This window comes from Mustelus asterias, chromosome 13, assembly GCF_964213995.1.
Source record: "Mustelus asterias chromosome 13, sMusAst1.hap1.1, whole genome shotgun sequence".
Taxonomy (NCBI): Eukaryota; Metazoa; Chordata; class Chondrichthyes; order Carcharhiniformes; family Triakidae; genus Mustelus; species Mustelus asterias.
The window spans coordinates 95,347,963-95,467,845 of record NC_135813.1 but is presented as its reverse complement, the minus strand read 5'-3'; the positions used below and the strand labels follow the sequence as shown (position 1 = coordinate 95,467,845).

General features: G+C 45.0%; 1 protein-coding gene across 2 annotated transcripts; it reads right to left on the bottom strand.

The window, feature by feature from the left end:
* Positions 1-9,396: 9,396 nt before the first annotated feature.
* Positions 9,397-74,653, bottom strand: ptpn11a (protein tyrosine phosphatase non-receptor type 11a). Of its 2 annotated transcripts, XM_078227318.1 has the most exons (16): positions 74,417-74,653; positions 68,189-68,311; positions 58,500-58,694; positions 54,963-55,155; positions 51,460-51,576; positions 46,932-47,045; positions 45,280-45,376; positions 42,005-42,084; positions 39,080-39,238; positions 31,992-32,123; positions 31,708-31,862; positions 23,362-23,429; positions 22,392-22,543; positions 19,643-19,758; positions 15,792-15,894; positions 9,397-13,087 (listed from the first exon to the last, which is right to left on the bottom strand). In XM_078227318.1, the coding sequence occupies exons 1-15, from the start codon at positions 74,428-74,430 to the stop codon at positions 15,825-15,827; spliced, it is 1,785 nt and encodes a 594-aa protein (XP_078083444.1). In that variant the 5' UTR covers positions 74,431-74,653; the 3' UTR covers positions 9,397-13,087; positions 15,792-15,824. The 2 variants fall into 2 exon arrangements, 1 of the variants encoding a protein (XP_078083444.1); XR_013499399.1 differs by lacking the exon at positions 9,397-13,087 and having other exon boundaries at positions 22,378-22,543; positions 74,417-74,649.
* Positions 74,654-119,883: the final 45,230 nt, after the last annotated feature.

Below are 119,883 nucleotides of genomic sequence, written 5' to 3'. Positions count from 1 at the left end.
CTGAAAATAAAGTTTTTAATGTTTATTTATTAGTGCCACAAGTAGGCTTACATTAACACTGCAATGAAGTTACTGTGAAAATCCCCTAGTCGCCACACTCCGGCGCCTGTTCAGGCGCACTGAGGGAGAATTTAGCAAGGCCAATACACCTAACCAGCACGTCTTTCGGACTGCGGGAGGAAACCGGAGCACCCGGAAGAAACCCACACAGATACGGGGAGAATGTGCAGACTCCGCACGCACAGTGACCAAGCTGGGAATTGAAACCGGGTCCTTGGTGCTGTGAGGCGGCAGTGCTAACCATTTCTCACCATGCAATCATAACACAAATTGTCCTTTCAAATTAATCATGTAAATATTTGAATTAGTGGGTTATGAAAAGATGAATTGAAATGCTTCCAGAAACAATGAACTGAACCTCTGATTCATTTCCCCATGAATCCAGAGATTATATTTATTACTCTTGTTCCATATTTCATCAGCCAAGTGCCAGTTATGCTATTTACAACAAAAGATTTGTTTAAATCTTGTTCTTCTTCCCATAACGTTTATTTCCCTCTCCTGAGAGCTCAGGTTCTTGTTGCAGTACAGCTGCAAGGTATCAACAGCCCTCTGGTAACTCTCCCATATGTTTGTTCTTTATGGGTGAGTCTAGGCAGTGAATACTGATTATCTAACTGTGATTGTAGTCACTGACGAGGCCAATTCTAACCATTTAAATGCATCCCTCACTACCCACATCTCCCAATATTATCCAACCCCATTTCCTTCAGCAACCCCACTCCCCGGGGAAAAGAAATCTCCCCTCCAAACCGCTCACAGTCACATTCTCAAGCTGTCAGTTCCCTTGCCTTTTTTTCTTTCCTGTATTAAAGGTCGAGAGAACCCAGATGTTCTTTGTAATGGACAAGTTACCCAGGGTGAAATGACAGGAAAGGTGGTGAAATTTAACTCCCATCTGGTGATGAGTAGCATGTTGCACCACAACCAGGATGGGGAGTTTATATAATGTTGATCAATCCCTTATCCTGAGACTATGCCCCAAGTTGTAGTTTCCCTATCCAAGGGACTTACCCATGAAAGTCCCTTCGTAATCTTGTGTGCTTCTACAAGGTCATGCCTCTTTTTTCTAAACTCCAGAGAGTATTAGGCTCATTTTACTCAACTTCCCATCAAGAGAGGACAACCCTCTCATCTCTGGGACTATCTAGTGAACCTTCTCTGCACTATTTCTAATGCCAGCAAATCCTTCGGCAATCCAGATCATAGGGTACTCCAGCTGCCTCCAACCTCTGCACTCCTGCACTTGCTAGCAATGTAAGAAGTTTAACAACACCAGGTTAAAGTCCAACAGGTTTATTTGGTAGCAAAAGCCACAAGCTTTCGGAGCCTTAAGGCTCCGAAAGCTTGTGGCTTTTGCTGCCAAATAAACCTGTTGGACTTTAACCTGGTGTTGTTAAACTTCTTACTGTGTTTACCCCAGTCCAACGCCGGCATCTCCACACCTTGCTAGCAATGGTCAAGGGATGTCGATCAAGAGCAGGAACAACCCCTGTGTGACTGCCCCTCGCCAGTGTACAGATTTAATCTCCTTACTTAAGGTGAGAAATAATTGCACTGGGGACAGTTCAGAGAAGGCTCACTAGGCTTGATTCCAGGGATGAAGGGTTGTCCTAGGAGGAAAGGTTGAGCAGGTTGGACCCATACTCAGTGAATATTAGAAGAATAAGATATTGGCCAGAATTGTATTGCCCCACCTGCCACGGGAATCGGAGCGGGCGAGGGGCGGAGCATGGGAAGGTCCGTTGACCTTGGGCAGGATTTTACGGTTTCGGGACGAGCAAGGCCATAAAATCTTGCCCATTATCTTTTTCGATACACAAGATTCTGAGGAGGCTTGACAAAGTAAAATCTGAGAGGCTGTTTCCCAGGGAATCCAGGACTCGGGGGTACTGTTTGAAAATAAGGGGTCTCCCATTTAAGAAAGAGATGAGCAATGGGCTCAGCTCAGCAAGATGGACTGAGATGAGTCAGCAATGGGCGTTGCGTCATTGAATATACTCAAGGCCGAGTTGGAAGAGTTTTGATGGACAATCTTGCCCTTAAAGGGCACAATGAGGGAGTCAAGGGTAATGGGGGAGGCAGGGAAGTGGAGTTAAGGCCACAAGCAGATCAGCCATGATTTTATTGGCTATTGGCTACTCCAGAGAGTATTGGCTCATTTTACTCAACTTCCCATCAAGAGAGGACAACCCTCTCATCTCAGGGACTATCTAGTGAACCTTCTCTGCACTATTTCTAATGCCAGTAAATCCTTGGGCAATCCAGATCATAGGGTACTCCAGCTGCCTCCAACCTCTGCACTCCTGCACTTGCTAGCAATGTAAGAAGTTTAACAACACCAGGGTAAAGTCCAACAGGTTTATTTGGTAGCAAATACCATAAGCTTTCGGAGCACCGCTCCTTCGTCAGATGGAGACACTATGGAGACACTGGAGGAGGAGGAGACAGGCGACCATCTTGTCTGGGAACATGTGCCATAAAGGAACAGGATTTGACTGGCTTCCTGACAAGAGAGACCACTGACTGGAATTGTGAAAAGTGGATCCGAGAGAGAGGGAAAAAATCACAACGTTTAATGAAAATGCAGCCACACAAAGTGTGTATTTGCAGGTAGCTGTCATTCAGTAAAATGGAAATGTCTGAACCAATAACACAACTTCCAAATGTAGATAACTGTAGTCTCTTGTCACCACTGACTTCCCCCTCAGGGTGGAGGGCGCCGGGGGTGGGAGAGGGGGGGGGGGGGGGGGTGGTGGAGATGGCGGGGTGGGGGGGGGGGGCGGTAGGGGGTTGCTAAGTCATGAATCTTCCGGAAACGCCACCACTCTGACATTCATACTTTGTGCTGTCACTTTTTTCAGCCTGACAGACTGAAAACCCCGATGAGAGAGACGGTGTTGAGACTCTCGCTTCAACCTCCCTCTTGGGAGTCTAGGTTCTTCAGCAGCAAATGATAAACACACAGCTTTCAGATACTGATTCAAGTTGTGCAGCACCACTCCCCAGCTCCGAATGCAGAATAAAATCAAACTTCCATCTATTATTAATACTCACTCCTCCAGCCTTGAGCTGCAAAGCTCTGGAGCTGACCAGCATGGGGACAAATGGATGCTGCTCCCAGTTATCACTGACTTGAAGCCTGTAGTTACCAGCTCACCAAATTAACTAATAATTAACCAGCACAATCACGTCTAACATTTTGCTGCTGCTGAACATTGCTGCGTCAAATTGCAATGACAAGTATTCTTCACTTCCCTTTAATGTTTGTGAGGTAAAGTACCTTTTGAGCAAAGTTGCCCTGATAATGAGCCAAGAGTTTATCAGCATTTTGCAGCAAATGACACCGTTTTTAGTCCTGATGCTCTTACCTTGCCCACACAGGATGGTCCAGTATCAAGTCTCTGCCCAGAGCCTCCTCTGTCCCCAGATCTCTGCCTCCACAGCTGATTCCCTCTTCCAAGAGTTCTTATATTGTGAGAATGCACACAGCTGTGAGCATGCTCACTGACTGACAGATCCCTGCTGATCACCACCGGAAACCCTGTGCCTCACTTAGCCAGTGCTCCAGCTTGTTTGGAAAATTGTTAGGAATTCTTGCAGATGGAAAGGGAGCAAGTAGTTTTGCTTTCTGTAACACTGAAGATTCAAACAGTCTGGACATCAGATTAGGAAAAAAATTAATTGAAGCGAAAGGATTACAGCTAACGCTGTGTGTGTGTGTGTGTCATTTTATTAATTCTTGGAATGTGGCTTGTTGGCTAGGCCAGCATTTATTGCCCTATTCCCAATTGCCCTCGAGAAGGGGGTGGTGAGCAGCCTTCCCAAACGGCTGCAGCCCATCTGCTGTAGGTATCACCCAAAGTGCTGATGGAAAGAGAGCTCCAGTTTCTTGACGAAGCAACAGTGAAGGAACAGTGGTTATTGCTCCGAGTCAGAATCAACTTGCAGGTGGTAGTGTTCCCATGTGTCTGCTGTCCTTGTCCTTCTAGATGGTCAAGGTTGTGGATTTGTGTTGGGGTAGAGAAGGGTTTACGTAGCTTAGAATGGCATAAGACAAAGTCCGCAGTTAGGGAGCCACTTTATAAGAAAATCTTGTACTTCATGCATATTAAAGGGGTCATCCTACCCATTCCCCCACAATGCATGAGATACAAGTACAGAGAAATGAAAATATCTAGTTGCTGTGGGAAGAGGATTTATTGGCTCGTGTCCCTGGGGACTGCAGTTGACCCTTTGTTTTTTTTATCCCCTTGAACATGCAATGTGGAGACACTTTAGATACAGACACTCTAAAGCCCTGTACAGTTTTAGGTTTTTTCTTTAAGTTTTATTTGTATATGTCACAAGTAGGCTTACATTAACACTGCAATGAAGTTACTGTGAAAATCCCCGAGTCGCCACACTCCGGTGCCTGTTCGGGTACACTGAGGGAGAATTTAGCATGGCCAATGCACCTAACCAGCGGGTCTATCGGACTGTGGGAGGAAACCGGAGCACCCGGAGGAAACTGACGCAGACACAGGGAGAACGTGCAGACTCCACACAGACAGTGAGCCAAACCGGGAATCAAAAGATACGGGGAGCGGCTCCCCCATCCCGTTGCGCGAAGGAATCAGCACAGTGGGCTGGGAAATTTAAGCGATGCTTGATCCGCGGGATCCACGCTGGACATCCTGCCCCGAGCGCATCTCCCAGCACCGGATTTCCGGCACTCTCAGCTCCACACTGGAAACAGGCACGGAGCTGCATTATACATGCAGGGGGCAATTTAAATATATTTTGAATATCATTAGCGGATCCGGGACTGAAGTCTCCGTGCCCACTAGCCTCTCCCCCACCCCCCCTCACACCCCGCCAGGAGTGTTTCACTCCAGCGGGGTTTACAGTAGCTCCCCACTTGTGGGGGGTGCCCCAAGCATTGGCAGCGCCAGCCTGGGTCCCTGACACTGTCCAAGGGGCAAAGTGCCAATGCCCAGGGGCATCTTGGCACTGCCTGCCAGGCATAGGGCACTGCCAAGGAGACAGGGCCTGATGGGGCAATCGGTGGGGTTGGGGGGTTCCGCTGCTTCTCTGCAGGCAGGTGGGGGAGGGAGGGAGACCAGCAATCAGGGATGGCCATGCGGTGGCGGGGGGGGGGGCAGTTGGCACTATGAGTGGGAGGGTGCTGGAGATTGGGGCGGACATGTTTGGGAGGGGGGGGGCTGCGATCGTGGGGAGCTGAGAGAGCTGGTGTTGCAGGGATCGCAGGGCTGGTTGGTGTTCAAACTGGCCTCCAATCGGAAGGCCAGCAGACAGGGGCCACTGTGCATGCACAGATCTCAGTGCGGACAGACCGGCGCGTGCTCAGCGCCCCGCTCAGCGCTATGCTGCCGGCCTCTCCAGCGGGAATAGGCCCACTGATTTTTTATGTGATTCACACTGAGGCACTCTGCAGTGCACAGAGTGTTGGAGCTTCTTCTCTGAACTCCCACTGAAAAAAACCAGTGTGATGTATCCCAGTTTTCACGCAAATCCGACACTCAGAATTTATTTGGGAGAATCCTGGCCTTGGACTGGCATTTTGTTCCAATCTTGCCCAATTTCTGCTTATTTGGGCTGCTTCATAAAGGGATGGCTTATAAAAAGCTCAGAAAAAGGAGGTTCAAAATGACAGGTAGAAGAACAAAGGAGTACAGTTATGGACCATTGAAGAAATGCATGGTAATGTGAAGACAGTATAAAAATGCAGAGTAACCAAGGAACAAAGTTGCGAGAATGTGAAACAACAATAGAACTAATTATATTCGGGAATGACTATGTGGAGCTGTGGAAAAGCTGATAAGTCTGAGGGAAGGTAGCAAAGGACAACAACCAAAGAACATGGGAGGAAAACCTGTCTACGTATTCATTGCAGTATATATGTGCTAGATAAACAAATCAAGTCGATTGAAGGCACATTTAAGTTAGGCATTAACTCCAGATATGCTATCATCATAGAGGAACAAGCACTTCATAGGAACAGGAAAAAGGCAATTAGTCTTTTCTGCTTTTTCCATCATTCAATAAGATCGTGGCTGAACCATGTCCTAATTCTACATCCTTACCTTCTCACACTACCAGAAGGATGTGGATGCTTTGAAGAGGGTACAAAATTTACCAGGATGTTGCCTGGTCTGGAGGGTATTAGCTATGAGGAGAGGTTGGATAAACTCAGTTTGTTCTCATTGGAACGTCAGAGGTTGAAGGGTGACCAGATTGAGGTCTACAAGATTATGAGTGGCATGGACAGAGTGGATAGTCAGGTGTTCTTTCCTAGGATAAAAAAGTCAAGTACTCGGGGACATAGGTTTAAGGTGCATGGGGAAAAGTTTAGAGATGTGCGAGGCAAGTTTTTTTACACAGAGGTTGGTGAATGTCTGGAACGCGCTGCTGGGGAGGTGGTGGGAGCAGGTACAATACTGGCATTTAAGGGGCAACTAGACGAATACATGAATACGATGGGAATGGAAGGTTTACGGACTCTAAGTGCATACGGTTTTAGTTTAGGCAGGTATCATGATCAGCGTAGCTTGGAGGGCCAAAGGGCCTATTACTGTGCTATACTTTTCTTTGTTCTTATCCCTTCAAACCTTTGGATATCAAAAATTTTTCAACTTCAGATGCGTTGTGTTTTTGAATGTTCCTCCTGAAAGGCCTGTCACTATTCACTCATTATCTCATCTCAGGTCCGATGCGAAGCATAATCATACTTCGGAGTGCTTAAGTTAGTCTATCAGTGGAACAATTCTATATTTTCAGGCACAGCTCTCTCTCCAAAGTACTTGATTCCCATTAAAAAATATTTTGTAAGGCTATTAAAATTACCTATTCAAAGATAGTGTCCCCAAGTGAGTCAGAACCCTTGCATAGCAACAATAGTATCCATGCATACGACATTTATTATTTGGGTGCTGTGATGAAGTCTGCAAATGATACGCATATAGTCTTTATTTTATGTTTCAGGAGAATATTTTAAAATTAAGCTTTTTCCTACAGGTAGTCAGTATGTTTGGAAGGAATACAGCTCAGATGCTGGGAGAATAGGAAAGTTACTTATTTCAACCTTGCAAGCGGTTATGTTAAGTAGTTAATGGGCTTTTGTTTATTTAGGTTCCTCTGGGATTTCAGATTAGAGTGATTGACAGGGTCATGTGATGTTGTGTTTATGTACAGTCCTGGATCTGTAGCAGCAAAAACAGGTTTTTGCAGAAAGGAATTGGCTGTTCTGATCAAAGTTGGGAGTTTTACAGGCTTCTGAAAGCTCTATATATCTCTGAAAACTCCAAGTTGATCTACGCTCATGAAAGCAAATATATTTGTGATTACTAACTATATTCAAAGTGGGTTTTAAGTCTGAAAGAAGAATGTTGCTTATTTGGAACTGAAGTAGTTATAAGTTAGAAATTAGAGTTGTTTCTTTTCATGCTTAAAGATTGTTAAACTTTTAAGAGTTAAGCTGCTTCACAAGAGTTATACTTAAACTGTGTTATGAATAAAGCTTGATTTGAAAAAATGATCCCTAATTTGTCAGTGGAATTACTCCTGGAGTGAAGCATCTCTTCCTCGCATTTATACCAAAATAGAAAAATTGTTGGGGTCTAGCCTGGCTTCATAATATACCTTGGGGTTCTGGTCCAGGAGCCTAATATACAGAGACATGTTTAGCACATTCTCTTAAACTTCCTACATAGGCAACCTCAAATGGTCTAATATTTGTAGAGACTCCCTGAGTTATAATAAACAATCCGAATTTGTCAAAAGCTTCCTTGTTGACATTCAAGAGGCTTTTTTTCCTACATTTTATAGTGGAAATTTGGAATGTTGTTCCTCTAAAGGCTGTAGACACTGGAACAGATTGCTGTTAGTAAGGGCTTCAAGGGAAATGGATCAAAGAGAGTCAAATTGAGCTGACTGAATGAGTTTGAAGGGCTAAATGTTCCACTAATATATGCAAATGATTTACTTTCCAGGGCATTATCAGGGGAGAAAGCTACTTTCAAACAGAGCAACTGATCGTATTGGAATTGAGTTAGGCGTTGGGGAGAGTAAGTTTACTGTCATGTAAGACATGGAGGATTTAAAAATGTACAACAAATTATTTAGAAAGCAGTGACTCCTGGGTGGTAGAAAATGAGTGAAGACAGCTGCTGGCGCCTGTGGTGTAATGAGGTAGAAATTAGATTGATTATATTCATTTCTCTCCTCTCCTGAAGACATCAAGTTGTATCGCAGCAATGAGTCAATGAGTACCAGCAGGTACATTGATGAATGTTGGCAGTGTGCTTAGCTATGGAGCCCCAATTCTGTGCTGTGCACAGTTCACATTCACACTCTCAGCAAACAGCACTAGATGGCAATCAGGTGCAGAGATTTTCTCTACCACGGATGCGTGTGTGGATCAGGTCTTGCATGTCTGTATGAATCAGTTCCATACCGCATATTTATTCATTAATCTCAGAAAATGATTTCTAAAAACTTATTTATCAGAACCTTGAAAATGTTTGTCACTGTCCCTGTGGAACTTCAGAATCCCTACAGTGCAGGAGGAGGCCATTTGGCCCATCGAGCCTGCACTGACAACAATCCCACCCAGGCCCTATCCCTGTAATCCTACCTATTTACCCTGCTAATCCCCCTGACACTAAGGGGCAGTTTAGCACGTCCAATCAACCTAACCCGAAATCTTTGGACATCTTTTAAAAACCTGATGCAGAAATACAGCGGAGTGACGGATAAGTCAGTGCACGTCTCGATTTACCTAGAATTGAAAGGAAATTTATTTTCCCCTCAACTGAGTCCAGGAAATTATTTACTTGATGACATTCCTCGGACAGATCTCAAGAACCCAACATATTCTCAGGCCTAGGACTGTCAAAGGATTCCCCTCACATGCATCATCATTGTATTTATCCCGAGAAGATCCTTCAGTTGAGGAATGTAAAACCAGTGGTTAGGGAATGCTAAATTTTGCTTTCCAAAGCTGAGGAGGAGGATTAATCGAGTAGGTAAGCAGTTTTACGCTAGGCTCTGGGAGAGAACGAGGAAGAGCCTGGAATATAACAATGAGTAGAAGGAAGATGTTATTCCTTTGAAGGAACAATGCAGATTGAAATGTTTCAGCAGCTGGAGGGGCATTCCCTGTGTGCTGGAAGCAAACGGCAATTTCATGCCAACCCAAACTCAAACTTGTGACTATTCATGAGAGTTTTACAGGATAACTCGATGTGCACATGTATCACAGTATCAGCCCCCGCTTCCTGGACAGCAACTCCAGGAGCAACAAGGGAGAGAACAAATGAAAAACTGATACGCAGCTTATATAAAATGACTTTATTTCTAATTTCGATCTGATACATTACAAATACATTTATACTCTGATATCAGCTTATGGAGCTTTACAATCACAGCATGACTAGCAAAAAAAAAAAGAGATTGACTACCACCCATATATACTTTTATAAATATAGGAAAATCATTTACGGTGTCTGTACATAAACTAGACATCTGAATGGTGTGTACTTTGACAAAATGTGAAATTATTGGATGGATAATAAAAAGCAGATGTCACTTATAGTCATTGCACCCTTATTCTGATCGTCTACAATGGGTTATTCAATTTGTGATTCTGCAGGTGAACAATCAGCCCATGTAATAATCTGAAGCATTAGAGCGATTCAATTCACATTAAAAGGCCAACATCCAGAACTTTCTAAAATTAATCCCCCCTCCACCCCCCTCCCCCCAAGCTTCTTTTTATATTATCTATTGAGTTTAAGTGTTGTGAAGTTGAAAGCTCATTAAGAAAATCAGCTCCAGATAAACACATTCATGAACCATGTGCAGAACTCCAAATTAATGAAGACTCCCTAATTAATGCTCAGCTATAAAACATGAAGTCGCTATGTAATGGTGGCATGCGTTAGAGCGCCAACATGGAGCAGCCGGGCAATGTGGGTTCATTCCCAGGCCAGGACTTCCTCATGTCTGGCATGTTAGCACAAGGAGAACCGAGCAGAGGCCAGAATCCTCCACATAGCTGGAGGTGAGGAAGCAACAGGCATACCGAGGAAAGATACTCATTGCTGGGGTGCTCTCACATGGCTTCTCGCAGCTTGGCTAATGGTAGAGGCCTGGGAGCGGGTCACAAAGCCCCCCACCCCCTCAGGCTATTCAGTCACAGGTGGTGAGGAACTTGGAAGGGCAGGAGGAAATAAAGGATCGATAATGACACAAAAATCACAAAGTCCTGATTCAAGCATAAAACCCTCCAAACAACTCCAGTCAATAGAATACAGCGTCACATTTTAGACATCCAAATAGTTTCACATAAACCGTTTTAGGGAAAATTGACTCCGTCGAGTTTACTGCAAATGCTAATATTTTAGATTCCTATTTCAAAACTCTTTTGATATCCTCAGCGTATTTAGTTGCAGACTGATACAGCAGCCTCACAGGATGATGATCCGGGTCACAGGCGTCACTGCGGGGGGCAAGCTACCTGCAGAATGCGGCCAGCAGAGGGCAGGATGGGTGGGACAGAGCTCATGTATCCTGTCAATTTAACAATAGATTTGGCACGTAGACTAAAATACTAGTACTATGGTTCAAAAGTATCGTTTGCACGTTGGAAAATTCTGCTTGCACACCACTCTCTGGAGACACTACTCAGTCATGTGTTTGAGCCTGTTCCTGGTGTGTTTTTTTAGCCCAGGCCAAACAATGGTTCCTGTAGCGGTTTATAGACAGTTAGACTCCTGGCACTATTATAGTGGACATAGCAGTTTTCTCATTTCCCATTTAATCCTTTCCCGCATAGAAGTCCAAATGCAAGAAATTTCAAGGAATCACCTGCTCCCTTAAGGTTACTTGAGCTATGTCAGATTTAACACGGTGGTCTAATCAAGTAGCTTACCCTCTTCCATTTTTCCCCATTCACCCCCAAAACCTTAAATCTGCTTCAGCAGCTTGTGCAGAGTCACACTAGACTCCGAACATTAACTGTTTCTCTCTCCACACATATTGTGCTTGGGATTTGGCTTATTGGCAGACTGTCCTACACATGTATATGGTTCTAGAACAAAATTCTATTTAGGAGGGAGCAGCAGAGAAAGAGGGGAAGGTAGCATCATCTGTGCCCAAACATGGTTACAGGAGACCCAGGAGAGTTTTGGTCAGGAATGCACAGGCTTGCTTATTCGTAACTTTTGATAGAGGTCGGTGTTGCCAGGAATAGACGTGCAGAGGTTGAGGGTTTTGGTCCACTCCTCTCTATTGATTTCAACTGCATTTGGCTCGAAAAGGTCCTTCTTGCCCTGGTTTCCATCCCTCACCTCTCCTTAAATGGGACAAAAGGATTTTTTTTCTCTTGTAACTGAACTGCACCTTGAGCTCTGGTGGGTGTTTTAAACGACTCCAGTGCCATAAGCTACCAGAGTGTGGCAACCTTGCCTTTCCCAAACCCTAAGAGAAAATGCTGGAAAATCTCAGCAGGTCTGGCAGCATCGGTAAGGAGAGGAAAGAGCTGACGTTTTGAGTCCAGATGACCCTTTGTCAAAGCTGCCTTTCCCAAGTTTCAAGAAACTACCAAGCAAAGTTGTGCTGTGCTCAGGGAATTTAGTTTCCAAAGTATCTTTATCCTTAATCCATTATCTCCTTGAACATTAGAAATTCAACATTCTGTTGAACATGTTAATTTGTGCCCCACGGAGGGTTTAAAAGTAGAGTTTCATATAAAAGTGCACAGAACATAACATCTAAATTTACATACAACATGTTTAAACCAAAATAGTACACAAGTCTTTTCATGACTCAACTATCTTATGTGGAACGTGCACATGTTGTTACCCATATCAAATGGAGAGAAAGTCAGGTTAACAGAGATGTGTGTGGATGGGGCAGGGCGGCAGGTTTGGCGGTGGGAACATCTAGGCAGGCATCGAATTTTACAGGCATGGCAGAGGAAGATCACTTGTTTCTGGCTCAAAATCTTTTACAGGAGATTGGCACACCCTTGACTATCCCAGACCTACAACTCGTCTTACTCTGAATACTGAAAGAGCGAACTGTTACAGACCAAAGACAGTCAAATTGGTCATCTATAGCTGTTGCTTTGAGGGATATAAATGGAACCGTAAACGCTCTATCTGAATGTCCAGTTGCCTAGTGAGCAGGTCCTACATTCAGAGCTCAACTGGACTGAGACTGCTGAATTCTCTCATTATTACCCGGGAGAACAATCTTGTTGGCACAGAATAAAAATGAATTTAAAAATGCCTGATGTGAAACAACAAACACTGTGTGGGATAGCACACATCTAATCTCCAACACAGTATCAACCTAACAGCGAGGCTATGGCCAGTGAATCTTTTTCTTACAAAGACACGGGTTTAAAGTTTTTAAAAAGCCTCAATACTTTCAGCAACTTAACAGGGAGGAGGAGGAAAGAGAGGGGAAAATCCCGTGTGCAAATTCCAACAGTCCCTTTTTTTTTTAAGCTGTTAATAAAAAACAAGGAAAGGCAAATGTACAACACATAACACTCTCATGGTCTACGTCAATGTTACGGGACTTGTTGCTAAAAGCAAACTATTCTTTCAAGATCCACATTAATGTATGATTTTCTACTCAACCTCACTGGGGTTTTTTTTTTAAAACTATTCTGCATTTAAACAAAGAGAATTAAAATGAGTTCAAGTATGTGAAGTAAAATTGACTGCGGAGAGGCTGTGACTGTAAAAGAAGGCACTTGGGTTTCACGTCAGTAAAACACTGAAAAGCAAATGATATAAGGTGTGGGTGATGCTTCATTTTCTAACAGAGGATGTTGTTTGCCGACTAATGACGATGGTTACCGTTCACTTTTAGTGTTTAGATTGGGGAGGGGTGGGAAAGAGGAAAAGAAGTTCCACAATACTCTGGACTAAGCCTTCGACGGTCATTTTACATCCCACTCACACCTGACGTGTTTTCATTTTGCCTCGGATTTTCACAGCCACCTCACTTGTTCCTGAAGGAGGAATAAAAAAAATCAATTAAAAATAATTTTTAAACAAAGCTCTGCATGTGTTAGAAGCATGGGGAGCCAATTTCACTTAAGCATTTACCCGATAACGGAATACAATTGAAGAGAGAGAAAAGTTGTGTTTCAATTTGTGGCCATTGTATTCAAACAACAGATTCTGGTTAATCGACATTGCAGCAGATGACTGAATCAATACTGACTCGTGATACTTGGATTCATCGAAAAAGTGCTTATTATGCATTTAACAAAAGAAAGGTGGATTCTTTGAGAACAAACTTTGTGTTTATTCATTCCTGGGTTGTGTGCATCACCAGCCATCCAGCATTAATTGACCATCTTGGATTGCCCTCAAGAAAGTGATGGTGAGTCATGTCCTTGAAACATGGGAGTGTCTTGTCAGAGGATAGTTAAAAGTCAACCACATTGCTGTGGGCCTGGAGACACATATAGACCATACAATGATGTTAGATTTCCTTCCCTAAAGGACGTTAGCGAACCAGCTAAGTCATTCCATATTCACTATTATTGATCCTTGTTGCAGATTTTATTGAAATACTGAAATGAAATTTACGGTAAAAAGTAAAAGTTTATTTATTAGTCACAAATAAGGCTTACATTAACACTGCAGTGAAGTTACTGTGAAATTCGCCGCATTCCGGCACCTGTTCGGATCAATGCACCCAAACCAGCACATCTTTCAGTTTGTGGGAGGAAACCGGAGCACCCAGAGGAAACCCACGCGGACATGGGGAGAACGTGCAAACTCCACACAGACCCAAGCTGGGAATCGAACCCAGGTCCCTAGCGCTGAGAGGCAGCAGTGCTAACCACTGTGCCACCCACCGTGGTGGAAAATGAACATGTCTCAGGATCATTAGAGCAGCGCTCCGAAAGCTAGTGGCGTTTGCTACCAAATAAACCTGTTGGACTTTAACCTGGTGTTGTTAGACTCCTTACTCAGGATCATTAGTCCAGGCCTCTGGATTACTAAACCAGTAACGTAACCTCGATTTTAAACACACTCCTATAGTGTTGTCAGGGTCAGTTTTTGGGATCTGGGGTTCTAATTGTCTAACCCACACTGTCGTTAGCATCTTTAGAAAACAAAATCATAACTTGTGAAATTGCTGAGAAGAGTCATCCCTGTGGCTGGAAAATACGGAGAGATTGTAATGAGGCACTGCACCAAAGTTGGACCAGAGCTCTGCTTCGTTCCTACAAATTGCCCTTCTTCGCTGGTTACTGGAGAGACACAAGAGCAGCCAAGCTCGATCACCCTAAACCAACAGCTGTGATCATAAGCATAAGAGGAAATTCCAACTTCCAAGCTTCAAAACATACCAGTAACAATGTAAACTTCACTGTGCTAGTATACAGATAAAATAAACCATGATTTACAAATCATGTGTGATTCTCTGCTGGTTATATAAGTGGCCTGATACTCAACCCTATAGAACAGAAGGACAACCAGGTTTAGTTTTTAACCATGTTAAGGATACAATATTTTATACGGTGATGTCGTCTTGGGGCAGTCTCTTTAATGCAAGGTTAAACAGGTGAATGAAGGTGGCGATGAGGTCGGCTTTAGATTCTGTCCAACAAGAAGCCTGGGTAGTTTGGTTACCGTGAGGACAGAGGGGTTCAGGTTGAGACTTACTGGGAGCAAAGTGTAAAAAGACTTCCAGTCTGGAAGGTTTTAGACCTTAGGAAAGGAGAGATGGAGAAAGGTCTCACAGAAAGAGACTAGAATGCTGATGTGGTCAGCAGAGAGAAGCTGCTGAGAATTCTCACCAGTTACCTGGGTAGAATGTGGGAAGAAGGACGGATCTCTGGTTGAAGACACATCCTGTAGCAATCCAAAAATGTCTGGGAGAATTGCTCTGCCAAGGCCGAGGGGAAATAAAATCTCCAGGGTAAATCTTATCCCGGTAATCAGTTTGGAAATAGAGGGAACCGCTTTGTGACGGTCACTCAACTTTACGACTTGGTAAATGGGGAGACATTGGAAGCTGGGAGTGGCTTTGGATTGTTTACTATAAATACTGTAACGCTGTGGTGGGCATGTTTGTTATAATATATATGTATGCAGCAAAGGTTATCAGCTGCATTAAAACATTAATAAAGATCAACTTTGTGTGGTTTAGAGTATTAGTTACTCACTAGATGTTTAGTTGATGGATACAGTAAAAGTCTTAAAACTTGAAAATCTTTGTATAATCCATTTAAATTAGTCACTGGGAATTGAATTCTATTTTTTTTAAAGCTATCAGTTTCGACGGGGTTTGTAACTGTCAAATGAGCTGCTCTCAGCTACACAGCGAATACAGCTGTATAACTGATCCACGGCTCAGACAGGGAGTAAACAGACAAGGCTCCTGCTCCATATCAGTTTTCAATTACATTTTTTAAGCAAATGCTCACATGTTCGGAAGAGCACAGGATTAGGGTTAGGTTTGATGTCCCACACGATGGGAGGTGATTAGTGGCTCTTGCTGCCTGAGGATCTGTAGCCCAGTCAGGAGTCAGTATCTTCTGAAGAAAGGAAGCATTTTTACATTGCAAAAGTCGAAGGTTTCATACGCTGTTGTATCCTCTATCCCACCTTAGGGACACCTGCTCAGGAGGTTTGAAAGGCAAGTGAATAAGCATCATTTTATTCAACAGGGGAGATAAGAAGTATAAATCTTACCTTTTGTATTCTGTTTGAAACCCTGGCATCATCTCATCTATGGCCCTTTTGCGCCTGCATCAAGCCAACGTTTTCATAGATACGGCCACCCTCGTCTTTCATCCTGCACCAGAAGACAGTGTTGAGTAAAATGTGTTCACCACTGAGTGTGTACACATCACTATCATAACTAGTCCCTGGGTCTTCGTTGATCCATCTTACCATCCATCTCCCTCTAAACACATGATTCTTTGTACCCCAACTGTTTTTCTCTCAAACTCCATACCCCAACACTAAACTAATAATTTGTCTCACCTCCAGTTCTGTCTGGGTTTGTAGCAACAGATTGGTTTTTACTTGTGGCTGGTACCTGCACCTGATCCCAGAGAAAATAGCTACATAAACACTAGTAACACAGCATTGCACAGTCGTTATATACAGCAGATATCATCGATAATGTGTGACACCCTTTGGAGCTCATGTGGGGGTGGGGGGAGAGATTTAGTACAGAAAACCATCACAAAAGCAACTAACATTTCACTGCACCACACATTCGGGAATTCTTCATTCAAAATCAGCATGTGGTTATGAACTACAAAGCTAACTCATTACCACCATACCATAAGGCAATCCATTAATGCATTCCTGACCACTGGTATGATAAATATTCATCCGCTACTCCTGTGGTATTAAATGCAATGTCATTTTGCACAGTAATATTGCTAAGTACCATCTTAACAACATTGTGGCACTAAATTATCACAACAATAACACCTGACTTTGTGCAGGTGTTATTAACACAGTTCTCATCACAATAACATTGTTTTAATTCATATATTTTACCAATGCTATAGTTCGGGATTGGTTTTTATTTCTTAACTGCAGCATGTTGCTAAGAAGAGAACACAACCAGGCATCATTTTCAATAATTCCAAGACAAACAGTATTGCAGGATGTTAACAAAATTAAATTATGATCCCAAACATTTCCAGTAAAAAAGCATTCCAATTTCACTCCCAATATTTTCCCTAAATTGATCGTTGAGAGATTAATTCAGCGAATGCCTTTGACACCATAATTCGATACTTTTCCCCAGCTCACCTCACTGAGAGTCTAATCAGCAGGAGAGCGCTGTTCCTATGATGGGAATTTTTCAACTCATGAGAACTCCCATTACGAGCAATGGAATTAGTGCGCTCCCTGTGGAATCACAGGACCATTTACATGTTTGAACCAAATACAAATAATCACCCTTCACCCACACACTACAGAAAATCAACCTAAGTAAGGCATTTAAAACCAAGTACAGATAGGAGTCCTAGAGTAATCAGATAAAAGCTGTCTCACCCAAGTGATACAGTACTCTAGTGATATTTATTTAAGAGTCCCAATAAATTACATGCACTGTAGCATCATTACTCACCCCCAACGCCAAGTCTCCTTTCAGCGCAGGTAAAGATTTTAAAGCTTAAACAAACCTAAAATCAATGACTGTTTTGACACTCCAAGGATATAAAAGGGTCAAAATTTGCTGTTAACAGGGCATCTGGTGGCATCTGCCATTCGTGAGAGTTGCCCCAGCACCTTTCAGCTCTGAATAGTTTTGCCCAGAAGGTTGCTGGAAATATGAGCTGACAACGGCGCAGCAAAAGAAACAGGGAATCTGGAACTTCAATCAACAGGGTATCTCCTTAACCACGAATTGAGAAGTAAACACAAAAGGAACTGAGGAGGAGGATGAATTAAAGGGGGTGAATTCAACAGTTACAGAAAGAGAAAAATGGAGAGAAAGTAAGATTGGATTGAAAGAAAAACAATAAAGGGGAAAAAAAGACATTTTTATAATCTTCCCCAAAAATTAAAAACCTGATAGAATGATACTCCACACTTGCAATAGTTTATTTTTAGCACTGGCAGCCAATAACACTTATCACATCATTAAAAAGGATAATTACACTTAATTAGACTTAACTTTCTGCTGCAAGTTTAATGGGCAAATAAAACAAGTTGTCGATAAAATTGACAAGGTTGAGAACACGAAGCTGCTTTTGCAAAGCTAACAGTCATGTGGTACAACTCTGCAGCAACTTTTAGATATTTACATTTGATCCTGTGTCTGCCTGAAATTGCTATACATTTGCCCATATATAACAGTGAGAGGCCATTACTCTTGCTGTTATTTCAACAGAAAACTCTGGATCAATATATTTCATTGTGATTTGATTGGGCATGCGTGTTAGAATCAACAGATCCCCAGTGTTTAATCCCCATTAAATCATGACTGTTACAGTCGGCGATAACCCTGGCTAGGTTCAGGGAAGCATACACACTTCCAGTTTCGAGAAAGGCCAGATACAGATACCAGTACTACGTAGTCTAATGGTGGTGACAATCGTACATTAATAAAGGCAAAATACTGTGGATACTGGAATCTGAAATAACCGAAAATGCTGGAAAATCTCAGCAGGTCTGATGGTAGGAAGCAGAGGGCGATGGTTGAAGGTTGTTTCTCGGACTGGGGACCTGTGACTAGTGGTGTGTTTCAGGGATCTGTGTTGGGTCCGTGGTTATGTTATCATTGTAAATGATTTGGATGTGAATGTACAAGGCATGGTTAGTAAGTTTGCGGATGATACTAAATTAGGAGGTATCGTTGACAGCGAAGAAGGTTATCAAAAATTACAGGGGGGATCTTGATCAGTTAGGGAAGTGGGCCGAGGATTGGCAAATGGATTTCAATACAGATAAGTGTGAGGTGCTGCACTTTGGCAAGTCAAATCAGGGTAGGACTTGTACAGTGGAAGGGAGGGCCCTGAGGAGTGTTGAGGAACAGAGAGATCTAGGAGTACAAATACATACTTCATTGAACGCAGGTGGACAGAGTGGTGAAGAAGGCATTTAGCACACTGGCCTTCAGTTAGGGCATTGAGTATAGGAGTTGGGATATTATGTTGCAATTGTATAAGTCATTGATGAGACTGGACTTGGAGTATTGTATACAGTTTTGATCACCCTGTTATAGGAAAGACATTGATAAACTGGAAAGATGATTTACAAGGATGTTGCCAAGACTAGTGGGCCTGAGTAAGAGGGAGCGGTTGGCCAGGGTAGGGCTTTATTCTTTAGAATGTAGGAGAATGAGGGATGACCTTATTTAGGTGTATAAAATCATGAGGGACATAGATAGGGTGAACACACAGTCTTTTTCCAGGGTAGGGAAATTGAAAATTAGAGGCCATAGGTTTAAGTGAGAGGGGAAAGATTTAAAGGAGACCTGAGGGGCAACTTCTTCATGGAGAGTAGAGCATGTATGGAATGAGCTGCCAGAGAAAGTGGTTGAGACAGGCTCAATAGCAACCTTTAAAAAGCATTTAGATAAGCGCATGGATTGGTAAGGATTAGAGGGATATGGGCCAAATGCGGGCAATTGGGACTAGTTGGAAAGGCATCATGGTCAGCATGGACCAATTGGGCCGAAGTGCTGTATTGCTCTATGACTCTAATAGAGCCAACGTTTCGAGTCTGGATGACCCAAAGCCTAAAAATCCTGTCTATGAAGTAAAGCTCCTTCTGTTTTGCCTCAACTTCAGAAGGGGACCTCAATGCACCGCATGATATTACATTTCTCCAACCTTCATTACGGTTTGCGACGTCAAACTCATTTCCCTTTGAACCCCTGCAGCCAGTACAAAAGAGACATTTCCCTCTCATTAGTCTGTGCTGCATTCAAGCAGAGTTAAAATAAACCATCCACTTCAACCACGAGTCAATCTTATATAACCAGTGGGAGCAAAGAGTTAAGACATGCATGAATTACACCCTTACAGCAGGAGTGAGGATATTGTAAAATCATGCAGAATGGATGTACTTACTCTGTACATGCTGGGTTAGGTGTGCAGGGTGGGAAAGGACTTTGATCTCCTCCACACGTCAGGTCCGATAAGGAATATTTGATGTTTGTGTATTCACGGCCTTTTATCTTGCTTTTCTGGAAAAGTCAGGGACCTCATGAGATACGTCTGACGCAAGAATTTGTTCAATACAGGCAGAGTTATTTTGGGAAAGAATTATATCATCATTCTAATCTTTTGCCTTTAATAAAAACAGAACAGGTTTCTCCTCCCCTTACCCACAGATCCAGAGTGTACTCTTTGCTGCACAAATATGTAATGGAGTCCCTCAAATATTCTATATCCGCCTTTGGAACAGCCATTTAGTTTAGCCCCTGTTCCACAATTCAATCAAATCGTGGCTGAGCTGTGATTGAGTCCATATAAACATTCTTAAGACCTTTGGTTAACAAAAGTCTATCCATCTCTGATTGAGAATTAACAATTGGTCCAGCATCAATTGCTGTTTGCGGGAGACAGTTCCAAACCGCGACCACCCCGTGTGTGTTTCCTGGCTTCACTCCTGAATGGTCAGTCTCTAATTTTTAGACCATGCCCCCCATCAGTTCCAGTCTCCCCGACCAGTGGAGATAGTTTTTCTTTATCGTTCTGTTCTTTGTTATATATTGGAAACCAAACTAATCGCCCCTTAACCTTCAAATTCCAGAGAATACTACCTTATTTTATGTAAAATTGTGTAAAAATTGACTAGCGCCAAGGTGGCGCCAGAGCGAGGCGACTTTGTGCGAGCTGTGTCCAACATACCTTCTAATTCTATCTTTTGCACTCGTTCTATGCTTCTAAAACTTCATTCTAACTCTTTTAAACTCGCTAACAATGCTTTTATTCAGACGTTTGAATGGACCTACCTCACTTAAGCTGATCTTTCTCTACACCCTAGCTATGACACTACATTCTGCACTCTGTCCTTTCCTTCTCTATGAACGGTATGCTTGGTCTGTACAGCGCCGCAAGAAACAATACTTTTTACTGTATCCCAATTCATGTGACAATAATAAATCAAATTAAATAACCTCGCCTTGTAATTTAACCCTCCCTTGAAATCCAAATATCAATCTGACAAATCTAGGCCGCATAGTCCCTAAGGCTAATACATACTTCTCTAAGTATGATGCCCAGCACTGCTCACAGCACTCCACGTGTGGCTTAAGACTTTGTATAGCTGTAGCACAACTTCTGCCCCTTATATTCCAGCCCTCTAGCTCTAAAGGCCAGCAGCAATCTGCTGGTCTTCTAAATTATTTTCTGGACCCGTTCATGACCAATATTCTACGTACCTGGACCCACAAATTGCTTTGAATCTACACTGTTTCCAGCTGTCCATTTAGAAATTATCCTGTTCCATCCGTATAGGTCTCAAGTGGATGACTCATTTGCCTCAAATTTCCAGTTTTATCCGTTCATATGATCTATTAATATCTCTTTGCAATGTTACTACTATGCTTCCACCTCTAGTGCTCACAATGCCACCCAGCTTTGTGTCATCACCAAACTTTACTACGTATCCCATTAACCAAACTAGTATCCCTACAGTGCAGGAGGCAACCATTTGGCTCATCAAGCCTGCACCGACCACAATCCCACCCAGTCCCTATCCCCGTAACCCCACAGATTTACCCTACTAATCCCCTTGACACTAAGGGGCAATTTAGCATGGCCAATCCACCTAACCTGCATATCTTTGGACTGAGAGAGGAATCCAGGTCAATGCAGCTCTGGAGTCTTGTCTCTGAAGAGCATTTCTGTGCAGGTACACACTCTACCAGCCTAATACCAGAGCACACTGGATTCACTAAAAAAAAGGCAAACCTTATGGTTTATACCCATTAAAGTTTAGAGAGAACTTCTCTTCTCTGCAGTGGGCCGGATACTATTTTTTCCCCCACTGAAATCTACAGACGGGAAATGGAAAATAAACCCAGCTATTTCCTGTGTGTTGGATATTAGAGATGCATCTTCCTTCTCACGACCTGGATCTCAGTTTAACACAGCCCTCTGTGATGTAGCTATGCCTAACTGAGCCCATTAGTTTGTTTACACCTAAAACAGTAATATATATATATATATATCTCTGAGAATCATAGAATCCCTACCGTTGCTGAAGGGGGCCATTCAGCCCATCGAACCTGCACCGACAACAATTCCACCCAGGCCATATCCCCATAACCTCACGTATCTACCCTGCTAATCCCCCTGACACTAAAGGGGCAATTTAGCATAGCCAATCAACCTAACCCGCACATCTTTGGACTGGGGGAGGAAACCGCAGCACCCGGAGGAAACCCATGCAGACATGGGGGAGAACATGCAGATTCTGCACAGACAGTGACCCAGGCCGGGAATCGAACCCGAGTCCCTGGTGCTTTGAGGCAGCAGTGCTAACCACTGTGCCAATATTAACTGAAGAATGACAGCAAATGTTTCTCAGCTACCCGTAACAGTCAGGATCTCCCTATGAGGACGTATCTAATTTATTTACACATTCTATATGATCAAAACACCTTACCCACTCAATCTCCTTCTCCAAGCACTAGCTGGTAGAAGGGCTCTGCCCCATCGGTGGAAGTCAATTACCTGTCTAAATCTACACAAATTGTAGTCGCAATGAACAACTAGCTATAAACAGGGCAGTGGAAAGACAATTGCTTGTGGAAAAGAACATATTAAATAGTACAAGTGTTAACATTTCTGCTCACTGAATGTGTTGTACCTGCTCCTCCTCGATCCGACGCTGCAGTGTTTCGATATAGTGCTGAACAGCCATGTAAATGAATCTGTACTGAGCCTCTGTCTGAACCATCCCAGAACGCTGCGACCGCACCATCTGGATACTCTTTGGGACATCGATGTCACAATCTACACCTACAGTGCAAAATCCCACATTACACATCATATCCCCACTGAAGGATCTGCGTATCAAGCCACTCCCAAAACCCTAACTCACAAAGTATAATTCAACAGAGCCCAGCACAATACTGACATGAACAAACGTTTCAGATCAGGTCAGAGAGACATGCAGCACGGAAACAGGCCCAACTCGTAGCTGCTGGCCAGGTTTCCTAAACCAAACTGAGAGATACAAAAGGGTCCAGAGGGGCAACTTTTTCCACACAGAGGGTGGTGAGTGTCTGGAACAAGCTGCCAGAGGTAGTAGTGGAGGCGGGTACAATTTTGTCTTTTAAAAAGCATTTAGACAGTTACATAGGTAAGATGGGTATAGAGGGATATGGGCCAAAAGCGGGCAATTGGGACCAGCTTTGGGGTTTAAAAAAAAAGGACAGCATGGACAAGTTGGGCCGAAGGGCCTATTTCCATGCTGTAAACCTCTAATGACTCTATGAACATGCTTAAGAGTTGTGTCACAAACTGCTCCAAATGCTTATACACCAAAGCGTGTTATTTCCCACCACTCACACAGGACAAGAGAAATTTAGAACTGTTTGATTTAAAAGCTGTGGCAGACTGGCCCTGCCTTTGCACTGATGAGGCAGACTACACACAGGAACAGAAAATCAGACTGTGTGTTCAGTCGCTGAAGCTCTTGTCAACTTGGATATCAATTTCATTTCTTACAATTCAAAATGATTGAGTTTCTACAATAGTTGGAAGAGAATCGCTTCTTTTGTGGAAAGATAATTGGCAGAAGGCCGCTGTGAATGGACACCGGGTTTCACACCTACCTTTCTCTCTAATGATATCGATGAGGATGTCGATCACAATAAAAGTCCCCGTGCGCCCAATCCCTGCACTGTTGGTAAAAAGAGATTGGATTTTCAAGATTATAACCCAAGGATTAGTTCCCAAAGTAATGAAGTTACGACTTCAATCAGAGATTAAAATTGACAATTAAATGCGCATTGACAGGGATTATTCTGCAGTCAGGGCTAAAGCGCATCCTAGAATCCCTACAGTGCAGAATAGGCCATTCAGCCCATCGAGTCTGCACCAACAACAATCCCACCCAGGCCCTATCCCTATAACCCCACGTCTTTACCCTACTAATCCTCCTAACACCAAGGGACAATTCAGCATGGCCAATCCACCCAACCAGCACGTCTTTGGACTGTGGGAGGAAACCCACGCAGACATGGGGAGAACATGCAAACTTCTCACAGGCGGTCACCCAAGGTCAGAATCGAACCTGCGTACCCTGGCGCTGTGAGGCAGCAGCGCTAACCACTGTGCCACCGTGCATCACAGGAAGTGTTTCATTCTCATGTCTGAGATAGGAGTGTTTGATGCTGACAATGAATTCATAAAGTAGGAACTCTATAAACCTTCTATGTTTAATGAGCAGAGGGAGATTTACCATTTAGGAGGGAAACAGTGAGTAGGGAAGGGTGGAGCGAATGGAGGCGAGGGCGAGAGAGATAGAATAAGAAAATGAGTGTGTTCCCATTGTTAATTCTGTTGGAAAGAGTGTGAATGAGCAAGGACAGGTCTGGATTCTGATTTGATGTCCACTCGGTTATATATAACCCGCTGATACAGCTTTTTAAAAATTGCACACTTCAGGTATCGTGGGCCAATGGCTTCAGTTCCCCAGTGAGTCAGCAGGAGTCAGAGGAGAAAATTTGCAAGAAAACAAAAAGGGTTTAAAAAGTAAATTCAATCATTCATCCTTTTGCTCTGCAGGATGCTGCTTCAACAGTATTATTCTGGAGGATTTGCAAATCCACAGTTAAGATGTGCACTGATTATTTTTTGCCTGCTTTCCCTTCCAATGGGGGGAGTGAGTGTAAATATTAAAATGCACCATCAACTCTCTCAATGTTTCAGTTGACTTGAAGATTAAAGCAGTTTTCACCATGCCAAAAGATTACTGTCAGTATTTAAGTAGCTGTTTGTATCTATAAACCCTGTACCACACCAGACCAGCATGGTCCAGTGACCAGCTTTTGGCAGAAGATGAAACCTCACTTCAACTGCCACCAGCTCTGCATTGGAATCTCAAATTCATAGAATCTTTAAATCATAGAATCCCTACAGTGCAAGAGGCCATTCGACCCATCGAGACTGCACCGACCACAATCCCACCCACCTATATTTCTGTAACCCCACTTATTTACCGTTAATCCCCTGACACTAGGGTCAATTTAGCATGGCCAATCAACCTAACCCGCACATCTTTGGGCTGTGGGAGGAAACTGGTGCACCCGGAGGAAACCCACGCAGAAGGGGGAGAACATGCAGACTCCACACAGACAGTGACCGGAGGCCAGAATTGAACCCAAGTTCTCTGGCGCTGTGAGGTAGCAGTGCCACCCTGTGCCGTCCTTAAAGTCACGTAGACCAGGATGTTACCAGATTCCATCCTTAGCCTGTGTTGGATTCACTCATCTCTGCATGGGTGACAGTAGGGAAGCTACGCTAGTCTCAAGTGTTGGCAAATTCTAGAGGCTCCCCGAACTGGCAATATAAATGGATACTGGCTGACGATAGGATCGGGTTGAGATTGTTTCAGGTCAAACAGCACATTAAAAAAAATTGACAATCCTTAAGACGTGCTGGTTGGGTGCATCGGCCGTGCTAAATTCTCCCGCCGTGTATCCGAACAGGCGCCAGAGTGTGGCAACTAGGGGATTTTCACAGTAACTTCATTGCAGTGTTAATGTAAGCCTACCTGTGACACTAATGAACTATAAATTTAAAAACTCGGGTGATCTACTGGATTCCCCAGCTTTAGGACAGGGTTGCTGAGGGGTGATATTAAAAAAAAAATCACATCAGTAAAGTGTCACTTTGCACGCTCTAAAACAGATCCCAAATATTTGTGAATTAAAAGAAACATTTAATATAAACATTCAAGTTAAGACAAAAGGGACTTGCTCCCAGCTCTGTGTGATACGTTGTACAGTAAGAAGTCTCACAACACCAGGTTAAAGTCCAACAGGTTTATTTGGTAGCAAATACCATAAGCTTTCGGAGCAATGCTCCTTCGTCAGATGGAGTGGTCCCCATCTGACGAAGGAGCATTGCTCCGAAAGCTTATGGTATTTGCTACCAAATAAACCTGTTGGACTTTAACCTGGTGTTGTGAGACTTCTTACTGTGCTTACCCCAGTCCAACGCCGGCATCTCCACATCATGATACATCGTAAGCAGGTTACTATAAGTGCATCTTAGTGACTGGGGAATATGTGAAGGGTGTGGACAGATATATCATGCCCTGCTGCTGTCTCAGAGAAAGCTTACGATTCATAGAATCCTACAGTGCAGAAAGAGGCCATTCGGCCCATCGAGTCTGCACCAACCACAATACCACCCAGGCCCTATCCCCATATCCCTACATATTTACCCACTAATCCCTCTAAACCTATGCATCCCGGGACACTAAGGGGCAATTTAGAATGGCCAATCAACCTAGCCCGCACATCTTTGGACTGTGGGAGGAAACCGGAGCACCCGGAGGAAACCCACGCAGGGCTAAGTTCTGTACCCTTCTGACAACTGGCATTAAGTTGATCTTTCTCAACACCCTAGCTATGACCGTAACACTATATTCTGCACCCTCTCCTTTCCTTCTCTATGAACGGTATGCTTTGTCTGTATAGTGCGCAAGAAACTACACTTTTCACTGTATACTAATATGTGACAATAATAAATCAAATCATAGATGATATTATTTTAAACCTATTAACAGGTGACAAGGCTTTTGGAAATCACTTTGCAGGATATTTAAACTTAAGTTTCGCCAATTAGGCAGCAGAGGAACAGCTACTGGAATGTTCCGTGCCATAAAGCAGCCATCTGCTTCCCATTGGGACCATTCAAGTTACAGTGTAGCCAATTCTACAATCACCGCTCTGCTACTTTCTGTAATAGCAGCTTGATACAAAGACCTTTCCTCGGATTGCCACCTTGCCGTGCTGGAGAGGCTTGAACGCTCCGTTGATCCCGAGAGAGATGCTTGTCGGGAGTCTGAACCTCCCAGCTAGGTCACCCATGATAATGTCGGAGGTGAGAAACCAGACAAAGCACAATCCAAAACAAGCCTTCAACGGTGGATCAGGCTGAAGATACTCATATGGTATCAACGGCTGTGATGGCGGGTGAAGGCTGCAGCGGGAGGGAGAACCCCCGTCATCGAGGTCCCCTTGTTACTGGAACTGGACCCACCCTCTGTCAAGGACTGTGCAATGGCATACCCATGTTAAAAGATGTCCCAGGCGTCTACCTGGAGGAAACCAGCACATCCCACACAGACGGGTCCTGCAACAATCGGCGAGAGGTGACGGGAACTGGACCGCGAGATCTGGAAGCCTCTAGCTTTGGATTGGTACATAGGCGGTGGACAGGAAAAGATGCCCCAAAAATAATCTGTCCTGTCCACAACCTAGCTCATCTATCTGCAGCCAGAAAATCAACAATTAAAACACAGTTTTGGAACTTGGAATATACAAATCCTCATGGATAATGAGCAAAAGAATCGACCGGAACAGAGATCTGCCCGTGAACTCAGGCACTTTAACATTGATGTCACTGTTCTGCAAGAGTCCCGAAGGGCAGCTGTGGGAAGATGGCCGTGGTTACACCTTCTTTTGGAGAGGAAAACCCGAGGATCAGCCCAGGATGCACGGAATTGGATTCACGATCAAGAACAAATTTGTCAACTGACTCTCGGCGCTCCCAGTCAGCGTCAACAAAAGCCTCATGTCCCTCAGACTACAACTTGCCAAGAACCAGCTGGCAACAGTCATGACTGCCCACACCCCCTTGATGCCATTGATGTATCCAAAGGAGGCATACTCTCCAACATTCCCAAGGAAGATAAGGTCATCCTCTTGGAGGTCTTCAACGACAGGGCTGGAAAGGATTCCCAACTCTGGAAAGGAACGATTTGGGAATTGCGACTGCAATGGGGTTCTCCTGCCCACCAAATGCACGGAACACCAGCTTGTCACACACTCTTCGGCCAAAAAGACAAGTTCAAGACTTCCTGGACACATCCACAATCAAAGCACCGGCACATGATCAACTTAGACATCGTCCGATCCAGAGACCAAAAGGATGCCCTCATCACCAAGGCAATGCCGATGACAGCTGGACAGACCATCGACTCATCCACACCTCCATGTTCATCAATCTCCACCAGAAGCAGCACAGGATGAAGAAACAGCTCAGAGAAAAGATCAAAGTTAAGTGGCTTCAACAGCCAAGCATGCAAGTGAAATTCCAACAATGTTTTCTCCAAGATCTCCAGAGTGTTTATTTTAATGGAGTGGAGAAAAAGTGGAAGAAACCCTTTGGCTACAAGACCTGGAAACAGCAAGACTGGTTCAGCAAGAACGACCACACCATTCAAGACCTCATCAACAAGACAAGGAAAAGCTTGCTGCGCCTGGGAAAACCATACAACCAGCAAAGAGGAGAGTTCACCTATCAGCAAAGGCAGAGGTATAAAGAACTAGAGATATCAAGAACCAATGGTGGACTCCTCGCCAACAAGCACGGCACCTGGGGGGTTCTTCAGTGCCACCAAGGCAATATATGGACCCAACACCCTAAGCCTCAAACTGGTGTGGAGTATGGACAGAATTTGAGACAGAGAAAACATCAGCCTTCGATGGTGAGAACAAGAACTCCTGAACTGTGATACAATTATACACGAGAATGTGTTTGAGGAAATCCCCATAGACTCCCACCAAGCACAGACAAAGTCGAAGATGCCGTTAAACACAGGAAGAATGGAAAGGCCGCAGGAATGGATGGGATTCCAGTAGAGATTTTCAAATTTGGAGGAGAGATCACCTGTCATCTCCATCAGCTGTTGCTGAAAATCTGGGAGAAGTCATTCCTGTCAATCTCAGGAATGCTGTCATCACCACCATCTTCAAGGAGGGAGATAAAGCAGACAACTGAGGAATATCCCTACTTGCCATCGTCAGGAAAATCATTGCCCAAATCCATGCTGAAGGAATCCTTCCGTGCGGCATGGTGGCACAGTGGTTAGCACTGCTGTTTCACAGCACCAGGGGCCTGGGTTCGATTCCCGGCTTGGGTAACTGTGTGTGGTGTCGGCACGTTCTCCCCGTGTCTGCGTGGGTTTCCTCCGGGTGCTCCGGTTTCCTCCCACAATCCAAAGATGCATGGGTTAGGTTGATTGGCCATGCTAAATTGTTCCTAGTAGGTCTTATAGGTTACGGGGAGAAGGCAGGAGAATGGGGTTGAGAAACATATCAACATGATCGAATGGCGGAGCAGACTCGATGGGTCAAATGACCTAATTCTGCTCCATATCTTATGGTCCTATGGTCAATGGGAACTTATTTTCTTCCCTCACAGTATCTTGTCTCAAGAGTGATTCCAGAGTTTCTGTCCCAACTATTCTCCCCAGGGTATCACTGAGTGAAGAAGTTGTTTCCTGCCATCCATTCTGAATTTGCCTTATCAAATCCGTTGCAGTTGTGCAAGCTAAAATTGTACTCTAGATTAACCAATTAATTCCAATTAGTATCTTATAAACAAATAAAAGGGCCTTTCTTAAACCAAGAGAGAAAATGCTGGAAAATCTCAGCAGGTCTGGCAGCATCTGTCAAGAGAGAAAAGAGCTGACGTTTCGAGTCCAGATGACCCTTTGTCAAAGCAGTCCTTCTTAAACGCCTCACAAAGTTTGAGTCCAAATTTTCCTAACCTATTCTAATTCCTTTGGTCCAACAACAGAAGTTAATTTATTAATCATAAGAAGGCTTACATTAACACTGCAACAAAGTTACTGTGAAATTCCCCTAGTCGCGACAGTCTGGCACCTGTTCGGGTCAATGCACCTAACCAGCACGTCTTTCAGAATGTGGGAGGAAACCGGAGCACCCGGAGGAAACCCACGCAGACACGGAGAGAACGTGCAAACTCCACCCAGACAGTGACCCAAGCTGGGAATCGAACCCGGGTCCCTGGCGCTGAGAGGCAGCAATGCTAACCACTGTGCCACCGTGCTGCCCCCACGGTCTTTACTGTAATACTCTCAGGGCTTGAATATTTTTATTTTGCTTTACTGCTCAAAAGGGAAATAAATGTGAGACTTGTGCAAGCTCTAAAGAGCTTCAGCGTGACAGTGTCAGATTTACACTCTGATTTCCAATTCAGCTCAGCAATGTTTGCTTTGTTGATTGCTGCTTTGTAATAACTGGACATGGTAAGTATTAAATTTATTATCGCTCTCAGATCTCCCCTCAATCTCTTTCCTGGCTAGTCCAACACCATTCAGCTTAAATAATGAGCAATGGCAGTGGAATCTACAGCAAGGGTCCAATTGAACTGTTGTAAGATCATCACAAAATTACCTCCAGTTTATATTCACTGGAACTTATCCATTTACATAGAAATACTTTTAGGTAAAAGGCAAGGTAAAATCGCCATAGTCCCAGATGACCATAGGCTGGTGGTGATTTGACCCGAGGATCACCACATCTCAGGCAAGAGGTAAGGTTAAGAAGGGGGGTTTTCATGAATAGCCACAGCCGCTACGGGAATTGAACCTGTGCTGTTGGCATCACTCTGCAGCATGAACCAGCCGTCCAGCCAACTGAGCTAACCGACTCCTGAAATATCTTAACTAGTGACATGATGTGGAAGCTTTACAACATTAAAACAATTTTTCAAAAATAAAAGTACTGTTCTGGACTTTGAGAGCAAGGTTACGAGATAATTGAATTCCTGGGCTGGAACAGCACTTTAAAATAAAATCTAACTTTACAATGCCTGCTACATTTACAGTAATGGCACGTAATCCTCCATACCTCTTTTCTCACTGTGGATAAATAATAATACAGTACAGTCTTACTGCAGACCAGAACCAAACCCGCAGGACAAAACCAGGAAGGTCTGACTTCTGATTTGTGCTGAATTAGCTGGAGTGACAGTAGGATTGCTGCACGTGGCTTCAGCAATCCCAGATAGTGGGCAAGCCCCGTGTGTGCGTGAGGCAGGGGTGTTGGAAGATGGGCATACAGAATTCGTGAGAATAGGGTTGGACTCAGCACTGATGAAGCAGCAAAATAATGTCGCTTTGGTGTTAAAGCTCCCACATGAAAAGCAGCCACTTGTCGAGATAGAGGATGCAACTTGTACCTTGGGGTTTGTATCTAATGAGCACTTAACATCTTAAGATGGAGTTTGTCGGGGCAGTTGGCGGTGGACAAAGAATAAAAGCCACATTTAGGTAAGCAATCTCAGCGTGGAAAGCTTTCTAATTGCAGAACCTTTCACCTTACGGAGTGGATGACAAATATTTCTGAAGCTCTAACAGGCCAGGACTTCCACTAGTCCACCAATCAATTTGCCAATCCTCAAGATCTGTTCAATGGCAAGAGGTGATGCACACCTCACCATAGAGGTGGCACAGTGGCTAGCACCACTGCCTCAGCGCCAGGGACCTGGGTTCAATTCCGGCCTCGGGTGACTGTGTGTGGAGTTTGCACGTTCTCCCCGTGTCTGCGTGGGTTTCCTCCGGGTGCTCCGGTTTCCTCCCACACTCCAAAGATGCACGGGTTAGGTTGGCCATGTTAAATTGCCCCAGTATTAGGGGGATTAGCAGGGTAAATAAGTGGGGTTACAGGATATGGCCTGGATAGGATTGTGGTCAGTGCTGGCTCGATGGGCCGAATGGCCTCCTTCTGCACTATAGGGATTCTATGATTCGATGACCATTTTCTGAAATCAGTCACCCTGGTGCGGCTTCTACAGCAGAAACTGCCAATTTAATGCGAGATGGGGACAGTGGATTCACACACACTAGAAATGGAATTGCACCATCGCTATTTCATGTCAAAGCTTACACTTAACAGGAAAAAGGGGCATTTCATCCCAACCACAGGTGAAACGGGTGCCGTAACCAGAGGAAGGCAATGCCTGACATTTGGTGCACCTCACAGATGACCATCAATAACAATTATACCAATTCCTTTTCAAACAAAGTAACAGTTAGATTATTGGCTGTTTCAGACAAGACTCTTGTCAAAAACTATCAAAGGTTGACTGATTATTGAAGTTAAATCCACTCCTCCAAATCCAATCTATTCTTGTACCTGCAGTGAACGACGATAGGCCCCGTTTCTGGGATGTTCTCCTGTTTGATATTTACTTCTTCCAGAAAATCCAGGACGCCGCCCGGATCGCTGGGGACGCCATGATCTGGCCACGTTTTGAAATGATATTGCCACACAGTCCTTTCAGTGCTCCCCTAAAACAGAGATTTACGTTCATATCAGAAACTGGGAGATACTCTCGCCCCTCCAGTAATAACGCGCACACACACACGGACACACACACCCCCTCCTCCACTTGTGGCCATTCTTACACCCACTCTTACCTGTCCTACTTTAGAGAGTTTGAGCTCCCTCAAGATATAATCGTGGGCTGGGCTCTCGCGAACATTCCTGACACGCATACCACCGTATTCCTTCAAGGACATCTCGTCTGGCCAGTATTTCACACATTTGCTCTGAAATAGATGCATTCGTGTAAAAAAGTTTACTTTAAACATGGGGATGTACATTATGTGCAGATATAAGACATAGCAGAATTAGGCCACTCGGCCCATCGAGTCTGCTCCGCCATTCAATCATGGCTGATTTTTTTTCTCATCCCCATTCTCCTGCCTTTTCCCCATAATCCCCGATCCCCTTATTAATCAAGAACCTATCTATCTCTGTCTTAAAGACACTCAATGACCTGGCCTCCACAGCCTCCTGCGGCAAAGAGTTCCACAGATTCACCGCTCGCTGGCTGAAGAAATTCCTCCTCATTGAGAAGAATATATAAAAGAGTTGTGCTGTCAGGCAGAGCATTCAGCCAACTTCACTCTCAAGTTCAGATTTAGATTCAAGGCTCAGCCCTGTTCTCATGTCCTGTGGTACACTTACATTTTTACTGCAATTTCCCCCTTTAAATATTTATCTAATTTTTCCTTAAAAGCAGCGGTCTCTGCGTCAACCACTCCCTGGTGCAAAGGATTCCATGCTCCAACAAACCTCTGTGCACAAAGGCATTTCTCCCAATTTCTCCTCCTACTCCGAGTGGTGCATTTAAATGAACAATTCTTCATCACTGACTTTGCAGAGAAGAGAGTCTTTTCCTTTTCACTGTCCAAATTCTTTTGATAAACGTTTTTAATTCTTTGTCTCCTCTGGTTCCAGTGGATACAACATGCACTTCTAACGCGTTTAATTTATAAAACATCAAGGTGCTCACTGAGGCATAATAAAGCAAAAGGTTGGTGAAGAAAATAGCCCCACATTTAATGACAGGAGTTTGTCATGTAGCCGGTCATGCTGGTGTCAGAGCAATCCAAATCAAAATGTCCATAAAGTTAGCCTTCAGTGTAAAGTCGTACATTTAGTTGGAGGTTTCTTCTGTTAAATTAACAAAGCTTACATAATGATCATCTGATAGTTCTGACCTATTACTGACTTTCCATTCCCCCCCGCCCACCCCACTGCCCATTCTAGTATATAATTCATTACATTTCTACCCCTCTTCAGTTCTGTAGAAGGGTCATACAGACTGGAAACATTGGGGGGGGTGATTCTTCAACCTCACCACGCCTGGTGCAGATCGCGCCGGTTCTGAAGAATAGCTTGCGGGCCTAAAATTTAGTTTCGCACCCAGTGCCAAATAGTTTGCAAGTCTCCCGACCCCTGTCTAAAGGTGCGAACCCGGATTGTGCCCAGAAAGGGCGCGAGGCCAATTAGCATATTTAAAGCAGCACTTAAATATGTACAGCCCGTTCCAACTCCCAGCGCACGGAAGTCTCCAACCTTTGGGCGTGGCGCTATAATGGTGAGAATTACTACTGGTCTCCACTAGGGGAGACAGGGCGCGATGGCCACACTTGGGGGGGGGGGGGGGGGCTCGGCGGCTATTGAGGCCTGAGGGCGGTCGAAGCCTGGCCAGGCGGCATTGATTGGGCAGTGCCCACCTGGCAGGGCCATGTCGGGGAGCATGATGGGAGGGAGAGAGGGTGGGGGGGCATGTTGAGGGTCAGGCGGGGGATCCATTAGGAAGACTTGGTACCTGCGAACCATGTTGGGGAGGGGAAATGGGGGTCTGATATCCGTGAGGGAGGAGGAAGGGGGTCTCCCATTATACTGAGATCGGGGGCCCCCCTTGCGCAACGGTGCCCAAGTGCTCTGAAGCCGGGCTCACCAGCGTGTTTAGGCACCAAACACTCTGAAAGAGTCTGGGAGGATTCCGTGTGGGGCACGCCTGACAGACCAGAATCTCTCCATTATTCTCGCTTTTATGGCACTTGGTTTTTTTTCTTGGGAGAATTCTGCCCATTAACTGTTTCTCTCTCCACAGATGCTGCCAGACCTACTGAGATCATCCAGCATTTTCTGTTTTTATTTCAGATTTCCAGAATCTGCAGCATTTTGCTTTTATCATCCGATGGTTAAAGTTTTGGGTCGGGCCCGATAAGGTGGACCATCTGAAAGATGATCTATTTGTCTCGGAGATATTGGCTGAGCTGCTGCACATACACAGCATTCACACAATGGATATTCGGAGCTTGGGAGTAGATGTAACTTTTAAGGTGGTTTTGCCAAATCTGGGATTGGGCACAAGGAAAAAAAGAGGTCATGAAGTAATAAGCAGCAGAGAGGAAGAGGACTTGGAGCAGAGTGGAGGTGGGGAGGGGACAGGAGGGTTAAGAACTCAGGAAGTATAAGGTAAAGTCATCATATGATCACAGGCTGTGACTGGTGGTGATTTAACCTGAGGATCACCAAACCTCAGGCGAGGGGCAAGGTTGAGAAGGCAGGCATTCATGAATAACCACAGCCGGTATGGGAACTGGACCTGTTCCGTTGGCGTTGTTCTGAAATCACTAACCAGGTGATGGCCTCGTGGTATTATCGCTAGACTATTAATCCAGAAACTCAGCTAATGTTCTGGGGACCCGGGTTCGAATCCCACCACGGCAGATGGTGGAATTTGAATTCAATAACAAATATCTGGAATTACGAATATCCTGATGACCATGAAACCATTGTCGATTGTTGGAAAAACCCATCTCGTTCACTAATGTCCTTTAGGGAAAGAAATGTGCCTTTCTTACCCGGTCTGGCCTACATGTGGCTCCAGAGCCACAGCAATGTGGTTGACACTCAACTGCCCTCCAAGGGCAACTAGTGATGGGCAATAAATGCTGGCCCAGCCAGCGATGCCCATGTCCCAGGAATGAATTTTTAAAAAGCTGTCCAGACAACTGCGCTAAACTGACACCTAGCCCATCCAAATTGCTTTGATTGGAAATTCTGCACCATTGCCTTGATGAGTGATTCATCCGTGTCACTCTCATTGTGTGATGTCAGCACCACCGGAAAGTGAATAATCCAGTATCGATTTTCAGCCTCCTAACCTCAGTGAAGGAACATCTTACTGGACTTTGGAATCCGCATGAAACAAATTGAGTTTCTCTGTGGTTTCTTCATTGCAAATCTCTCTCATCCTATCCCTCTTTTACTGTAAGAATCAAAAGCGGCAATGTTGCAAATTCCCTACCATGTTGTCAGTGCGTAAAATAAACCAACCCTCTGCATTCATTCTATCTCGAGTTTGCTATGAAGTTAATAGAAAAATGGATCACACCAAAGTGTTGGGAAATAAGTCACTGCTTGAAAAAAAGGGGGAAGCGAATCAAAGTTCCTTTCTGCTTATGGATGGGTGGGGATAGGAGAAATTAATGCTGTCTAAATTTCCTCCCCCGCTCCATCCGTAACAACGTACACTGAGGTGCAACGCATTACTTAGCTGCAAAACCAAATGGCAACGCTGTGTGAGCAAAGGAACTCTGAAACATGTTTTAAGAAAAGAACACGCTACATTTCTGAGACACAAAAGTTATAAATTAAAGAGGAGAGTCTACATTTAACCTGCCTTTGCCAACCAAAAGGAGTTGAATTCAATGAATTTTGCAAGAAGCAAACTGTGCCCTTACTCCACTACTGCCAACAATTCAGCCATACAGGAGGCACCGACGCCAGCTGGATATATCTTAGCAAAAAGCTTGGGTGATATAAGCAAACATTTTGGGTCGCTTTTCAATTTTGTTTGCACAAATTTGAATTCTCAGTATCAAACCCATTTCATTCTGCGCCTGGTGATATTTATAAAAGCAACACTGAGCCAGGCAATAAATCTCAAGAGAAGAGAAAAATTTTACATCAATTGATTTTTCTCTGGCAGCCGCACTGTCAATTAATCACCGTCACTTGCTGCCAATAAGGAGACACCTTTGCCACGCAAGAAGATATTACAATTTATTGATAGGTGCTTTGAGTTCACAAATTTCCTATTAAAAAGTGAGCAGCACTCTGCTTTGCAAGGACAAGAAGCTTTTATCTGAACTAATATACAGGCTTTAAGGTATTTTGACCCATCACATCTTCCTAGCCCAAGTTGTAAGTGCCATGTCTTTTTTTTAATTTCTCCCAATTAAACAAACTACAGGTTTCAGTCTCTAGTTGAGTTACTACGCTTGTGGTGCTTCAGGGACAGAGATATTGCAGAGAAAGGGTAGACTAACCCTGGGGCCCCAGCCTCCTTGACTACCCCCCCACTCACGCCAAATGACAAACACACAAGTACCGTTAAACCCACAGAAATGATGCATATTCCTGTAAATACAATGCAAAAAGTCATCAATGTGTCAAGCACTTGATTTTTCTATCGATTTGCCAATTGTTATTTTGCCATCTGCAGTTTGCCCACCCCCAGGTGATATAATACAATGACCCCAGTACTAAACTCTTCAGGAAAAATAGTTAGGCACCATCCCTTCCCGCCCAACCCTTCAAATCATTCATTATTCCATGGCCCAAAGTGCCCTCAAAACCAACATTTATCCATAAATTAATCAAGATTTTTGCTGATCTTAAGTGAGGTCGATTGGGACTGGATGGCAGGGGTAGCCAGAATATCACATGCTCTGGGGTCTGTCTACTGGTGAATAATTTGCCACGTTATCAAAGCAGAGGCAAAAGTATTAGGGACTTGCAAAACACAGCTTCATTGCACATCAGAAAGGGATCCTTTGGCCTTTTTGAGGTGCTATTTCTTCGCTCTAATGTACCAGGTTAGGAATCTGAGGCGAGCTGGGAAATGTAACAAATGCATACCTGACTCCGATATGCAGTTCCACATTGGTGAACCAGGGATATAATTCCATAAGATCATAAGACATAGGAGCAGAATTAGGCCACTCAGCCCATCAAGTCTGCTCCGCCATTCAATCACGGCTGACATTTTTCTCATCCCCATAACCCCTGATCCCCTTATCAATCAAGAACCTATCTTTCTCTGTCTTAAAGACACTCAATGACCTGGCCTCCACAGCCTTCTGCGGCAAAGAGTTGCACAGATTCACCACTCTGGCTGAAGAAATTCCTCCTCATCTCTGTTTTAAAGGATCGTCCCTTTAGCCTGAGGTTGTGCCCTCTGGATCTAGTTTTTCCTACTAGTGGAAACATCCTCTCCACGTCCATTCTATCCAGGCCTCACAGTATCTTGTAAGTTTTAATAAGATCCCCCCTCATCCTTCTAAACTCCAACGAGTACAGACCCAGAGTTCTCAACCGTTCCTCATATGACAATTCCCCCACAGGAGGCTGAGAAGGATAGAAGCTTTAGCACCAGATGTTTTAAATCTTCATTATCAAATTCCTTTGCAGATACGTGATGCAGAGCAGACACATGAGGATATATTTGGACCGTTAATTTCACACAATGGGTTTTGCAAAAGAAAATGAAGTGTGAGCATTCCTGCTTCAAGTCGTTCCGATTATTATCTCTTGTTCTACAAAACGATTTTGTGCTGAGGGATTATGCTGCGAGGTGAGGGGAAAATGGGTGGGTGGAACAAAGAGGCATGGAGCTCAAAGTCCCTACACATTGGCTACACACAACCAGCCAGTAATTGATCACATACCCAACTTCATTCCAGGGATGGCAGGATTGTTGTTTGAGGAGAGATTGGGTTGACCGGACATGTATTCACTGGAATTCAGAAGAATGAGGGAATATCTAATTAAAGTGTATAAAATTCTGACAGAGCTGGACAGACTGGATGCAGCGATGTTGTTTCCTCTGGATTGGGGTGTCTGGAACAAAGGGTCACAGTCTTAGGATCCGGGGTAGGCCATTTAGGACTGAGATGAAGGGAAATTTCTTCAATCAGAGGGTGGTGAACCTGTGTAATTCCCTACCACGAAAGATTGTGGAGGCAAAGTCACTAAATATAATTAAGAAGCAAATAGATTTCCAGACTCTAAAGGCATCAGGGGATATGGGGAGAGAGTGGGACTATGGTGTTGAGATAGAGGGTCAGTCCTGAGCAGGCTCCAAGGGCCAAGTGGCCGACTCTTGTTTCCTATTTTCTATGTTTCAGTGCTTCATTCACAGCGAAGTAGAGTTGCCATCTTGGATTCCACTGCAAAGAAACTAAGTTCCAGTGGAAAAATAGGTCAACAAATTATCTTACAATATCATGAACAAGCAATAGGTGTAAGGAATCCATTGTGCTTCTTATGGATTAATTAAAGAAACTTGATGGGAGTCTTCAAGCAGATACACTTGCAACAACATTTATTTTTATTCGTTCATGGGATGTGGGCGTCGCTGGCTGGACCAGCATTTATTGCTCATCCCAGAGGGCATTTAAGAGTCAACCACATTGTTGGAGTTGCATTGAGGCCACACCAGGTAAGGACGGCAGGTTTCCTTCCCAAAAGGACATTAGCGAATCAGTTGGGTTTTTACGACAATCGACAATGGTTTCATGGTCATCATTAGATTCTTAATTCCAGATTTTTATTGAATACAAATTTCAACATGATGGGATGGGATTCGAACCCCGGTCCCCAGAGCATTACCCTGGGTCTCTGGATTATTAGTCCAGCGACAATACCACCACACCACTATCTCCCTACTGTAAACTCGCGCTGTAAACTACTTTAACTTGACCAGCTGGGTTTATGTGGTACATCTTGCTTGAAATTAATATGTAAAGACTGATTAAGTTCAAAGTTGGCTGCAATTTTTTAACATTTTACCTGCAATTACCCTCACAGCTTGCCATGTCCCAAGTTGTTAATATTCACTGAAGTATCACAGGATGACTGATACCCCTTATTTAGCGAGCTGAGTCAATGCGTTCAGGAGAGAAAAATGGTAAGAGAATCAATACAATAGATGTGAAAAATGCAGCAGCTAATGCAGAGACAGTTCAAGTGGCACCTGATACAGAGTATCTGTCCCGCCAGGAAAGTATATACATCAAATGGTGAACATTATGTCTCCAAATCCTCATTCATTAATCTGGTGTCGTAAATCTACAAGTTAACTAACATCAATCTGAACAATTCAAAAACAAACATTCCTAGGATCAGTAAGACTCACTTTTCCTCGTTCCACTTCTTTTGTAGTCATGACAATGACACTCGAGTTTTCTTGAAAGACCATCCTCCAGAAGTCATTCACTGTGTTCTGCAGACAGCCCTGTGTAGCAATGTAACTCTTCTTTGGCTTGGAGGTGCTTCGGTTGCTTTCAATGTCATGCTGAGTTAAACAGATGAACACGATGTATTAACGAGTCAGTCCTGATTTACAGCTCTGTTTGGTTAAAGAGCAAGAGTCACCAGCAAGATTCGATTAGTCTTGAAGATCAGTTACAAAATTAAGATTTTGTTGATTGGGTTTCTGTTCTATATTGGGCACCTCCACCTGAGAAGGCAGCAACCTTGCTTCAAAGGCTTTCGGACAATGCGGATCTATGCCCAACTAAAGCAAGAGGGGAGTGAGAAATCACTTTCATTCCATTAGTCTGATAACTAATAACTACATTTAATATTTCACCTGTGTAAGATGCAACTACAGTTGTCATCATTGTCATGTAGGCATAGAAGAGGATTAAAAGAATTCACATTTACATACTGTAGTTTCTTCTTCCCATTGGATGTTCCAAAATGCTTCCCGTCAGTGAGTTACTTTAGAAGTTAATTAAACAAATGTGAATTTTCATACAACAAACAGCCAATGAGATATAGTGAATCTGTTGCCGGATGTAGGTTCAGGGAACCATCTGGCTGGGGCATGAGTGCCATGGGATCTTCCTCCCCACATGCCACCTCCCTGAAAACACTCACTTTACCAGCGACATAGCATTCCAGAGTGTGGGGTCTTTCCATAAATGCCACATCTGTGTGTAAAATTCAGCTCCTGACCAAACTTCTGCCCACCCCCCCGTCTTTCCTGCAATTGCTTAGCAACCTGTTAAGTATTTTGGGGCATTTTCTACATTAGCGGAGCTAGAATTTAAGTTTGCTGTTGTACAAGGAAAGCTAAAGTGGGCCCTTGGGGTATATAATTTCTTCATTGTAAATAGGCATAAATTTGAACTCTTACCTCACAATTGATAATTACTCTCTCTATGCTACTATATTCCTTAAACCCCAAATATCTGACTTTTTTTCTAACAAACTTCCTGGGACATTAACAAATTGTTCATGACATTAAGGCAGCATTTGACCAAGTATGGTATCAAGGATCCTTAATAAAATTGAAGTCAATAGGAATTGGGTGGTGGGATGCAGGATAAACTCTTAACTGGCTGGAATCATATCCAACACAAAGAAAGATAGTTGTGGTTGTTAGAAGCTGATATCTCGGCCTCAAACCTGGCAGGGGTGAAATCATGATCAGGCTGGTGACGAGACTAGCCCACTGCACTGGGGGTGGGCTGATCCCTGCGATGGTGGTTTGTCCAGGCTAGGGTAGAGTAAAGGATCAGGGTAGCCAATGAGGTTAAACCAAGACTTTAGCTGATGCAATTTCTCAAAGCCATCTTGGCCTTTTGGCTAAGAGAAAGCATTAGTTCAAGCCCAGAAGGAGGTGCAATGCCTCATCCTGTCAGCTTGGATCTTGTTCGTCCCTCATGAGGGTACAATGAATGGGATTCAATTTGGTTTCTGGATGGAAAAACAAATTTGGAAAAGGTTGATCTTTGCAGGAGTTCCTCAGGGTAGTGTCGTAGGCCCAACCATCCTTAGCTGCTTCATCAATTGCCTTCCCTCCATCATAAGGTCAGAAATGGGAATATTTGCTGTTTATTGCACAATGCTCAGCATCATTCACAATTTCTCAGACAATGAAGTAGTCTGTGTCCACAAGACCTAGTGAACATACCAGGCAATGGCCATCTCAACCTCCCCTTGACATACATTGGCATTATCATTGACAAATCCCTCGTCTTTAACATCCTGGGGATCACTATTGACCAGAAACTTAACTGGATCATCCACATAAATGCTGTAACTAGAGGAACAGGTCAGAGATTCAGTATTCTCATATCATAGAACCCATACTGTTCAGTAGGAGGCCATTTAGCCCTTTGAGCCTGCAACAACAACAATTCCATCCAGGCCCTATCCCTGTAATCCTGCGAATGTACCCTGCTAATCTCCTGACACTAAGGGACAATTTAGCATGGCCAATCCACCTAACCTGCACATTTTTGGACTGTGGAAAAGGAAACCCACACAGACATGGGGAGAATGTGCAAACTCCACACTGACAGTGACCCGAGGCCGGGATTGAACCCGGGTCCTGGCACTGTGAGGCAGCAGTGTTAACCACTGTGCCACCATGTGGCGAGGGACTTACCTCCTGACTCTCCGAAGATTTTCTACCACTTAAAAGGGGTATGGTGTGTGATGTGAAACTTGCCTGGATGACTGCAGCTTCAATAACACAGGTTTAACATCAGCCAGGACAAAGCAAACTGCTTCCCATCCACCACCTTAAACATTCACCCCGTCAACCACTGGTGCACTGTAGCTGCAGTGTCTACCATCAACAAAATGCACTAGAAAAACTTGCCAAGGTTTTTTTGATAGCGCCTCCCAAATCTGCAACCTTCAACCCCTTGAAGGACAAGGCAGCAGGCACATGGACACATCACAGCCTGCAAATTCTCCTCCAAGCCACACACCATGCGGACTTGGAAATATATCACCATTCCTTCATTTCTCAGTAAAATCCTGGAATTACCTACCTAACAGTACTTTAAGAGTACCTTCACCACATCGACTGCAGTGTGTCAAACTCACCACCACCTTCTCAAGGCCAATTAGGATAGCCAATAAACACTGACCTTCACAATGACACCCATATCCATCAAATGAACAAAGAAAAAATTATATCGAACGCTTTTTGAAAGTACATCTATAATCAGGACCCAGTGACTTATCTGCTGACTTCTACAATCTTTTCAAACCAAATCTTTTTTTTCCCCCCAGTGAACTATATACCGCACTGAATAGTTACCGTAATGAAGTTGGCATTGATGTAATCAGAACCAGATTCATTCACATCTCCATCATGTAGGACTACTCGAGTGTGATCAACTAGAAGGAAGAAATAATTGATATTAGGTGTCAAACTACTTAAGAAGAGGAATGCTGTAAATGCTTATGAGGCAATTTCCTCTTCTGAGAGAATTAAAAATGAATCCATATTCTTCTAGACATGGCATACTCAGAATGCAGGTAATGTCCCTTCACTCAGCTGCTGTTTCCTGAAATGTCTAATGTGTGAACAGTTAGCTGCCAAGACAACTAACAAGGAAGACTTTCCAGAAAGGCAGTTTACTGCTGAAAGACAGCTGGTTTGGAACTGGTAACTAGTTTATGGTACACAAAGTCAGTAGTCACAAGATAAGTCACGACTGCAACTAGCGCAAGTGGGGGTGAAGAAGGTGCTACATGATAATTAAGTCAGTCAGGACTTGGGAGTCCTTGTTCAAGATTCTCTTAAGGTCAACGTGCAGGTTCAGTCGGCAGTTAGGAAGGCAAATGCAATGTTAGCATTTATGTCGAGAGGGCTAGAATACAAGAGCAGGGACGTACTTCTGAGACTGTATAAGGCTCTGGTCAGACCCCATTTGGAGTATTTTGAGCAGTTTTGGGCTCCGTATCTAAGGAAGGATGTGCTGGCCTTGGAAAGGGTCCAGAGGAGGTTCACAAGAATGATCCCCGGTTGAGGATTTTGGGTCTGTACTCATTGGAGGATGAGGGGGGATCTTATTGAAGCTTACAGGATACTGCGAGGCCTGGATAAAGTGGACATGGGGAGGGTGTTTCCACCAACAGGAAAAACTAGAACCAGAGGGCACAACCTCGGGCTAAAGGGACGATCCTTTAAAACAGAGATGAGGAGGAATTTCTTCAGCCAGAGAGTGGTGAATGTGTGGAACCCTTTGCGAAAGAAGGCTGTAGAGGCCGGGTCATTGAGTGTCTTTAAGACAGAGATAGATAGGTTCTTGATTAATAAGGGCATCAGGGGTTATGGGGAAAAGGCAGAAGAATGGGGATGAGAAAAACATCAGCCATGATTGAATGGCAGAGTGGACTCGATGGGCTGAGTGGCCTAATTCTGTTCCAAGTCTTATGATCTTATTGTTAGGAAACAAAGGTAATTTTGAGGGATTTACACTTTTGGTAAACGTTAGAAATAAGGTATAATTTTAAGTGGGTTTAATTTAATGTTTGTGTGCCTGAAAGAATAAAACTATATAGTTAGGTTCATGCCGGACAAATACCATTGTATGTGTGGAGGTTGGTCTCATTAGCGTCACAGAGCAATACAGCACGGAAACAGGCCCGTCGGCCCAACCGGTCTATGCTGACCATGATGCCCAGCTAGCCTCAATTGCCCGCGTTTGGCCCATATCCCCCTAATCCTTTCCCATCCATGCACTTATCCAAATGTTTTCTAAATGTTGCTATTGAATCTGCTTCAACCACTTTCTCTGGCAGCTCATTCCATACACGCACCTCCCTCTGCGTGAAGAAGTTGCCCCTCAGGTCCCTTTTAAATCTTCCCCTCTCGCCTTAAACCTACGCCTTCTAGTTTTCAATTCCCCTCCCCGGAAAAAAGACTGTGTGGTCATCCTATCTGTGCCTCTCATGATTTTATACACCTCAATAAGGTCAAATCTCATTCTCCTCCATTCCAAGGAATAAAGTCCTAACCTGGCCAACTGCTCCCTATAACTACAGGGTGACCAAAACTGCACACAAAACTTCAAGTGCGGCCTCATCGATGACTTATACAACTGCAACATAATGTCCCAACTCCTAAACCCAATCCTCTGACCAATGAAGCCAGTGCGCTAAACACCTTCTTCGCCACTTTGTCTACCTGTGATGCCGATTTCAATGAACTATTTGTACTCCTCGGTCTCTCTGTTCTTCAACACTCCCCAGGGTCCTACCATTCACTGTACAAGTCCTACCTTGGTTTGACTTTCCAAAATGCAGCACCTCACACTTATCTGTATTGAAATCCATTTTCCAATCCTCGGCCCATTTCCCTAACTGATCCCCCTGAAATTTTTGATAACCCTCATCGCTATCAACGATACCTCCTAATTTAGTATCACCCGCAAACTTACAACCATGCCTTGTACATTCACATCCAAATCATTTATAAAAATAACGAACAACAAGGGACCCAGCACAGACCCGAGGCACACCACTAGTCACAGGCCTCCAGTCCGAGAAACAACCTTCCACCATCACCCTCTGTTTCCTACCTCTGAGCTAATTTTGAATCCAACATGCTAGCTTTCCCTGGATTACATACATGCTAATCTTCCAGACTAGCCTGCCATGTGGGACCTTGCTAAAGTCCATATAAATAACATCTGCTGCCCTACATTCATCCATCCGCTTAATTACCTCTTCAAAAAACTGAAATTCATTAGACATGACTTGCAATGCACAAAGCCGTGCTGGCTATCCCCAATCAGACCTTGATTATCCAAATGTTGGTAGATCCTGTCCCTCAGAATCCGCCCCCCCCCCCCCGCCAATAACTTACCCACCACTGATGTCAGGCTCACTGGACTGTAATTCACTGGCTTGTCTTTGCTATCTTTCTTAAACAACGGAACAACATTAGCCACCCTCCAGACTTCCAGAACTTCGCCAGTGGAAAGAGATGAAGTAAGGGCCTCTGCAATTTCTTCCCTAGCCTCCCACATCTGAGGATGCACTTGATGAGGCCCAGGGGATTTAGCCACCTTAATGTGCTTTAAGGCTGCAGATACCTTCTCCCGAGTAATGTGCATGTGGCCCAAGATATCACCACCTGTTTCCCTTATTTCTTTAGACCCATGATGTTCGACGCAGCAAACACGGAGGAGAAATATTCATTAAAAATCTCACCCATCTCCTGTGACTCCACACACAGAAGGCTATGCTGATCATTAAGGGGACTTATTCTCTCTGTAGCCACCTTGTGTTTCTATTGCGTTTAGAGAGGGTTATGGCAAGAAGATTAAATAGCAGTAGCAGTGGTTGCTTAGCTGCTGGGAGCCTTTTAAGGTAGGAAGGCTTTTCAAGTTTTAGTTGGATATATTGCAGTTGAAGACAGGACATTGAGGAGTGAACATCTCTCAATTCTGCCAAAGACTGGACAGGACCAGGGAGCTGCAAAGAGGCAGGCTTCTCAGAAAACCAGATACAGTCCAGATAAGCAGGGCATTGAGACAGGAAGAATGACTGAAGTGAAGAAAGCAGAGACCGAGATAATCTTACAGGGCAGGATGTTCTTGTAGCGATTCTTGTTCTTGTTTTCGGGCCGCTGTCCTTCCTTTCTGCTGTAGAGAAGTTTACACTCTTGCTGCTGTAGTGTCTGCAACAGAATAAGTTTGGGTTGAACAGTCACCATTTTGAACAATGGCAGAACAGGACCACTAATGACCGCAGCTCCCTTTGGTGTGCAGGGATTGAAAAGAAACACAGACAGCCATAGTATCTATTAATTGTACAGGAACCCTTGCACATGTTGGAAAGCCAGATGGGGCAGAGGTATTCACTCAGGTGGTGCAGTACACAACAACCGGCACCAGTGGAACCATACCCAGAAATTGAGGGGAGGGAAAAAAGTCAGACCTCGAAACTCATTAGGGTTTTAAAATTATTGTATTTTAGAATAAGCGACCAGGAGCTCATTTCAGCAAAATCATTAAAAATGGCAGAGAGTTTGATGGCAGTCAGGCGCAGGGAGATGGCTTGGCAGGGCTGTAGATAGTTTGACAGTGGATAACAGCTGGCTGTCATTCACAAGTCACTCCAGGGATTGTTGAGCTGACAGAATGCTCAGAACATTGATGATCTTGAACTCGAAAAACATCTGCGTTCTCTGTAATGTCATCCAAAAGGTAGATTAAAGAAAACTGACCTTTTAAAATAAAAACGTGTACACAGCAGTATGGATCTGGACGTATGCAACACTGCTCGGTGTGTTGAATAAAGAGGGAGAATGCTGCAAGTGTACCGTAGTTGGCCAGCTCCCGCGGGACAGGAACAGTGTGTGAAAGGTCCTTACTTAGAATCATGAAGGATTTGGCACCCAAAACGTTCATCTATCTTTGCTCTTTACAGCCGATGGCTTTGCAATGCCAGCAATTTCTGTCTTTATTTCAGATTGAGTTCTAAGACTTCTTACTTTATTTCAGATTGCCAGGAATTTCAATTTTCCTTAGCGTTCAGAGTTTCAACCGCCAGCAGCTGATGGGATAAGTATCTGTTTGCCGGTGGACAATTAGGAAACAAAGTACACTGCACATCGAAAGAGATGGTTATTAATTTTATCTGACACCTATTTATGCCTCGTCACTGGATAATGCTCCGTGTACAATGGACTGGATAGAAAGAATTAACATTCACTTTTCTCCCCTTTCCAGTCACTTTTTCAATTCCCTGTTTGAAAGGAGAGACTGAAGGTATCGGCGAATGATTTACTGACCCTGACAAGTCAAGGATGCCGAATTAACAAGAGAGATTAAAATGGCAAAAAATCTCAATCACAAACCAGCGGGCGATTTTAATTGGCAATTCGTTTCCTGACACTGATGAATTCAACGACCTCTAGCCAGCTCGTGAAGCCATCCATCAGAGAATAGCTGTTCAAGCATTTAAGAAAAATAAAAAATAGAATTATAAAGAACAGTCAATTCACTAATATTCTGATCTTTGACAGCAGCCCTAACAGTAAAATTTTTATCCAAGCAAGCAAAGTTCAATTTTAATTCATTCCTGATCCTCCGAGGATAGGTTTCCATTTCACCAGTTGCAGCAGAATGAAACCCAGGTGCTAGAAATGAATGGGCCGTCCACTGATCCAATATATCATTCGTTCCTGGTCCAATTTATCTTCAACCTCCCAAGTGAACAGAAATATTTACCTCGAACTCTTCCCAGAATCCTTGCTTCACCTTGTCCATCATCTCCGCTGGTTTGCTCAGTTCTCTCACACGGCTTTCAATCTCGGCTGCATTTATTCGTGTTGTGTTTAGTGGCTGCAGGGGGAAGCGAGGAAGACGGAATTCAATTTGCAAACAAATCATTTCCCACCCCCCATCTCCTTTATTCTACAGCTCCCTGATATATGCATCTTTCCTCCCATCTTCTAGGCTCCCTCCACCATGGCCCAGTTCAGTGTTACACCAATAGGAATATACTGGCTGCTTAAGTACACTGGAGGAGGAGGCGGGAGCAGGAACTTAACCAACCAGTCATTGCGCTGGGAGCACATTCTCTTCCACACCCATGGAGTTGGGATGGATTTCCATAATTTTTCACAACGCAAATTCCTTTCAGTGCAAGACCAATAACTGGTCCATTTGGTGCTGGTCTTAGAATCATAAAGTTCCTATAGTGCAGAAGGAGGCCATCAGAGGATTAGATAGGGTGGATAGTGAGAGCCTTTTTCCTCGGATGGTGATGGCTAGCACGAGGGGACATAGCTTTAAATTGAGGGGTGAGAGATATAGGACAGATGTTAGAGGTACGTTCTTTACTCAGAGAATAGTAAGGGCGTGGAATGCCCTGCCTGCAGCAGTGGTGGACTCGTCAACGTTGAGAGCTTTCAAGTGGTTATTGGATAAACATATGGATGATATTGGAATAGTGTAGATTAGAGGGGCTTTAGTTTGGTACCACTGGTCGGCGCAACATCGAGGGCCGAAGGGCCTGTGCCGCGCTGTAATGTTCTATGTTCTATTTGGCTCATCGAGCCTGCACTGACAACAATCCCACCCAGGCCCTATCCCCGCAACTCCATGTATTTACCCTCTTAATCCCCTCTACACTAATGGTCATTTTGGCATGGCCAACCTAACCCGCACATCTTTGGACTGTGGGAGGAAACCGGAGCACCCGGAGGAAACCCATGTAGACTTGGGGAGAACGTGCAAACTCCACACAGTCACCCGAGACTGGATCCCTGGCACTGTGAGGCAGCAGTGCTAACCACTGTACTGTCTTGTCTGAAGTCACATTTTAATTTAAATGTAAAAACATAAATAATGCCCTACTACAGTGACCCGATGGGCACAGCACTAATCATTGCATTTGGAGCAACATGACATTAATAAACCCTTCATCAGCCATGCAACCGGAATATAATCCAATCATAGCCCATCATAGCGAGGACACAGACTGGCTTATTAGGAATCAATCTGCACAAAGTCCCTGAAGCAGTGCGCTCATTATACTAAATCTAAGCTTTAATTGGAAATCATTGTTGCCATAGAACACATCTATTCATTTAGATATTGAATGCACCGAGAAAAGCAGAGTAACAAAAGGCTCATTATTTGTTGGTGGGCATGACACGTCCAGAGAATGCTCACACAATTAACACCAACTGGGGAATGCTTCTTGCTGCAATACCCTCCCCGCACCACAGCCTTTTCCTTCATTTGCTGCCACAGGTATTTTTAACATTCTCTGTAGGGGTGTTGCCGGTGAGGCCAGCATTTGTTGCCCATCGCTAATTGCCCTTGAGGTGGTGATGGTACCTTCCTGTACCGCTACAGTCTATCTGCTTGACTTTTTAAACAGCGGGTTTTTAAAAATTCATTCGTGGGACATGGGCGTCGCTGGCTGGGCCAGTATTTATTGCCCATCCCTAGTTGCCCTTCGAGGGCAGTTAAGAGTCAACCACATTGCTGTGGCTTTGGAGTCACAGATAGGCCAGACCAGGTAAGGACAGCAGATTTCCTTCCCTGAAGGACATCAGTGAACCAGATGGGTTTTTTCGACAATGGTCATCGGTAGATTCAAAATTCCAGATTTTTTTTAAAAATTCAATTCAAATTCCACCATCTGCTGTAGCGGGATTCGAACTCAGGTCCCCAGAACATTAGCTGAGTTTCTGTATTAATAGTCTAGCAATAATACCACTAGGCCATCGCCCACCCCAGTATACTGCAATTGCTTGCTGGGCCGTTTCAGAAGGCAATTATGAGGCATTGCTTTGGGTCTGGAGTTATCTGCAGACTAGATTTGGTTCAGGACAGCAGACTATTTTCTCTAAAGTATATCAGTGAACCAGAGGGGTTTTGACGACTGTAGTTCCATGGTCACTATTACTCAGACTAGCTTTCAATTCCAGATTTATTCAGTAATTGAATTTTTTAATTGTCCCTCTGCCCGCTCCCCCATCCCTCAATTCCGAGACACCAAAAATCTGTCCATCTCAGCCTCAAACGTAACCAAAAATGAAGCATCCATTACCCTCTGGGGTAGAGCATTCCATAGATCCACAAGCCTGTGATTGATTAATTCCTCCTTATCTCAATTCTCAGAGAGAGAATGCAGACTGCTCGCACATGGAGTTTGGTCATGATACCCACAGCTGACCACTAACTGGCAAGAGAGCATAGGTAGCGCCAATTTTTTGTTATTCATTCGTGGGACATGTGCATCGCTGGCTGCCCACCATTTATTGCCCATCCCTAGTTGCCCTTGGAGGGCAGTTGAGAGTCAACCACATTGCTGTGGTTCTGGAGTCACATGTAGGCCAGACCGGGTAAGGACAACAGATTTCCTTCCCTAAAGGACATTAGTGAACCAGATTGTTTTTTTCCGACAATGGTTTCCTGGTCATCAGTAGGTTCTTAATTCCAGATTTTTAAATATCAAATTCAAATTCCACCATCTGCTGCGGCGGGATTCGAACCCGGGTCCCCCGAACATTAGCCGAGTTTCTGGATTAATAATGTAGTGATAATACTACATTAATCCTGCTATCGCCTCCCCCTGTTCCGAGTTGTGACAATTCTGATTCCCAATATCCCATTGCGAAAGTAAAATGATATCACCTCCATTTGGGTGTTTATCCCTTCAGCTGCCTTACAGGTCAGGAAACCAGGATTAAGCTGGGGTGGGAGTCTTACAGGCTCCATTGTTGGTGAGAGTTAACACAGAAAACCCTCATCACTGGAGCAAGATTTTACTATTAACAACTGGTGCCCTCTAGTGCCAATGCCACAGTAATGCAATGCTGAGCAACATAAGAACATAAGAACTAGGAGCATCTAGCCCCTCAAGCCTGCTCCGCCATTCAATAAGATCATGGCTGATCTGATAGTGGGTTCAGTTCCACTTACCTGCCCGCTCCCCATAACCCTTAATGGTTAAAAATCTATCTATCTGTGACTTAAACACATTTAACGAGGTAGCCTCTACTGCTTCATTGGGCAAAGAATTCCAAAGATTCACTACCCTCTGGGAGAAGAAGTTCCTCCTCAACTCTGTTCTAAATTGACTCCCCTGTATTTTGAGGCTATGCGCCCTAGTTCTTGTTTCCATTGTAAGTGGAAATAACCTCGCTGCTTCGACCCTGTCTAGCCCCTTCATTATCTTATATATCTCTATAAGATCTCCCCTCAACCTTCTAAACTCCAATGAGTACAGACCCAGTCTACTCAATCTCTCCTCATAAGCTAACCCACTGATCTCCGGAATCAACCTACTGAACCTTCTCTGTACCCCCTCCAAAGCTAATATATCCTTTCTTAAATAAGGGGACCAAAATTGTACACAGTACTCTAGGTGCGGCCTCACCAGTGCCCTGTACAGTTGCAGCAAGACCTCCCTGCTTTTATACTCCATCCCTCTCGCGATAAAGGCCACCATTCCATTTGCCTTCTTGATTACCTGCTGCACCTGCAAACTGAGTTTTTGTGATTCATGCACAAGGACCCCCAGATCCCTCTGCACAGTAGCATGTTGTAATTTTTCACCGTTTAAATAATAGTCCATTTTACTATTATTCCTTCCAACGTGGATAACCTCACACTTACCAACGTTATACTCCATCTGCCAGATCCTTGCCCATTCACTTAGCCTATCCAAATCTCTCTGCAGACTCTGTGTCCTCCACGCAATTTGCTTTCCCACTCATCTTTGTGTCATCCGCAAACTTTGTTACCCTACACTCAGTCCCCTCCTCCAGATCGTCTATGTATATGGTAAATAGTTGAGGCCCCAGCACCGATCCCTGCGGCACGCCACTAGTCACTGATTGCCAACCGGAAAAGCACCCATTTATTCTGCCTCTCTGCTTTCTGTTAGATAGCCAATCCTCAATCCACGCTAACACTTTACCCCCAACTCCGTGTACCTTTATCTTATGCAGCAACCTTTTGTGAGGCACCTTATCGAATGCCTTCTGGAAATCCAAATACACCACATCCACCGGTTCCCCTGTGTCAACCGCACTCGTCATATTCTCAAACAATTCCAGTAAATTAGTCAAACATGACTTTCCCATCATGAATCCATGCTGCGTCACACTGAACAAGACAACTAATGCAGTTTAATCTCTTGCTCTCCAATGGAGACAGCATTTCTTAGAATAAATTCAGATGCTTTGCAAATCACAGCACCATATTTAGCCCTGTCCTAGTCCAGGTGCCTCATTACCTGTTTGAGCTGCAAGACGGTGCCCAAGGTTTCCACCATGGGGTTCTTTTTGTAGTGTTCCACCAGGTCCGTCAAGGAATCAAACTTTTCCCCGCCACCAACATCGTATTTCCCATCCTGGGTGAAGCAGGAGAGAGAATAAATACACATTTTGTGGGGGCTGCTGAAAATATTACACAATCAACCTGTTTAGTTAGGGCTTAAAGACCAAGGCTGAATTCCTTACAAAACCAGAAACTGCCACCTCTGACGAAGGGTCATCCAGACTCGAAACGTTGGCTCTATTCTCTCTCCACAGACGCTGTCAGACCGGAGATTTTCCAGCATTTTCTGCTTTTGCTTCAGGTTCCAACATCCGCATTAATTTGCTTTTATCTGAACTGGTTACAGTAGGTGCAGTCCAAAGATGTGCGGGTTAGGTTGATTGGCCAGGTTAAAAATTGCCCCTTAGAGTCCTGAGATGCGTAGGTTAGAGGGATTAGCGGGTAAATATGTGGGGGTAGGGCCTGGGTGGGATTGTGGTCGGTGCAGACTCGACGGGCCGAATGGCCTCCTTCTGCACTGTAGGGTTTCTATGATTTCTATGAGAGGCTAATAGCTCAGAACATGAGGGGGGGGGGGAAGATTCAGACCTTTTAAAAAGGGGCAATGAAACCAAACAGAATGGTCAGTCCCCCGTCTCTTACATTTGGTGGTGTTTTCTTCGATTAGGACACTCAAAACCGGTCTCTTCATTTTTAAAAGTAAAAAATACTTATGGAACATAGTTCCCCTCAAGCTTCACGCTCAGATTACATTCCCCAAATACTAATCGGAGAGTCGCTATTCCCTGGTATCAAAATGAGGTAACAATGCAGTGATGTCCATGAGCTATCTTGCATTAAATTGTGATAACGTTATTCATATTTTTCACACACACACAGAGTTTAGTGTTGCAAAGTTTTTTGTTGAGTGGGGAGTCAAGGACCCCCACAATGCATTACAATGATATCAGCAGAACAAGTATGTCACTTAAGGCAATACACTTGGTGCCAGTGTATACGTACACTTCATCATTCTGAGCATGTCCTTAAGGAGACTGGAAGCGCTGTAGCATGGAACAAAAATAAATGCTTCAAGTTAAATTGGCAAATTTGCTTGCCTGCTGTTCTGGCAGCAATCCGAGCACTAAATATCAATTTATTTTGTGAACATGCCATTGAGCAGCTGGATAATACCAGGCTTCAGCAGACAATCAGCCTAAACAGGACAATGCTAACGAGGATGATTCAGGTCTGTCCTTCACTCATCGATGCAGAGTGTCACTCTATTTCCACAGTTTATACCGCTGGGTTTATTAAATGTGACTAGCAGCTGCACCGAGGGATACTGTAAAACTACCTGCTCATTGTCACTTGTAATTATATTGATACAACTCATCTACGTAATTATACAGGTATCACTGATTGTGATCAATCCAAAGCATCCAGAGAATGTACCTTGGTGAGTGATGTACAGAAAGGGTAGATTTGTGCGCTTGACAGCAGGAGTAATGAAGACGCACTCTTCCGATTTCAAAGGAGAAACAAACTATCGTGGCTAACTCCAATTTAAACATTCTGCCATTTAAATTACAGTGGATCGCTTCTGGCGTTGTCCAGAACACAGAGGTGATCTAGTTGTTAATATGTTCTGTTTGTTTCTTTTCTGCTGTTAGTAGTTCTTGTAGGAATTCGGATAACTGGAGTGGAGGTGAACTTGCAAACTATAGGCTCCAGAATAGGATGCCATTCAGTCCATCATGCCTGTGCCAGTTCTTTGATAGAACTGCCCAATTAGTCCCATTTTTCCTGTTCTTTCCTCATTGCCCTGTACATGTTTTCCTTTCAAATACTTATTCAATTCTCTTTTGAACATTACAATGGAGTCTGCTTCCACCAAGCTTTCAGGCAGTACATCCCAGATTACAACTCGCTTTGTAAAAATGCTTTCTCCCATCACCTTTGGTTCTTTTCCAATCACCTCAAATCTGTGTTGCCAACTCTTCAGGAAGCAGTTTTTCCTTATTTACTCTATCAACGTCCTTCAGAAATTTTGAACAGGTCTATCAAATCTCTTCTTAATCTTCTCTGCTCGAAGGAGAACAATGCCAACTTCTCCAGTTTCTCCAACTAGCCAAGTTCTAATTCTAGTAAATCTCTCCGCCAGGGCGTTGGCATCCTTATCAGAATAGGTGACATCCAGAATTAAACACAATATCACAGCTGAGGCCTAACTAGTGCTTCATGAATGTTTCACGTAACATTTTTGCTTTTGGATTCCATTCCTCTATGAATAAAGCCAACATCCCATAGGTCTTTTTGAAAAGAAAAAAAAACTGCCTTCTCAACTTGCCCTCCTACCTTCAATGATTTGTGCACTCCCCAGCTCCTTCAAAATTATAAAATTTACTTTATATTGTCTCTCCTCATTCCAAAATGCATCACTTTACATTTAGCAACGTCAAATATCATCCAGCCAGCCTATTTTATCTGTCAATGCGCCACCTCCCCAACCCCCCCCGAAGCCTGGAACTATCTTTCTCATTGCTTACTACAATTCGGCATTGTGAGATTTGCAGCGTTGAAATTATGTCCTTTACACCCAAGTTCAAATCTTTTAATATTTTTGCCGTGTGCAAGCACATTTTGAAATCATTGTATGATTAATTATTAGATGTTGTGTGTTTATATGATACTTGGGTGTTCATTTTAGGACAAGTATGCCCTCCCAGAACTTATGGAGTCACGGGACAGCCTGACTGCATGAGGAAAGAAATGAAATGGGGCTGGGAATGAAAATGCTGTGAACCATCTAATCCTCTTGATTAGGCTGTTACTTCCTTCCATGTTCCATTATGACATACAATTAAGGCAGAGACATTTTTCAAGCTGTACGCTGCAAGTACCGCCAGAGGTTTGCAGTTTGGTGTTTTGGAAATTCGATCAGACAATACGGATCTGTTCTGTGAAGTTTCATTAGTCTTATCCATTATCCCACAATGAGATTACGAGTCATAAATCTGGTTAAGTATTTGCTAGATGCCGAATTTATGGCCCTCTATCTCAGTATCGATACTAAAGTGTATTTTGTTTTTATAAAAAAAGAGATTACTATTTTCTTTGCCAGGGCCTGTTTTCTCACAATAACGTTAATGACCTTCAGTGTGTACAATCCAAATTAAACTCAGCACTTTCACAACAGATTTTTAGCAATTTCAGCCACGCTGCAACTAAGTTACAGACAACATTTTAACTCCATTAATATCTTAGTCACAACACTAGGCAATCATTCAAGAGCACATGGAGATTAAAACAGACCTTGCACCATGGATAAACATCTTGAATTTTAAGCAGTTCCTCATTTCACATTTGATGCACAAAAACATCAATCATAATTGCACGGGGCAATATCCCGATAACATGGAGTAAAAAAAAAAATCCCTACTAACAGTTGTTGTGTGAAGTGATGCCGCTAAACTTTACCTGGCAGCGGATCATTACGTGTGTGACTTTCGGTTTCCCCTCACTGCTCTCCCCTTTATCATCTCCAGTCCTCACAGACAGAACAAAATCTCCGGGATGGCTCTGGCTCTCCCGCACGAGGAAACTTCCTGGCTTTCCTTTCTCGGTCAGCAGTTTCTCTGCCTCTTTTCCCGAGAGGTGTCCATGGAACCACCTTTTGCAAAAAATAAGAGGTGATTAGTTTAATTGAAGCAACATCAGCTTACACAGTAACCCACGAATGTGGTACGTTCAAGGCAACGGTTAAAACCCAATCGCAGTCCCAAGAGCCATTTCCTCCAAACTCAAAAATATCATATTCAAACAAATTTCAGAAACTAAATCTTCCTTATCTAGCTCTTCCATTGTTACAGTAAGTGATTCCACAGTACTGGAGAACGCGTTAAGATGTCGATCCCAAGCAATGCCTCTCAGAGGAAGCCTAAAGGTTAGGCAACTTTCAACAGCAAGAGGAAAATAACCAGAGGAGTCGTCGTTGCTTTTTTCATGGCAACTAGCCACAATAGCATTGTCAGGTGACCAGGAGCAAGAAGGGTGTCCAGCCACACCTCAGTCAGGATACACTGCACTAAATGGAAGACCAAAGTGGGGAAGTGTCATCTTTCTTCCCCTGTTGGTGGTGGGGAGGAATGATTTTTTAAAAAGGTTGAGGGGAGGAGGCTAAAATGCACAATTGTTAGCCCATGATCAGCCTTGGCTCAGCAGTAGCACTCTCACCTGAGTCAAAGACCTCAAGCCCCACCATAAAGACCCGTGGGCATCACCTACGCTTACACTTCAGTGCTGTGCTGTCTGCCGGTTCTGTTCTGTACCAGCTGTAAACTCCAGAATGTACCCCCCACAATCAAGTATGGATCAGTGATACGTAAAAAACAAGAAAAGAACGTTCTTAACACCGATCACTGCGGGAACATTACAAACTCCCGTTCTTCCTTTAAACTGTGGCAATGTCTTGCTGAGCTCGAGAAATCCCATGACACTATTCAAAGAAGAATTTGTTTGAGGGACCAAGTTGTGCACAAATTGATTGCTGCGATTGTCTGCATTATAACATGGGCTAAACTGAAAAGTACTTTGTTGGCTGTGAAATAGTTTTTGAAAGATACCACGTAAATGCACGTTTCTTTCCTGTCTCCCTGCTCATGTCTCAGACGTGTATGTGAATCCAGCTGAGACTGAAGAAATTAAAATCAACTCTCTACGCCAGCTACAACTCTCCGATACAAATTATGGTTGGGCTAGTTTCAGCCCACTTTAAGCCCAACTACAAACAGGAGCTGTCACTAATTAATAATTTGAGATCGGGCATAATGATGGTTGGTGCAGGAAATTGGATGGTCACAATGTTACAGGGGGGTTCATCTTCAGAGGTTGGCTGTTTAAGCCAGATTGCTGATCAAGATGGTTTGCTGTGTGGAGCACTTATCTGCAGATGGGTTTGTGTTTAAACTATAAGTTCTTGATGCCAAAACTTGGCAGCGAAGATGGGGAAGCCACCTTTCCCAGCATCCTCATCCTTTACTTTAACACAGGGTGGGGGAGAAGACTTGGGCAGTGTATTATCCTTTGTTAAAAAAAAAATCGTAGCAATACTGTTGTTTAGCTGGTAAGCTACAAGGGCTGGTATGCTATATCACTAGCTTTCAGAGCGCCGCTCCTTCATCAGGTGAGTGGGATTTCCCACCTGAAAGGGGCAGCGCTCCGAAAGCTAGTGGCTTGTGCTACCAAATAAATCTGTTGGACTTTAACCTGGTGTTGTGAGAACATGTGAGGGGCGGCACGGTAGCACAGTGGTTAGCACTGCTGCTTCACAGCTCCAGGGTCCCGGGTTCGATTCCCGGCTCGGGTCACTGTCTGTGTGGAGTTTGCACATTCTCCTCGTGTCTGCGTGGGTTTCCTCCGGGCGCTCCGGTTTCCTCCCACAGTCCAAAGATGTGTGGGTTAGGTTGATTGGCCAGGTTAAAAATTGTCCCTGAGATGTGTAGTTAGAGGGATTAGCGGGTAAATATGTGGGGGTAGGGCCTGGGTGGGATTGTGGTCGGTGCAGACTCGATGGGCCGAATGGCCTCCTTCTGCACTGTAGGGTTTCTATGATTCTATGACTTCTTACTGTGTTTACCCCAGTCCAACGCCGGCATCTCCACATCATGACTATACCACACGATGACACATTCAGGAGAGCTTCACAATTCCCTACATGGCACAATCCTAGCTTTAGCAGATATCACAGGGTGGGCACTTTCAGACAGGAACATGCAATAAGGTGTCCTAATGTTCAGCTGCCTTCTTACATTTGGGATTCTATCCCAATGACTGCACAGATGTAAGGTCTGACTCCAACGTATCACTATTCCAGTTGGTGTATTCAGCGCAGCAATATCTTATTTTTCTTTGAAATGTGCAGCCGGTAGTTAGTGCCCATCTCAAGTTGCCCTTGTACAAGTAAGTGGTTGGCTACCAAACTAGGCCACTTCAGGGGGCAGTGAAGGGTCACCTAGAGATCAGATGAGGTAAAGACATCAGGTTTCCTCCCCAGAGCACATTGACAGACGAGATGGGTTTTCAATGACAGCTAAACAGCTCCATGGTCATTTTGACTGATATCAGCCTTCAACTGCAGGTTTAAAATAAAAATAATTCATATTCCTAAACTGCTTTGGTGAAATTTGAACTGAGGTTCTTTGGTGGCACAGTGGTTAGCACTGCTGTCTCACAGCGCCAGGGATCCAGGTTCAATTCCGGCCTCAGGTGACTGTCTGTGTGGAGTTTGCACATTCTCCCCATGTCTGCATGGGTTTCCTCCGGGTGCCCGGTTTCCTCCCACAGTCCAAAGACGTGTGGGTTAGGTTGATTGGCCATGCTAAATTGCCCTTTAGTTTCAGGGAGATTAGTGGGGTGAATACGTGCAGTTATGGGGATGGGGCCTGGGTGGGATTGTGATCGGTGCAGGCTCGATGGGCCGAATGGCCTCTTTCTGCACTGTAGGGATTCTATGATTCTAAGTAGTCTAAGAGCATAACCCCTAGACCACCACCCCTTCAACATAGGAATTAAAAGGGTGAGGTAACAGTATTATTTCTCACATCTCTCCCCCACATCTAGATACAGTAAATGTATAAACTGTCCCCTGAAGTGAATGCGATGCTTCTTTCATTTTCCTGGAATCATTCTAATTTATTAAAATAGATGTTAGAAACAGAAAGCAGCGTTAAAAAAACCTTCTGGAAATAACCACCCATTTTGGGCAGGTGCTATTTTTGGTTTAAACTATTAGTGACAGAGCATAATTCGCTCCCTTATAGCAGAAACGCAGTAAAAGAAAAAGAGGGAGGGGGGAATTGCTGATTTCGCAATGACATAAGGATCCACGTAAGCACTCCAGACTGAAATGCATTTGGTACAAAACTCCAACTTTCAAAGGCAACACTCAAGATGACTCAACAGCCTTCGCCGTCAACAAAACTGATTTCATACGGGGTTCAGCAGCACGGGGCTTACCTCTCGGAGGTGGGGTCGGCACAGTTCAGTGGATACTTCAGTTCAATAACATCGCCATTCTTCTCCTTCAGCTGTCCATGGTGCTCCATGTAGTACTGTACCAACTCAGCCAGTGTAGCAAACTTCTCCCCTCCATACAAATCGTAGTAATCACCTGTATTCTGAATTTTGATGTGCGTAACAGCCCCATTTCGCCTAGGAGATCAAAACAACCGGATTACAGCAATGACATTTATGTAAAATCTAAATTTTCTTCTCCCCTCCCTCCACAACACGGAAGGTTTTCCTTGTTTTAACTACTGCGCGGCCTTTACCCATTTCTATCTCTGAACCCGCTCCAGCCCCAGAACCTTCTGAAATCTCTGGGTTCTTTCAATTCTGACCTCTTGCCCACGCCCGATTTAATAACTCTGCCACTGGTGGCCCTGTCTTCAGCTTTCTGGACTTTTGAGCTCCGGAACTCAGTCCATCTGCCTCTCTCCTCTCTGTTACAACGTCCCTTAAAACTCAGCTTCTTTGACTAAGCTTTTGGTCATCTCTCCTAATATCATCCATGTGCCTTGGGTGTCAAACTTTGCTTCCGTTACACTCCTATATAGCACCCTGGGGTGTTTTGCTATGTTAAAGATGCCAAACGATGTTTCTGTTGAAAGAGTTAGTAACCTGTTCAAACTCTCTGCTAATACTGTCATCCAGTGACTACAATAATGGCCATTTATGTCTCAGTGTAAATGAAATAGCAAGAGTACTGAAACATCGATGTGGATTACGCAGGCATAGGTCAGACAACTCCAGCCCATCCCGTGATCAGGTCAGCTTTATCACTACAAGGACGCATCAGGTAGTGACCACAAGAGTCTCAGAGGAAAGGATATCAAAAAAGCGACATCCCAGGACAGTTGTGCCGGGTTACATGGCTCCTCTGTCTCACTAATACCACATAAGAGGTTTGGGCTCTAGCCGCAAGAAACTATAAAAGGTCATGAATGTAGCCCAATCCATCACGCAAACCAGCCTCCCATCCATTGACTCTGTCTACACTTCCCGCTGCCTCGGCAAAGCAGCCAGCATATTTAAGGACCCCATGCCCCCGGACATTCTCTCTTCCACCTTCTTCCATCGGGAAAAAGATACAAAAGTCTGAGGTCACGTACCAACCGACTCAAGAACAGCTTCTTCCCTGCTGCTGTCAGACTTTTGAATGGACCCAACGTGCATTAAGTTGATCTTTCTCTACACCCTAGCTATGACTGTAACACTACATTCTGCACTCTCTCGTTTCCTTCTCTATGAACAGTATGCTTTGTCTGTATAGTGCGCAAGAAACAATACTTTTCATTGCATGCTAACACAATACAATAATAAATTAGACCAAAATGGAAGTTGCCCATGAATAATCTAACTCCAGGTCTTCTTCCTGTTGCTTTTACAGCGAAGCAGGTTAAGTTGGAGAAGGTTCTGTATCTGCTATTTCTCCTGAATGCATAACCAAAACCAGCACCCAAGTTACAATGTGAGCTAACCCATTCAAAACAGAGATCTCTGCAATACCTTCATACTGGAGATAAAGTGGATAAACTAAATCAACCGGCCACAACAACATATGCATTTCTGGGGGGGGGGGGGGGGGGGTGGTGGTGGCTATTTAGAATTCCTTGTCCACTGTATTCTGAAGTACAGCTTTTCATGTTGAATTCTGCTTTTATTTCTTGAATAGGTGACTAAAGTAATCAACAAGAGAATGTTTATGGACATTATTTATAAGGACTTCCCAAAGGCATTTGATAAAATCTCTCACAAGAAGCTGGCAGCTAAAGTTGAAGCCTATGGAAGAGCTTCTCTTGCTGGCAGAATGTGATTAGTGAAAAGGATTTGCGTTGAGGCCTCAATCATTTTCCATATATGTAAATGCCTTGGTGACGGGCAGCAGCGATCTCCGCTCTGCTATAGGTTTCGGAGATGTGGATACTCTATAGCAGGCACCTCAAAGCACTGGAAAAGTACCACCAGCAAGATCCTCCAAATCTGGAGGCAAGGAAAGCAGTCCAATAGCAGCATCCTTTTCCAAGCAAGCCTGCCCAGCATTGAGGTGCTAATCACTCAAAACCAGATCCGCTGGGAGGGTGGCACAGTGGTTAGCACTGCTGCCTCACAGCACCAGGGACCTGGGTTCGATTCCCGGCTTGGGTCACAGTCTGTGAGGAGTCTGCACGTTCTCCCCCTGCTTGCATGGGTTTCCTCCAGGTGCTCCGGTTTCCTCCCACAGTCAAAAGACGTGCTGGTTAGGTGCACTGGCCATGCTAAATTCTCCCTCAGTGTACCCGAACAGGTGCCAGAGTGTGGCGACTAGGGGATTTTCACAGTAACTTCATTGCAGTGTTAATGGAAAGTCACAGAATCCCTACAGTGCAGAAGGAGGCCATTCAGCTCATCGAGCTTGCACCAACAACAACCGAGGCCCTATCCCCGTAACCCCACATATTTACCCTGCTAATCTCCCTGACACTAAGGGGCAATTTAGCCTTATCTCAACTTAACCCACACATCTTTGGAATGTGGGATGGAACCCACGCAGAAACGGGGAGAATGTGCAGAACCCACACAGACAGTGACCCAAGCCGGGAATTGAACCCGGGTTCCTGGTGCTGAGAGGCAGCAGTGCTAACCACTGTGCCAGTGCTGCCCTACTTGTGACACTAATAAATAAACTTGTTTCTAAACCTGGCACCAAACCCTGAAACAACTGTGCTTCTCAGAACTTGGTCGCAGGAGAATCCCAGGAGAGCAGAATGCTTCAGGGATATCCTCAAAGCATTCCTGAACAGGGGTCACACATACCAGTCCCAATCTTGGAAATCCATGACTTGCGACTAACCAAAATGGAGAGGTTTCACTTGGGAAGGCAGCCAACATAGAGAGATTTCACCGGGAACATGCAGAGATGAAGTTGAGGTGCCGGCAAGAACACACAAACCCCCAAATAACCCATCTGCCCAACCATCCGAGCACCATCTACCTCATGTGGCAGAGTTGCAAATCAGATTTATTGGTCATCTCAGAACCCAACAAACCGGAGTGCAAGTGAGTCATCCTCGATCCTGAGGGATTGCCCCAAGGAGCTGGTTCTGAGATAGAACCTCACATATCCAAATGTGTGGAAGACACAGAAACAGGTGACATTGTCTACAAGTCTTTCTTGAATTGTAAGTAGTGCAGATGGAAGCATAAAATAGAATGGGATGGGCAAACCTGTAGTGCATGCAGTTCAATACAGGCAAAACAGAGGTCACCCAATTTGGAACTGAAAAGGATTGAATGGAGTATTTTCTAAATATAAGGGCGGCACGGTAGCACAGTGGTTAGCACTGCTGCTTCACAGCTCCAGGGACCCGGGTTCGATTCCCGGCTCAGGTCACTGTCTGTGTGGAGTTTGCACATTCTCCTCGTGTCTGCGTGGGTTTCCTCCGGGTGCTCTGGTTTCCGCCCACAGTCCAAAGATGTGCGGGTTAGGTTGATTGGCTATGCTAAAATTGCCCCTTAGTGTCCCGAGATGCGTAGGTTAGAGGGATTAGCGGGTAAATGTGTGGAGATGTGGGGGTAGGGCCTGGGTGGGATTGTGGTCGGTGCAGACTCGATGGGCCAAATGGCCTCTTTCTGCACTGGAGGGTTTCTATGATTCTATGAAATGGTGAAAAGCTAGAAATAGGAGAGGTCCATAAAGCCCTCAAAGTCCAAGTGCAAAGATCATTAAAATATCATAGAAACTAGAAGCAGGAGGAGGCCATTCGGCCCTTCGAAGCTGCTCCACCATTCATTATGATCATGGCTGATCATCAAATTCAATATCCTGATCCTGCCTTCCTCCCTCCCCCATATCTCCTGATCCCTTTAGCCACAAGAGCTGTATCTAATTTCTTCTTGAAATCAGACACGGTTTTGGCCTCAACTATATTCCATGATAATGACTTCTACACATTCACCACCCGCTGGATGAAGAGATTTCTCCTCACCTCAGTTCTAAACTACTTAGTCTCTCTTCATATTGAGCAGGTACAGAAAATATTCAAACATTCTAATGGAATGTTGGCTCTTATATCTCAAGGACTAAAATATGCAAGATTAGAAGTTCTGTCTTCAGCTATACAAACCCCTAGTCAGACTACACCCAGAATATTGAACAATTCTGGACACTACTCCTTAGGAAAGATATATTGTCCTTTCTGGGAGTGCAGAGTAGATTTACCAGAATGATACTGGACACCAAAAGCTAGAATACAAGGAAAGATCAGTACATGTGATAATAAAAAAATCAAATCAAATGATCACACAAACTAAGGTTGTATTCTCTAGAATTGAGATGGTCAAGGAGAAATTTGATAGAAGATTTAAGATAGTCAGGGGAGCACATAGGACAGATTGAGAGAAACTAGTTTCTCTGGCTGGGAAGTCTAGGGCTGGGGGCTAAGAACTAGAGCCAGACCTTTGAGGAGTGAAATTGGGAAATACCTCCACATAAAGAGAAGTAGATGTTTAACTCCCTCTGTAAATGGACACGGATGCTAAATTAATTGCTAATTTTAGATCTGAAATGGGTTAACAAAAATTTATCAAAGGTTTTTAAGGGATGTGGGATAGAGTGTTACGTAACAGATCAGACATCATCCCAATGAATGGCAGAACAGACTTGAGGCTAAATAGTTAACTCCTGGTTGTATGGATTAATCCACATTTCTTTCTTGTTAAGAATATTACATCGTGGAAAATTAGCCTCAACAGGTTGCAAAAAAAGACAGGAAATTACCAAAGATTTCCACATGACCCTAAATAGAGATGTATCATTTCTGTACCTCTTCCAAAATACAGTCAGAAATTTTAATGAGATGGAAAAGATTGGGTTTGATTTATTGTCACATGTATTGGGATACAGTGAAAAGTATTGTTCATTGCGTGCTATACGGACAAAAACCACACTGTTCATAGAGTACATATGGGAGAAGGAGAGGGTGCAGACTATAGAGTTGCAGTTACAGATAGGGTGAAGAGAAAGATCAGCTTAATATATAATAGGTCCATTCAAAAGTCTGATGGCAGCAGGGAAGAAGCTGTTCTTGAGTCGGTAAAATGACTCAAGAACAGACTTTTGTATCTTTTTCCCAACAGAAGAAGCTGGAAGGGAATATGTCTGGGGTGGGTCCATGCTGGCTGCTTTTCTGAGGCAGCAGGAAGTGTAGATGGAGTCAATGGATTGAAGGCTGGTTTGCGTGATGGACTAGGCTACGTTCACAAACGTTTGTAGTTTCTTGCAGTCTTGGTCAGAGCAGGAACTATACCAAGCTATGATACATCCGAAAGGATGCTCTCTGTGGTGCATCTGTAAACTTGGAGGGAGTCGTAGTGGACATGCTGAATTTCCTTAGCCTCCTGAGAAGGTGGAGGTGTTGGTGGGCTTTCTTAACTATAGCGGCGGTGTGGTGGGACCAGGACAGACTGTTGGTGATCTGAGCACCTAGAAACTTGAAGCTCTCTGCCATTTCCGCTTCATCACCGTTGATGTAGAAGTACAGGCAGGTACAAATCTGTCTTTTAAAAAGCATTTGGACAGTTATATGGGTAAGATGGGTATAGAGGGATATGGGCCAAACATGGGCAATTGGGACTAGCTTAGGGGTTTAAAAAAAAGGGGCGACATGAACAAGTTGGGCCGAAGGGCCTGTTTCCATGCTGTAAATCTCTATGACTCAGGGAGAAGGAACAATAGTTACATTGAAAGCATGTCCCCCACTATGTTTCCTGAAGTCGATGACTATCTCTTCGTTTTACTGACGTTGAGGGAGAGATTATAGTTGTTGCACCAAATCATCAGATTCTCTATCTCTTTCCTGTACTCCGCCTTGTCATTGTTTGAGGTCCAGCCCACTACGGTGGTGTCATCAGCAAACTTGAAAATGGAGTTTGAGTGTAATTTAGCCGCACAGGATTAGAAAATGCAACAGATTATAAACAACTATAGCAGAATTAAGTCGATCCACGAGATATAAAAGGATACTGCCAGTTTAGAAACAGAATCCTCAATCGAATTATTGTTCTCAGTCAATATTGAATATGTAATATGAATTTCAGCCAGGCAGCAGTGGCGATGGTGCTGCAATATTTTAATTTGGGAGATGATTTTCCAATATTTAAATTGGAAAACTTGGAGAAGGCACGTATGACATGGGACAACCAAAGTTGGAAGGGAATGAGATGAGGTAAAACAAGGTACAGTCTCAACAAAAGGAAAAGAATAGTCGCTCCTCTGGGTTAAGAAACTAAGTTAAAACTGTTAGGGTTCAGGCTTGAAATCATTAATTCACACATCTGCGTAGATGCAAGGACAGAATAAGACTGTGTTACATTGCTCTCTATGGTAAAGGAACTTACTTATTTAGATGCACAAGGAAAATAGCCTCTTAAAGAAGCTGCTTCTCAATGTAGCCAAAATCCAGCGAAAACCGCCGGCTTCAGAAGATCAATGATAAACTGAGAAGGGGAAGGGGCTGGATGGGCAGGAGAGAACTAACTCAATGCCTGATACATGGATCAATGACTATCCTTGTGCAAGAATATGTTTCAAACTAAATGTTATTATTGAGTGACGATTTCAGAGCCCTTGCCAGGGTCAGTGTCAGCTTAGTTCAGAGATACACTTTCACCTCAGGCTGAAAGCCAAGTGCTCATGCCCCATTACAGGAACTCATATCTTTAGCACATCAGTAGTACTGAGGGATGCTACATTGTTGGCGGTACTGTCCTTTGGATGAGACACCAACCCAAGATGTCGCCTGCCTGCTTAAATGGATGTCGAAGATCCTATGGGGCCAATTGCAAAACGAAGATGTTCTTCCTGTACCCTGAAAAACATTCACCCTCAACTAACATCAAAACATTAACTGGATATAGATCACAATGTGGTTTGGAGGATCTTGCTCTGCATAAGCTATTGTCACATTTCTCTACATAATACCATTAACTGCACTTTAAAGTTGTGCAGCTGTGGTTGTGCAACGTCTGTGCTAATTTCCTTTAAAAATGCAATATATGTCATAAGTACACAAACCATTTCAGATGTGTCAAAGTCCTTTATTTTGGTGTATAGCTCTGCCTATGCGTACATGCTCCACAAAGTATATAAAATATATTCTCACCATTGGAAAGACCACACTTTACGTAGAAAAATAGAAACTAGAAGCAGGAGTTTCTAGAAGCCTGTCCCACCATTCATTTTGATCATGGCTGATCATCGAATTCAATAACCTGATTCCCCCCTTCCCACCATATCCCTTGATCCCTTTTGCCCCAAGAGCTATGTCTGATTTCAAGAAGAAATTAGATAACACTTTGGCCTCAAATACATTCTGTGGGAGTGAATTCCACACATTCACCACCCTCTGGGTGAAGAAATTACTCCCCATCTCAGTTCTAAAAGGTTTACCCCTTATCCTCAAACTATGACCTCTAGTTCTGGACTCCGCCACCATTGGGAATATCCTTTCTGAATCTACCCTGACTAACCCAATTAGAACTTTAAAAGTTTCTATAAGATCCCCTCTCACTCTACTGAACTCCAGTGAATATAATCCGAACCGACTTAGTCTCTCCTCACATGACAGACCTGCCATCCCAGGAATCAGCCTGTTAAACACCTTTGCTGTACTCCCTCTATAGCAAGAACATCCTTCCTCAGATAAGGACACCAAAACAATATTCCAGGTGTGGCCTCACCAATGCCCTATACAATTGCAGCAAAACATCCCTGTACACAAATCCTCTCACTATGAAGGCCAACGTACCATTTGCCTTCTTTACTACCTGCTGTACCTGCGCGCTTACTTTCAGCGACTGATGCCCGAGGACTCCAAGGTCTCATTGAGTATACACCTCTCTCAATTTACACCCATTCAAGTAATAATCGGTCTTCCTATTATTGCTACCAAAGTGGATAACCTCACGTTTATCCACATTATACTGCATCTGCCATGCACATTCCCACACAGTAAGAAGTCTCACACCAGGTTAAAGTCCAACAGGTTTATTTGGTAGCACAAGCCACTAGCTTTCGGAGCGCTGCTCCTTCATCAGGTAAGTGGGAGTTCTGTTCACAAACAGAGCATATAAAGACTCCAAGAAGATCGCGCATATCGAGTGTCTTTATATGCCCCATTTGTGAACAGAACTCCCACTTACCTGATGAAGGAGCAGCGCTCCAAAAGCTAGTGGCTTGTGCTACCAAATAAACCTGTTAGACTTTAACCTGGTGCTGTGAGACTTCTTACTGTGTTTACCCCAGTCCAACGCCGGCATCTCCACATCATTCCCACACATGCAGTCTGTCCAAATCACACTGAAGCATCTCTAAATCCTCCTCACAGCTCATCCTCCCACCCAACTTTGTATCATCTGCAAATTTAGAGATAATACATTCAGTTCCCTCTTTCAAATCATTAAAATATATTATATATTAAGTTATAATATATAACCCCCACCAATGTTTTTGCCCCTTGATTCTTAACTCAACCCATACAGATTCCACATCATCTATGCTAATATCTTTCCTCAATATTGTATCAATATCATCTTTAATCAACAATGCAACTCCTTTTCCTTTCCATCTGTCCTTCCTAAACACTGAATAGTCCTCAATGTTTAGTTCCCAGCCTTGCTCACCATGGAGCCATGTCTCCGTAATGCCAACTATATCATACCCCTTTGCATCTATCTGTGCAACTAATTCGCCCATTTTGTTTTGAATGCTCCTAGCATTCAGGTACAAAACCTTAAGGTGAGCACTTTTAACATTATTTTCCCTTTCCTACTATTTTTTACTCGGTCTTTATCTGACTCTGACCATTGATTTCTCTGCCTATCTTATTCTCCTTACTGTCTTTTCCTCCTCTTTTTAATTCCCCCCTGCTTTGAATCCTTGCAATGGTTCCCATCCCCCTGCCATATTAGTTTAAACCCTTCCAGTTGCTTTAGAGATTTTTTTAATAGAACTAAGGCCTGCTATCGCCCTGCTAAAGCCCCACACAGGACAGATCAGGCATGGGTAGTTATGTTTTCCTTCACTACACCCTGCACACACATACCAGCTTTCACTGTTATTTTTCTTGGTGCAAGCTACAAATAACCAGATTTATCAAACTGAATTTCACAGAGAGATTTAAATTCTCAAGCTCCAAGTTGTTCATCCTGAACTACTACTCTGCTGTAACCATAATCCCTTAGATGGCCAAAATCATATGCCCATTTGACACCACTGAAGTGGTGTTTTTGCATCTCTTCAGGAACACTCATACAGCTGGATGTGCATTCACTGACACTGGCCTTTGCCAATTAGCAGGGTAACCACCTAAGCTCCCTATTTAAGGGTAATATGTGGTACAAATCAGGTAAATAATAAGCTTCAGGGTTTTGTTTCGCATCTTGTTTCTGCTACAAAGAAACGGTGGAAGACTGGACGAGTAGCTGAATTTGACTCAAATGTTGATTACTGAGGTGCAAGCTTTCTTTCTCTGCATTTAAAAACATTCTGAAAACATATTCCAATTAAGACAAATCCCCTAGTGCAGCAAGGCCAATTTTATGCAATATCAGGGCCACGCCACCACTGCCACAGGTTCGGTTTTGTACACCAGCAACTTTACTCTTACCTCACTGAGAGCGTGAAGTCACCAGGATTGCTCTTACTTGGTCGTGCCAAGAAACTCCCGTCCACCCCTCTGGTTAGAAGCAAGTTCTCTGCCTCCACTCCTGTGATATTGGGGTGAAACCACCTGGGAAAAAGAAACAAAGGGACACTTAGATACGGTTTCTGTCTTTTTAAATGTGTTGCACTGTACAGCTGGCTCTAATCAAGTTAGTAATTGAAGAAATTTTCAGATCTACCAGCACTTGTTCTCTTCCTCCAGACTGGTCTCACATTACACAGATAATGCAGTGGAAATGGTACTGTTAGATTATCTAACACCACAACCACTATCCCCGACTGATCATATTACCCAAATGGATCTTGTATATTCCTATAATCATCTTCAATCACATTTTCCAACCAATTACCTCTTCACAAAAAACAAACATGTATTTGATTTATTTTAAAAAAGAGAACAAAATATCTTTAGTCTTGCTTGAGGAGTCTTATAATTACGCTGGCTACTGCTCCCATCATGGCTGAGGGTAAATAAACTGCTTACATCCACATTAACCCATGTCTTTTCAATATGTTAAATACCCACACCGCACCTCATTTGAGCCATTTTCTGTAGCTAGCACCAGTTCCCCTCTGTTGATGTTTTAAGGGCTGTACCAAATCTTGAAAGGAACCCCAGTGGTCCAATGAATTTATCCAGACCGGAACTGAATATACACCTGCAGGTCCCAGGATAAATAAATCGACCCGGGTTCGATTCCCGGCTCGGGTCACTGTCTGTGCGGAGTTTGCATATTCTCCCCGTGTCTGCGTGGGTTTCCTCCGGGTGCTCCGGTTTCCTCCCACAGTCCAAAGATGTGCGGGTTAGGTTGATTGGCCAAGCTAAATTGCCCCTTAGTGTCCCGGGATGGGTAGATTAGAGGGATTAGTGGGTAAATATGAGGGTTAGAGGGATTAGCGGGTAAATATGTAGGGATACAGGGATAGGGCCTGGGTGGGATTGTGGTCGGTGTAGACTCAATGGGCCGAATGGCCTCTTTCTGCACTGTAGAGTTTCTATGGTTTCTAAAAGCAAATTACTGCGGATGCTGGAATATGAAACCAAAAGAGAAAATGCTGGAAAATCTCAGCCGGTCTGGCAGCATCTGTAAGGAGAGAAAAGAGCTGACGTTTCGAGTCCAGACGACCCTTTGTCAAAGCTTTGTCACAGGGTCATCAGGACTCGAAACGTCAGCTCTTTCCTCTCCTTACAGATGCTGCCAGGCCTGCTGAGATTTTCCAGCATTTTCTCTTTTGGTGCCTGCAGATTTGATCTGCCATCAGGAGGTGCAAAGTTTTCTAATCTTAGCTGCGTTAGTGGAGATAAAATGGGCCTCAATATCCCTGGGCAAGGAAGCTGAAATACCATCACTGCTCCTGGAAGAGCTGGGCGTAATGCTCCCCCTCCTTGAAAATGAAGAGGATATTTAAACATGAAACTGGCCACTGAGGTATCATCAATGCACAGCTAGCTCTCTCTGTAGTAACCTGAGCAGCCATGTCCATTCATACACTCTTATTGATCTGCAACTGTTTCTATTCAGCAGTGCTGCTGTCTTTTTATCCCAATGGTATTTGGCCTTCCATTTACCATTTCACTTTTGCCTCTACAAACTTGCTCGATGATACCCTCACCTTTGATGTCCCATTAAACCCTGCTTGCAGCTGCCTTCAAGTCCAAGGCATGGATAACCATGAATGGGTATGGCAGAGAATGGGTGTAGCCATTCATCGCCAGGTCCGCCTGGATTACAATGTACAAGGTCCTGCTCTTGCCTGCCAAAAGCTCACTGTTCCAGGGTCACCTGGGATACAACGATAATCCAGCTTCTCTTCTCTACTGGAAACTGCCCACTTACGACCCACTTCCTGCCTCCCCTCTCCTCACTTTCCAAAACGTGCAAGGCTACCATGGAAATCTTTGTCACCAAGAATGAGACCATCCAATCAGCATTTGCCTCCCACCCTCCCCCAAACCCAATGGATCAAATATTCTTTAAGGTACCTAACCCACCCAAGCATCTTTTAGCGAGTTACTTTTCACATCTCCTCTCACATCCTCTCCAAGCTCATCTTGTCCATGACCCTTTGCCACCAGCAGCCCCTCTTCCCTCCTCAACCCTATTCCATTGAAACAGCTGATCACCCAGTTACCCTTCCCAGCCCCCATGTCAGCGGATATTATTAAAAATTCTCTTTCATGTACTGTCCTCCACTCAAATAAAAAACCCAACCCTTGTTCGCCCTGTGCTTGCAAACCACCATTCTGCTTCAACATCCCTCCCCTCTCCAAAGTCCTCGAATATGCTGTCACCTCCCAAACATGCCCATCTTTTCTGGAACTCCACATTTGAATCCCTCTGGTTAGCTTCCCACCCTTGCCACAGTGCCAAAACGGCTCTTATCAAAGTCCCGAATGACATCCAGTGTGACTTAACAAAGGTAAACTGTCCCTCCTCCTCTTCTCAACCTGTTTGCAACCTTCAGCAAGGTTTGAAAAGGAGAAATTTTCTCTAATTAAAGATTGGAAAGACCAAAACCATTGTCTTCGATGGCTGCCAAAATCTACACATTCTAGCCACTAACCCCACCTCTCCCTGACAGCTGTCTGAGGCTGGACCAGACTGTCTTCAACCTTGATGCTGTATTTTACCCGATGATGCGCTTGTGACCACATGATCACTAACACTGCTCATTTCCACTTCCATTACTTTGCCCAGCTCTGCTTCAGCTCCAGTTCAACTGCTGCTGAATCTCTCAACTATACATTTATTGCCTGTAAACCGGACTATTCAATGCACGAATGGCTGGCTTCCCATATTCTACCCTCTGTAAACTTGACATCATCCAAAACTCTCCTGCCCATTTCCAAATCAAACTTATCCATCACCTCTGTGCTCACTGACATACGTTGGCCCTTCTCCTCCCTATATCTGTAATCTTTACAAACTTTACAATCCTCTGACGTTAGTGTGCTTCTCCAACTCTGTCCTTTTGACAGCCCTGATTTTAACATTCCATCATTGATGGTTGCGGTTCCAGTAGCCAAAGGCCTAAGTTCTTGTATTCCCATCCCAAATCTTTGTCTCTTTTTTCCAACCTCTTTGACCAAACGTTTGGTCATCTGCCCTAATATCTCCTTGGGAAACTTTACTATTTGTTTTCTTTATTCTTTCATGGGATGTGGGCATCGCTGGCTGGGTCAGTAGTTGTTGTCCATCACTACTTTTCCTTGAACCGAGTGACTTGCCAGGCCAGATCAGGTAAGGAGGCAAATTTATTTGTCTCAAGGGCAAGGCACTTACATTAAAAGTGCTTTATATAATTATAAGTTATTTTGTTTATATTCTATAATTTCTTTTCGTTCATGGGGTGTGGGCATCGCTGGCTAGGAAAGCATTTATTGCCCATCCTTGAGGGCATTGCTATGGATCTGGAGTCATATGTAGGCCAGACTAGGTAAGGACTGCAGATTTCCTTCCCTAAAGGACATAAGTTAACCAAATGAGTTTTTACAACAATCGACTATGGTTTAATGGTCATCATTAATCAGTGTGCAGGTGCAGCATGTAATAAAAAAGGCAAATGGGATGTTGACATTTATTGCAAAGAGACTGGAGGATAAAAGTAGAGAAGTGTTGTTGCAATTGTGTAGAGTGTTGGTGAGACCAGATCTGGAGTGTTGTGTCCAGTTTTGATCTCCTTATTTGATGAAGGGTGCGGTGGCATTGGAGGCAGTTCAGAGGAGGTTCACCAGATTGATTCCGGGGATGAAGGGGTTGACGTATGAGGAGAGACTAAACAGTTTGGATTTGTACTCACTGGAGGTTAGAAGGATGAGAGGGGATCTGATCGAGGTATACATTTTTTTTAAAGGGATTGATAAAGTAAATGTAGACCAAATGTTTCCTCCTATGGGGCAATCTCGAACAAGAAGTCACAGATATAAATTTAGAGGCGGTAGATTTAAAACTGAGATGAGGAGGAACTACTCGCAGAGGGTGGTGAATTTATGGAACTCACTGCCCCATAGGGTGGAGTCTGAATCGTTGAATGGTTTCAAGGAGATGGATAGATATATTTCTAATAAAAAAGGGATAAGGGTAGATGGGGAGGTGGATTTGAGACCGGGGAAAGACCAGCCATGATCTGATTGAATGGTGGAGCAGGTTCGAAGGGCTGAATTTACCAACTTCTGCTCCTAATTCCCATGTTCCTCAAATTTCATCATCTGCCATGGTGGGATTCGAATCCGGGTCCCAACAGCCGTACCCATGGTCTCTGGATTACTAGTCCAGCAACAATACCACTACGCCACTGTCTCTTTCCACTCAGTGTAGTGTCTCTTCCCTCTCTACAACATCATGCAGTCATCACCCCGTCAGTCCTCTCGCCCTCTGCAGGATTTGCTGACTGCTGTCCCTTAACAATAACATCTGAATGTTGCATTTGCTCAGTCATGGTTTTCTACTTGCAGTGTCATTTCCTTTCACTGCTGTCCTCTTCTTTGCCTACCACTGTCTGGGTATCAGATCTCAGTGAATAGAAGTGGGTCTGCTTTGCAAGTGCAAAGCGCTGAATCAACCCACCACTTCCACTTCCACAAGCATTGTGCTGTCAAGGCCCTGCCCAATTGAAGTTCCTGTGCCAGTTCACTATAACCACAGGCAATATTTCCAAGAAGTAAAATCTGAAAGTTCATCCTGTTGCCTTAAGCAATGGAGCAAAATATCCAAGAGTTGAATGGAAAACGATTTTACTCACAAGGCCACACCTCATAAAGAACATCCCTACGGCCTGAGGTTTAAGCTTTCTATAAAGTGCCCAATTATCCTTATCTCTCCTTGTTCCAATAACTACATGTTCAAATTTTTTATCCAGTCTGGTTTTGAAGGAATTCAGGCGACACAGCAACCATGGCTTCCAACTGCAGTCTACAGCGCACATCTATTAGCTGACTGGGACACAGGAGGTAAGGAATCTCCTTTAAACCACTGGTCTCATGAATGCCTTGTTAACTTTCAAATGTTGTTTTCTAGTCTTAGATTAAACTATATAAGCCACTTGCACTCCGAACAGTTCACTACCTCTACATATTATAAAGACCCTCTTCTCAATCTTCCTATCGCCATTGAAAATTGGGTGTTCATTTCATCTTTTAATTAAGCCCTGAAGTTATTTGACTTCTTCCCTACAATCCATCCAGTTAGTCAATGCCCTTTGCCAAAAACTTCATAGTGAACTAACCAGTGCTCTGAAAATGAGGCATCTGTTTTCAGAATAAACAGGCATTACCTGCCCAGCCTTGACCAGAATCCAAAGTACACACAGTGATTGGATATGTTCATTGGATTTTGAAATCCACATCCTAAAATCCATTAGCCCTGAAGTTTACACATCAACTTTAAACACACAATTCCCTGTATCAAGCGCAATTTCACATTAATCACATTCAATTTGCCATATAAATCCAGATCTGTCAGTGTTATGACTTTTATCTGATCACATGGTTGGTATGAGGAAGTTTTATAAACTGCTAAGAACCTTCCTCCTCAACCTAGTGAACGTCAAGCTCTGGAACAAAACGCACCCCAGTATGTTTTCACAGCATGCCCCACTATCTATCAAACAAGTATATTTCCTCTCATTCACATCTCTTTTTACTTCTGAATATCAGAACAACTTTGGATTCTCTCCAGCTTTTAAGAACAGTATTTGCCTTAAAACACCATAACGACAAAATAAAACTTCCATATCAGCAATTCCAGCTGCTTAGCTGTTGTGACATGGTCACCCACCCTGAGGTTTACTGTTCTGGGTGTACAACTTGTACATTCACCAACAGTGTAGGGCGCCTGTCTTCTGCACAGTATACCTGTCTCAGACAGACAATTTGCACCTCCAGGTAGATGTAGCTGGAGTCAGTGAAGGGCACGCAGCAAGGTTTGTGGCCAGGTGCTGCACTCCTATTGCTGTCTCTGCTCAGTGCCTGGCTACAGTCCATGGGTGATGTCTCCCCTCCCTCCCTCCGGCTGCCCAAGCCCAGGTTACCACCGAGTGTCAGTGCACCCTCTGGAGGAGATGGTGGTTGGGGTTTGGGGTGGGGGTAGGGGTAGGGATGTTCCCCATTGCCTCTCCCTCCCTCCCAGCGATTCCCCAGGAGCGGCGCGGCCTCCCTCTCCCCCCTTCCTACCTTCGGGATGTCATGGTGACGGACGGACGGACGGAGGGCACTCCCTCCCGCACCGGCCTCCGGTCGCTCTCTGCCTCGGCCAGCGGTGGGGGGGGGAGGGGTGGGGGGAGACGTTCTGACGGCCGTTTCTCGATCAATCGCTCCAGAGACCCGGGGACCGGAGCTCAGACCCGCTCCCGCCCAGCGCTTCCCTCCGGCTGGGGAACCAGGACCAACCGCAGAGCCGCGGCGCGGGGGAAAGACGTCACCGCCGACCCTCCCCGACCCTGCCCCCCCCCCCGGGCGCGGAAAATGTACGTAATCGGCGCCCGACTCCCCGACGGCGGCGCGGATAATCTGCGCCATCGTCGCCCGAGCGCGCACGTAGATGACGTCATCGCCGCCTTAGAGGGCACGTAGATGACGTCATCGCCGCCTTAGAGGGCGCGTAGATGACGTCATCGCCGCCCGCGCGCACATAAGCGACGTCATCGCCGCCCGCCCGCCCTATCTCTTCCACACGAAGCTCAGGTGCAGTGACCAAGTAGCAATAATAAGCACCCAATAACAGCAAGGAAAGGTACTTTCACTCTAAATCAGAATTAAGAAGGTTAAGAGGAAATCTGACAGAGAATTGATTGAAATAAATCGAGAGAAACTCTCCTCACTGGTTTTAAGGGATTGGAAATCCAATATTACCATTTCCCAAAGGTGGGAGACCAGAGGGTTCAGCACATTGTTTCTGACTGGGAATTCATTCGTGGCAGCAGCATCGATAATAACTTTTAAAGAATAAGTGGTAAAATCACAAATGTAAAGGACGTGGAAAAGGCACAGGGAAGTGAGACTGAGTGACAGCTTTAAATAACTTAGAGAGAGGTCACAAGGCAGCAATGACTGGAATCTTTATCAGGAGTTTTGGTCGTGATGCTGAGAGGAAAGAGAGACTGGGCTCGAGCGCAGAATTAGCCAGACTTGGGTAGGTGTTTTTTTTTTAAAAGGAAGGTGTTTTAATTCCAATGCTGGAATGGGTTTTTTCTCATATGTTTGAAAAGGAAGCTAAATGCTTGAATAATTCACCTCCGCTGTGTTATATTATTCATTGCCATATTTACTGTTACGCCATAACCGGGTACTGTGAAATATTGTATCACTCAGAAGCCCAAAGGGACTTGGGAGTCCTAGTTCAGGATTCTCTTAAGGTTAACTTGCAGGTTTGACACCCAAACATACCCATCCACATATATACACACAGACAGGAAAAGATTGTGATTATAAAAGTAGCATGCATTTAGGTCTTAGGATTACAAGAGTTCTCTCTTATACTTGCTTCCCCCTAGAATGAAGGCTTGGATAAGGGTCAGACTCGAAACATTGGCTCTATTCTCTCTCCACAGATGCTGTCAGACCTGCTGAGATTTTCCAGCATTTTTTGTTTTTGCATCTCTTTCCATTGTCCTCAAACAGTTTCTAATGGTTAGGCCATTGTCAAACAATGAAATTCACATACATTCTTGATAAGATAGAGCTTTTCACACCTTGTTTCTGGGTTTTAATATTAGATTCAAAATTCAATATTGGCTGAAGAAATTCCTCCTCACTCGGTTCTCCCTTTACTCTGAGGTTGTGCCCTTGGGTCCTAGTCTCTCCGACTAATGGAAACATCTTCCCCACGCCCACTGTATCCAGGCCTTTCAGTATTCTGTACGTTTCAATGAGATTCCCCCTCATCCTTCTAAACTCCATCGAGTACAGACCCAGAGTCCTCAAACACTCCTCATACATCGAGCTTTTCATTCCTGGGATCATTCTCGTCAACCTCCTCTGGACCCTCTCCAGGGCCAGCACATCCTTCCTTAATCATACGGGGCCCAAATTGCTCACAATATTCCAAATGTGGTCTGACCAGAGCCTTATAAATCCTCAGCGGTACGTCCCCGCTTTTGTGTTCTAGTTCTCTTGAAACGAATACTAACATTGCATTTGCCTTCCTAACTGCCAACTCAACCTGCAAGTTAACCTTCAGAGAATCATGAACTAGGACTCCCTAGTCGCTTTGCGCTTCTGAGGGATACAATATTGCACGGTACCTCGCTAAAGTGCAACAGTAAATGTGGCATGAATAATACAACATTGTGGAGGTGAAATATTCAAAAAGGAGGAAATTGCAATGGAAAGGATGGATGGCAATGAAGTGAGAATGAACGGCAATGGAAGGGGAATTCCAGAAACGAGGAGCAGTGCTTGGAGAGAGAAATGTGAAGTAGTGGGAGAGGAAGCAGAATACCAGCGTTCACTCAGAGGGAGTTGTGAAGGAGAGCATCAGTTTCAAGTTGGAACATGAGCATTAATTTGAGAGGGAGAGGGGGAAGAGTGCCAGTCTGAACTGGCTGAATGTTCATGGATAATTACCTAGGATACATGGCACAGAAACAAACCATTCAGCACATCCAGGCCATGCTGGTATTTATATTCCACTCGGATCTCTTCCCAACTTTTCTTATCTAAATATACCATTGTACCTCTGTTCCCATCTCCCACATATGCTTGTCTAGTTTTCCCCTAAATGTTTCGATACTAATCGCTTCCACCACCCCGTGTGGCAGCGAGTTCCACATTCTCACCACTCTGGGGGAAGACATTTCTTTTGAATTCCCTATTGGATTTCTTGGTGACTGTTTTATATTCCGCACTTGCCTCTGGTGGGCAGATCTCCGACAACCTTCTGTGCTTGGAAAGCATTTCTGTTCTCACCATGGATTCCTGTTCCTCTTCGCCCACCTGCTCACTCTTTGTGCTGTCTTTCTGCTGGACATGTAATTCTTCCAGGGTGGATGTCCCTGAATTTAAAAAATATTTCACAGGGTGCGACTGCCGCTGGTTAGGTCAGCATTTATTGTCTATCCCTAGTTGCCCGAAAGCAGTGTTGAGCCACCTTCTCGAATTGCTGCAGTCCATGTGGTGTAAGTACATCCTTAGCGCTGTTAGGAAGGGAGTTCCAGGATTATGACCCAGCGACAGTGAAAGAATTACTGTGCTTACCCCAGTCCAATGCCGGCATCTCCACATCAAATAGTTCCAAGTCAGGATGGCGTGTAACTTGGAGGGGAACTTGCAGGTGATGATGTTTCCATACATCTGCTGCCTTTGTCCTCCGAGGTGGCAGAGGTCAAAGGGTGAAGGTGTTGATAATACCCACCTCTACCTCAGCACTGCCTCTCTTGACCCCTGCACTCTCTCTAAATGGTCAGATTGCTTGTCCTACATACAGTACAGATGAGCAGATTTTGAAGGCTGCTGTCGAAGGAGACTTGGTGAGTGGCTGCAATGCATCTTGTAGATTGTACACATTGCACTGTGCATTAGTGATGGAGGGAGTGGATGTTGAAGCTGGTGGATAGGCTGCCAATCAAGCGGGCTGCTTTGCCCTGGATGGTGTTGAGCTTCCTGATTGCTGTTGGAGCTGCACTCATCTCAGCAAGTGGAAAGTACTCCATCACTCCTGACTTGTGCCTTGTAGATGGTCAGGCTTTCGGGAGTCAGGAGGTGAAATACTTTGGCGTTGATCAAACAGGAGTTCTTTCCTGGATGATGTTGAGCTTCTTGAGTTTTGTTGGAGCAACACTCATCCAGGCAAGTGTGAATAATCCATCAAAATCCTGACTTGTGCCTTGTAGAATGTGTACAGGCTTTGGGGAGTCAGGAGGTGAGTTACTTTCCACAGAACTCCCAGCTTCTGATCTGGTCTTGTAGCTATAATATTTATATGGCTGATCTATTCAGTTTCTAGTCAATGGTAACCCCCCTGGATGTTGATAGTGGGGTTCAGGATTCAGCGATTGTAATGCCATTGAATGTCAAGGGGAGCTTCTCTCTTCCTTGAGATGGTCATATCTTGGCAGTTGAGTGGCATGAATGTTACTTGCCACTTACCAGCCAAAGCCTGAATGTTGTCCAGATCTTGCCGCACATGGACACAGACTGCATCAGCCTCTGAGGAATCACGAATGGTGCTGAACATTGTGCAGTCATCAGCAAACATCCCCACTTCAGATCTTATGACGGGGCAAGAAAAGTAAAGCAATAACAATAACTTGCATTTATATAGAACCTTTAACATGGTGAGGTGATTCACAGCGATAGATGGTTGGGCTGGGTTAATTGCAGTGCCAGGATGCTGCAAGGACTGTCACCTCTTTCTAATATGCTACTTGGCAAGCCCTGGGGAGGATTGAATCGTGTGCTGTGAGGAATTGAGTTGAGAGTCCTCCTGTGCCGTACGATGGAAACCATGGTTTGAAAGCTTGTATTTTTTGAGACAGACCATAATTGGAACTGAAACGGAAACTTCATCTAATTTGAAAGGAAAAGAAACCTTCAGGTTTCCAGGAAAAGTGACATTAGATGAAGCTAGAAAAAAGGACACAGATCTATTCAAGCCCAGAACCCAATGGTTCAGTACAGGCAGCCTGAAGAAAACAGAGACTGGATCCATAAACTGGGAAGAGGCAAATACAAAGTTGCTGCAGCCGTTTCTATTCCATAAAGTTAGCTTTGGTTGATCCAGACCAACAAGACTGTCGTGAGCAGAGTTCAGGAGTTTCTATGGACATGAGCCATTCTGGTGAAGACCTGTGCCTGTGGAACTCCGATTGGTTGAGTTGGTGTGGGTTTCGGATGAGAGGCTGAAGCCTCAAAGAAAAGGGAATGGAAGTTTTACCCGAGGAGGTTCAGTGCTTCAGAGAACCTTGTGGCTGGAATTGGTGCCGTATATGATAATTGGACTGCCGAGTAGATCTGTCCCTGTATCTGCTATTTAAAGTGTAATTTACGATTTATATCGACCGCACTTTCCCATTGATTTATTCATGTTTAATTTACATCGATTTTGGTTTGATTGTTCAGTAAAAGCTGTAAGAGGTTAAATCTTGTCCATTAGTTTTCTCATTGGGGTCATTCAGTAAACTTGGCTCTTTTGGTTTTTGGTCTCCATGGGGATCATAACATCTGGCGTAGGCAAAGACATGGCATCTTGCAGCACTGTGTGAAAAAGCTGGCATCTCCAGCTACCTGTGATTGTCAACACTGAGTGTTGAGGGACCTTCTCCTCAATGAGCTCCCCAGCATAGACAGTTCTTATTTACTGCTATTTTCTCTTGTAAGTTATGAAGCACGTGTGAGAACCTGTCCATGTGAAGGAGGTGTGAATCAGGTGAGATTTCTTATCAGTGTGTACCAATGCAAATGCTTGACCTGAGGGGAAGAATACAGTGTAAGGAAGGTAATGAACAGTGACGTCTGGAGCATTGGCACATCAGTGATCCAGCATCTACTCTCTAATGGAGACCTTAGTCAGCTGGAGACATACCTTACCCCTACTGGCAAGGTCATGGAACTTTTTCCTGCACTGTATGTTCCACGCAGTACTACTTGAGCACTCGGTGACTACTTGTCACCCTTTCCAGCCCACTGCTTGCGACACATTTTCAAGAAACAACATGGCTGTTGTACTGTCAGTGAGGACAGATCGATTCTGTCAACATCAACGTGAGGTGCCTTGCTTTTTCACTATCTCAGCCTTGTAGAGTAGCAGAAACAGTCATAGCAGAAACGCATAAAAGGGAAGAATATGCATAGCAAAGAATTTGCATTTATACAGAGCTCTTCAGAACCGCAGGATGTCTCAAAGTGTTTGACAGCCAAGAAAGTACTTCTGAAGTGTAGTCACTGTCATAATGCACCTAATTTGTACACAGCAAAGTCCCACAAGCAGCAACAATAAGGAGGAGATGATGGCCTAGTGGTATTATCGCTAGACTATTAATGCAGAAACTCAGCTAAGGTTCTGGGGGACCCGGGTTCGAATCCTGCCACAGCAGATGCTGGAATTTGAATTCAATAAAAAATATCTGGAGTTAAGAATCTACTGATGACCATGAAACCATTGTTGGAAAAACCCATCTGGTTCACTAATGTCCTTTAGGAAAGGAAATCTGCCGTCCTTACCTGGTCTGGCCTACATGTGACTCCAGCAGCAATGTGGTTGACTCTTAAATGCCCTCTGAAATGGACTAGCAAGCCACTCAGTTCAAGGGCAATTCGGGATGGGGAATGAATGCTGGCCTAACCAGCACGTCCCATCAGGGAATTTTTAAAAATAATTTTAAGGTAAATGATGGAATCATTCACAGGATCATCACCTAGTGCCTGAGAAACACACCACCAATTGTTTGCCTTCAATATTTGGATTTCCTCTTCAATCTTTCATATGCTTACCTTTTTTCCCTCTTCAATGTATGTGAAGGAATAATGTGCATAACAATAGCTTAAGCTAAAACCTCTATTCTCACATCAGACCATCTTGAATTGCTGGCTTTTTGGAACTTTGATCAGTTTTCAGTAACCTTCTAGATTAGTAGATATATATATTATTGGCCATATAAATATTTATGATTTAACAAATTGAGGAAAAATTCTAATGAAAGAACCACCCAACTGGACAAAGGAATGCACTTTTACCTGCACCTTCTTGATTGGAAAGCAAACATAAGGATATAAAATAATCTCTTATAACACCTGCCACACCCAGTTCTCTGCTTTTCTAGGGCAATTAAACAGGCAAGCCTTATGGTGTGTCACAGCTCAGTGGCTTTCATTTTGAAATGTACTCAGTTCAATTGTCCCTGCACACAAGTCCCATCTCCATCTATCCTCCACGCCCAGTTTGCAATTGGACCATCCCAGCTCTGCTCCAGATTATCCATGTGTTAAGGCCACAGAGTATTTTCAAAAATCTGACTTTTGGTTTGTGATTACCATTTTAGAAATTGCCAGTTATATAAAGCATCTGGTTATCCCATTTAGAGTAGTGCGTTCTGTGCTGGGCACCACATCTCAGGAAACTTGTATTGACCTTTGATGGAGATGCAGCAAAGATTCTCCAGGCTGATACTGGAGCAGAAAGGGTTAAATTATGAGGACGGGTTGTTTAGGCTCAGTTTTTATTCCCTTGAGGCAGAACATTAATGAGTGATCCTAATGAAGTGTTTTTTAAAATGATTAAAGGATTTGCTAGGTTAAATTGTGATAAATTATTTTATTAAATTTAATCTCATTTTAAAATTCGAGCTAAAGAATTCAGGTTTGGTGTCAGAAAACACTTCTTCACACAATGCACAGCTGAAGTCCAGAACTCTTTCCCCCCTCTCAACAATTGAGTGGTCGGAGGCATTCTGATTAAAATTTCAAAGTTGAGATTGATAGCTTTTTGTTCGGCAATGATATTCAGGGTCTTTTCTTTCCAATTGTTTTATTCTTTATTTGGCTGCGCCATCACTTCTTGCCCATCCCTAAGAACGCTTGAACTGGGTGGCTTGCAAGGTCATTTCAGAGGTCATTTCAGAGTCACATGTAGGCCAGACCAGATAAGGACGGTAGATTTCTTTCTCTAAAGGACATTAGAGAAGGGACGGCACAGCGGTTAGCACTGCTGTCTTAGAGAGCCAGGTACCCGGTTCGATTCCCGGCTTGCTTCACTACCAGTGTCTGCCTGGGTTTCCTCCGGGTGCTCCGGTTTCCTCCTACAGTCCAAAAGACGAGCCGGTTAGGTGCATTGACCATGCTAAATTCTCTCTCAGTGTACCTGAATAGGTGCCAGGGTGTGGCAACTAGGGGTTTTTCGCAGTAACTTAAAGTTTAGTTATTTATTAGTCACAAGTAAGGCTTACATTAACACTGAAATTCCCCAGTCGCCACACTTCAGTGCCTGTTTGGATCAATGCACCTAACCAGCATGTCTTTCAGATTGTGGGAGGAAACCGGAGTACCCGACGGAAACCCACGCAGAAACGGGGAGAACGTACAGACTCCGCACAGACAGTCACCCAAGCCGGGAATCAAACCCGGGTCCCTGGCGCTGTGAGGCAGCAGTGCTAACCACTGGTAATGTAAGCCTACTTGTGACACATAAATAAACGTAAAATCTGGGAACTTAATGTGCCGACCATCACTGGTGCGAATGTTCAATCTACTACTTCTTGTTAGCCATGGCTTATTGGATCTCGAGGTTCCACCATGTCACAGAATGTTACTTTATCTTAGAGGCAGATGCAATGGCCACGTAGAAATTGCACTCATCTGGGAAGGGTGCCTTCTTAGAGCGGATAAAATTACGGGGAGATTTAATAGAAGTGTTCAAAATCATGGAGTTTTGATGGAGTAAATAAGGAGAAACTGTTCCCGTGGAAGAAGGGTCAGTAACCAAGGGACACAGATTTAAGATAATTGGCAAACCAGAGTGGAAATATACTTTGTTCAGGAACTTATGATCTAGGTTACAGTGCCCAAAGCAGATTCAGTAAAAAAAAACTACCAAAGGGGAATTGGATAAATATTTGAAGTGAAAACATTTGTACGGGGAATGGATCTGCTGACTAGCTCTTATCAAAGAGCCAGCAGGGGCATAGCGGGCCGAATGGTCTCCTGCGCTATATCATTCTACTTGGTTTTGCTTCAAGTAACATGTGAGTTGAAATTCCTTATTTGGCCTGATGGTGGAGATGGTGTTCTTATCATCTTGAAGTCTGGAAGGTATTGTAGAGAGAGGCTGAACTGCACAAAAAAAGGCTTGTGCCGTTTTACAAAGACTTCAGCAAATCATGAAATAGAAAACTATCTTTTCCAGCCACTGAATACAAGATTTACATACTGATGAGTTCAAAGGGGAACCTCCAGCATCCAAAAAAGATTTTGAGCAGTTTATTTTTATTTAAAAGGGAAATAGTTCGACTTGGGGAAGTACTTTCAAAGTGAAGAACTTCCCCGTCTAAAATATGAATAAACAGCAGTGGAAAATCTGACTCGAGTGACAGTAAAATGGGTGACATTGCATCATCCTCCCAACAGGACGGCTATGTAACACGCAAGTGAATTCAGTCCAGAAACTGGACACTTTCACACCTTCTCAGCCTTCTCCATGCTCATTTACATTTCCTTTGCCCCATTCCACCACCCCCCTCACCCCAATAGTATAAATCTCTGCTGACTCTTTCCTCTCAGCTCTGACAAAGGGTCATCCAGACTCAAAACGTTGGCTCTATTCTCTCTCCACAGATGCTGTCAGACCTGCTGAGATTTTCCAGCTTTTTCTGGTTTTGTTTCAGTACAGGTATTGCTTGTTTAATGTTGTCACTCAAAGTCCAAATTACCTCAGAGTCCCTGATCTGTTTTAAAAATAGAATAACTTTGGAGCCCAGCCCCAAGCTCAGTTGCCTGTTTTGACATTTAGAAACCTCACTGCACCAGGGACCTGGGGTTCGATTCCCGGCTTGGTTTGATATGATTTATTATTGTCATATGTATGAACATACAGTGAAAAGTATTGTTTCGTGCGCGCTATACAGACAAAACATACCGTTCATAGAGAAGGAAACAAAGAACAATGAACAGTACAGCACAGGAAACAGGCCCTTCGGCCCTCCAAGCCTGTGCCGCTCATTGGTCCAATTAGACCATTCGTTTGTATCCCTCCATTCCCAGACTGCTCCAAATAAGTCTTAAACGATGCCAGCGTGTCTGCCTCCACCACCCTACTTGGCAGCGCATTCCAGGCCCCTACCACTCTCTGTGTAAAAAAACGTCCCTCTGATATCTGAAACGAGAGAGTGCAGAATGTAGTGTTACAGTCATAGCTAGGGTGTAGAGAAAGATCAACTTAATGCAAGGTAAGTCCATTCAAATGTCTGACAGCAGCAGGGAAGAAGCTGTTCTTGAGTCGGTTGGTACGTGACCTCAGTGGGTCACTGTGTGTGTGAAGTTTGCATCTGTGGAGACAGAAACAGAGTTATTGCGAGTTCAATATGATTCTTCTTCTGAACTGAAGAGAGGCAGAAAGAGTGATGGGTTTGATGTTGGCAAAAATTATGGTGCGGCAGTGGTGTGGAACTGGGAAGACCAACTATTGCAAGTGAGTCACTGGCAATGAACCAGGTGAGTTCAGTCACATCCAACTGCACGTTGGTGGAGAGGCTTTGAAGGAGGATGGTGCGGTTAACAGTATCGAACGCTGGAGAAGGAAGGAAAGTTTATCCTTGTCGCAATCACGTGGGATGTCATGTGTGCCTTTGATAAGAGTCGTGGTGGTACAGTGGCTGAGGCAGAAACGTGATTTTAGGAATTCAGACACTGAATTAGCGTTTAGATTTGGGAGGCAAAAGCATGCTCAAGAAGATTAGCATCCAAGATCGAAAGACAAACTCTGTATTTTGAGCTCAACAATGTTCTGATGCCGACTAAGCTGGAATTGTTTATTTATTAATCACAAGGAAGGCTTACATTAACACTGCAGTGACGTTACTGTGAAATTCCTCTAGTTGCCACAGTCCGGCGCCTGTTTGGGTCAATCATAGAAACCCTCCAGTATAGAAAGAGGCCATTCAGCCCATCGAGTCTGCACCGACCACAATCCCACCCAGGCCCTACCCCCATATCCCTACATATTTTACCCACTAATCCCTCTAACCTACACATCTCAGGACACTAAGGGGCAATTTTAGCATGGCCAATCAACCTAACCCGCACATCTTTGGACTATGGGAGGAAACCGGAGCACCCGGAGGAAACCCACGCAGACACGAGGAAAACGTGCAAACTCCACACAGACAGTGACCCAAGCCGGGAATCGAACCCAGGCCCCTGGAGCTGTGAAGCAGCAGTGCTAACCACTGTGCTACCGTGCCCCCCAATGCACCTAACCAGCACGCCTTTCAGACTGTAGGAGGAAATCGGAGCACCCGGAGGAAACCCTCGCAGACACAGGCAGAAGGTGCAGATTCCACACAGACAGTGACCCAAAGCCGGGAATGGAACCTGGGTCCCTGGCGCTGTGAGTGCTAACCACTGTGCCGCCGTGCTGACAAAGAGTTCTATGTGAAACATTAACTTCTGATTTCCTCCACAGATGCTGTCTGACCTGATGAGTGTTTCAGTGTTTTCTGTATTTGTTTCAGATTTCCAGCGTCTGCAGTACTTTTATTGTTTCACTGGGCCAACGTTGACTGCTCTGTGGAAAATGGGCGGCACAGTGGTTAGCACTGCTGCCTCATAGCTTCAGGGACCTGGGCTCGATTCCCGGCTTGGGTCACTGTCTGTGCAGAGTTTGCACATTCTCCCCTTGTCTGCGTGGGTTTCCTCCGGGTGCTCCGGTTTCCTCCCACAGTCCGAAAGATGTGCGGGTTAGGTGCATTGGCCATGCTAAAATTGCCCCTTAATGTCCTGGGTTGTGTAGGTTAGAGGGATTAGCAGGGTAAGTATGTGGGGTTGCGGAGATGGGGCCTGGGTGGGGTTGTTGTCGGTGTAGAGTTGATGGGCTGAATGTTCTCCTTTTGCACTGTAGGGATTCTATGATTCTAAAATAGATCTGGTCCAATTTAACCTCTCCTCCTTGCCGTGACTGACAGTTCAAACACTGTTGATGTGGACCGACAAATGATCTCCTTCAGAGCATTCCTGAAATACAGCACTACATTTAGGATTGGGTTGTACTTGTGGGTTAAACCATAATGTCACACTTGTGTGATAATTTGCTTTCCCACGCAGCTACCCTATAATCATGCCCCTTTCACAGATTAAAACAAGAGGTGTCCAAACATTTTGCTCTTGTGGGCCACTTCACTTTGCACCATAAAGTTGCAAAGGCCACATTTGAACAAATCCAGGCCAACGCGTCAGATTTGGAGAGTATCGAAGAAAGATCAGATTTAAAAACAATCTTCCTGTACTTCTTAATGAGTTTTGCCTTTTCTATCTCAACAGAAGAAGTTCTCAGTAACTTATCCTTTTATGTGTGAATTATATTGCTGTTCTGACAAAAGGTCATCGTCAGGAAGGTTGGGCTGACGTTAGGACCCCGACACCGGGCCCAGACTGAGGTCCTGAGGCCACTAATTGTTGGCTCTACCAGCCCAGCCTTTAGGAGGCAGCCCAGCCTTTAGGAGGCAGCGCTCTAATTGGCTGTCTCCACTCTCGTTGTCTTAATAAGGACAGAGGCTGAGCTCCTGAGGCTGGAGGCCCTTTCTGAGGGCCCACAGTGATGGCAGCCTGACCAGGAGCCGGGGGCCCTACCATAGGGCCCACAGTGATGGCAGGCTGGCAGCCCCACCAGGAGAGATGAGCGCTGCCAAGGCAGGCAGGCAAGCATGACGGCGCCTCAACATGAAGGTGTGCTCAAATAAAGAGGCCCAAAGCTGGTAGGGCCATGGGACTGGAGGAGAAACTCCTTCACAGGCCTACTCAAGGACTAGGCTGCAGCCTTATCATTGGGCATGAAGACTCCAGGCATGATAGGCAGCCCTCCCTCTGACAGGGATCACCTCAATTGAGCTGGGTGACTTCTTGGCTGCTCCAAAGTTGGTAAAATACCAGCATCAGTGCAAGACCTAGGTTTGATTCCCGGCTTGGGTCACTGTCTGTGTGGAGTCGGCAGGTTCTCCCCGTGTCTGCGTGGGATTCCTCCGGGTGCTCCGGTTTCCTACCACTGTCCGAAAGACGTGCTGGGGTCATTGGCCATGCTAAATTCTCCTTCAGTGTACCCGAACAGGCGCCGGAGTGCGGCGACTGGGGGATTTTCACAGTGACTTCATTGCAGTGTTAATGTAAACCTACGCGTGACTTTAAGATTTAATTTGTCCCTAACTGAGGGCTTTGTTGCACTAATTGGTTGCCTGCCTCTGTGGCGTGGCAGCTAACCCAATTCTCTGTCCACTCCTGGGAAAGTCCCCTGGAGGCTAGAATGTGTCGGAGATCCATTTTGACAGATTCCTGCCCAACTATTTTCCTGTCCCACCACCTCAAATGCAACTTCTATGGTTCAAGAAATTCTAGCCCATGAACTCTTGTTTCTGTCTTCACAGACGCTGCCTGACCTGCTGACTATTTCCAACATTTTCATTTTATTTCTGATTTCCTTTATTTGCAGAATTTTGCTTTCTGAACTATGTTAATATTTTGTTTTATATCTAATTAATTTCTGACTGGTTGGCTGCTATCTCTTCCTCATTTAATTCACATTCTATGCAATAGTCCCAGCATTATGATTCTCCTCCAGTGGTGTGGAGCTTTGTGAATGGTGACAACAGGTTAGAAAACTGGGCTCCAACCTCACAACCCTGTTAGCAGTGTTCTCAAGATAAAAATTAAGCTGGGACCTAAAGATGGCACAGTGGTCAGTGCTGCTGCTTCACAGCACCAGGGACCTGGGTTCAATTCCAGCCTTGGGTGACTGTGGAGTTTGCATGTTCTCCCCGTGTCTGCGTGGGTTTCTCCCGGGTGCTGATTTTCTCCCACAGTCCAAAGATGTGCAGGTTAGGTAGATTGGCCAAGCTAAATTGCCTCTCAGTGTCCAAAATTGTGTAGATTAGGGGGATTAATGGGGTAAATATGTGGGGTTACAGGGATAGGGCCTGGGTAAGATGCTCTGTTGGAGAATTGGTGCAGGCTCAATGGACCAAAAGGCCTCCTTCTGCACTGTAGGGATTCTATGACTAGTAAGCAAAGCCCACATTTCACAGTGGTTAGCATTGCTGCCTCACAGCGCCAGGGACCCGGGTTCGTTTCCTGGCTTGGGTCACTGTCTGTGTGGAGTTTGCACGTTCTCCTCGTATCTGCGTGGGTTTCCTCGGGTGCTCCGGTTTCCTCCCACAGTCTGAAAGATGCGCTGGTTTGATGCATTGACCCAAACAGGTGCCAGAGTGTGGCGACTAGGGGAATTTCACAGTAACTTCATTGCGGTGTTAATGTAAGCCTTACTTGTGACTAATAAATAAGTTTTAACTTTTTAAATTAAATCACAATTCCACAACATGGACTGCAGCGGTTCAAGGAACCACCACTTAAGGGCAACATGAGATGGGTAAAAAATGCTGGCTTAGCCAGAGACACCCACATCTTGTGAAAGAATGAAATAAAGGTGAGAGTTTTAACCCCAGCATATACCATGCCCCATAAAATGAACACACCTGATTAGATCTGGACTGCTTTGACCTGATTCTTAATGTTTGCTAGTGTTTCAGTTTATGTTGAAGTGTCTGTTTTTAGGGTTTTATTTACTCCTTCATTGAGCATCTTGCATATTTCACTTTAACCTCTACCTTTTAATTAAAGCCTTCAGTTCACTAAGCAATACTTTCCCTGCAGTTCTGACCATTGCTATTCCAAGAGTTGGAGGTTACATCGACTTTTCCCAGACTGTTCCATGAACTGGACCTGTTCATAAAGAGGCAAAACGTTCAGTTGTTTGGGGAAGGGTGATGTGATTATCCATGAACCTGTGTGTTAGGGATCAGATCAAAAACTCCAAGGTATGTTATGAAGTTAGCCTAGACCCCAACTTTATTTGACTTTGGCAGAATGGCAAGCATAAAGTCTTTCGTTCCAGGTGTGATTCGATTGGCCCATGAGGCAGCTTTTATTAAAGAACACAGAATATAGCAAAAATAATTAACTTCTACCAATGGAAATACTTAAACACGACAAAGTATAATTTTTAACAGTTATTCATCTCTATTGTTCTAATTCCCATAGACATACGACCTTCTTCAGAACCAATTAGCACCAAAAGCAAATATGAGCACGTGGATGCTAGATTTCCAGCCTTTTAACCCCTCTGGTCAAATACAGAAAGACACCTGTCTTCTAACTCCCATTCAGCAGCTTCCAGAGAAGGATATGTCCTCAAACAGCAGGATTTCAGAGATAGAAACATAGGGCCCGGTTTTACCATCAAGTTGCTCCCGTTTTCAGGCACGAAAACTTGGTAAAGTCGGGCGTGAGGCGAGTTGCACGATCCGTGACCACCTCCATGCCCTTTCCCCCTTTACCAAGTGCCTAAAATGGCCGCTGTTGGCAACACGCCCGAAACGGGCATGACGTCAATTTAAATGCGTTTGCATGCATTTAAATTGACTTAATGGGCTCCACGCCCAAACGTACCGACACTTCCTCCTTTACCACCGCGTTCGCCCATCCAGATTTGGCGCGACACAGACATGGTCCGCAAAGGTCCAATTCGGATGCTCCAGCTTCTGAGGAGGTAAGTTCAGAGCTTCCGGCAATTCTCTGTCTCAGATCGGTGGTGGTGGTTTGTGGGGGGCGGGGGGGGCAGGTCAGATCGCACTCTGGTGGGGGAGGGGGGGGGTCGGATCGCTTTCTGGTGGGGGGGAGGGGCAAGGGGGCCCGCTGCCACTCTGCGTGTGATCGGTGGGGGCGGGGGGACAGGGGGTTGCGATCAGTCTGGTAGCGGAAGGGTGGGGGTATAAGGGGAACAATTATGTTGTGGGGATGGGGCAATGTCTGTGGGGGCTGGGGGGAGGCATTATCGGACCCGGGGGCGATGTGGCAGGGGAGGGTTTTTCTATTTTATTTTAATGTGGATGTGCAGTTGGAGGTGCCAATCGAAGCAGCCCCGCCCACAGGCTTCTGCAGCACGATTCGGAATCGCTGATATTTTTTCAGGCAGAGTGTGTATGGAGCTCCTGAGAACGGGTCTAAAAGTTGGATCTGAAACACTCCTAGATTCAGCACTTAGAATCAAAATGGTAAAATCGGGCCCATAATCTCTGGCAGATCCCAGTCTTCAGAGACTCGGAGCTATTTCTTCTTTTTACAGCTTCCAAAAAGCAAATGAACTGGGTTTCCCTCTGTGAGCCTAGCCTCGCCTCGCCCAGTCACCTGACTTTTCCTGTCAAAACTTCATCAACCTCCACTCTGGAAAAACCTCAGGGGAAAACACAAACAAGAACCCTGCATTAGTCCAGATTAAAATAAATATTTTAGCAATTGAGATCAATTATGCTGCTGCAGTAACAACAGGGCTGCCAGTTGCAGACAAAACGGCACCGATAATAAAACAAACTGCTAAAACAGATCCTGTACAAGAAACATGACCCAAATGCATTTCTTAAAGGTATAGTACCGTCATATGTAATATAGATCACATCAATCCCTTTTAGATGTGTCAGAAGTGGTTTGATTGAACTTGTCTCCACTTCATTGCAAGAGATAGTGATGGAGCTCTGCCACCTGATGTGAGCTGATTTATAGATAACATCGAAGCCTGGGACTAACTATAAAGGCGTCTACAGCATTAAGCTTCCATGTAACAGGATCCTTCCAGTCATCGCAACGGACAATTTCCAGATAAGCCAATTTGCAGTTTGTTCAGGTGGAAAACAAATGATCGGTGTGAGATTTATCAGGGTAAATGCCTTTCTGATCGGTGGAAGGAAGAGGTTGGTAGTGGAGGTGATAGGTTTCAAAGGCGCTGTCTAAGGCGCCTTGGCAATTTGCTGCAGTGCATCTTATAGATGGTACACACGGTGCGTCAGCGGTGGAGGGAGTGAATGTTTAAGGTAGTGGATGGGGAGCCATCAAGCAGCCTGCTTTGTGTGAATGATGGCGAGCTTCTTGAGTGATATTGCTCTCATCCAGGCAAGCGGAGAATATCCCTTCACACTCCTAACTTGAGCCTTACAGATGGTGGACAAGCTTTGGGGAGTCAGGAAATTAGTTACTCGCCACAGAATTCCTAGCCTCTGACCTGCTGTTGTAGCTGCAGTTTTTATGTGGCTAGTCCAGTTCAGTTTTTGGTCAATGTTAACCCCCAGGATGTTGGGAGTGGGGGATTCAGTAATATATCTCTGCACATTCAACAATAATCTCTAATGGTCGTCTAATGCTGCAACTAATATAACAGAGTTGTTTCATACTGGATTTAATTGAAGGCATAAGTGCAATCATTTTTACTGATACCGGGAGCTGCATTTATGCTACTTTCCTGTCCTGATCACATTGAATCTTCAGATGGAAGTAGACATTGCATAAATATATTTGATGCATGATGTTATCAACCTTGCATGTGATTCAAATATAAAATGTAATTAAATTCGCTGTATTGATGATTTTAACCAATTAATTATAATATGAATTAAGTCCTTTGGAAAAGAATATTACAAAATTTATTTAATGTCACGTTCTTTTTCTGTGTTTTTTTAATCTTTGTAAGGTGTCTTTCATTTACATCATTACTGAGTTGCAATTTTTTCTCATTCTCTCAATAAAGTTAATATAAAAACACACACATTTATATTAACGTTGCAACTGTTTTAAGATCTATTTCTGCTCTCCTTAAAATGCTGCTTTAAAACCTCCCCTTTCCCTCTTGTACAGACTCACTTGGGTAGCAATGGACATTGTGGGATAGTGCAAACTGGTAATAGCACGCCAGCAGCCTGTTTTCCATCTCCCCTGATTTATGTTTCCATTGCAATCAGAAGAAATAATGATCAGGAAAGATTTTAAACAGGCTGCTGACTCAACTGTCGCCCATTTTGCACAGTCGCACAAAAACCAGAACTATCCTAATGTCTGCTCCACATGATATTCAGGCTAACTGTCTCCAACTTCTGAAGCTCAGACTAACTGTACTGGATTTGCCAATCCGTTGACTGATGGATGTAATCACGACAATGGACTGCACAATTGCAAAGCTGTCCTCCAAAATCCTATGGATTCCTCTACCTGAGCCATCGTCAGCAGCACCTTAAGAGAAAATGCTGGAAAATCTCAGCAGCTCTGGCAGCATCTGTGAGGAGAGAAAGGAGCTGATGTTTCGAGTCCAGGTGACCCTTTGTCAAAGCTGGCTATTATTTTAATCACAGAAGGCCTTCACGACACATGACGGCGCAGAGTCGCTGAGCAGAAACTGATAGCCAAGTTCCGCACACATGAGGACGGCCTCAACCGGGATATTGGGTTCATGTCACACTATCTGTAACCCCGACAGCTTGCCTGGACTTGCAGAGTCTCACTGGCTCTCCTGTCTGGAGACAATACACATCTCTGGAGCGGCACGGTAGCACAGTGGTTAGCACTGCTGCTTCACAGCTCCAGGGACCTGGGTTCGATTCCCGGCTTGGGTCACTGTCTGTGTGGAGTTTGCACATTCTCCTCGTGTCTGCGTGGGTTTCCTCCGGTTTTCTCCCACAGTCCAAAGATGTGCGGGTTAGGTTGATTGGCCTGGCTATAAATTGCCCCTTAGAGTCCTGAGATGCGTAGGTTAGAGGGATTAGCGGGTAAATATGTAGGGATATGGGGGTAGGGCCTGGGTGGGATTGTGGTCGGTGCAGACTCGATGGGCCGAATGGCCTCCTTCTGCACTGTAGGGTTTCTATGATTTCTTTAACCTGTCTTAATGCTCTCTCCACTCACATTTGTACCTTTAAGACTTGATTAGCTGTAAGGATTCGCATTCCAACCATTATTCTGTAAATTGAGTTTGTGTCTTTATATGCCCTGTTTTTGAACAGAATTCCCACTCACCTGAAGAAGGAGCTTAAGGCTCCAAAAACTAGTGGCTTTTGCTACCAAATAAACCTGTTGGACTTTAACCTGGTGTTGTTAAACTTCTTGCTGTGTTTACCCCAGTCCAACACCGGCATCTCCACATCATTATTATTTTAATCAGCAGCACCTTGTCTGGCACTGTCCCGATGGCTATTGCTGTGCAAGCATTGTCCTGTTCGAAGCAGGACTCATGGAATACACATCCTCGAGCTCCTCAGCTGAGGGATTACACAACCTGACCTTTGGCAAGCCATATCTTTGTCCTCATAAACACTCCCCTTGCACACTCGTGCTCTGCACGTCGTCACCCAAGTACACTTGCGTCTGGTTCACTCTCCAACTCCTGCAGGGGTGGACCAAATTGATTTTGTGCTTGCGAGAGATGTGCTCTGAAGCGCTGATGGGGTCGGATGTACTGAGAACTGTATGTTCCTCCTAAGCAACATCGAGTAGACCGAAAGAGGAAGAGAGGCTACAATAGTTTCTAGATGAGTGTGTATACATGTTAACCTATAAAACTTGAAAAATCTGACAACCAACTTCAAAATAGCTAATGACTCAAAATGCCAAATGCAAGTGAAAAACTGAATGAAAGCCTCGAACTGAAGTCACTTGAAGGTGACTGAAGTTACATTCCCTTTTATTACATTAGATTCCAGTATTTTTTTTTTGATTTTGGAGTCACATTCACAATAACTTAGTCTCTTGTGAAAACAAACGCAATAGCCGCATGAACACCTTGGAAAACTTTGATTTTTAAAAAAAACTTTTCTTTAGTAGCAATTTTCAGAAGTGCCCTGTAATTCAGAATCAAAAAAGCCTAAGATACTTTATGTGGAATGGTTTCTGCACAGTGTAATTAAAATCTAACATCCGGCGGTAGGTAATTTCCGTTCGCAAGATCTTTCTTCCTATGTCTGAGTTTTTGTCTCAGTTCTTGTACATTTCCTGTGCCCTGGGTTATATTGGAAACTGCCCCTGCCTACTTGCAATTATACCCTCCCACCTTGGTGATGCTGCCACCACTCCGTCTTATATCTCCTCACTCCTCTGTGCTGAAACTACCACATGCTCCAACCAGCTCTTATTTTTTCTTCTTTCCATATTTCACTGAACTTTGTCAAAATATTGGAGGACAGAAGTGGGGAATGTTACCCAAAAAATGGCAGAGTGTTGGTTCTGGAGGGAAAAATGGCAAGTTTTTTTTGTAGGGGGTTCTGCTGCGAGAGTCTACGTTCCCACGGCTTATTCCCAGCCCGTGGGACACCCTGAGCATTTCGAGGCTCCCCCTACCCCTGCTTCCGTACTCGGGACTTATTAACAGAGTGTGGGTAAAAAGGCTTCTGATGCAAGGTCAAAAATAGGGTTTATTTCAAACAAGATGAAGTCACCAAATTTACAGTACAATAATCCAAACTGGGTGGGGGAGAAAGAAGGCAACGGATAAATACAATATACCATAAGCAAAAAGAACCCCAACCTCCCCCCTGACTGACTAGATTGGGGCTTGAGGGGGTGTCAGGATCTATGCTCACCACCGTGATCTGGACAGATGCTTTTAAAATGCGGTTTCGGTTCCCCCTTGGCTTTGCTGGTTGGAGATACCGTCTCCCAGGGGGGCGTTGAAGTCCTCGGCTGCGTTCCGGGTCAGTTGGCGTGTGTTCCGTCGGTGTTTCTCTGGTGAGGTTTCCGTTGCTGACCTCGGCTCCTTGCTTCTCAAGCTTGCTCTCGATGCACCTGGGTCGCTGAGCTTGAATCTTCCTGAACTGCGCCCTTTTCTTAAAAACAAAACTAAATTCTTGTGTTCTTCCACCCATATTATAGTTGCGAGGATGGCTTATCTGCGTGCCCAATCTTGCCGTGGTTTTGTCTTGTATTATGTGGTACCTGCTTTCGGGATGACCTGATTAGGTGTTGCCTGTTTAGCCCATTGTCCTGAGGTTGAGAGTAAGCTGTGTAGGTGGTTTGATGGGACTGTCTATTACTGGGCCTTTGCTCGGATGGAGGCGTTAATGAGGTTTGTGGACTAATCCTCACACCACATCTGGAGTTGGCTTCACTGTGGGGGCACCCGGAGAGGCCATGCTTGAACTCAGTCTCAGGTTACTGTTTAAATGTTAATGTCTCTCGGGGTGTGATTCATAGACAGACTGTTGTTCCATGGCCATTTAAAAAAAAGTAAGAATTTTAACAACACCAGGTTAAAGTCCAACAGGTTTATTTGGTAGCAAATGCCATTAGCTTTCGGAGCGCTGCTCCTTCGTCAGATGGAGTGGATATCTGCTCTCAAACACGGTGTCTCTGTATGCCCTGTTTGAGAGCAGATTTCCACTCTATTTGATGAAGGAGCAGCGCTCCGAAAGCCAATGGCATTGCTAACAAATAAACCTGTTGGACTTTAACCTGGTGTTGTTAAAACTCTTACTGTGTTTACCCCAGTCCAACGCCGGCATCTCCACATCATTTTAAAAAAAACAGGCTTTTTCCAATTCTATAGCCATTCCAAAGTGCAAACTCAAACCATAACTCTGGTGGATTTTTGAATATTCTACAGTCCCCTGTTTGGCACATTAGTGAAATACTCAGCTCTTTTCTTTCCTTACAGATGCTGCCAGACCTGCTGAGATTTTCCAGCGTTTTTCTCTTTTGGTTTCAGATTCCAGCATCCGCAGTATTTTGCTTTTATACTAAAGTGTCATAGTTGGTGAGCAAAAATCCTGGTACCCAATCTTTTCCCCGAATTTATCTAACTAAAACCCCAGGAACCTTTCTTTTCCCCTTCTATGAGAACAGTGTCTGGATGCTAGACATCTGACGAGAAACAGTTGAGTGAAGAGAAAGGCTCCTCTATCACTCACATTGCAAAACAACGCTTTCAGTTACAATACATGAACGGTGCGGCACGGTGGCACAGTGGTTAGCACTGCTGCCCCACAGCGCCAGGGACCCGGGTTCGATTTCCAGCTTAGGTCACTGTCTGTGCGGAGTCTGCACGTTCTCCCTGTGCGAGTTTCCCTCCGGGTGCTCCGGTTTCCTCCCACAGAGTGAAAGACAAACTGGTTAGGGTGCGTTGGCTGTGCTAAATTCTCCCTCAGTGTACCCGAACAGGCGCCAGAGTGTGGCGACTAAGGGATTTTCACAGTAACTTCATTGCAGTGTTAATATAAGCCTATTTGTGACACTAATAAATAAACTTTATGTAAAGTTTTTACATGGTCCATGCGGGTTTCTAAACTTTACACAATCTTACTCTAACTTCATGCATGGAAAAAGTGGCTCAGTCATTCGATTTGTTACAGAAATGGAATAATAGAAAACAATCCTTGCCCTCCCCTGTTAGTTAGTGCAGATCAGCTGTGGATGGGCGCTGGAGTGCAACTTCTCAGGGAGCTACTGTGGGTGTAGTGCTGCTAGGTGCTGCTCATTGATCCAGGAGGGGTCTGCCCTTGTCTCAAATCCTCCAGGTTGCTGCTGCCTTCACTCAGTAACCAGGCCCCATAGAACACACGCGCTTCATTCTGGGCTGCCTGATCTGAGGCATTCCTGCCCTCACGGATTAAGGCATTTACAACACTTGCACATTTTTCCGATTCCAAAATGATTTCTTTTCAATGCAGAGTCATAGCCTGGTCTTGGCGCAGCGTGGAGCCTAACAGTGTGTTCTCTTCCCTAAGGATTTTGCGCAACTGCCCCTTTAACTCATTCATTTGCAGGGCCAGTTGCACATCATCCAAACCATTCACTACTGAGGACCCTGTATTGTATGCTGTGAATAAATAGCTCAGTGGACCCCACCTTTGCTTCTACTGCGCTGGATATGTCAAAACCATATGGGTCTACTATGTCTATGTCCTCTTAGTCTAAATGTGGAGATGTCTAACCCATAGAATCTCTGGAACATGTCGTTCTGCAGAGCCTGGTACAGCTGTTCAGTCTCCTTGGGGCACCACACGGGTAAGTGGACCTCCGTTAGATTTAATATTACTGAAGCAACAGCACAGTGTACCCTTTGGTATAATGTTTTCGCTGTAGGGATTAACAATAAACCATTCCCTGGTCCCGGAGTGCTGCTAGGACATTCGTCTGAGTCAGCTTTTACCCCGGTGGGGCCGTGGGTAGGGCCTGTATCAGGAGCTCGATGGCGTTTACTCGGGCAGGGGGTCTTGGGAGGAAACACGAGTCCAAACTCTGCTCCCATCTCATCCCACCCCCTGAATTCTGCCATCGCCTGCTGAATGCGATGGACACTCCCGCAGGACAGACACGCTCAGGCCCCCACATACACCTGTAAATCCCCTCATCATACTTCCACCATTTGTCCCAACATACACTCACCCCTCTCTCGGTTCCTGTAATGGTACGGTAAGTGTCATTGCTGAGTCTCTCCCAGTCTGCAATCTGGTCCCCGGCATCTCGGCTCAATTTTCTGAACCACTACCACCTTTCACAGAGAGACGTTTCCTGTACAAGTCAAACAAACTCTTTTCCTCTCTGTAACTCAAACACTGGACGCTTATCCCGTGGGGCACAGGACAGAAGCTTCTCCGTTGGTGAAGCTGGTTTGGTTGGACAATCGTGTGGAGTTGGATCCCAGCCACCCAGGCCATTTCTCCTCGTGGTAATAAATGGCTGTCCCATCCACCCTCTGTCATCAGTACACTGATTATCTCTGCGCCTTGTTAGAATCATAGAAACCCTACAGTGCAGAAAGAGGCCATTCGGCCCATCGAGTCTGCACCGACCACAATCCCACCCAGGCCCTACCCCCATATCCCTACATATTTACCCACTAATCCCTCTAACCTACGCATCTCAGGACACTAAGGGGCAATTTTAGCATGGCCAATCAACCTAACCCGCACATCTTTGGACTGTGGGAGGAAACCGGGGCACCCGGAGGAAACCCACGCAGACACGAGGAGAATGTGCAAACTCCACACAGACAGTGACCCAAGCCAGGAATCGAACCCAGATCCTTGGAGCTGTGAAGCAGCAGTGCTAACCACTGTGCTACCGTGCCGCCGTTGTGCAACTACCTCCCCTTTCTGAGTCAGGACTGGAGGCTCCTTTTTCTCTGCTCTTTTGCCTGAGATTCCTTCCTCCAGTGCCCGCTCTTACTGCACCCGAAGCAAGTTTTCCTTTTATCAGAATACCCACTTCCCTGGTGCCATTCCTTCTTTTCAGAGAGGCCGGGCCTCACTACATGCACCCAACCCTTGGAGAGTTTCTCCTCTGCTCCCCTGCCATTACGGAAAGCTAAGGACATCTGTCCAAGCACAGATTCCGCACTGACAGTGAGTCTTTTGGGTCCAACCAGATCTCTGCCTTGGCCTGAATCCGGGGCAAGGAATTTGCCTCTAGGATTCTAAGCCAGTGGGCAGTTTGTTCTTGAGAGAGATTGTCTCTGTTTAAAACTCCCCGCAGGCTTCCTCATAGACCGACCACAGCCTATCTGCAAAAGCCTGCGGGGTCTCGCCTTCAAGTTGTTGGGTCTTTTCTACCCTCGCAAACGGGCTCCCCTCATTAAGGCCCATGGCCTCGAGGATCTCCTCTTGGACTCTGGCAAATGCACTCTGCCCTCTCCTACTGGCAGCGGAGAGGGACTGGTACAGCTTGCTGTCCAAAGAAAACAGCAGCATCTTGGCAGACTCGCTACTGTCGCAGTAATTAATACCTGCCACTTGTTCCACCTCCATAAAATGGACTGATGGATCCCCATTAATACTGCGATTTGTGAGGTGCCCTACCAGGTCCTTAGTGTCTGTGTGCTGTGGTGGGGGGATATGAAATCGCTCTCAGCTACTCTGGTTATCCTGGGGAGCACCATGCTCGCACTGCCATACGGGGCTCACTGGCCCCGATCCTGGTTCTGCTTGCCCTGGTCCTGCTCCCCTGTTCTCCTGCTGCCCCAACCTGTCTTGCCGGCAACAAAGTAGACTCTTGGTCACCCTCCTGTAACCCTCGGCTGTCGCTCCGTACCATGGCTCCCGTACTGGGCACAATGGCCCCGGTTCCAGCCCTACTAGTGACGGTTGTGCGCCCTGCTCTCCCTGTGGCCAAACCGAGCCTAGTGCCGGTGCCACAGGTGGTTGGACGTCTCTTGGTCGTGAGCCCCACTCCCCCTGGACCCATGCTGAGCCTGATCCCGGCACCACAGGTGATGGTCAGTGCCTCTTTCAGCCGCAGCATGCATATTTGAATCCCCATACCGCCTCCACTGGACTCCCAAACACCCTCCGGCGGGAGGGTGACACAATATGTCCCACTCCTGATGTAGGCAATCTGTGGAGGGACGTGGTCTTGCCCCATTACCTCCACAATGCAATTTACAGCCTCTTCACCAGCAGTGTCAAGCCCACATTGTGGCCTTGCAGAGGCAGTCAAGTGATCAGTGCATCATAAGGTTTAGGACAGAAAAGGACAAAGAACAATCTAAAGTAAGAATAATTAACTGTGGGGAAAGCCAACTTGAATGGGGTAAGAGTGCATCTGGGCCGGATAAATTGGAAAAGAAGGTTGGCAGCTGAAACAATAGCTGAACAATGGGCCACCTTCAAAGAATAGATATTTCAGGTGTCGTCAAAGGGCAAACAAAGCCATGAGTTTCAAAAGAGATGGAGATTAAAACAAAAGTGCACTTTTGACAGACGTCAGATGGAGCACATAATGGAGAACCTGTATGAATATAGAAGGTTCAGAGGGGAAATGGGGAAGCAAATAAGGGAAACAAAGAGATAGTATTAAAAAAAGACTCAGCTGACATAAAAAGGGAACCTCAAGGTCTACCATTGGTATATAAATAGGATGGTAAAAGGAGTAGTGGGACTGATCAGGGACTAAAAAGGGGACTTACACTTGGAGGCAGGGGAAGAAATGATGTATTATATAAATATTTTAGTATCTATCTTTACCAGAAGAAGAGCCACGGATGTGAAATTGGTTGAGAGATAGGAAGCAGAATAGCACTTAACAAATGTTTTTAGGTTGGAGCAAGATCTGTAGTGGCGTTTCCCCAGAGGTCAGTGTTTGCTCTTCCTGATGTGTATTAATGGTCTAGCCCTTGCTGTGCGCGGCATCGTTTCAACATTTACTGACGATACAAAACTTGGAATTGCTGTGAACTGTGGAGGAGAATACTGTAGAATTTCAAAAGGACACGGACAAGTTGGTGGAATGGGCGGACAAGTGGCAGATGAAATTCAATGAGAAATGTGAAGTGGGGATTCATTGTGATAGGGAGAGCATGAAGAAACAAAATATAAGAAAGGGTGCAACTCTAAAGAGGGTGCAGAAGCAAAGGGCATATATGTACATTCGTCATTAAAGATGGCAGGACAGGTTGAGAGTGTGTCAATAAAGCATACAGTACCCTAAGCTTTATTAATGGGGCAAAGAGTACAAGAGCAAGGAGGTTATGTTGAACTTGTATAAGACTTGTTTGGCCTCGGCTGAGGTACTGTGTCCAATTTAAGAAAGATGTGAAGACATTGGAGAGGGTACAGAAAAGATGGAGAAGAATAGTGACAGGGATCAGGAACTTCAGTTATGAAGATAGATTGGAGAAAATGTTTTTGTTGGAGATGATAAGGCTGAAAGGAGATTTAATAGAGGCATTAAAAATCAGGAGGGGTCAGGGCGGAATAGAGAGGGAGAATCTGTTACAGCTTGTGATTTAGTGAAATTGGCAGAAGAAGCAAATGAGGAATGAGGGAAAACTTTGTAATGCAGCAAGTGGTTAATGGAATGCACTGCCTGAAAGTGTGGCTGGTTCAACTGAGGCATTCAATAGGGAGTGAGAGAGTTATCTCAAAAAGGAAGAATGTGCAGGATTACAGGGAGAAGGCAGAGAATGGCACTAAGTGAATTTTCACTCAGAGATCCAGAGCAGACATGATGGGCTGAATGGCCCCCTTCTGTGCTATAACAATTCTGTGACTTGAGGGAAAATTCAAATGTCAGTGTATCCATATGGGATGTGATAGCTGGCGTGTGCAACATCGCTGGGAGTTCCGGGAATGACCTAGAGTCTTCAGGAATTAAAGATTAAACTCCTGGATATTATTTCCAGAAAAAATATTGGGGCATTAAAAAAAAATCTTTTCACGTTGTTTGAACACTTTCATTGATTCGTCATAAAGATTTCAGAAATGGAAGAAAAGACTGATTGACTTGTAGTCAAAAATCATCCCATTGTGTAAATCGTGTTCACTTTTCAATTGGATGGGAGGATGGTGAGCTGTGCAGATAGACAGGTACCTGGTGGGGTGGAACCGTTACAAGCAGGAAGGTCATGGCGGTACTTCCAGGAACATATCCCAGTTATGTCAGCAACCCTAAACATTGCCCTATAGGCTGTGGATTTTTTAAATATCGAGCCATCTGAAATACTGTGCCATGAGGAAATGCGAGAAAGGAAGAATTCAAATACTGACCGGTTCAATGATCAGGTGTCAATTTCTAAATATGCACCAATTGGTGGGATTCTTGATGTGCTTTTTGAAGATACAATTTCTAATTTTTCTTTCTCCGGCTGGATGTTAAAATACTGGCAATGGGAAAACAACCCAGGACCCTGCAATAAACACCGGGTGGAATGAAGACAGACGCTCATCCCGCTGGGGAATGTCAAAGACACTTGTCAATTCACACCATCCTGAGACTTTTCAAATGTTTTTGAGACGGTGGGCGGGAATGAGCCGGTAAAATCGCACGACGACCGGGAAACCAGGATCACTCCCGATTTCCTGACTCTCGCCATTTTATAAGAGCCGGATTCTGGCGAGGTCAGCCTCTTGCTGCAAATGGGCGAGAGGCTGAATAATTTATTCAAACATATTTAAATGCTCATTTACATCTGTTTAGCGAGCCCCGCGCTCAGTTGTCCGGGCTCACTTGCCTTTATGACCTCGCCGGGAGAGGTTCTCTCCGGCAAGGAAAACAGCTGCTCCCCACAAATGGGGAACAGTCTTGTTGGTCTCGCCGGTGGAACAGAAAACCATTGAGGCCCCCCCCCCCCAGGGAGGCCAAGGGCAAGGGGGGGTGCCCCTTGGGCAGTGCCAACCTGGCAGTGCCACTTTGGCACTGCCAGCCTGGCACATGGGCAATGCCCACTGGGCACCTTGACACTGCCCACTGGCAGTGCTAGGGGGAGGGGCCTATGGGGTTGGGGCCTAAAGGGGCAGCCTGCCGCTGCTCTGCAGATGCGATTGGATTGGGGTGGTGGAGGGGGGCCCACTGCAGATGTGATCAGATCGGTTGGGAGGGAGAGGGCAACACGATCGATCTGGTTGCGGGGGGAGATGGCATCTTGGGCAGTGTGCGATCAGCCGCGGGCCCCCGTGATTACGGGGTGGGGGGGAAATGCTGTGGCTGTGTTGAGGATGCCTGCAGCAGCAGGGGCCTGACAACTCTCTGTCTCAGGATGGTGTGAATTGACAATTGAGTTTGTGTCTTTATATGCCCTGTTTGTGAACAGAACTCCCACTGACCTGACGAAGGAGCAGCGCTCCAAAAGCTAGTGGATTTTGCTACCAAATAAACCTGTTGGACTTTAACCTGGTGTTGTGAGACTTCTTACTAACTCTCTGTCTGTCAGACCCCTGCTGTTGGAATTGCGCACGTGCAGCATCAGAGGCCTGCACAAGTGCAATAGCTCCCTCTGCAGGCTGACTGGCGAATTAAGCACAGCCCACCGCCTGCAGCAGCTAGAAACAGTCCAGCCCATATTTTCATTGACGAAGTGCATAAGATTGGGTGTGAAAACTCAGCCAAAAAAATGGATCAGAAACTCTCCCATTTTCCTGCCAGCTGGACACTTAGAATCAATCTAGGAAAATTCTGCCCAATAGGTCAAAATGCAATAATCTGTTCTGAAACAATAACTGAAACAGACATGTACTAATAAAATTTCCCTGGAATATTCAACCAGCAAGGTACTTCAAGAACCCCATTCCAAGCAGGAGAGGGGGAAGTAAAGACAATACTGTACTGGACACAGGATGATTGAAGCTGTCTGCTCTCTCCCTCTTGGACGTATGGCACCAGGTTTGCAAAGTAACAAGCCTGAGAAGAGAAACTGACTGCATAACCGAGATCTTTCCAAAGAAAATATGAAAATCTGCTCCACGCAACTGGACCCAGAAGGACAGCTGAACAAAATGGCTGCAACATAGAACCACTGCATCGAGACCAGTCAAGGAACAGCAAACTATATATTCCATTAGTTTATCTTTCATGAACTGTAAAAATACCTATAAGCGTATCCTCTTACTCTGGCATCTGTACTGCTGTGTGTATGCGCCAAATGAATCTACGTGACTATATCAATGGTGGTTGTGTTTTACTTAGTTGTTTAACTCAGGGAAATAGTTTCAATAAAGTTAACTTGTTCTTTGTTGAACCTAAAGAAAATATGTCTGAATAATTTTTTTATAATCTCAAGGTGTAAATAGTGGGACTCCGACAGAATCAGCAAAGCATGTCCTTGTTAAATTCTCGAAAAGATCCTGTTATGGTCAAATGTGCAGAGCCTTATCACCCCTTCTAAATATATATCGCCAGGGTCACCTGCAACTTTCCGCCATGTGCTGTCATGGGCGAGTTTCCTGCCACCAGTGCCCATTCTGAAGATCAGCCCCTTTGTCCACCATCTACAGCCCAAAATCAGGACTATGATGGAATACTTTCCACTTGCCTGGAGAAGCGCAGCTCCAACAACACTCATGAAGCTCAACACCATCGAGGGAAAAATACTCCTCTCAGTTGAGGGTGTTGTGCTCACAGAATCCATGTTGGAGAATTCGGGCATCGGGCAACATGTTGCTGCATTGTGGTATGGAATCCCACTTTGAAAGTTGCCCATTCCTTTAGGGGAACTCCCAGTATGGCCGTTGCTGCTTGTGATTCCATTCATGTAAATTGAGTCTGTGTCTTTATAAACTCTGTTTGTGAACAGAATTCCCACTCACCTGAAGAAGGGGCTTAGAGCTCCGAAAGCTTGTGTGGCTTTTGCTACCAAATAAACCTGTTGGACTTTAACCTGGTGTTGTTAAACTTCTTACTGTGTTTACCCCAGTCCAACGCCGGCAGTTCCACATTGTGATTCCATTGTCAGGAAGGCTGATCTCCCCCATAAAGAAAGATGAGGAAAATCATTCCCCGTTAGGATTTTACATTTATCCCACCCCCCCCCCCCCCCACATCTTCTTTTTCCTTGCATGACAATTCACCAACATTAATCAAAAGCACAGAAAATCACAATGTGTATGTTACAAATTCCTTGATCTACCTGGGCAGATCATGGCTGGCTTCTACCAACTCCTGACACACCTTGCGAGTGCACAGTTTCATTGCCCTTTGTTGGGCAGTGCAGGAAGGCAGTTTTCCCACAATGCCAGTATCAACACACAATCCCGATGAGAGTCGTGTAAAGCATATGAGTGAGAAAGAGAAAAGCTACAGAGAATGTCCCAGCCTAAAATTTCTTTAATATCATAAATTCCGTCAGACCATTGTTAGAAATGATTATGCACAGTAAGAAGTCCCACAACACCAGGTTAAAGTCCAACAGGTTTATTTGGTATCACGAGCTTTCGGAGCGCCGCTCCTTCATCAGGCGAGTGATTGTGTGGCATGTCAGCACATCTCATAACTCATCTATATTTTATCAAACACATTGACAATTATCTAGGCAAACGTGGCCTCTGTTCTTCAACTGCAACATCTCACAAAATGCAAGGAGGTGAATGACAATTTCAGATGGCAGCAGCTGAGAAAGTTTAACGTTTATTTATTAGTGTCACAAGTAGACTTACATTAACACTGCAATGAAGTTACTGTGAAAATCCCCTAGTCAGCACACTGGTGCTATCCAGGTACACTGAGGGAGAACTTAGCATGGCCAATGCACCTAACCAGCACATCTTTTGGACTGTTGGAGCAGCCAGAGGTAACCCACGCACACCCGGGGAGAATGTGCAGACTCCGCACAGACAGTGACCCAGGCCAGAAATCGAACCCGAGTTGCTGGCGCAGTGAGACAGCAGCGAGAACCACCGTGCCGCCCTAAAGGTGCGTTTGCTTTCATTTTTACTTGTACCATTCAATACCCATCATCAAAATAGGCAGGTGAGATTTTGGCTGGACATCCTTGAGTCTTCTCTTTATCAATGTACTGTAGAGGTGACAGTGCTTCTCAACGGAGCTAAGCAGCCTACGCAATACAACTGCTGGTGGCCAGTTTCTGAGCAACATTGGTAAGGTATATGCAACAGGTCACCTGTACATTAGTCCCACCTGGTGAGAGATTCTGAGTGATCACAACTATCAGTGGATTTGATGTCAAAACGTTGTGAACCGCTAGAGCAAAGCCTCGCTATCACCTTTCTTTCAATGATTTTTTTTTGGCAGAAAGAGAACACAGTTGAGGAGTTCCGATCGAAGATGAAGAATAAAAATAGTAGCTATATTTTAACATAGAGCAAGCCCTTAGCCTCAGCAAATCTAAACTTTATTGCTCTGAAGACCTCAAGTTGGAAGTAAATATATAGTCAAATAATTGTGGTGAAAGTGTATCATATTCATTATAATTCTGTTGGACTGCCAACAACATGCTGTAACTTCTCATTTTTTAAGACAAGTTAGAATAACCGCTTGAGCCAAAAGACATTCTAATATTCTAGTATAAATAGTTCAGCGTAATTTATGGACTGTGATGAGAATTTCCATCGCATTAAGCCAAAAAGAAAACTTGTTTCAGGTTACAGCTCACATCTGCAAAGTATGAACTACAGAGTCCTGATTCTACCCGGGTAATTGTAGAGGCATGATGACGATCAGCAGAGTTTCAACTCAAACATGTTATTTCCTGCAATTCTGGAACTCACTGTAGAGAAGCAGGCCATTCGGTTCATCATACCTGTGCCAGCCCTGACCCTCCAATTATCCTAATCCCATTTCCTCCCCTTGCCCTGTGTACTGTTGTCTTCACTAGCAATGCAATTCTCTTTTAAATGGTGCTATTGTTCCTGTTTCAGTTGCCACTTGTGTGAGAACATTCCATTTTTAAGGACTCTCTTAGAAATGTCTTTAAAAGTAAAAGTTTATTTATTAGTCACAAGTAAGCTTACATTCACACTGTAATGAAGTTACTGTGAAAATCCCCTAGTCGCCACACTCCGGCGCCTGTTTGGGAACACCGAGGGAGAATTTAACATGGCCAATGCACCTAATCTGCACATCTTTGGACTGTGGGAGGAAACCGGAGCATCCCACACAGACACAGAATGTGCAAACTCTACACAGACAGTGACCCAAGCCTGGAATCGAACCCGGGTCCCTGGCGCTGTGAGGCAGCAATGCTAACCTCTGTGCCACCTCTCTTTATTCCTCAAGTGACAATCCTCAGTCAAGGCCACTTTCATTTCCAAATTGAAACCCAACGGAAAGAATTTATTACCAATTGTCCTCCTAAAACCTTCCAGAATTTTGAAAACCTAGGTTGGATCTTCCTTAGCTTTCACTATTCTAGTGGAAAGAGCTATTTTTTCCAAATCTTTCTTCAACCACAAACTTTCGTTCCTGGCCTCACTCGAATAATTCACCACTGGACATGTTCCATGATTCTAATATCTTTAGGTGCTCAGCAAACAATTCTCCACCAGTGGCCTAATCATTTGTCTTTAGGAAGCCAACATCAATCCTTTGTTTTTACAGTCAATGCTCTTCTGAATAGCGTGCAGCTAAATTTCAACAACACGCAGCAGGACGAACCTTCTGTGTCTAAAGTTGCAACATTGAGACCTTGGGACGTCTCCCCCACTTTCATTTTCATTGGATTAAAGAGATGTATCCCGGGAAGCTGAATCACTTTCTCCCTATTTTCCATATTACTCCAAGTCCAAATTAGCCCAACTGAACAGCAGAATAAAATGTTGCTCACATACCTGGGTGATTGATTTTAATCCAACCCAGATCGCTACCCATCAATGTCTCTCTCTGTCATTTTGTCTCTTCCAGCTGGTTGTAAATGTGTTTTATGAAGGGACTTTGGGGTCATTATTAACCTAATTAGTAATGAGAAATCTTGGCAACACAAAGTTAACTTAATTCAGTGATCTCATTCAGAAAAGCAACTGAATATCTGGGGCGGGATCTTGTGCTGTTGCTGTTGGAGGTGGGGAGGACATGTAATTAGGCAGGAGGTAGACATACTGGAACCCATCTTTCCGCCTCGACCACCCAAATTAAGTTCTGAGTGGGTCGATGTTCCTGTCTCTCCTGCTGCCTATTGAGGCCAATTAGTGACCAGTAAAGGCCTTATACCCCACCTCTGGTATTAACCCAGAAGATAGGCCTGTTATCATGCAACATGCATGGCAGCTAACACCAACTGGCTTGTTACCTCTGTTGGGGGGAGGGGGGAGTGTGTGGCTGGGGTGAGGTTAGGGTTTCCCCTAAATCAATGGCAACCAGTGCCTGATTGATGGACTTAATATTAGGAAAGGGGGGCCCATGGAGAACCACCCCTCTGTCCTTGCTGTTAATGCCCCGACACTATTCACTCCAGGACCCCTGCAAAACTCCTCCCCGCACATTATTTACCTGTGGCCTGGGTGGTTCTGTGATCCTGGGACTCCAGTAGGTGTTTTTCTTGCAACCAGCCTCTCTGATTAGCCAGTTGCTCTCGGTAGACCGAAATTTCCTCCCCTGGGGAAGGGCCATCCATGGCCTTATCACTGCCTGATTGGTTCGTGGTTCATTGGACTGTCCTGAAAAGAGGCAGATGGGGCCTGTCCATGGTGTGGGCAATGGAAGGTGATGTTCTGAGGTTGGAGCTGAAGCGCTGCTTTGAGCCAGAGTTGTGCAAGCAGAGAGACAGCAAGGACACATAGTGAGTCTATGCTTTATTCCAACCAACAGGTCTTCCTGCCAGTGCTACCTTCTCAACAGTTAATTAGCACAAACAGTCCCTCTCAACCAGGCTTAACAACTAGCTTATTCCTGAGTTTCCCCTAATGACCTCCTGTTTCAAACCACCCGGCACTCCCCCTCCCACCATTGGCCCCTCCTCCAAGTTCACTGCCCACAGTCGAAGGCCAATGGGAAAGGCAACAGTCTAATTGTTACCCAATCCGATTACTCTTGACTGTTACTAAAGCGGCCTCTATACTCCATCTTCAATATGTTTAACAAGTGGAAGTGTTTAAAGAAAACAAAAGGAAGTTAAATGATGTCTCCCTGTGATCTTTCTCTTGGCTTAGGTGAGAACATAAATCCTTAGAAAGGTTCTGTTGCAGAAAGAGGCCATTCAGTCCATTGCGTCTGTGCTGGCCAAAAATGAGAAAAAAAGAAACTAGTCGCTCATTTTAATCCTACTTTCCAGCACCTGGTCTGTAACTTTGCAGGTTACAGCACTTCAGATGCAGATCCAGAATATATACACGAACATACAAACTAGGAGCAGGAGTAGGCAACTCAGCTTTTTGAGCCTGCTCCGCCATTCAGTAAGACCATGACTCATCTGATTGTAACCTCAACTCCACCCTTCACCCTACCCCTGATAACCTTTCACCCCCTGATAACCTTTCACCCCCCCTTGTTAATCTAGAATCTATCTAGCTCTGCCTTAAAAATATTCAGACTCTGCTTCCACCGTCTTTTGAGGAAGAGCGTTCCAAAGGCTCACAATCCTCGGAGAGAAAATATTTCCGCTCATCTCTGTCCTAAATGGGTAACCCCTTATTTTTAAACAGTGGCCTCTTGTACTAGATTCTCCCAGAAGAGAAAACATCCTCCCCACATCTCCCCTGTCAAGACCCCTCAGGGTCTTACATGTTTCGACCAAGTCACCTCTTGACTATTGACTAAGGTTCACCTCAGTTCCTGGAGACATCAGGGCAGTTCTGATAAGGTGGCAACCTGACCCACAATACCCAGATGCAGTTTTGGCTCCCGCATTATTGTTCACTTGTTGGACTCCAAGAATTATTGATGTTTGATCACAAAGTTGTAGCTTTCATCTTTCACCTCACTGAATCGTAGAATGGTTACAGCACAGAAGGAGGCCATTCAGCCTGCTGTCCAGCTCTTTGCAAGGGCAGTACAGTAGCACAGCAGTTAGCACTGGCTGCTTCACAGCTCCAGAGACCTGGGTTCAATTCCGGCCTTGGAGTTTGCACGTTCTCCCCGTGTCTGCAGCCTCTATACTCCATCTTCAATATGTTGAACAAGTGGAAGTGTTTAAAGAAAACAAAAGGAAGTTAAATGATGTCTCCCTGTGATCTTTCTCTTGGCTTAGGTGAGAACATAAAACCATAGAAAGGTTCTGTTGCAGAAAGAGGCCATTCAGTCCATTGTGTCTGTGCTGGGCAAAAATGAGAAAAAAAGAAACTAGTCGCTCATTTAGTGCTCCGGTTTCCTCCCACAGTCCAAAGATGTACAGGTTAGGTGGAACGGCCATGCTAAATTGCCCCTTAGTGTCCCAAGATGTGTAAATTAGATGGATTAGCCACGGTAAATGCATAGGGTTACAGGGTTAGGGCGGGAGAGAGGGCCTGGTCAAGATACTCTATCAGCAAGTCGGTGCAGATTCAATGGGCCGAATGGCCCCTTCTGCACTGTTGGGATTCTATGATTCAACTGTGCACCTCTCCCTGAAACTGCAATGACCAGAATGCTTCACAACAACCCACACTGTGAAAACAAATGAAATATTTCCTCCGAACAACCTCAGGGCTTCGCGGTCTAACCTTTTCCCCGCAGCAGCTTGTGTAATTAATCTGTTAAATTGAAAAGGAAATCTGAGTTGTAAGTGTTCGAGATGGCTATCTTTGTGTCCCTGACGGAGGATGGTGGCGGGAGGGGGAGGGGGGGGGGCAGATGTTTTGGCTGGGGGTCAGGGTTGTTGTTTGTGGAGTGCTCTGGTGCAGCTGTGATCAGTCGGTCGAAGGCTGGCCCAACGCATCACAAATCATCAGAGGCTCTGGGCGCTGTGTGCTGGACACTCTGGAGCAGCGTTACATCGGCAGCGCTTTCGACAAGGACTAGAAATCCACTGTAAAAAAAAATGGAAGAGGAAAAGATATTTTGTAAGTCTGTAGATCACAGGAAAAAATGGTTAGGGGAAACAGAAGGAAAAATAATTTAATATGAGGAAGCTTGTGTTAAGAAGCATGAACCATTTGGGCCGTTGGCTCATTTTTGTGCTTCTGATGCATTTTTATGTGAATTAAAGTATTGGCATAAATCGGTAAGTTTACTGACAGACATTGTTTAAAATTAGCTAGATGTTTTGAGGATGAAAGAACAAAATGAGTAGCATTTTAAACAAAGAATGGGTAAATGGTATTATAAATATTAAATCTGTGGGCAGAATTTTCCAGTCCCGCCCATGGAATATTGACGTGGATAGGATGGAATTTTGGGCGGGAATTTGGTGGGCGGGCGAGACGGGAAAACGCCAGCCTGCGAGTCAGCCACCTTCAATGGCAGTGAGGATGCACCTTTCATTCTTATGAGAAAGACAAGAAAGAACGTCTTGCATTTATGTAGCGTCTTTCACAATATCAGGACATCTCAAAGTGCTTTACAGCCAATGAAGTATTTTTTGAAATGTAATTACTGTTATAATGTAGGCAAAGTGGTCACCAATTTGCACACAGCAAACGCCCACAAAACAGCAATGACTGGAGAATCCGTTTTTTATGATGCAGATTGAGGTATCAGTCAGTAAGTAAATTATTAAACTAATAAAGGACAGAGCGAGAATGGGTGGAATTCCCCCGTTTTGAGATGAAGTGCAGTGATGGGCAGCTCCAGCAGCACCTGTCCCGCTGACCAGAATGGCAGGATCCCGCCCCAGATTCTGTGAGTGGAACCTCATTAATTATGCGCAGGCAAATTCCCCTCTGACGCCCCAGGCAGGCCAGCAGCTGATTCGTCTGCCTGCCCTCAGCCAATGGGTTCAAGGGTCCCGGTGCCATATTTATACACCAGTCCAGCACACTCTCTCCAGCCCACCTGTCTTCACCAGACCGGGCAAGATGTCAGCAACCCCAAAGGGGCAGGGCTCGCAGCCTCAAGAAGAAGTCTGTTCCTTGATTCAACCACCTGAGCTCATCACCTCTTGAGCTCCCATGCCCCACTTACCATCTGGAGTCTTCATCCATCCCCTTCCAGTAAACAATGTGGTATCCCTTTGACTCCCCTTGTTCATGCCGGTTAGTCAGAGTCCAGCCTCCCTTCTCTCAGTCTTCCCTCTGCCTTCCATTGTTTGTCTCCTTTATCCACCTCCTTGCCCCTCTGCCTGACATTGTGAACACTCGTCCTACCCCTCCCCCCCCGACTCCTTTCACAGCCTTTCTTCCACCTTGCCCCCTTGTTTTCGTCAGACCAAACCCCACCCCTTTACCCCTCCACCCCCCTCCCCCCCCCCCCCTTCCCCAACCTCACACCCCACGCCTGGTTGAACATTTGTTGTGGTGGCTGCATGGGGACTTGTTGGCCATAGAAGGAGTGTCCAAATCATGGTCCAATTGGCTGATAATCAGCTTGGGACCACCTCCCCAAATATTCCCCAAAGAGAAAAAAAATGTGTGAAGATACATTAAAATAAATCTGCCCTAATACTTCTTTAAGTGCCTCTGCATCGTATTTTGTTTTATAATGCTCCTGTGAAGTGCCTCAGAATGTTTTACTACGTTCAAGGTGCTATATAAGTGCAATGTGTTGTTAATTTGTAGCTTGTCATTCAACATCATAATTCTTTAGCTGAAAGCAAACAGAATTGAGAGCTGTGACCTTCTCTGAAACTCACAGCAGTCAAAGTTAATTCACAAATAACCAACTTGCAAAGATACCACAGCTTTTACCAAGTTCCAGAATAATTACAGTGAAATAAAATTCTAAAAGGTTTCCCACACCTTAAGGCAATGCTGTATATATCTTAGGTGCAGAATGTTTAAAAGATTTGCTGATAGTAATGTCTGTATTTTAAAAAAAATCATTTCTCAAGGGAGTCTATAAAACAAAGTCCCTGTTTTCTGATTTATGACATTTTTTTAGAAAATACTTTTGGGGCTAAAAATAGACAAGGAAACAGATGTGCAAAGGCTGGTGACACTGAGTACAGGAGTCAGATACACTGATATACACGCTCACCCCCAAAACTGTCAGCCTTTGTTAATTCATTAAGTAAAATTAATCTCACCCAGGGAGCCCGCAAGAATAGTTATTTAATTTCACATTGTTGCAGGAGGAGTGCTGGTTCTGAGACTAAAGCAGCGCAGTTTATTGTTGAAGTTTAATAGTGAACCTCGCTGTGTAGCTGGCTGTTCTATACCCTGAATCTTGATTTTAACTCGCTGGAGCATGATGCGCGAATGATTCACACGGGAGGCTAGGACGTACCCGGGAATAAAGGCTTTTATTCACAACAAATAGGAGCACACTACTTAACAATATTATCCCAGACTAAAGACTACTAGGAAGTAGCAGTGACCTTTATACTCCTGTAAGAAGGCGGAGCCGAACGGAGTGTACCACATAAACAATAATAACAGGTGGAACACGCAAACCCTAACCCCAACAGTGACAAGAGTAACATATGTACAAGTACCCATAGTGGTAACCATCTATGGTTCACCACATTCACCCCTCCTTTAAAAACAAAGGCCGGTGGGGTAAGAAAACAATACGAACTGTCCACATGTTCACAAGTTCAGCCGTTTCGGGGGTCCGCACCGTCTCTGCGACCTCCGCAGCACTGGCTCCAGTGCCGGTTCTGGTGACCGTGGTGACGACCCTCTCTCCGAGGTGGTGTCCACTGACTCCTCCAGTTCCTCTCCCGACTGCCGACCTCGAGATGGCGACAATCCCCTGGACTCAGGCAAGCTGCACACGGGAGTAAGAGGATTAAGTTGAGGTCCCGATGCTGTCCGCGCCGTGTCAGGAGGGGAGAGAATGGGCAAAGGAATCCTAACCAGGGATGCGGGAGTGACGGGGGTTTCCAGGTCCCCTGCAGGCGCCAGATCTCTGATAGAGACCGTGTCCTCTCGCCCGTCAGGATATGCCACATAGGCATGTTGAGGGTTGGCGTGGAGGAGATGGACCTGTTCAACCAAAGGGTCGGACTTGCTGCCGCAGGAGGACAGGTCCTGAGTACGTCAACCAAGACAGCAGTGAGGTCCCAGAGGAAGACTTCCTAGGGAAGACAAACATCCGCTCACGTGGGTAGCGTTGGTTGCCGTACACAGGAGGAACCGGATCGAATGGAGTGCATCAGGAAGTACCTCTTGCCAACGGGTGACTGGAAGACCCCTAGACCGTAGCGCCAGTAAAACAGCCTTCCAGACTGTAGCGTTTTCTCTCTCGATCTGTCCGTTACCCCTGGGGTTGTAACTTGTAGTCCTACTTGAGGCAATTCCCTTAGAGAGCAGGTATTGCCTCAAGTCGTCGCTCATAAACGACGAACCCCCATCACTGTGGATATAACTGGGGTAGCCGAACAGGGTAAAAAGACTCCGCAGGACTTTGATGACCGTGGCAGAGGACATGTCAGAGCAGGGGATGGCAAAGGGGAATCGGGAGTATTCGTCAACAACGTTGAGGAAATACACGTTCCGATCCGTCGAAGGGAGGGGCCCCTTGAAATCGACACTCAGTCGTTCAAAAAGGCGAGTGGCCTTAATGAGGTGTGCCCTGTCAGGCCGGTAGAAGTGCGGCTTGCACTCTGCACATACCTGGCAGCATCGAGTTATCGACCTGACATCCTCTATGGAATAGGACAGATTCCGAGCCTTTACAAAATGGAAGAGCCGAGTGATCCCCGGATGGCAGAGGTCATTGTGGAGGGCCTGTAACCGGTCCTCCTGCACACTGGCACATGTTCCACGCGACAGGGCATCTGAGGGCTCATTGAGCTTCCCCGGACGGTACATGATATCATAGTTGTAGGTGGAGAGTTCAATTCTCCACCTCAAGATTTTATCATTCTTAATTTTTCCCTTTAACGTGCTGTTGAACATAAAGGCCACGGACCTTTGGTCCGTGAGCAGGGTAAACCGTTTGCCAGCCAAATAATGGCGCCAATGCCGTACGGCCTCCACAATGGCCTGAGCCTCTTTCTCTACAGAGGAGTGCCGAATTTCAGGGCCTTGGAGGGTGCGAGAGAAAAAGGCGACGGGCCTGCCCGCCTGGTTAAGTGTGGCGGCCAGGGCGAAATCAGATGCATCACTCTCCACCTGAAAGGGGATGGACTCATTGACAGCGTGCATCGTGGCTTTCGCAATGTCGGCTTTTATCCCTTCAAAGGCTAAGCGAGCCTCTGCTGTCAGGGGAAAAGAGGTAGATTTTATGAGCGGACGGGCTTTGTCCGCGTAATTGGGGACCCACTGTGCATAGTACGAGAAGAAGCCTAAGCATCTTCTCAGTGCTTTGATGCTAGTGGGTAGGGGAAGTTCAAGGAGGGGACGCATACGGTCTGGATCAGGGCCGATGACCCCGTTTTCCACCATGTATCCGAGGATTGCTAGGCGGTGCTTGCTGAATACGCACTTCTCCTTGTTATAGGTCAGGTTCAGGAGAGTCGCAGTGCGTAAAAACTTCTGGAGGTTGGCGTCGTGGACCTGCTGGTCATGGCCGCAGATAGTGACGTTGTCCAGGTATGGGAAGGTAACCCGTAGCCCGTTTTGGTCCACCATTCGGTCCATCTCACGCTGGAAGACCGAGACCCCATTAGTGATGCCGAAAGGAACTCTTAAAAAGTGGTAGAAACGGCCATCCGCCTCAAAGGCCGTGTATTTGTGGTCCTCTGGGTGAATGGGGAGCTGGTGGTAGGCTGACTTCAAGTCGATGGTGGAGAACACCCAGTACTGCGCAATCTGGTTGACCATGTCAGATATGCGCGGGAGAGGGTACGCGTCCAGCTGCGTGTACCTATTAATGGTCTGACTATAGTCTATGACCATCTGGGGCTTGTCTCCAGTCTTGACCACCACGACTTGTGCTCTCCATGGGCTAGTGCTAGGTTGAATGACCCCTTCCCTGAGGAGCCGCTGAACCTCAGATCTAATAAAGATCCGATCCTCAGCGCTGTAACGCCTGCTTTTAGTCGCGATGGGCTTGCAGCCTGGCACGAGATTTTCGAATAGGGAAGGCGGGGTAATTTTGAGTGTTGAGAGGCAGCATGTGGAGCGCGCTGGACAATTTGGAGGGTGCTGTTCTCCCACTGAAAGTGGAGGGAGTGGCCCATCGTACTGCAGGGTCACACTCCTCAGGTGGACCATAAAGTCTAGCCCCAGGAGTACCGGAGCGCAAAGGTGTGGTAACACGAGAGCCTGAAATTCTCGTAGACTGTGCTCCGCACCGTTAGGGTTACCACACAGCTCCCAAGAACGAGGACAGATCGGGACCTCGACGCCATGGAGATTGTCTGCCTGACAGTTTGCCCACGGAGAGCGCACCGTTTTACTGTATCCGGATGGATGAAGCTCTCCGTCCTCCCGCTGTCAAACAGACAACTCGCCAGGCGCCCGTTTACCTCTATGTCCATCATGGACTTGTCGAGTCTGTGAGGCTTGGTCTGGTCCAGGATGATTGACGCCACTGTTGGATCCCGAGTGTAACTGCAGGCAGTTGAGATAGCCGACGGCGAGGACCCCTGCTGGTCCCCTGCGGCCGGTGTCGACCAAAGTGGTTGTGCCCATGAATCGCACACGGTCGAGAATGTTGAAAACAGCGACACCCGCAGGTCGCACGTGGCGAGCGTCGTCGTCATAGGAAATGGCGGCGCCCGTGGATCGCACGTGGCTGAAGACATCGACGAGGCCGGAGACGAGGAGATGGATCCTGGGGAGTCGCACGCAGCACTGCTGGGCCTGGAAGGGGTCTTCGCTCGGCACACCTTTGCATAGTGCCCTTTCTTTCCACAGGCGGAGCAAAACACCGCCCTGGCCGGACATCTTTGGAGAGGATGCTTCGCCAAACCGCAGAAATAGCACCGTGGGCCTCCAAGAGCTGCCGCAGCCGTCAGGTCTGAAGTTGGGAGCATCATCGCGCAGTTCTGAGGAGCCGCCGAGTACAGCTGAGGCGGTGGCTGTGCTTGCCACGCTGTTCCCACGTGGTCGGTGGGGTAGGCTTCGAGACTTCTGGAGGCCGTTTCCATTGCGTCGGCCAATTCTACCGTCTTAGCCAGGTCCAGGTTACCCTGCTCTAGCAGCCGCAGGCGGATATAGGATGAGCCGATCCCCGCCACGAACGCGTCCCGAATGAGGTTGTTGGTGTATTGAGTAGCCGACACCTCCTTGCAGTTGCAGGCTCTGGCTTGCTGTTGAAGTTCGCGCAGGTACTGTCCCGTAGTTTCGCCGGGCTGCCGCCGTCGAGTGGCTAATAGGTGACGAGCATGAATTTCGTTCGGCTGTTTGTTATACAGCCTCTTGAGCAAGTTAATAGCATCTTTATAATTTTGGGAATCGCGAATTGTTGCATACACAGTGTCGCTCACCCTGGCGTGGAGGACCCGCAATCTGTCGGCGTTGGACTGGACTGCTGCCGAGGCCTCAACGTAACCCTCGAAGCACTTCAACCAATGGTCGAAAGTGTTCGACGCCCCAGCGGCACGCGGATCCAAGGTTAGCCGATCGGGCTTTAGCATCTGCTCCATTTTGTTCGAGCAAAATTTTCAGTATTTGTCGTGAATAAAATTGATGCGCGATTGATTCACACGGGAGGCTAGGACGTACCCGGGAATAAAGGCTTTTATTCACGACAAATAGGAGCACACTACTTAACAACATTATCCCAGACTAAAGACTACTAGGAAGTAGCAGTGACCTTTATACTCCTGTAAGAAGGCGGAGCCAAACGGAGTGTACCACATAAACAATAATAACAGGTGGAACACGCAAACCCAAACCCCAACAGTAACAAGAGTAACATATGTACAAGTACCCATAGTGGTAACCATCTATGGTTCACCACAGAGCAGGAGTCCTGTGGGTTGGGATGAAGCTGTGCTAACCTCGACGCTGGTTGGGGGAGCTCGTCATTACAACGGATCTGAAACCAATAGGAAAGCAGCAGCTACGGCGGAATGTTGTGTGGCAGAAAGCTGCTATAAGAATGGTCCCAAGCACTCGTGTGAATGATTGGAAAGGGGTTTGCGAGGGCCCTGTGATTGGGAAGGAGGACAAAAGAGGGCTGAACTTACCTTGTGGAATCTCCAGCTCCTACTGTTTCACAGAGATGAGAATAACAAAAGGACAGACAATTATCATTTCTTGGACTCTTCTGACTCCAATGTCTCGCCCAGCTTGAGGAATCTCCATTGAAATGAGGCCAGGAAACACATGATGAAGTTTAAATATTTTTAGTGTGAATAGAAGTAAACACTTTAAGAGGTGCTGATCTTTTTTAAAGAAGTGTTTGGTTAACTCCTCTGTGTTTGCCAAGCAGTGTAATGTGTGTGATGTAATGTGTATTGCAATGCATCATTGTGTCACAAAACTAAGATATGATTTGTGTGTGGTACCACTTCAAAGCAAGGGTCGGTCCAACTGTCCTTCCACCCTTCACCAGTTGTCAAGATAGTGATTGTGGTGAACCATAGATGGTTACCACTATGGGTACTGAACCATAGATGGTCAGCACTATGGGTACTTGTAGATATGTTACTGTTGTCACTGTTGGGGTTAGGGTTGGGCTGTTCTACCTGTTGATATTGTTCTGTGGTACACTCCAGTTGGCTCCGCCTACCTGGAGGAGTATAAAGGTCACTGCACTGCCTGGTGACCCTTTAGTCTGGGATTGTATTGTATATAGTGTGCTCCATTCTTGTTAGTAATAAAAGCCTTTATTTCCCGGGTACGATCCAGCCTCCCGAGTGATTTAATCGCGCATCAGTGATACTTGAATCATTTTCTTTCTGTTTTTTTACCGATTGCTGTGCAGCTTATGGTCAATGTGAGATATACAGTGGTGAGAAATGGGACAACAATAATTTATTTCTCTGAAAAACAATCACTGTACCGCCTTAACATCTGATGGGAAAAAGTATTCAAGATGTCAGGAAGGGTATAACACTCACAAAACAACCTTCGCAGAAATGTCAGGCCCCTCTAGAAATAAGAATATCTCACTTAAAACAGAATAAGATTGCTGAAATGTTACGTCTGGTCAAAGCTATTATACGGAGGCAAAATTTGGAATATAAGGAAGACAGCGGAAGATAAATTAAAGGCAACATTCTGAGATAGATGATGAGGATTAATTGGACAACTCACACAACTAGACAGGAACGTTTGAGGAAAGCAGGCACACAAGAAGAACTTTTACAAATCATTGAATACAACAGAATCCCCATTGTGCAGAAGGAGGCCATTTGGCCCAACGAGCCTGCACCGACAACAATTCCACCCAGGCCCGTAACCCCATGTATTTGCCCTGCTAATCCCCGTGACACTAAGGGACAATTTATCATGGCCAATCCACCTAACCGGCACATCTTTGGAGTGTGAGAGGAAACTGGAACACCCGGAGGAAACCCACGCAGACATGGGGAGAATGTGCAAACTTGCTATGAGTATAGCGCGCAAGAAACAATACTTTTCACTGTATGTTAATACATGTGACAATGATAGATCAAATCAAATCCACACAGACAGTCACCTGAGGCCAGAATTGGAATCCGGGTCCCTGGCGCTATGAGGCAGCAGTGCCACCCACAAATAATCATCCAGAGACAACTACAATTCCTTGGGCATAGATTTCGAAGAGAGAAAAAAAAGTACAACATCCAGTCTTCTTCTCCCTGTGTTCTCTGCTCAAAGAGAGTCTGACCCAAAACACCACAACTCCATCAGGGATAGAGCTTGGATGCAGGTCTTGAATCCACTCCAGCCACCCAACCAACTGAGCCAACTGGTCCCCTCAAGGAGTCCGAGTTAGAACCATAGAAAAGTTGCGACACAGAAAGAGGCCACTCAGCCCTTCGTGTCTGTGCCAGCCAATAAAGAGGAAAAGAAACTAGCCACTCATTTTAATCCCACTTTCCAGCCCCTGGTCTGTAGGTTAAAGCACTTCTGGTGCAGATCCAGGTATGTTTTAAATGAGTTGAGCATTTCTACCTCAACCACCTAGTCAGACAGTGAATTTCAGATCCTACCATCCCCTGGGTGAAAAAGTTTTTTCTCATGATCCTTCTAATCCTTTTACCTTAAATCTGTGCCCCTTGGTACTGGGCCCCTCAACTAGGAGAAATAGATATTTCCTGTCTACCTCATCTAGGCCCCTCATAATTGTTACCCCCTTGGCCTAATTTCTTCTAAGGAAAATACCCTAGTTTATCCAATCCCTGCTCATAACTGCAATTTTCAAGTCCTGGCAACATTCTTGTATATCTTCACTGCACTCTCTCCAGAGCAAATATGTCCTTCCTGTCATGTGGTTACCAGGATTTGATACAGTTACAGCATTACGTCCCTGCTTTTGTATTTAATACCTCACCCAATAAAGGAAAACATTCCATATGCTTTCTTTACCACCTTATCTATCTGTCATGTCACCTTCAAGGAACAGTGGGCATGCATTTCGAGATCTCTCATTTCATCTACCTCTCTCATTATTCTCCTGTTTAGTGAGTATTCCCTTGCTTTACTTGCCCTCCCCAAATGCATTACCTCACATTTTCCGGGTGGAATTCCATTTGCCACTTCTCTGCCCATTCAGCCTACCCATTGATAAAATTCTGGAATCGCAGCTATCCTCTTCACTATCTACAACATGGTCAATGTTTGTGCCATCTGCAAATTTCCCAATCATGCCACCCACATTTAAGTTCAAATCAAGGCCAACATCACTGGAAACCACTTTCCATTTGCAAAAACATCAATCAACCATTACCCTTTGTTTCCTGTTGCTGAGCCAATTTTGGATCCAACTCACCATTTTCCGCCTTATCCCATGGAATTTCACTTTTCTGACCAGCCTGTAGGATCTTGTCAAATGCCTTATTAAAATCCAAGTATATCACATCTACTGCACTACCCTCATCAATCCTCCTTGTGTTACTTCCCTGTAAAAGTTGATTAAGTTAGTAT

What these genes read in the sequence shown, in the direction of transcription:
- ptpn11a (XM_078227318.1), bottom strand. An exon ending in ACGTAATGATCCGCTGCCAG is followed by an intron (nt 51,577 to 54,962) that starts GTAAAGTTTAGC and finishes TGCTTCACCCAG; the next exon opens with GATGGGAAATACGATGTTGG. An exon ending in CGATATCATTAGAGAGAAAG is followed by an intron (nt 22,544 to 23,361) that starts GTAGGTGTGAAA and finishes TTTGCACTGTAG; the next exon opens with GTGTAGATTGTGACATCGAT.